Source organism: Dreissena polymorpha, chromosome 8 (assembly GCF_020536995.1).
Source record: "Dreissena polymorpha isolate Duluth1 chromosome 8, UMN_Dpol_1.0, whole genome shotgun sequence".
Classification (NCBI taxonomy): domain Eukaryota; kingdom Metazoa; phylum Mollusca; class Bivalvia; order Myida; family Dreissenidae; genus Dreissena; species Dreissena polymorpha.
In genome coordinates, this window is record NC_068362.1 from 28,090,289 (window position 1) to 28,199,866 (window position 109,578).

Below are 109,578 nucleotides of genomic sequence, written 5' to 3' on the forward strand. Positions count from 1 at the left end.
TGGGGTGAATCTAAATTAAAGATGCTGTTTCCAGTTTAAAAAAAAAATTGAGAGTTTTTTAAATTTTAGTTTGGTCCTGCGCTGTTGGGGAAAGTCGGAGGAAACCCTGTATGTACGGTATGGTGACCACATACCAAGCTCACATAGGCGGGACAGGGGTTCAACCAAAGTCTCCTATGTGAGAAGCGCTTCTTCCAGTCGATGCGCTAACCGTTTAGGCCTGTTGAGTATCATAAGATTTGCGTTACTTTTGAACGTCTAGTGCCATGGTTGCTGAATATCGTGCACATGCACATAAGCTTTGTATCGATATATTGGTCACCCCAGCGAGGAACGTACGGTAAATAAATGTTCGGCTTGGTGAATGTCTGATTTGTATGAATACAAGTGCCAATACAAACCACGTTCACACACACGTAAACGCGTTGTTTTGTTTTTGTGGCGCGCAATGACAATATTATATATGAGTTTGTCATATGTATTGATTTGAAAAAATGACCCGTTGCTTGTGCTCGCTTGGTAGTCAACAAAAATGTATGTATGGCTAACTAAAAATTCGACCGGAACCGTGTGCTTCTGCACGCATAGAGCGGATGGTGATCTCTGTTTCTTGTACATGTATTCGTTAATTGCAATACACCTAACGTTTTGCAATAGAGATACGATTAAACAGAGAATACGATAACATTTGCCCTCATTTCCAAGACCATCATTGCAAATGAAAAAACAACTTGTTTACCACTTATGTTATCTAATTATATTTCATGCTATGCTAAAACGAACGACTGTTTGAAATACCTTAATTACAATTTTTCAAAATATCTCGTCTAATAAATAACTTAATTTTTACTAAAAATGACAATTATACGTGCACAACTAATTTTCTGTGTACACCTGAGATCACATTTGTATTTGATATGTTTGTTTATGGATCGTGGTAACGTTGTATTAGAATAATTTTAAAAAAGCATTGACTTCCATGAAATCGGACGAACTTTTTCTGCACGCGTTGAAAATCAAAAACGTGTCAGTCATTAACAAAATTCAACATCCCATAAACGTGATAACGTGTGATTTATCACTACAAGCGAACCTGATTAAGGAAACGTTCTGATTGGCTGTCGATTCAAGTGATATGCTAATTTCCTAAGTATTCAACCAATCAAAAGGCGTGAACTATCATAACACCTATTGACAAGTAAATCACGAGCCATACATATAAATCCACAAAATCATTGGTAAAAGTATATTTAAAAACGAATCGGATTAAACGGTTGTAAATTGCAGTGTTTACAAAATACATTTATACACATTTGTTCAGTCTTGGAATTTATAATCAAATGAAGAATGGAATATACATTGACGTTTAGGTATACATAAATCAGTTTCATAAAAGTTGTTTAGCGTATAAATTTCACGTGTCAGCGTTTAATATTGTTGTAAATGAACTTACAAATAGTTTTACAATTTGAAAATCGCGTTGGCACATCTGTAATGTTATAATTATTGTCATTCTCTTAATAGTCATATAGTCTTATCAAAGTTCTTAATATCTTTCATGAAATTATATGTGCACCAATAACGAAAGTTGTCAATAATAATAAATTATAGTTATAAATCATATAAGAATGTTTATGTTTCAGTGTGTTTGCTAGTATCGTTCTGAGTGCAGCGCTGGCACAGTCGACAACTCTTGGTAAGAATACAAAGTTCAAAACGAGATTTAAATTTGCGATTTATCGTTGTTTATTGTCTCGCACAAGAATGGCAAAGAGTTGTACATTGGTAGTTAAACAAAAAATAGAATACACTCATTTCCATTCTAAGTTTGGTAAATAATTGTGACAAATAAGTAATGTATTTTGCTAAGTTTGGCACATGGTCGCTCTATTTTGGGACGTAAGATATTGAGTAAATATTGAGTGCTTCTATTGGTAGTGACAAGAAACTGCATTTACACTCAGGTTAAATCAGTATCAAAAGTATGGTAATAAACATGTTGTTTTCATTTTTAATATGAATTTAGTATACAAGTATTAGATACCATAAAAGAAACTTCTTAATGATAATGTCAGACTCGCTTTTCAAATTTCTAAATGCGCTCTTGTCCTGTCATCATTATATTTTATCAGTTGATGTTGTTTTAAATCTGACATGCCATCGCGTTTTATATCACTCAATGGCCCATTTAGGCACGCCTATCAGCCGGGTGGGTAGGAGGGGTCGATCACATATCGAGGAGCCTTACTTGTCAACAGAATCCGATAAGGCTAATAACATGGTGTAATTTATTCAGTTATTGATATGCATGTCAAGTATCGCACGACTCCAACTATACCCATCAGTATGTAATGTCATATTGACACGTTATCTGTCCGTATAATGTCAAAACTGGCGCATGTATTAATTTTAATATGTGTAACGAGAAATTGCTAATATTAATGTTTGTTTTATCTAAATGTTCTTTATGTTGTCTTTTATGCTGCTTATCAGTATGCTCTCACAAAGGTGCATGTCATATATACAAATATTTTGAAAAGTGAACAATTATTTGTTTACACACTTAAACAAAAAAACATTGTTATTTCACAATTAATGCACATGTTTTTCTAACTTAAAAATACTTAAGATTTGAAATGAAGTTATATCGAATTACAAAACGTCATTATTTCACTTGGCAAAAATCAAAGAATGTGAAACCAAAAAATGTGTACAAGTAGCCTTTTATGAAGATCTTTCAAACATAAAGGAATTATTGCATTTAATTGTATTACAAATCATTTGTATCTCGCAAAACGCAAATTTTGGGAAGATGTCGATTATAATATAATTCGCTTAATAGCTTCAAAAGGTTATTATCACCACGACTATTCAAGAATCAAAGACATTAACGGCTTAAGTCTTTTGTGATCAGGTATCGAGTGTTGAAAGGAGGGATTGACACGTGGGAAAGGGGTTACGTTCTGGTATGGGTGTTTTAAAGCGACAGAAACATGAAGCCTTAATGGTTATTTTATCTAAATAAGGAATAATACATTTGGGATCACTTCGTTTGAATAAACAAACCTGTCTCGAAATCCACAGGGTATTTAAATTGAAACATAATGAAACGGGACATGAGTGACAATAAGAAGTATTATTTTGTAATAATGCTGATCTAAAAAGTCAGCATCATCAATCATTATCATCATCGGCAGCAGCACCATCATCACCACCATAATCAGCAGCACCATCATCATCAGCAGTAGCAGGATTATCAGCAGCACCATAATTAAAATTATCCGCAGCAGCAGTATTATCAACAGCGCCATTATCAGCAGCACCATCTTTAACATCATCAGCAGCACCGTCATCAACAACACCATCATCAGCAGCACTATCATCGTCAGCAGCAGCAGCAGCACCACCATCATCATGATCATCATGATCATCATGATCATCATGATCATCATGATCATCATGATCATCATCATCATCATCATCATCATCATCATCATCATCATCATCATCATCATCATCATCATCATCATCATCATCATCATCATCATCATCATCATCATCATCATCATCATCTTCTTCTTCTTCTTCTTCTTCTTCTTCTTCTTCTTCTTCTTCTTCTTCTTCTTCTTCTTCTCTTCTTCTTCTTCTTCTTCTTCTTCTTCTTCTTCATATTATTGACAATCATAATTGATTTATTTTATTTTTAAGGAATGCTGAAGGAGTCAAAGAAAAATCGGGAACGGCGCCGTCACTCGGTGAATGCTGAAAACAAACTCGGTAAGTGATAGCAATGTGGCTCTATGTTTTACGGCAGCGGGAACTAATGTGTTGTCACTTATGTTGTTGTTTTCACGCACCGTTCATTAAAGAACACTTTATACGATGTTTTTGTGATGGTCACGACAGTGCTATATTTTGGAAAATGTATAATTGCTTTCACGGGAGGACTTTTGTCGGCCCCCGTTTTTTCATGGGAGGGTTTTTGTACGCCCCCTTTTTTTTTCATGGGAGGGTTTTTGTCCGCCCCCGTTTTTTTCATGGGAGAGTTTTTATCCGCCCCCTATGAAAATGACGGGAGGGGTTTTGTCCGGGAGTGGTTTTGTTCGTATTCCGTAAAAATGTACATTACGGCGCTGTCGTTGTTGCACAATCCTCTACTATATTAAAATCTAGAATACCGGCAGTTATGGCCCATCACAATTGGCTGTCAATCTATGCGGATCCGCTATCCTTTTGTTTAACCATGCCTATCTGTAGTTGTTAAATTGTTTACTCTACACTATCTCTTACCAGATTTCTAAGCCCTTGTATCTTTACTCTTGCTAAACAGAATTTTATAGTCCATATTATGCATTATGTGGGCTTAGCGGCGATTACTCTGTCCTACTCGCGCTGTAGTGAATCTGTGCGGTAGATTAGTGTGCGAGATTAGCTGGACAGGTTGCCGTGTAAACATTGTATTTTAATAAATCGCTTTATCCTCGAATGTTTGTGCTTCAATCAGAGTGCTTGAGATTGGATTTATTGAACAGATATACTAACTTTGTGGCTGTTTTGATGGATGTTAAAAATGTAGACTGGTAAGATGTGCTAATGATTCCCATTCCCGTATTGTTATTATTGAGAACGGTTTCAGATGAATCCTTAAAATAGATCAAGGACGTATACAAACTTTAAACAAAAAGGCGTAAAATTGTGAAATGATCTGAAACAAAATTTATCGACCCAAATATAACCACACCACCTACTCCTCAATCTAAAAATATATTATAAGCCCGACAAACAATTAAAATAATGATTTTTTTTTCTTTCCTGATATGTTTCCTGTTTTAATTACAAACAGCTTTCCATAATGCACATGTATCTTGTAACCTTGTAAATCACCATTTTTAAGGGACATGTAAAAGAAATCTTCCGTGATGTTGTTTAAGCTAACTTAACCGTTTCATTTTCAGAGGAACATAATGATGTTAAATTTAAAATCTAAATTTATCCTTTCGTTGAAAAAATAAACAGGACAAGTGAAACCAATTGACAACGGGATGATGTTTAAGATAAAGAAAACGTTTTTATTTATACTTTAAGAAGAACATTATGATATTAGACATTGAAAATCTACATGCATCTTTTCGTTTAAAAAAATGACAAAGGGATGATGTTCAAGATAAAGAAAACGTTTTGATTTTAATTTTAAAAAGAACATTACGATATTAGACATTGAAAATCTACATGCATCTTTTCGTTAAAAAAAGCAACAACGCCGAAAAATTGGCAGAAATAATATCCACTACGGTGCTATATAAATGTCAAAAAATCATCGTGATTATATTAATTGTTAACTGATCGACTGGTTAATATTGTGACACGCGTGTTTCTGGACTAGGTGTGATACACACGCAGGCGTTATTAATATTGACAAGTGCTCGTGGCATGGAGAGTTGTCTTCCGTAGATAAGCTTAAAATGCCGTTCAATAATTGTTGGCTGTCCTGTTACCGCAGTGGTTGGTAAACGTGCTAATAAACAAAGCGACCCGGGTGCAAATCCTCTTCCCGGAAGCATGTGAGTTTGGTTGGTGGCCATCATACAAGCGTTCTCATACAGCATAAGACAACCGCTAAAATAAAAATACATTTCAGTAAATAATAACAATTAGTTCGAAACTTCACCTATAATTCAAAGTTCGTCCCAAATTTCGGGAGTCAAATAGTTAAGTAGCTAGAAGTGCAGTAAAAAGCACTGGGTCCTCAAATTATGCAGCCCCATTAACTCCGAAATAAACACGCGCTAAAAGATCAAAGTATTTTATCTCGAAAATGTCTTTTGCTAATTTATTTTTTTGATCTTTAATGTTTTTTGAGGTTTTATGTTTATAAAAAAAGCTTGATGGATAACTTTATAAAAAATACCTGGTTTTATTTTCAGACCTTCCGTCTGCTCCTAAAGGCGACCTGATAACTTCAAGCAGCAAGAGCGACAACTGTTGTCTAAACGGGGGCATCTGTATTATGAACTCGTTCTGCCACTGTCCAAAGTAAGTGCAAGTCTTAAATGTACCTATTATTATAAATTAATAAAATACTTGTTCATTAAGTTTGACAGCTTGCGCAGCAACATAACTAATAGACAAAACCATAAATATTATAATCGTGCTCATCATGATTGACATTTACGTCATCAGCGTCGTCAGCAGAAGTACTAGTAGAAGAATCAATTCCACAACACAAATTCTAGCCATAGACATCCTCATTTCAGCAAAATTTAGCAGAAGCGAAAACATACTCAATTACAAAAGCAATAAAAATTTAATAAACTGCTGCTAGCATAGTCTATAACGACAATAAACAGCAGAAACACATCAAACAAAAACATTTTTACAATATTTCAACATACTTTAATCACTCATAGAATTGCGTTGATTTTCACTTCTGTAAAACGATTGCCTCGCGCTTATATAATACTTTTATTTCAGACCTTATTACGGGCGCTACTGCGAGAAGGAAGTACGGCATAGGTCATGTGGTACAATACCTCACGGCACGTGGATGGCGTCTGGCTGTCACCTGTGTCACTGTTTCGATGGCAACATGAGGTGCAAGGCCACCACGATTCCCGGATGTTGTACGTATTATTGAAACCAATTTTTTTCACAATTTCTCATCATCAGCAAATGTAAGCCCCAAATCGGAATCTACAACGTTAAATTATTATGGGTTGAACTTTTTATACTTATAATTAACATGTTAAACATTATTATAATTGAATGCGTGTAAGTTGATTATAATTATATATATATATATATATATATATTTATAATGAAACTTTAAAAGAAAATACTTGACAATATTATGTACATAGTCATTTAACTTGTTTATCGGGTTTTTATTAAATTGCAATGTTGTGGCACGATATGTTTCATCTTCATATTGGACAAAATAATAAGCGAAATCTTAAATTAAAGCAAATAATATTAACCTCTAAGTTTAATGTAATCCTTTTCTGCGAAATGTTTCTAAAGTAGTCTTCAATCTTACAATATTATAATGGTTTCTTGGCAAAGTCATTGCCATGCGAGTGTCTGTATGTCCTTATAACGGGTGTTCCGCCGATTCGTGATGATTTATTATGAGGTAATTCTCCTTGTAAGTCTCATTAATTAGTGTAATGTAGTCTCACCTTTTAATTTCATTTTCCGACCATGTAATACTGATTCGTTAATTTTATTGTTTCAGACGATATGCAATACGTTGAGGGCCATGAAAATGACCCGGATTATCTTGTCGGAATCGACAACAAGTACGGGGCGAAAGATAACGACTTCTATGACACTTATGCCGATAACACGTCAGATGACGCCACATCCGGGGCAAGTGGAGTTACGTTCTCAGTACCCTTTTTCTCGTTAATGGCAATAACACTGTTAACTGTCATCAAGGGATCTTGAGAAAATACTTCATTCGCCAAGCACCGGCTATAGAATATACCAGTTTACGTCATACAATATGTGACCTCATGATTCACGTCACGCTTCATTTGATGTCAGTAGATTAAAGCGTCGATGGCGTAGTGGAGAATCTAGTTTTGAGTGGAAGACTTTTGCTAAGTTAGTTTAGCAGTCGTTTTCGAAAATGGGTCTTGTACAATATGCTGCAAGCATAGCTTCAGACCAACCTGTGCATATGGACAGACTGCGCAGGATTACCCTGTCCACTGTAAAGTCACGCAAGGTTTCGTGGTATCATTAGTTGACAGAGATGCTCCTAGCCAGGCTGTGCATATGTGTGTGCGATTATTCGCTGATAATATTTATTGAGCGATAACATAATGTGTTGAGTAAAACATGGTGGTAAACATATTGGAATATAAGCTATAAAAAGTGGTGATATTGGTAAACATAAAGAAGGGTTAAGAGGTGCATGGAGATAAAAATTCAGTGCTTAAAACCGCATGCTCATCGGGCATACCTTGAACAACGATCAACACCTGAACGGGACTGTGGGAAACAAAAATATTTTGCGTGCATAATAGTCATATAGTGTTTAAAAGTCCGTGATAAGTTGTAACTTGTACGGCGGTTTTGCGTATTATAAGGAAATGATCTCTGATTTATAATTGCTCACTGTCTTTTTTACCATATTGTGTTCATACACTATAACTCTATTACATGTTTATAAAAAATGGTGCATATTGTTTGATTCCCCTTATATATTATATATTTGCTTTATTAAATATAACAAGAAGCTACGGACTTCATTTTGTGTTGCATTAACCACAATTAGTGAATAAAGGACAAAATCCGCTATAAATGGAGCAGCGCTTTGGGAAAATTGTTCTAACGGGCTATCAGGAAAGAAAATTTGCGCCTCGACTGGACTTGGTGTTAAAGAGACTTTCTTGAAACAAACAAAATTGCATAAATGCGGGAAGTGTCGTCCCAGACTAGCCTGTGCGGACTGCACATGCTGATCTGGAACGAGGCTGTCCGCACATGCAATGCAAGAACGCTCTTGCCAGAGCGCAGCTCATTTTATGGCTCAAGGCACCGGCCACTATACATTAAGTGCTTATACTCATGCATGGTTCGACTATTGCGGAGTTCTCGAGATCGCAAAAACAACAACAACAATAACAATAACAACGTACGTCCATCGAGGCCATCGTTTCCCCTTTTGTCGTCTTAGGACGGGTGATTCTTTAAAATTTCTTATGTCAATACGAGAGTTAAAATATGTTTTAACTACATTCCACATTAAATTATTATCATTTTCAGAAAAAGATCTATGTTTTATTTGTATATTTAGTAAATATATCCACTAACGTTCTTCATAAATTAACCGTTTGACCTACCATGGTACATTGCTCTTTGTGGAGGGGGTGTTTGCATATGTCTTTGAGCACGAATTCAAATACAAATAATAATACAAGAAACTGCATTTAAAGTTCTAAGTTATACGTGTAATGTTGGCGACCATGAAATGTCATCACCCGATTCTTGTCAGGTAATGGACATCTCCGTATGGTAATGTTGAAGACGAATAACGACGTCAGTGCAGAGTTGGGTTGGGCTTTTGGACGCTCTCAGAATATTAAAAAAAACATGGCATAATATCATATGTGTCGGTTCTTAATAAATATTGCAGAATAATAGTGCACAATGTATACTAGGTCATTGGATTACGTGACGAGTTATGGGTAAAAATAAATGTTAAGATAAATAACGAAAGGAAATAGCGATGGGTTTAGTGATGGTTGGTACCTCTAGCTGATGCCTCGTTCTATATCATTCAACCTATATTTGCTTTAATAAATATTTGCGTTTCATAAAGAACGACTGCTTTGTCGATGCAAAATACTGCAAAATTAACCACATCGTCCAAAGTTTATGTGGTTTGTGTCACAGTAACTTTGTTAGAACAAGCCGCGTAGCAGGCTAATTAGTTTTGTAATTTAGTGTTTCTTTGCCGGGTTAAACACTTATATCAAATCATTACGACTACTGCGTATTCAATCCTTGCGCGGTCGACAGCGAAATGTACACGCCAGCTTACAGATTGTTTTGTATACAACTTTGTTCAAGTAAGTTGTAGTTTTATTATTTACTATTTAGATGGGAATTAACAAATGTATATCGTTTAAATCAACATGTTTCAACTGCCTAGGGCACATGCATGTTGCGAATAGGTGCACACATATATGTATGATTTGTGTTGAGACTTTTTTAACTGTTAAGGTTCACAAATTTTCGTGTTTTTTTTTCGAAAAATGTCAGTTAATATATTCACTTACTACTTTGTAATGTTTCAAATAGTTTTCACTACTTATACAAGCAAACCAAACAAGTTGAAAGCAAAAGTAAATGCGCTTACAAGTACGCCACGCAGTCTCAACCCATTTATGCCTAGTGGACTCTCCCATCCTTCTAAATTGGATCAAGTTATTTCCAAAATAAGGGCTGTCTAGTATATTCATTTCTATATTTAGAATATTTCTTACAGAAATTGCTTTAAGCAAACAGCGAAGACCCAGATGAGACGCCGCATCATGCGGCTTCTCATCTGGGTCTACTCTGAATGCCAAGGCCTTTTTCTAGACGCTTGGCATAAATGGGTTAAGAATGTTTTTCTGAACATAAATGCTATGTTAGTACTCAACGTATTTTCTAAAGTATGTAGGAAAAGCGTAACAAATGCTTTATTTTCACCGATTTGGAATGATGATAATTCATAAATGAATTAATATTTTTTTAACATTGTTCTTAGTAAGGAGTATTGTTTATCTTGTTTAAACACAATGTGTACATTCTTTCTGAAACTATTTTCAAAATCTCCATTTTACCAAACTGTGAACTGATCCCTTTAAAGCATGAGCGATCGTATATATCGTTGAAATAAGTATAAAAAAAGTAAATGTATTGTGTGGAAATAGCTCTTACGTTTTCTTACTTAGTTGAGGGGTAAAGACAAGCCTTAACCCGTGCCGTAAATCAACATAATAAGGCTTGGTGTGCGTTGACTGTAAATAATCAGTATTTTCAATTATTTATGTTATATTATCTAGAAAGCGAGTACTGTAAAAACGATCAACCCTGATACTAAAATATTGTGGTCAGAGTTTAAGAGATCTTAACGGTGTAATAGATATGATGTCCGCCTTGCGATCGGTAGGTGTTGGTTTCGATCCCCTAAGGGGAGCGATGTCACAATTTCGGACACCAAGCACTGACTGTTCCCTTTAATACATATTCATTACAATGCGATGAACTGTCATTATTTGCCGATGAATAACTACATGTTTTCAATCAGGCGTCATAGTGCTTATGTAATGTATACATAGGGTGTATTGCTGTGTGCCAACCCAAATATACTGTCCGGATCATATCTTCAATGCAACGCTGTTTTATTGATATTCACTACTTTTATATATATCAATCACAGTCTCAAAATGGTGTATATTGACAGGATGAAACTACAAGTATACATTGGTTTCAGTTCCGGCCATGTAATCGTTTGTGGAAACGGACACTTAACACAACTTCATTGCATCCCTTTGTCTCGGTGTACGAATCGATTGTTATGTTTAAGTGGCAACTTAAATGAATGATGAACACGTTACGCGAGTATAATGCGTTTAATCGTGTTTAAAAAAATCCCATGAGATTTTTTCCCCAAAGTTTTCATACTGTACACAGCGCTGATCTTGATTAATATTATTTCACAACAGGAAATGAAGACTATATGAATATTGATCTCAAAAAGGCCCTCTTCTATTAATAATATTGAGAAAGTACAGCAGCTTGACTTAAGTCGCATAAAATACTTTTTGTGTAAATAATTCAAAGTCATATACACATTATTAAGATCAACCGCTCATGCGAAAATGTGTTGTATGTAATATGCGACAAGCATTCGGGACTCCTCGGACAATTCCGCCATAACGGCGATCGTCTGTGTGGTGTAGCCCACTGTCCGATGCGTTCAGATTGATGCGACCAGCATACCTCCATCCTATTTCGCACTGTCTGGTCAGGAGCTACGCTGTCCGCTATTGAGTCACCCCATGTTTTCTAGTCTTAGAGCGGACGTGGAAGCTCCTGACTAGAATGTGTGGATCCGCAGGCTGGGCTGAAGTTGCGCTGGGCGTACATGCCTTTAGATTCATTTTCGCATGACGCGGCTCATATGACTCTAATAATATTTTATTTATATTGATATTACACTATCTTGTGGTCAATGCAACTGACAGGATATTTCGGAAACACGTGTTTCTGTTTTCATAAAAATGTATCTAGGGTGTACCAAATGTGGTAACGTTATCCAAAAAAGGCATAACAACGATTGCATATAGGTGACATATTGTAAATATTTTATTAAGCGGACTCTATGACGTGCGCACGTGATAGCTATGACCTACGCACGCGTTAGCTATGCGATAACAATAACGTGAGCACGTGATTGATATGACTTACGCAAGCGTTAGAAATGCAAAAACAATGAAGTGCGCAGGCAACAGATTATGACTTACGCACGCGTCATCTATGCGATAATAATGACTTACGCACGCATTAGTTACGCGATAAAAATGAAGTACGAACACGATATATATGACTTACGCACGCGTTATCTACGCGATAACAATGACGTGCGCACGCGATAGCTATGACCTACAGTACGCACGCGTTATCTATGCGATAACAATGACGTGCGCACGCGATAGCTATGACATACGCAATTGTTAGCTATGCGATAGCAATGACGTGCGCACGCGATAGATTTGACTTAAGCATGTAATAGCTTTGATTTGTACACGCGACAGCCATGACGTGCCATGTAGGCAATTTAATTTTAGCTACGATTAACTGTTTTGTTTGTGTGTGTTTGTTTGTTTGCAAGTGATAAGTGATGACAATTCGCGTTTTTATTTTTTATTATTTTATTTTGTAAAAATAAGCCACACACTGAATAAAGCACTTGATCAAAACTCAAATACATATTTGTTCAACTAAATTTTAGTACAACATAAACATTAATGCTGAAACCGGTATAGGGTCAGCGCGTAGTCATGTTCTTGACACACTGCGATTGGTGATTTTCATTGCTCAAGTATTACGCTACCTATTTTGATCTGATGCGTGTTCTAATTTGTCAGCTATGACATGCGCACCTCATAGATATCGCGTGCGTATGTAATAGCTGTCGCGTGCGAACGTCAAAGCTAGCACTTGAGAACGTCATATAGACGGCTGAATAAAATTTTCATAAATGATAAATCCCCTTAATTCCACGAACATAACCTTCATGACGGAATATAGTAAATGATGGCGCGTCAAAAGTGATAAAATAGTGAAACTTCGCGCCGTTTTATATGACTTGATTATATCGATATATTTTTAAACATTGATATACATGTAAATCTTTAAATCGGCTTTCGTATTATCCCGCTACCGTCTAAAATTTTACCGTATTGTGCGTACAAATAATTTCCTCATTTCGTTTTTAACGACCGCCTTTGAACGATCATTTCCTTTAAATCAACGAAAGCATTGTTATCAAAAACGTCGATAAAAAATCTATATGATATTAAAATGTAACCCATTCGTTTTGCGATTATATATTTAAACACTTATAAGGGTTTATTGTTGGAAAAATAATTCAATAAACTTGCCAAAACATTATTTGATGACGTGAGCGCTAACGCTTGAAGTCAATCTTTTTTATCGTGTTGATCGTAGAAATCTATTGAACGCTCTTGTCATGTGTTCGTCTCCGATAGCAAGACAGTGGGAGCGTTTCATAAACAAAGCGTATGTATTCATAGTCATGAGTAAATTTATTACACTATATTCGCAAAATACTATAAAATCATACACATCATTATCAAGAACAACTTAAAAATCTATATCCTTTAAAATAATAAAACAAAGACAAACTAAGAATGGTAGTCTAGACATACATGCATATAACAATTCTTCTGACCACCGTATGTCTCCAATGTGCAAAAGAGATCGACCTCAATGGCTCCGCTAACTTCAAGAGTCTCGATGCGTCCGTAAATGTTGTGACTTCCTTCTCATACATCTTAAAAACTCTAACGATACTAAATCAATAATGTTGGACACGTCGTTATACGTATCATATAACACGTTTTGCATGCGAATAGTGCAATATTATAAATACACATCAGACGGTAATCTTTAACTCAAAATCACACCATATGCACATTTTATCGACTCCATTCGATAGCACGAGTACATTGAAGCCACGACCCGAACAACCTGCTCGTCCCCAGCCGACGCCAAAAGCGGACACATGACGCCTCAATACCCATCAACCACGCGAAAAGTACACACAGTGAACAATTACTTTTGTTGAAAGCAGCTGCGATATTTTCAAGATATATCCTCCACCGCCAGTCAAGAGAAGTGCGCATGATTTCACGTACACCCTAAACAATATTCGGTATTAATGAACGATTAAGGTTTAACTGTGATTTGAATACAGCATCCTACTGCCAATTTTCTGTGTTGTTTCTTTTTTTTCTTGTAATGGCGGCGGGGGGGGGGGGGCGTATGAGGATCCATGGTCCATCATCACCTCCTGAAACCTCTAATTTTAGAGAAATTTACAAATTAGCTGTTATATCGTAAACATTAAGTATCTTTTAGACAACATGTAAATAACACATGGTCAAATTCATTTTGCAAATCAACACAATTAACCCATTCATGGCTAGCGTCCTGAAAAAAAGGTCATTGCAAACAGCGTAGACCCAGATGAGACGCCGCATGATGCGGCGTCTCATCTGGGTCTGCGCTGTTTGCTTAAATGAATTTCTTTATGAAATATTCTAAATATAGAAATAAATATACTTGACACCCCTAATTTTGGAAATAAATTGATCCAATTTAGAAGGATGGGAGAGTCCACTGGGCATAAATGGGTTAACAAACACCAAAAGCCCACCGCACGCACCGCATATTCCGTTCTTGAATCAAACTTTAGGCAGCGACGACCTACATACTTTGTCAGTACAATAGTGCTTTGTATGGGGAAATTTATAGGAAATTGATTCGAATCACCAACACCAGCAATGCATTGAGTGGCTCGGAGAGTACTTTGAAAACCTGAGAGGAATGATGCCATTTGACGTCCTCAACGTCGTTCATTGCAGTTGCCTTCAGCATGGTCAGCGTTGATCGGTTTACGTTTAATACTACTGATTGAAGTATATGCGGATCATTTTTATATTATTTAGAATAATATAATAAATTTATACAATTGCAGCGAATATCCTTCGCTGTACGTTCATTTAAAGCTTAGCATATGCTATATAGAAGGTATGCATGGTACAACGAATGCCTTGGTATTTCTTGATTATCGCTCGTATGTATCGTCATTAAACGAATTTCTCCTCGAATTGCGATTTTATGATCTTAATTTTCGACAAATAAACTGTAACTTTATTTACATATATCAGTATGCACATTTTCAAAGAAACTGAGACAATTTACATAATATAAGTTAAAAGAATAAGTTATCTACGTCGGACTTCAAACAACTAAATAAGAGAAAGCCAGGGAGTGTGTACAATTGAAATTCAGATAGATTTGATTTAATGTGATGTGAACCAATACGAAAATGGTATATACCTAAACCTTTTTAGATATAACGGCGTATGTTTTGATATCAGTGTTATGAGTGAAACACGAAATTAAATTTTCTCATCTTTTCTATATAAAAGATCAAACACAATATATCATTATTTTGGAATCTGCTGAATTTCCTTGTAAATGTACATTTTATGTACAGTTCAAGTGTATGTTTTCAGAAAACAAAATAACTGCCAATCATGAATCGGGCCGAAACTGTACATATACATAACATTATTGCGGTGGTAAATAATACTTCGGGAATAACATCACTGTCACCACCAAAACCATCGTAATTATTATCAATACCATTCCCATCGACTTTGTCATCATCATCATCATCATCATCATCATCATCATCATCATCATCATCATCATCATCATCATCATCATCATCATCATCATCATCATCATCATCATCATCATCATCATCATCATCATCATCATCATCATCATCTTTGCAAAATGTGTGTATTTATACTTCTCATTAACCAAGTCTTTATATACAATACTATGTATACATGTGGTTTAGTAAAGCATTTTGTCGACTGTACGTTGATCTACAGCTTTACATCTGATCCGGTTTAGCATCACTATTTGTTTAAGCGTAACTTGATAAAACCGGATGCAAACAATTGTTTTAAAGATGGCTTAAGCATCTTTTATGTTGACGGATGCACAAATGGACTTTGGTGGCTTTTGCTTGCCACGAATAGCTTCAAGTTAATTGTACTTTACGTGTTTTTTTGCACAGAGGCGTTAATTATGCTTTGCATCTAATACTTATGCGTGAATATAATTAATAAAAAGATGCATGTTGACGCATTTAAATACTTGTTTCCGGCATCAATCAATCGTCTGGTTTGCATTCAACAACTGAGTTGTTTTGGCAAAGTGTGAGATTCGGACCGAAGTTCAATTTTTGTTTTCACGTACGTGTTGTTTTCTGTGTTTGCATTGTGTCTGGGGTCTTATTGACTAGCAAGTGATCACTTGTCATACATAAAGGACATTGTGCTATAATAAGGTGTCTGACAGGTTGGCGCAGCTTAAGAGGCACATTTTGGCATCGTCACCAAACTCACTACAACACATGTTAACAGACATAGAAGCATACTGTAATGCAGCGAAATTAAAAATAAATACAGCTAAAACAAAAGTGTATAAATATTTTAAAAAGGAACACGTTACACAAACATCGATACTTGTTCTGTATGGCGAAAAACTAGAAGTCGTTACTTCCCTTAAATATCTGGGGTTATACTTATTTAAAAACGGTAACTTTAACAGAACGCAAAAACGTATAGCAGACCATGCTTCAAAATCAATGCACGACTTTTTTTAGGGCTCAATATGTATGAATTCAGCACAAAAAGCAAACTCAAACTCTTTGATATCTTAGTAGCATCAATTTTGAATTACTCGTCTGAAATATGGGGTACTACACAGGCGAAAGATATTGAAGCCGTACACACGAACTTTTTAAGAAAATTACATGTGTAAATAAATCAACCAACCTTAGCGCGTTGTATGGAGAATTAGGAAGAATACCCTTTAATGAAATACGGAAAATAAACATAATTAAATACTGGTTAAAACTACTATCACCAAATGAGAGTAGCTTGATCAAAATCACATACAATATGCTAAAACACGATACGGACAATGGACATACATACAACAATCAAAACTGGGCATACCATGTAAAATCCATTCTCGATAGCATCGGTATGTCCGAATTATGGATAAACCAAAACATAACCGAATTTCAATTTATACAATGCAAACAACGAATATTAGACAATTTTACTCAAACATGGCACGCCGAGATTAACAGCCCTCCAGTCTCTCTACGTACTGTTTATTCAAAAATAGTTTATCGTTAGAAAGTTATTTGGACAAAATTAATGAACCAACATATAAAATTGCCCTTAGCAGATTTCGTTTATCATCGCATAACCTAGAAATAGAAAGATACAATAATATTGAAAACCGTAAGTGCAAATTATGTAATATGAATACTGTAGAAACTGAGTACCATTTCTTACTAGTTTGCCCCATATATACGCACCTAAGAAGAAAACTTTTAAAGTCACAGTACTGAAGATGGCCAACAAGTTCAAGTTTCAAAAACTGATGTCCAGTGAAAATAAAACTATACGTATAAGTCTAGCAAAGTTTATATACGAAGCTACAAATTTACGACGCCTAGTAGATACGTAATTAGTCTTTTAGAACGTAACAACCCTATAACATTATTCCATCTTTTATTTGACGCACAACATACCTTAACTCAAATTCATTTTCTCATTCCTTATCAATTTGAATAGCATTATAAACAATGCTAATTTGTTTCCACTCAACTAGGTGTTTCATTTTGCTTTTTTTCTTAATGGCAAAGCTAATTATTTATGATTGTTATATCAACTTTCAGAAATTGTATTTTTTTTTATAAATAACTATAACCGTCATTCTGGTATTGAAATAATTTGATTTTCAATTATTTCTTTAACTCGTTGTTGGATACTAACATTATTTTCAGTGAATGAATACTGTACTTCTCAACATTACTTTGTTGTCAATTGTGAATATATTTCTTTCAAACGAATATATTAAATATCTTTTAACAAACACCATGTGTTCAATTTAACTAATTAATTAATTCGTAGAGAAATGCACAAATAATAGTGCTTAAGCCTAACGTGTCAAACGTTTGATATTGCCGTACAGCAATTTAGCCCTGTGCTTATGTGGTTTAGCCCTGTGGTTATGTGGTTTAGCCCTGTGGTTATGTGGTTTAGCCCTGTGCTTATGTGGTTTAGCCCTGTGCTTATGTGGTTTAGCCCTGTGCTTATGTGGTTTAGCCCTGTGCTTATGTGGTTTAGCCCTGTGCTTATGTGGTTTAGCCCTGTGCTTATGTGGTTTAGCCCTGTGCTTATGTGGTTTAGCCCTGTGGTTATGTGGTTTAGCCCTGTGGTTATGTGGTTTAGCCCTGTGGTTATGTGGTTTAGCCCTGTGGTTATGTGGTTTAGCCCTGTGGTTATGTGGTTTAGCCCTGTGGTTATGTGGTTTAGCCCTGTGGTTATGTGGTTTAGCCCTGTGGTTATGTGGTTTAGCCCTGTGCTTATGTGGTTTAGCCCTGTGCTTATGTGGTTTAGCCCTGTGCTTATGTGGTTTAGCCCTGTGCTTATGTGGTTTAGCCCTGTGCTTATGTGGTTTAGCCCTGTGCTTATGTGGTTTAGCCCTGTGCTTATGTGGTTTAGCCCTGTGCTTATGTGGTTTTCAACATTATACACGTTTTTACAAGTAATACATAGTGCATATATTTGGCATATCTCGTAACCACGTATATCGGTACGTTCATAAAAGCTTAGCATTTTGCCATAGGCAAGTTTATAATTATCTTAAAAGCACACAGAGCTATTGTTTTACTTATACTTACAAAGAAAACGCGCTGAGGGTTTCATACACATTTAATTTGAGAAGGTTTTTCCACAGAATAAGTTCATCGTTCTATGAAGCTTAAATGTCTAAAACAAGCTTATACAATGAAACTAGTTAATAAACGTATCTGTACCTTTTTTGTATGTTCTTGAAAAAGTACCTTATATCTTAGTTTCACGAGATTATTAAATGTTATTCATTATCTAAACAATTCTGAACAATGTGAAATAAAAAATATATTGCTTCGATCATCATAGACCCATATTTGTTTTAACAGATAATTATAGTAATAGTATTATTATAGTATCGGACACGCCCCCGAAGTATGTGAACTTACGACGTGGAGGGGGATATGTTTAAACGAGATAATTAGCTTTTGGGCACTGGTAAATAATTCGTAGGAAAGACAATATCAAAGAATTAAGATGCATGTTGTTTAATGCATGTTTTTTTAAACTTCTGACACAATGGAAGCTACCATATTTTTGGGCCATATATAGCGGAATGATTCGCGCATTTCACACCAGGATACAATTATTTAGCATTCAAACAACGATTGAGATAAAAACTAGGGGAACCCATGCTGAAATTTTCAATTTTAACTGTTTAGCAGAAGCCACCATACCCAATTTTCTTAGGTGTATGTGGAGGCTTCTGGCAGCATGATTCTGTGAATATAAATGGTGACATTTGATTCTGCATTAATTAAAAATGTATTATTGACTTTTTTAAAGTATGTGTGAAAAATATAATTTGTAACCACTGTTACAGGTTTTATCTGGTTCTTCAAAAGCAACACCTGCAGTCGAGTCCATGCCAGACAGAGGGTGCATGTGAATGAATTGCCTTTTGACTTTTGTTCTTTATCAAATACATGAAGATTTTAAAATATATGTGTATGTTGTTTAAAAAAAAATAGAATCACGAGAACAGGTACAGGCACCCTATAAATGTGTCGAATCCAGGAGCTTCTGGGGGCCTCTGGCCCCCTTGTCCCCTGGACCCACCGAGGGCCCTGCGGCCCCCTGGCCCCCAGCTTTAAGTTCAGGATTTTCAAAATATCCAACTTTGACCCATGCAAATGCTTTGCTAAAACTTTGGCTACAGTTTCTAAAATTTGGCTACACAAAATTCCATTTGGCTAAAATGTTGGCCACAGAAATTTTTGGGCAAGAGGAGCCCTGTTTGGATTGTATTTGGGTCATCTGGGGTCAGCAACTAGGCACTAGGTCAAATAATAGAAAAACCTTGTGTAGACTATAGAGGTCACAGTTTTCATCAGATTTTATTGAAATATAGTCAGAATGTTTGTCTTGTTAAAATCTGGATTGGGATTGACTTTGGGTCATCTAGGGTCAAAAACTAGGTCAGATTAAAAAAACAAACTTTTGTAGACAGTAGAGGTCACAGTTTTCATTAAATCTTTATGAAATTTGGCCAGAATATTAATCTTGATGAAATCTGGGTTGGGATTGTATTAGGGTCATCTGGGGTCAAAAACTATGTCAAATCATAGAAAAACTTTGTGAAGACAATAGAGGTCATAGTTTTCATATGATCTTAATGAAATATGGTTAGAATGTTTATCTTGATAATATCTGATTTTGGATCGTATATGGGTCATCTGGGGTCAAAAATTAGGTCACCGGGCAAATTCTAGTAAAACCTTGTGTTGATGAAAGAGGTCAAAGTTTTCATCACGTCTTAATGAAATTTTGTCAGAATGTATTAATTAATGAAATTTGGCTTGGGATTGTATATGGGTCTAATAAAATTTAAGTTCATGAAGCAAGGTTAGTCAGATGAGCGATTCAGGGCCATCATGGCCCTCTTGTTTTTTCTTCTAGACGATGTGGCGTATATTGCGCTGAAAATATTGATCCTTATGAAACAGAAACGAACGTACACATCATTTGATTACACTCCGATTGATTGTGTAAATAATGCATATTCGCTTAGAAATAAATAAGTTTTTTACTATTCAAACTGATGTACTACAAAGTACAGTTATAGTTGATGATTGTCTGTTGGATATGTTTGAATTTACTGTTCGCTAATTATTGTTTACATGTTTGCAAGCACTAAACCATTAGTTCAAAATTGGCTCTTGTCAGCATTATTATTGTAATCCTTCAGTTTGACACAGATTTGCAATACAGTCGCATGCAAAGAAGTTCAAACCTGTCGCTGCGGATTCGTTACAAGCAATGGAGGCGCCGGATGTGGAAGCGACTACTGGGACAACTTCAGTGGCAGACGGCGACCACGGAGTCAAGGAGACGTTTGCGGAGGACAATGTGGAGCCAAGTACAAGCCAATGTGAGGTGAATATACTCAACCATAGGCGACTGGCTATTTGAATATAGCATGAACTGAACATTTACGAAATAATTGTTTGCTTTTACCGAAAGCTTATATCAACACTGAGTACAAAGCAAAGGGGGGAAATCAAAGAAGGCCACACGTTAACATAAAGATTATTGCAAAGCATCTTATCTGAAATTGGAATCGACTCTTTTTTGCACTAAGGTATAACATACGAACTAAGCCCGTTCTACATACGGACTATAACGCTAGCCAATTGTTCCATGTGTTTGTATCAGTCGAGTGGCTTGTGTGATGACGTATCTCACGAGAGGCGGAGCCTCGAGTGTGATACGAAATAGTACAGGCCACGAGACTGATACAAACACTTGTAACAATTGACTTGCGTAATACTCCTGTTATTATATACAACTTTGAATCATTTAAGTTAAAAAAGAGTTTAAGCGTTCATAATTAACCAAGAATGCTCTAATAAGTTTCTGCATTCAAAGTGACGTCATTAAAAGTAGTCCGGCTAGTGTGGCAATACGGAAATGGAAAACTAGCCAGTAGCATAATACGGGAATTATTTCTGTGCAGTTGTATTTTACCGATTGATACAACTTGTATTTTTGGGGAACATATAGCAGGTATATAGCACTAATGTTTATTAATACACCGCATATTTTTAGTACAAAAATATTGTACCTACAGAAAAGACCGAGGTTTAAACTGTCTTCTTTAATTTACTCACATGTCCTTTACTGTTAACACTTCACACGTTGTAATTTGTTACAGTATAGTTTCATTCATAGGTGCGCGGGAACTGACATCGTACGTAACAAGAAGGAAAGAAGACCTTGAATCGGTTGTAACGGACACATGTGACGCTCGGGTTGCCAATACGGAGGCGGCTTTGCGAGAAGTTATAGCACATACACGAAAATGGAAAGAGGACCTTGAATCGACCGATGTGGACGGCTGTAACGTTCCCATTACAAATACTGAGGCAGGTTTGCGAGAAATTATGGAATACACAATAAAAGGTAATATAGGAATAGATGACATAGAGGACATTGAATCAACCGAAATGGACGGAAGTGACGTTCTTTTGTCAAGTAGTGAGGCATGTGTGCGGGAAGTAATAGCACATACTATAAAAGGGAACGATGACATTGAATCGACCATAATTGAAGGAAGTGACGTTCTTATTGCAAGTAGTGAGGCATATGTGCGGGATGTGATAGCACATACTATGAAAGGGAAAGAGGACATTGAATCGACCGTAATGAATGGAAGTGACGTTCTTATTGCAAATACTGAGGCATGTGTGCGGGAAGTAATAGCACATACAATAATAGGGAAAGGGGAAATTGAATCGACCGTAATGGGCGGCAGTGACGTTCTTAATGCAAATACTGAGGCATGTGTGCGGGAAGTAAAATACAATACTATTAAAGGTAAAGAGGACATTGAATCAACCGTAATGGACGGAAGTGATGTTCTTTTTGCAAGTAGTGAGGCATGTGTGCGAGAAGTAATCGCACACACAATGAAAGGGAAAGAGGACATTGAATCGACCGTAATGCACGGCAGAGAAGAATTTTTGACTCTAGTCGACGTTGCAAAAAGAGAAATACAAGATTCCAAGACAAAGAAGGGTGAAGAAAAATACGCATTGCAATGCAAAGGTAAGCATGCATACATTAAAAAAACATACATTAACTCTCCTGTGAACAATTCCAACTGTTCAATGCCTTAGGAACACATACTGACAAAACAATGTTTTCGTGTTTTTTTTTAAGTGCAAATTCACATGGAAACGTCATGCAAAAAATATTACACTTTTCATCAAACGATTGGTGTCCCAAAAATCTGTGAATAATTCAATTAACGCAATAATTCTAACGAAATCACTTATTTACACATATATTATATAAACTTATTTTATTTAACTTAAGTGTCATATTAAATTGTAACCTATGTTTATCTTAAAATTGCAGTTAATTCTAAAGAAGGTATCAGATAATGGCGCTAGTAAAACGATGTAAATATCGGTTTGAATGAACACCAAAAATAATGCATAAAAAAGTTCATGACATTTTACTCCTATTATTTTTACGCCGTGTCAGAAAAGTAATACCACCTACAACGAAGAAAGAACTACTCAAAATTAATGTTCAATTTAAGTTTAGATGAGGCTTTGTTGTAACAAAACGATAAAATAAAAACCACCACCACGACCATCATCTTCGTCATCATCATCATCATCATCATCATCATCATCATCATCATCATCATCATCATCATCATCATCATCATCATCATCATCATCATCATTATCATCATCATCATCATCATCATCATCATCATCATCATCATCATCATCATCATCATCATCATCAGTGTCATCATCGTCGAAGTCGTCATCATCATCATCGTAATCATCATCGTAATCATCATCATCGTAATCATCATCATCATCATCATCATCATCATCATCATCATAATCATCATAATCATCATCATAATCATTATCATAGTCATCAAGAAGAACAATAGCAAATCAAAACTTATCAACAACGATAACAAAAGCAACATCAACAAAACATTGCCTACATCCAAATCAACATCAATCCTTAAGGATCAGCAACCCACCACAATCATTATCGTAACAACTACTACTACAACCAACATCAATATAATTATCATGTAACTTCATGTTTATAATTATTATCATCATCTTTTTCAGGTTCATCGCCAAATTCATCAAAACGTTAACATACTCATCATCGCAGACATTTTCACTAGCTTTTTTCAAGGATATTGTAATATGATCGTGCAAAATCACTGGATTTTTTTAAATTATATTGTTATACCTTGCTGACTGTATTTTCAGAGTTCCATGACATGTTAATTGAGCACTACAGACAGACTCAGGGTACGGTGTCGGTTTCCCCCATATGGGACGGCCATGACAAACCTATACACAATGTATTTGTGCGACCAAATTTAATTCATATTAAAATCGAGAACGATGGATCTCGAAGGAAAACGGATAACGGAGTGCTCAAATACAAAGACTTATTTTACAAAGAAAACAAGCTCAACAAACGAGTAATTATACAAGGTGAGCCCGGGATGGGCAAGAGTACACTGCTATCTAAGTTCGTGCTTGACTGGTGTGAGGCTGCGTCACCTGAATTTCAGGAGTACATTGCCAATTTCAGTGATTTAGAAACGTTGCAGGGATTCACATTTCTTTTCCATTTATCTCTAAGAGATTCGCCTGAAATATATGAGGTACTAAAGATGATAAAATCACAACTTATTGACAAAATGTATGATGGAGATGAACGTAAACAGGTGTACACCCTACTGCAGCATATCATGAAAACGGAAAAAATTATCATTTGTATGGACGGGCTAAACGAATGGGCTACCAACTTGAACAGTGACCCTTTTCCGTTAATTGCCACTTGTAACAAGCAATGTGTAGCGTTAATAACAACTCGACCATGGAAAATGGTGGACAAGAGAATCAAGGATTCTGGCATTGACCTTTTGATAGAAGTAAGTGGAATAATTGATAAAGAACAGCTTGCGATATTCGTCCTAAAAAGTCTTCAGACCAACAACAGCAAGTCATACACAGAGTTTATGTCGTATGTGGAAGAACAAAAGTTACAGCATTTCCTTGCGTCTCCATGGCTTTTGACGCTGCTAGTTAGCGTGTGGATCAATAGTCAACATTTTAGTGGCTCGTTGTGTGAACTGAACTGCATTTTGCTTGATAATCTTTTCAGGAAAGCAACGACACATGAAGGCAAATTTAGCCATGCACAATTTCGATGTTTGAAGGCAACGAACTTTATTTATCCACGCGTCGAAATTTTGAATTCTCTTGCAAAACTTGCATTTGAGTGCACTTTCTCATCCGGAAAATCTCTCGTATTCTCTAAAGAGAAAGTATTGGAGAGTTTGTCTCAAGAACACCTGAAATTTTCCCTTCAAGCTGGAATCTTATCAGAAAGGTACATTTCTTCACAACAATCTCAGTTCTCGTTTCTCCACGAGACTGTGCAGGAATTCCTTGCTGCATTTCATATCGCACAATCAAATGGTATCTCAATATCAAGTATCATTGAAACAATGCGTCACGTGCTAGAAATCAGTCAGGTATTTATTTACCTATGCGGACTTCACACTGAGAAGGCTAGCACAATTTTAGACTCAGCTGTCTATGACCTCCAGGGAGACATAAGTCATGGATTAAGTTTATACGTAAAGGGATGGTATGACGAGAATAAGATATCTGTATTTCATGAAGAAAATACAAACTTTTTTAATATTGTCCCTGCGAAGCATAATGAAACTGAAAACTATGATTTGGACTCCAATGCACAATGTGTATCTAAAGCACTATTATTCCAGAGCTTGCTCATTGCGGGTTTTAAGGAGGCGGAAGCCAGCGATCAAAATGTTTCTTATCTGGTTTGCAATGACTTCATATTCCACGAATACCTACATGATTCTGAATTAGTCGACCTGAAGTCAATGTTAATGAACAATACATCACATGTACGTTCACTTATTCTACAAAGTTACAGACTACAAACAAAAGAAATACTCACAGTACTTCAAATGTCAAAGGCTTGTCTTACGCGCTTAAAGATACCTGGACACCACGAATTGTATAGAGCATTATGTGATTTGAAAATAACGGAGCTTGTTTTAGAAACATACACCAATGTACCTGTGCTCTCTGACGTGATACAGTATCTTTCCATGTTAAGTTATTTAGAACTAAAAAAAGGCAATTTGCACGACGAATTGTGTGTTCCTGTAGCTTTAAAGCATTTTTCATTGTATAACATTTCATTTTCTGCTCGGTATCTGAGCAGGTTGCTAGTGCGCCTATCGTCATTAGATCGTCACATACGATGCGACTTGCGTGATTGCTATGTGGAGTCTGACAATCACAAAACAAATTCCGCATATGATGGAGGAAATATGGATATACTCGTTGTGCGCAGGGACTTGTTGTCATGTGACATGTCTCGTATTGAACTGTTCGTTGAAAATGGTAGTAGGGCTCTGTATGAACTATTGCGTGGTACAAGTATAGGGATACTTGCACTCATAACGAGTAACGATGTTTCATTTGCCGCTGATATTCTACCCACACTCAGCAAGTTAGAAAAACTATATATATGGGGGACGTATAAGGATCGATGTGCTCTACAGCTTCCTCCTACATTGCAATGTCTATCACTCCAGGAAGTGGAATGTTCAACTGAATGGCTCGGCGGCTTGTTTATCAAGCTTTCTTCATTACAACATCAAGTTGAATATAATTTGGGTAATGTTGCTGTGAACATAGGTGTCACAGAAGATGGACCAGATTTAACCATGCTCGCCGTACAACGTGAATTGTTGTCATGTGACATGTCACAAGTTGAACTGTACATTGAAAATGTAAGTAGGGATCTGTATGAACTATTGCGTGGTACAAGTATAGGGATACTTACACTAAGAACGACTGACGATGTTTCATTAGCCGCTGATATTCTACCCACACTCAGCAAGTTAGAAAAAGTATATATATCGGGGACGTTTAAGGATCGATGTGCTATACAGCTTCCTCGTACTTTGCAATGTCTATCACTCCAGAAAGTGGAATGTTCAGCTGAATGGCTCGGCGGCTTGTTAATCAAGCTTTTTTTATTACAACATCAAGTTGAATGTGTATTATGTGATTGTTCTGTTAGCAAAATTGACACAGAAGATGGACCTGATGCAACCATGCTCGCTGTACAACGTGAATTGTTGTCATGTGACATGTCACAAGTTCAACTGTATATTCAAAATGGTAGTAGGGATCTGTATGAACTATTATGTGATACAAGTATAGGCGTACTTGAACTCGCAACGACTGACGATGTTTCAATAGCAGCTGATATTCTACCCATATTCAGCAAGTTAAAAAAGCTAGTTTTATGGGGTACGCTTAATGATCGATGTGATATAGAGCTTCCTCGTACGTTGCAATTTCTATCACTCCAGGAAGTGGAATGTTCAGCTGAATGGCTCGGCGGCTTGTTAATTAAGCTTTCTTCATTACAACATCAAGTTGAATTTCATTTGTGTGATGTTGCTTTGAACATAAGTGACACAGAAGATGGACTAGATGCAACCGTGCTCGCTGTACAACGCGTGTTGACATGTGACATGTCACACGTTAAACTGTATATTCAAAATGGTAGTAGGGATCTGTATGAACTATTGTGTGATACAAGTATTGGCGTACTTGAACTCGCAACGACTGACGATGTTTCAATAGCAGCTGATATTCTAAGCACCCTTAGTAAGTTAAGAAAACTATATATATGGGGGACGTTTAAGGATCGATGTGCTATACAGCTTCCTCGTACGTTGCAATGTCTTTCACTTAAGAAAGTGGAATGTTCAGCTGAATGGCTCGGCGGTTTGTTAATCAAGCTTAATTATTTAAATCATCACGTTGCATGTGTATTATGTGATTGTGCTGTTAGCAAAAGTGACACAAAATACGGACTAAATGTAACTATGCTCACTGTACAACGTGAATTATTGTCAATTGACATGTCTCGTATTACACTGATCGTTAGGAATGGTAGTAGGGAACTGTATGAACTATTGCGCGGAACAAGTATAGAAACTCTTTCACTCAGAGCGACTGACGATGTTTCTTTAGCCGCTGATATTCTTCCCACACTCAGCAATTTAGAAAACTTAGATATATGGGGGACGTTTAAGGACCGATGTGCTATACAGATTCCTCCAATTTTACGAGTTCTGTCCCTTCATAGAGTAGAATGTTCAACTGAATGGCTCAGCAGCTTGTTAATCAAACTTTCTTCATTAAAACATCAAGTTAAATGTCAATTGTTTGATGTTGTTGTGAACACAAGTTACGCAGACGATGGGCAAGATGAAAGTATTTCTGTTGTGCGAAAAGAATTGTTGTCAAGTGACTTCTCTAAATTGAACCATAGAAACGGTAGTATGGACCTGTATCAACTACTTCGTGGTACAAGTTCATGAAGGCTTATGCTCAATTGACTGACGATATTTTAGTATCTCCTGATGTTCTACCCACACACACTAAGTAAGAGTCATAGTGCTGTTGATCTATTGTTTAAAAATAGACAATTGTGCAATACCTGTAACCATGCTGTTGTCGATTATTTTGAGTCGTTATGTTTCCGCCGGCACCTAATTGTTATGTATTTATATGTTATTAATGGCATATTCAACTATAACTCTGAATTTGTAATATTTGTAAAACAATTTAAATGTGGATTCATATTAGATAACACGTCAATCAGAAATATAACTTCTGTAGAATATTGCATTTATTGTAGTGTTCATTGAATAACTAATTGATATGTTCATACACTTGCAATTTCATTTTATTGTCGGTTATTTTGATTATTTTTAGTTGCAACTGACATGTCAATTTAAGTGTTATGTATTTAAAACATAATGTCCTTACAAAGTGGCATATGTAACTGTAACACTGAATTTTCGGTTTGGTAAGGAGTACTTAACCTTAAAGTGTACCTATTCATTACTACATGTTCAAAAAAAAGTTATGCGTATTGAGAAGACACAACCACAACACGATGGTTAAGGTAAATTAATTGTTTAAGACGTGGTATGAGGGAATGCTAATTTTTTTAGGCAAAGAGCTTTATTTTGAAAATGCATTTGATTGTGTGTAACTAATAGTGTATGTGTACTCTTATAAAATATAATTCTATGGAAGTTTACCGTCAAAGTTACAATCCGTAGTGTGACGAAATATTTGCACTGATTCGATATATAAATGTGCACATTATTTTACGTTTTTCGATGCTTAATCGTTTAAAGATATACTTTAAAACAATTCATGTAAGAAAGTGGTATTGTGTTTTCATCATGCGGCTTTTCGATTACAACAATATTTAAAAGGTGAATCTGACATATGCAATAATTTTTGCGATGAATGAAACAGGCTGACGGAATGTGTTAATTTTCGAACATTGGCTTCATACGTATAGAACTATCTAAATATGAAATGTAAAACATTTCAAATGCTAGGTGCACTATTTTCAACATACAAACATTATCTTTTTAATCATGTACAGTTAACATACATACATATTTTTCAATAATACAATCTAAGGAGTGCGATGTCAATAGCAGTTCTTAATTGTTACGTACGTGTTGTATGAACAAATGTTAAAATACATGTGTTGGAACTCCGTGTTGAACATTAAAAATACATGTCGTTGACTAAATTTCGACAATAATCTTACGATACCGTGCATGGTATCATCGTCCTTTTTACAATAGCAAAGTAAATGTAGACTAATGTCAGATTATGTATAATGTATGTATTTATTCAGACTGTTTAAAATGAATCTTGGTGGGCATGTTTTGTAGCAATAAACATGTATGTACCATTGTTCGAAAAACATATATTTTATATATGTTACGTTCATACTAATCTTGGTGTATTTAGAATAACTGTTTGATAGCTTTTTCAATTAAATGCTTATAAAAGTTCATATTTAAAACACGTATGCATACAAACGTTAAACATTGTTCTGACACGTGAATTGTACAAATGTTTAACTACGAATTGATGGGATGATGCTTTTTTACCATTAACATGTACTTCGCTGATGTCGGTCCTTATGTCCGCGTTTAGGTACCTATAGCTTCTCAGCCTGCTGTTCTATACAATTATCATGCTTTTTGGTAATGTCATATACATTTGAGTTCTTTGTATTTTAAAGCTTGAAAATACTTGTCCGAGTAATGGCTTCACATCTCGTGATTATACCTGTTATGTTATCCCACAATCTTTAACTAGATCACGGGCGCTTTTGTTTATGATCTGTGCAAATAAAATAAATAGCACAGCATATTCTGGGAAAAACATTTAATAATAGTTTGAAAACGTTAATTTTAAATCAGTTATATTCAATCCATTATATGTTTATAGATCAATGAAACAACTATGCATTTTCTGTATTGTATTTGACATTTGTAGTGATTCTGTAAATAAATTGCGAATGAAAACGTCTATAATTAACGTTTAACGCGATCATGAGTGTAAAGAAAACGAATTATTTCAAACCTGCCATGTGTAAACGTTGTAGCGAGTATGGTATATAAACAGCATAATAGCCGTATAATATCTATGAAACTCCCTCTCATGCGTGCTTTCTAATTTAGTATATTTAATAAACTTTTCAAACAGAAATTACAGAGCCACATCAGTGCACATACTATGTTTGATAATTCATTCGTTTGTTGGATATTGTTTGCTGTTTTAAACACATATTAGGTCATATCGCGAAGATTTAGTCAACCTTACCATGTTTTCATGGGCGAACTCACGTATTCAAGTACTCTTACGACTATGGGCTCATACCTACTTTCGGGAATCATCATGAAATTATTGCCGTACTTAACGAAAAAACATGCCCGAGCTTATTGAATTAGAGAAAAACAATAATCAAAAGAGAAAAATTATGTGAAATCACGTCCGTACACATGACATCATTATCTTAGGAAAGAAAACAACGAAATATAAAGTTTGGTATGATATACATGTGAAATTAAAGAGCATGGTGTAATTAAAGATCATGTCAAGTTTTGAATATATCTGCTGAAACGTCATGTTATAACCCACAAACGTTTTACTGTAACAGAACGTATTTTTAAGATAAGTGGTACAGAAAATACACGTCGAATATCTTTTTAAAGATATTTCTTGTTATATTTGATCGAGGATGTAACCCTCCTCCCAGTTTCGCTGAATGGGTCAAGTTCCCCACGGGTACTATTTCCCCGTACTCCCAATTTTTTTTTCTTACCCAAAATTGTTCGTACCCAATTTTTTTCGTACCCAATTTTTTTCGTACCCACATTTTTTTCGTACCCACATTTTTGTTCGTACCCATTTTTTTTCCTACCCAAATTGTTTTTCCTATCCAATTTTTTTTACCCATTTTTTTGGCATAATTTTTGTACCCACAATTTTCGTACCCATTTTTTGTTTCGTACCCAAAATTTTCGTACCCACATACACAATTTTGGTGATGTAGATAAACTTAAATTGATGCTTTTATATCCATCCTCTTTAAAAGCATCGTCACATCAGTACTGTCAGTACTTTGATTTCAGTTAAGTGCTTATTAAAACTCATAGGTAAAATATATATACATACACATGTTTAACATTGTTATGTCACGTGTTCAAGCCAAATTATTTGTTTTTTTAACTACGCTATTTATCGAGTTGACATGAATTTATTCAGATCGCGAATGTCGGCCCTAATATCCTCGGTAAAATGCCTAGAACTTCTCAGCCTACTGAAATAGAAAATTAACATTCTTATTGGAAATGCCATATATATTTAAGATGTGTGTATTTAAGAGCCAGAGAATACTTGTCCGAGTAATGGCTTCACATCTATTGATTATATCTGTTATGTTATCCTATTTTTGGTCGAACACGTGCGCTTATATGTTTGATATGTAAGCAAAATGCCACAGTTGGCAGTTTGTTAAAAATAACGCAAAACATTAATTATATAGACCAATTTCATACTCATTTTCCTGGTACATAAGGAGTCTTGAGATTGATTCATACGTTCTGTCTTACTAAATGTTGTCTACACTGATCAAAGACATAACTATGGAAACGTTAGCACTGTGTATATGACATTGTGTAGCACTTTGTATATAACATTATGCAGCACTGTGTATATGCCATTGTGTAGCACTGTGAATATGACATTGTGAAGCACTGTGTATATGACAATGTAAAGCAATGTGTATATGACATTGTGTAGCACTGTGTATATGACATTATGTAGCACTGTGTATATGACAGTACGTAGCACTGTGTATATGACATTGTGAATCACTGTGTAAATGACATTGTATAGCATCGTGTATATGACATTGTGTAGCACTGTGAATATGACATTGTGAAGCAATGTGTATACGACATTGTGTAGCACTGTGTATATGACATTGTGAATCAATGTGTATATGGCATTGTGTAGCACTGTGTAAATGACATTGTGTTACACTGTGTATATGACATTGTGTAGCACTGTGTATATGACATTGTGTAGCACTGTGTATATTACATTGTTTAGCACTGTGTATACGACATTGTGTAGCACTTTGTATATCACCTTGTGCAGCACTGTGTATATGACATTGTATAGCACTGTGTATATTACATTGTGTAGCACTGTGTATATGACATTGTGTAGCACTGTGTATATGACATTGTGTAGCACTGTGTATATGACATTGTGAAGCAATGTGCATATGACATTGTGTAGCGCTGCGTATATGACATTGTGAAGCATTGTGTATATGACATTGTGAAGCAATGTGTATAAGACATTGTGTAGCAATGTGTATATGACATTGTGTAGCACTGTGTGAAGGCTCGCGGCGAGCTATTGGTGTTTATAAATATTCCTTCACAAAGCACGAATAAGTTCACGTTTTAATGGCACGTCAAGCTCAAACATTATAGTTGTATTGTAAGAAAACGATGTTAACATTTTTTTTCATTCGAAAAATACCCCCCCACGCAAAAAAAGAGAAATTTCCATCGTACCAAAATCTGCGATCTTATTGTACACAGCACATGAATGATTATAGTAAATACCGATTGAATTATATGCATCAATATTATTGACCCTTGTTTGAACAGGTAATATATTGCTAATTTAAATATATTAAGTGCACACGTAATATTAGTGGCATTATATGTAAATACATGCATAATGGCTTCAGAGTCCGCATTATCATCGATTATCATCCTTGCCTTGAACAGAAAAGTGTTACAAGATACGACATTATTTCGGACAACGCAATAATCACATATTCACAATAAAAGCACTGAAGGCACCGAATGTGTTCGCAATTGCATAATCTTAGAAGCAACTCAGTTTTCAAACTTATGTTATAGCTTTTTATATCGCAAGTTTGAAATGAACACAACCCATTCAAATTTTAAAGAGTGTGTCTTAAAACACAGGTCGAGATGTGTGTGACTGTTTATCCTCATATTTATGTTATAGCGATAACTTAGACAAAATAACAACAATATGTCTTTTTTTTCACAATTGATCGCTGCACAGGCAACCATCTTCAGAATTGTGGTTGCCTTGCTAAAGAATAACAAGCCTATCATCATGTACTTGCTGTGATATGTGTATCTAATACTTTATCTGTTTTCTTTCAATTATTGAGAAACCATTTTGCCCACATGACAGACTTTTAATGCAGCATTAAGCCCCGTTTTCCCTGAAAGCAGCCAATATGTACAGATTTTAATGATTAACTTACCAATGTCATCGCACAAGCTGTTATAAACACTAGACTGGCCAATATGTCCCACACGCTCTTAAACCTATTGTTTACATAATTACAGGCTGTCGTCTGCTGCAGTATACCAGTTAAGTATAAACAGAAACGCTTAAAGGGGTATTGCGGCAGTTTATTTAACGGAGAATATATTTATAGCAACACCGATGGTGCTATTATCACAACTCAATAATTTTGTTATCAGTATCATCAGAAATGGCCGAATTGGTTTATAATTCAATTGTCAGTGGTTCGATCCCAGGTGGGGTTAACTTTTTTTTACTTCTTTTTTATTTCTTTAATTTCATTCTTGTTTTATACTGGAGCTTTTTAGTCATGTCGTTTAAATTTATCAATTTAAAGCATTTAATCACAAACTTCAAAACAAGCCGAAATCTGTGAACAAGTACATGTAAGTTATTAATGATTAAGGTCGAGTTTGATACTGTATGGTATTATGTTTGTGATTAAATATTGTTTTTTATTTATGTCTTTTGGTAAGCTGTTGTGATCCCAGTTAAGATTCAAAACAATTTCTAATGTATATGCATATTTCTTACAATCTATGTACCGGTACTTGGGTTTTGCCTAATTGATGTATTTTTATAAAATTTGAAGTAGACGGTAGGGATAGTTACACCAAAAAACTCTGTTAAAAGTGCGGTGACCCCCTTTTTTATTTTTGTTTCATGATAAAAATACATAGATGAACATATTTGAGAAGTTTCGCAAAAAGTTATTGGATAGAACTTTTTAAAATTCCATTTTTGTGGTAAAAATTGTAAAAAAATGACGTTTTTTGGTCGACATAAAAATTATAAAAATTAAATTTCTTAAAATTTAACTTGTGTTCTCCATTTTTTTGGTTGTTTGTGGTTTACTTAAATGGTATATGATATATGTTAGCTTATATAATCTCTACATGTTTCCAATTTCATAGGTTATTAATCATTATTATGCAATAAGAGATTTTTCAGTTTTAATGAAAAAGTACATATTATATAATGGTGAATAAAATCCAAACAAAGCCGGTGACCCTATGTTTTTATTGCATTTTTCATTTAGTATTTGTATGTAGTACTTGAATAAAAATTTTGAGCAAAAGTTATTAGATGGTAAAAAATCATCAAAACTGCAGCAACACCCCTTAAGCATTTGTCGTCTGCTAAACTGGAGTTATCCATACTGGCAGTCATGGGTTACGGGCCCTACCGTAGCTAACGCATAATGATTTGCAAAATTGCGTCTGCAACGCTCACAAATAAAAATGCATGCTAAAACATATAAATAATTATTCACCTTAATTGCTGACCTATGCATACAATACATCCGATTGAAATTAGATTCGTTCATGGAATTTTATTTTTCATGTTTATAGTTATCACAAATTCCCCAACTTAACATTTCCGTTATTGTGATGCCATTACTCGGTTGAGTGCTTGTTGAACGATTACCCTCTTGATATTTAATTATTAATTGAATCCAAGTGTACTTCAACTTATAAATAAAATAAATGAAAACTATCTTTGTTTGTTCATGTTTTCTTTTTTTCAAACTATAGTCCAAGTTTTTTGTAAGTTTTTTTTATTTCACCGCAACAAACTGAAAATCGGGTCTTTTTTCTCCTCAAAGCGAGGTCGTTTTGAGTCTTTCGGAAATGAGATGTTGAGCTTAACTCTGCATTTATATTATTTTATAATTACATTTCACTAACGACAACTTTATATAAACAAATCGGTGTACACAATACATTATTAATACCCATTTGATAAAAAAAATCGTATATCGGAATGAAAGATCTGACAATGTTGTTTAGAGTATGCGAAATACTCCCGATTGTTAGATGAAACAGATGAATCGGAATATCTTTATTTTCACTGATCAGAATATCGATTATGCATTTAATATTAAAGACGGCACACTTGTAAACAACATCATATCATACACATTTATTATCTACTTTACATGTACAGTAACGCAAGGTGTTTTTCTACGAAGGCATTCCAACTTTCGACCAGTTGCTGTTTCATATTGTCCCTTTTCTCACGCAGCTACGTGATGCATATGCTCTTAAGATAGTACACAATATATGCATAACAAGGTTGACTATTTGCTTTGTCAGTGAAATATTGGACCGTTGTTACTCCTACTCACTGTGATTTAAAAACAATACGGTCACTTGCATTAATTCGAAATGGAAGTCGACTGTATGTAACATAAAACACATACACCCTTAGAATCGGGTTAGGGTTCGTCAGTCGTAAGATTATAGTTTTAGCCCAAATGCCACTTATGCTTATGACACACTTTCCCCGTTTCAAATGGTATATTGCAGTTATAAAAAACGTGCATAATTTGAGTTATCCAACACATGCTTTTGAATTAGCATATCTTTACTGCGAAGAATCCATTACATCAAAATAAAATGTAGTGTTATTATTAATATAATTGCCCAAATGAAATTGCGTAATTTAAAAGCCATACGCAGGCATTTGACACAGAAGTCATCGGAGGTGTTAGTGCATGGTCTTGTACACTCCCATATTGATTTTTAGCTCCACTGGCCAAAGGCCAGCGGGGCTTATGTCATGGTCCTGTGTCCGTCGTGTGTGCGTGCGTGCGTGCGTTAACTTTTTCTTTAAACATCTTCTTCTCCTAAACTACTGGTCCAAATCTGATGAAATTTCTCAGGAATGTTCCTGTGGTGAACCTCTTTCAAATTTGTTCAAATTATGCCCCTGGGGTCAAATTTGACCCTGCCCCGGGGATTCAAAAAATTGAAAATTTGCTTATATAAGGCCTATTTTGTGAAAACTTTAAAAATCTTCTTGTCCATAACCATTGGGCCAAGGGCTACCAAATTTGGTATGTAGTGACATCTTATAGTCCTCTACCAAGTTTGTTCAAATTATGCCCCTGGGGTCAAATTTGACCCTGCCCCGGGGGTTCAAAAATTGAAAATTTGCTTATATAAGGCCTATTTTGTGAAAACTTTAAAAATCTTCTCGTCCATTACCATTGGGCCTAGGGCTACCAAATTTGGTATGTAGTGGCATCTAATAGTCCTCTACCAAGTTTGTTCAAATTATGCCCCTGGGGTCAAATTTGACCCTGCCCTGGGGGGTCAAAAAATCAAAAATTTGCTTATATAAGGCCTATTTTGTGCAAACTTTAAAAATCTTCTTGTCCATAACCGTATGGCATAGGGCTACCAAATTTGGTATGTACTGACATCTTATAGTCCTCTACCAAGTTTGTTCAAATTAAGCCCCTGGGATCAAATTTGACCGTTCCCCAGGGGTCACAAAATTGAACATATGCCTATATCGGGCCCATTTTGTGCAAACTATAAAAATCTTCTTGTCCATAACCATTGGGCCTATTTCTACCAAATTCGGTAGGTAGTGACATCTAATAGTTCTCTACTTAGTTTGTTCAAATTATGCCCCTAGGAACAAATTTGACCTTTTTTGTGCAAACTTTAAAAATCTTCTTGTTCTTAATTATAGAGCTTAGGGCTACTAAATTTGGTATGTAGTGATATCTAATAGTCCTCTACCAAATTTGTTCAAATTATTCCCCTGGGCTCAAATTTGACCCGGCCCCGGGGGGTCACAAAACTGAACATATGACGTTTACCAGTGGAGATTACTGCGGCTGTTTGGCTGTGACCAACAACAACATCAGCATCTTGTAAACATGAGATAAAACCCTGTCATTTAGTGCCATTTTAGGTCAGATGGTGACTGCTTACAAAGGCATTGAAGTAAGAACATGTGTTATGAATGTTTTTCTTATAAACTGAAAAAGTCGGGTTTTATTTAAATATGTCGAAAGTGACCATATATCCGGATGAAAATATTCTGAAAGACATGTTAATTTCATGTCTTTTTTATAGTGTTAAAACCAGTTTAATAATATATTATTGATTTTAAAAACACAGCTTCCATGAACATAATTATTTCAAGGAAAGTCAATATATGATACTGCACGGTAAACTCAAACTTTGTATCGAAGAGAAGGTGTTGAAATTAATGAAGTGCAATGTCTTAACTATCGTATATGCTGCTTTTTAATAACTAATGATTCATTGTTCCATTTGTGAATCGTGACTGATCATGAATTGTTGAAATGATTGTCAATTGCTCAACAATCCATATATATTTCTGACCATTTTATAATTTTCTTAATATTAGTTATGAATTGATCTTAGAAGTCAAATGTATTACTTAATTAAATACATTTATAAATATAAAGAAATAATCTTTAGATTATCATAATATTCTCAGGCTTGTTGGTCGTAGGGATGTGTGGGTTGATGAGCAATTTCTCCTTTTATCACAATTATTTCTACCCTACCTGATCATTTCCTTCATATTCCATTTTAATTCAATTGACGTCTGCAACCTCTTTCAAATTGGGAAAGTCCAAAATGTGTTGTTTGGTAAAGGGTTAAGGAATTTTGATTCCTATGGGTCTTGTGAATCTGTTTCAAATCAAATGCGTAGATTTGATCTTCAGCATCTAAAAATATGTGAAATAGAAAGAACGACAATATATTTTGGAGAGATAAATGTACCTACGTTATAAGCAAAGGACCTGTGCAACAATTCCCAGGCTTTTTTGTCTGTTTAGTTAACACGGTAGTAACTTTTTCCATATATAGAAATGCTCATCCTTCCAACTTTAAGCGCCCAGTGGGACAAGGGATAGAAAGAGAAAGTCACAATTTGCTTGAGTACATTTCAACCCATGCGCATTACACGTTTTTTTCGCAAAGAAAAAACAGTGGAGCGATGCAGGGCCATCATGGCCCTCTTGTTGCAATGGTCTTTTCACCGATCTACCAGCTTACCGAATTCAAAAGCTTCAGCGGACTCAAAATCATGCCGCAAGACTGGTCCTGAATGCATCATTTGATCAACCAAGTGCTGAACTTTTGAAACAACTCCACTGGCTACCAGTGAAAGCTAGAATTATGTACAAAGTCCAGGTTATGGTATTTCGTGTTGTCAATTGTTATGCTCCTGGGGGCCGTTTCTGGTACAATGTGTAACTTTACGGACAAAAATGTACGTACGTATAAAGTTACGTACGCTTTTCTGAATGCGTAAGTGCGTTTCTATAAACCGAAAAGTAACGTAAAACTTAGTTGCTATGTTTGAATAATCTCTAAACAGAAGTCTGGTGATTGCGCGGACCTTATAGAGAACATTTGAAGAAATTCATAAAGTAGATTTAATTTGCTTTCTCTGACAAACTTTAGGTAGACTAAATATTAATACATTGATTCTTAAGAAGTACCTTATAAAGAGCAAAGTTCTTTCCCTTGTTTGCGAAATTGCGATGAAAAAAGGGGTCAACTGTAAAAAAAAAGTTCAATCTCTTGATTCTTTTAAAATTAAGTGTGGCCATTCTTTGTTGTGCTGGATATGCTCTTTGTTAAAACATAAGAGATGATTCTTACTGTAGCAAATCTTTTACGAAGGTTAGTCAGATATATTTCAAACTGGAATTGCTTGGGCAAACTGGAAAACAATGGATGGATACTACTGTGAAGACAGGCATGTGTATTGTAGCTTGCACATCTGAATTTACAGAAACATAATCAAGGAGTTTCCTGACAGGAATTCACTTTTCTGGAAGGGTATCTTTGATTATGTTTAGTGCGTCACTGAATTACAAATGGAATGTCCTATAATGAGAACAACATCAGCAATGGCCTCTGTAAAGAAGGTAGTTTTTTTTTTTTAATTTCATTTACTGATCAATGATAATGTACAGTAGTACAGTATGGTTTTAGAAGAATTAACAAACTATGTAGCTTGTATTCACTTGTCGCACTTCTAGATTATTTTATAACAATCAACATCGTGTTTTACCATGTTTATATTTATACTTGTTTGCAAAATATAAAAAAAAAACAACAACAGATTTTTACTCATAAATTCATTTAAAATTAGAATCTTTTTTCTGTGATAAATTAACAGTGTCCATGAATGCTTTTATTAATTTGAGACAATAGGCATTTGCAATTATCATAAAGTATACTTCTTCACATATATAATTATATTATATTTTGTGTTCAATATTTAAACAAAAATGCATGGATTGGTAAAATATATGTCAGGGTATGTACCAGTTGTGATTAGTTCTTAATACAAAATTTGAGAAACTGGGATCCATCCTGGGTCATTGGTATGGGGTAATTGGTATGACAAGCGGGCACTTGTGTAAACCTGAATCACTTTACATGCTTTACCAACACAATGACTGAAATATTCGTGAAAAAGTTCAGTCACTCATAACATACTTAAACATAATGCCATTCACTAATGGAAACTAATGCATCCATTTAAATTCATGGTAAAGTTTTACACATCTGGCTTAATGTACATATCAACAAAACACAGGGAGAAAACAAACCATTTTTAAATGTTCCTATTTTTATAAAGTTAAATTTTACTGGTTCAATCATGTCAGGATGACACAATTTATTGTTGCAAGTTCCTAATAATTATGCTATTAAAAAATATGTGTCCATATACTTGATATTAAATTTCTATTACATTTTTTTTAATCAGTAAAAATTGTGCTATTCAAATGTTTTTTCATGTGTTTGGGAAATATACATAATTATGTAAATATGTTAAATCTGCTGATTTTTTCAGTTTAAATCTTTAATATATTTTTGTTCAATTGATTTTTGAACACATACACTGATACCGTACAAAAAGCTTAATTTAATGCAAAACAACTTCTTTTGAATTTATATTGTCTTATAAGTTATGTTTTTGACAAATAACTTAATGTGAATATTATGCATAACTATGGTGTTAAAAGTGAAGAAACAAAAATGGTATTATTTAAATTATTTGATTGCAATGGTAGTAAATGCTCTACACAACACAAACATTGTCTATTTTATGTTTCTTATTTATTTGTACAAGTTAATGGATTAAACACATTAAAAAAATACATTTACTTATAATAAACAGTAGACAGTATACCTTATTCTAATATTTCCCAACAAAAAATGTTCTAAAATAACTGAATGTAAAAAGGAGAGAAAATTCGCAGCATTGCTTTTCACAAAATAAGATCAAATAGAGTGGGTTTTGCAATGTTTACAGCATTATTATAGAACTTTAAATGGTATAAATGGACATTATAGTATGTACAAAAACACAGTATAGAGTTTAAAGAAATGTTTTCAAAGATATTGGAAAAAATTGATTGTTGATGTTTTTCTTTCAATCTGTGTGACCACCTATAAAGAAAAAAGGTTCTAAATAACTTCTTATGACATAACAATTTTATTTGAACATATCAATCAAACTGCATTTAATGTGTCCATATGGTTTATAGGAAACTAAAAAAAAATCTTAAAATTAGTTAATAAATATGTCAGACAGAAAAGATTAACAATAACCTTAGTTGAAATTTGACACTTCTTCTTCATGGCAACTGCATTTATAATAATAAAATTAAAGATTTTGAATGTTGATGATACCATATATAAAAAAAAAATTAAATGATTTTGTATTGTCCCCATGGTTTGTGTTCTAAAATTTCTTTGTAAAAAACCTAAAAACTCAGAAAAAAATGATTGTAAAGCATACAGCAACAACAAAGTTTTGCCATCAATATGATAGGGATCTTTTCACGCTTTGGTAAATTGACAAAATTGAAAAAAGTTGTTTCAGATTCGCAAATTTTCGTTTTAGTTATGATATTTGTGAGGAAACAGTAATACTGAACATTTACCATGGTCTAATATAGCCATTATATGCATCTTTTGACGATTTTAAAACCTAAAAATTATAAAGCGTTGCAACGCGAAACGATTGAATAATTTGGAGAGTTCTGTTTTTGTCGTTAAATTTTGTGAAACTACGAAGATTGCTTATATAAGGTATAAAATACTTCACGTATATGTACTCGGCGGAATAGCTCAGTAGGCTAGAGCGTTTTTACTTCAGGACTCTGGCAGGACTCCAGGGGTCACTGGTTCGAAACCTGGTTCGGGCAATGTTCTTTTCCTTTTTTTAATTTTATTCTTGATTTTTTACTGGAGCTTTTACGATCCAATGTTTACATTTATCGATATAAAGCATTTAATGAATAAGATAAAAAATGCCAAAATCTGTGAAAAGGCCCCTTTAATATGATTGATTACCGATGAAATCTGAAAATAAACAACAGTAACTTACCAAAAACAAATCGCATTGGTTTAAAAGTCATAGTGTTTTGACAGTTTTTGTATAAAATGACATATTTGGTACATTTCAATACATGTTTTCAGTAAATTTACTTCAACAGTGAAAACTTTTCAAACCTACTTAAAAATTAGCCATTACTAATATTCAGATAACTTAAGTTTTAGTAGTTCTGGCTTCCATAACTTTAAATGTCGCTTTTTATGATTTTTGACTGGCGCGACTTTATAGTTATGGACCAACCCCATTAGGAAAGTCAACCAGAAATTCCCGAAAAGTTGACAGTTAACAAAGACCGGTCCAAAACAGCTTTTAAATGCAGTTGTTGGCCCAAATCAACCACTTGATTGGAAAGATTGACATTTTTCACATTTAACTGATATATTCTTTCACAAAAAACTATCTTAAACATTTAAAATGTATCTATTCTGCTCATACATATCGAGAAAAACAGCGATGTGACAGACTTTCTTGAAATGCGAATCTCCCGAGATTTCACGGTCATATGACGTTATTTCTATTTTTAGTAACAAACCATGTGCTCAAGTGTTTTCAAATTCAGAATGACATTTTCCGGTATTTTAATTATTCTGGCTTATTTTGTAAACAAATTGTAGTGTCAATACAAAGTCAAAGTAAATATTATATAAAACTAACTGATTCACAATGAAATCAGTCTTATAATCCACCAGACGTAAGTTGTTAATCACAAATAATAGATTTCAGAAAACGAAAGTAATGTTTACAATTTCAGCATAAAATGTCACGGTTTATCCGAAAGTATTCAAATGAAAACTCGTCACGTGACAAAGCAACAATGGCGTCAAAATTGTGAATTTCAGACTGATGAGAGTTATTTTCATCTAATGTAAGATGCATTTGAAACATCTGAACCTTAAAACATTCCTCGATGCAGTAATTTATATTCATTCACTAATATATGTAGAAATGTATCCAAGAAAATGAGCTTTCTTTGATTTATAGCGTGACATAAATATGTTACGACTCTGGTTGACTTTCGATACGGGGTTAGCTTCAGCGTACAGGTCTGTCAATACTATATAAACTGTACGCTGAAGTTTCTTTAGCTAAAGTTTTAGTTGTTACAATAACCATTGCGCAAAGTTAGCCAAGTGTGTGAGCTTTGACCTTTACTTCCAGTTAATAATTGCAGCGCTTAAACAACTGAAGCATGATTGGTCATTGTTGGCCCCGTACTACTTAAAAGTACCCGGGGTACTCTTAAGTACACTTCAATGTACCTTGGGTACAGAGTTTTATTCCTGCCTAAATCTGATGTCATCAAACGCACTTCCGAATACGAAACAAAATGAATGACAATTATACAGTAATCTGTGCTAAAATTAATTGAATTAATATTAGCACAGACTACTGTATAATTGTCATTCATTGACACAGCAGTATAATATAAATGCAACTATTTACAAAAACGTAGATTATTCAATTCTAATACATTATTTTTACAGAAAACGTATACTTTTACCCATGTTTACAATGAATCAATTTTATCACTCAGCAAACGTAACATTCGTTGAGTTCAACGTGGCGTCTTGTGATGGATAAAGCCTTGTTCAAAACGAAAGTTTAATGAATTGTCAAAAGGAAAATCGAACAAATCATAACAACAATCGATTCGAACATGTAAAATTTCCTCTTTTAGCAAAACTCCAATCCACAATCGTACACAATAGATCCTGCACAATCAACGCAGGATTTCCTTTACAGTATCTTCCCAAGCCCTACCAAGATCTTAATATAGATAAAGGTTACAATTAACTAAAATGATGTTGCGCTCGTAGATTTCGTAGTCTACGTTCGGTTCTCCGAAATATCGGTGCATACGCCGCCATATTTACGCTAAATTACTGAGTTACGTGAGCCTTTGAGCACTCGTAACTTTACGTGCAAAAATGCGGTAAACGTAACTTTACGAAGTTTATAGAAACGCTACTAACTGAACGTTTTGCACTTACGCATGATTTTTGAACGTACGTAGTTTTAAGAAACGGTCCCCTGGGTACTTGCAAGCAATGTTTGTCCGAGCAAGTAGTCGGTATAGACTTCGATCACAAAGTGACTGCAATCTTGCTATTCCCAGGAGGCGAACTAAGATGGTGGATAGATCTTTAGCTGTTGTTGGCCCGAAGTAGTGGAACAATGTACCAAGCCACTTAAAAATCATTGACAATGAGGGCTGTTTTATATCAAGACTTAAAACTTATTTGTTCAATCTTTTTCAGGGATAACCAATGTGCAGTGTTTGTGAAGCGCAATATAATATTTTAATAATATATTTTGCGGTATATAAGTGACATGTATTTGTATTTGTATATTTGTCTTTTTGTCGGCTTTATATTGTATTATGATTTTGTAAAACAGCGATAGCCCGTTTTATACTTAGGTTTACAAAGTATTCGTTATTTTATGACAAACGTTACTCTATCAAAGTATCGATCAGTCAAGGCTTGTGACAGGAATATATTTAACCAACAGAACTTAGTTAGTTTATACAGAAAACATTTCAATAAAATAAAACTACTTAGAAATATTGCAAGACATTGTTTGATATTCCAGCATGTAGAGTAATCACTGTGCTTCAAATACTAAAAATTTGATAGTATTCAATGTCATATAAACGAAGACATAGCATGTTTTAATAGGTAGTATTCAAGAAGTTGCAGACACTTTGATTCCCGATATAGGACACTTCGGATAACAGAGACTTTCAACAAATTGGGCACTCTGATAACCGAGTTTTACCTTCTACCAGAAATTCATTAATGTATATTATGGTTATTCTTACAAAACTTGTGAAGTTCGAATCAATGTGCGTAGTCAAGCGCGACACATTGGTAATCTATGCATAACTTAATTACAAACACATGTGAAATATAACCAATGACGTTGTACGTTTTCAAATATCACATTACTATTAATTAATACTACACTTGGAGACTTTTCTAACGCAACACTTTTCAAACTTGAATATCTCACTTATGAGTTAAGATATTTATATAAAATTTTACACGTGATCCTTTGACTATATTATGTGCAAGATTACGATAAACAAACATGCACTTTTGCACGTAGAGTAGGTGTTGTTTCATCTTTTTGCACGTGAACATGGTGAAAACGCGATCTGATTCCAATTTTCATTTCAATTTCTTCATTTTAGGTGGATTGATACACCAATAAAACATAATTTATTTTAAAATCAATATGCTTCGTATAAAATTTCAGGAATACAACAGGAATTCTGCATGTTGCAAGCTACCTTCCCCACTTGCTGAAGCACGGATCAGTCACGGATGAATGATTTCATCGTTTGCTTGTTCATTATGTAGTCAAATGATCACACGTACAATTCTAAATCAAAATATTTACTCATGACTTAGATATATAAATTTAAAAAAAAAGCTGCGTTCGAAAAGACATCAAGTGTAGTACAGCTCGCTTTATAATTCCAATTTTTAGTTGGTCGCGTTAGCGGCCGACTAAATTTACAGAGCATATTTTGCAAATCAGTATGTGCTCAGAAGCCTTAGCTACGGTAAGAACCGCAACTCACTTTGCTAGGAACGATTACCGCTGCCTGTCTGCACTGCAGACGACAAATGCTTCTGCTCTACTTCTGCAGTGAGTGTAATACCAGCTTGTAAGACGCCATTGGCCAGTCTAGTGTTTATCATTGAAAACTGTACATAGTGGCTGCTTTCAGGGAAAACGGGGCTTAATGCATGTCAAATAAGATTAGCCTGTGCACACTGATTAGCCTGTGCAATGCGCACAAGCTAATCAGGGGCGACAACAGCGAACAACATCAGCGCCTTCAGCGCTTTGATATTTCAATATCATCATTCTAGGTGGGTTTTTACACCAAGCAAACATAACATAAAACAATATGGCTCGTATGAGCGCAATGTTACAAGCCGGTCGGCCATTAAGACGTGTAGGTTAATGCGTTTTACTTTTCACATTATTATTGTACGTTGTACGATTTTGCTTTTTCAAAGATTTTTTTTAAATTGAAGTCCAAATTTCAACAATATCCTTTCGAAAATAAGGGAGCTATATTGATTTGAACACGTGTTGCGTTAGAAAAGTCTCCAAGTGCATTCATATTATAATTGTAAATTTTAGATAAGATTAAAATGCTTTTTTCTGAGTAAATATATTTCAAGTGACGACCGGAAATAATTGTCTACATAATGAACATATTTTGTAGTGGTAACTTGAGATTTAGAGAGATGAAAATACAACTGATCATGTGGATCAACACGATCGTCTTTAATTTTACTTATAGCAGGGCTCTAAATAACGGGACAAAGGGGTCTTTAAGAAGCAAATACACCTTTGTTCTTCATAATGTCATCATCAATACGATACAAATGCGTAGCCAAAAAATTAATATGAGAATGGAAAACTTATTTTATCTTGAGCTCTGCTTATAGGCAGCACTTACTTTTACACAATGATAACGTAAGCTCGAAGTGCGATTCACCTGATCCTAAATCACTTTAATGGTTGAGTTTAAAGAATGGTAGATTGTTTATGGTTTAGTTGAGTTTGTCATTTTTTTATTTTTTGTACATAGTATATAATTGTATATTACATGATTTAGTGCACTACATAATTTATTCACAGTGGCTATGCATACTCGGGCAAAAGTCCTAGTTTAATGCCAACGCATCAGAGCACCAAATTGCTGTATATTGACGGGTCTTAATCTTTAACCCTTTGCATGCTGGGAAATTTGTCGTCTGCTAAAATGTTGTCTGCTAAATTTCTAAAATTAGCATTTTCTTTGATTTTTTGTCAAAGAATACTATCAGAAAAGCAAACAGTTTGGATCCTGATGAGACGCCACGTTCTGTGGCGTCTCATCTGGATCCAAACTGTTTGCAAAGGCCTTCAAAATCCGGTTCCAGCGCTCAAAGGGTTAAGTTTCACTTTTAGCAGGCTGATGTTTCATGACATGCTATCTAATATATAAGTAAATAACATTAGTACCTTTATTAGGACATAATAATACTTGCTTTCGATCAACCGTTTCGCTACAAGGAACGTTAAAATTGTTAAGCTCGTGTACTATGCGAAGATACGGCGGTTGGGTGACTCGAAAACTGGAAAATATATGGTCTACCAAATTGCCAAATTTTCATGGACACTTTTTTTAACCGATCATCTCAATGACAATCACATTTCTATTCCCAATTAGTCGACACTTTTTACCAAATATAAAACACTATTTTTATTGAATTAAAAATTTCGAAATCGTTGTGGAATACTGTTACAGTAAGCAGGCAATGTATACAAATGTATGTACTGAAGTAAATTAAAAACGAATTACCGAAACATTTTCTTTTCCCTATGGAATATTATTATGATTGTGTATAAATGTGAAAAATAAATTTGAAACTAATTCGTTATGTCTGATGAGTACCGTCTATATGACCATAATATATTATATCGGAAATAAATGTGGCCTATTAACAAGGCAAATGCTGACACCGCGCGACGGACAAAACGCGATGACAAAAGCTCACTATCAGCAAACGAATGTGCTCAGGTTAGCTAAAAAGTTTCATGACTGTTGATATGAACAATTTGAATTAATCGGTTTTTAAATCGAAGTTTATTTGGCCTAATGACTATTGCATTCTCTCCCTTTCAGTTGTAAGGTATCGATACGAGGTAGCCGCGCTTAGTTTATGCTAATGCGGGTGTGTATGGAAATATCGGCTTTGTGTGGTTTAACACACTGTAGATAAACCATTTTGACATGGAATTAATGGGAATTAATCAATCTTGTAAGGTTAATCGTGTTGTTGCTTAAATAAACTGTAAAAAACTGTAAAAGATAACTCGTCAAAGAAGTTACCGATTGGCCTGGTACTTCACATGTGCATTGGCCTTGGACCGTAGATTACCCAATTTTAAATTGGGGTTACTTGGTTAAAGGTCAAGGTCACTATCACACTCAGTGTGACAATCGTATCTGACCGATTGGCTTGATACTTAACATTTGCATTTGTCTTCGAAAGCAGATGACCCCTATTGAAATTGGGGTCCCTAGGTCAAAGGTCAAGGAACTGTCACACTAAGTGTGAAAATCATTTCCGACCATTAACTCGTCAATGAATAGACCGATTGGCTTGATACTTCACATGTGCATTGGCCTTGGGCAGTAGATGAACCCTTTTGCAATTGGGGTCACAAGGTCAAAGGTCAAGGTAACTATCACACTAAATGTGAAAATCATTTCCGATCAATAACTCGTCAACGAATTGACTGATTGGCTTGATGCTTCACATGTACATTGGCCTTGGGCAGTAGATGACCCCTATTGAAATTGGGGTCACTAGATCAAAGGTGAAGGTCACTATCACACTAAGTGTGAAAATTGTTTCCGATCAATAACTTCTCAACCAATCGACCGATTGGCTTGATCCTTCACATGTGCATTGGCCTTGGACAGTAGATGACTCCTTTTGAAATTCGGATCACTAGGTCAAAGGTCAAGGTCACTATCACACTAAGTGTGAAAATCGTTTCCGATCAATAACTGGTCAAGAACTTACCGATTGACTTGATACTTTACATGTGAATTGGCCTTATGTTACGTGGTCTGTGCAATGTATTTACATGAAATTCGAAGTTTGCATTTTATGTAAAAATAAAATGAATGGAACAACTTACTAGTAAACTCTTATTATATTAAAGCGTATGATTTTCTTTATAATTTACTATGTAATTATTTTGAATAAAACGCTTGTCTTGTCTTGAATCGCCGGAACTGCGCACAGATTTGAAATGTATCCATCACAGAACGTGCGGTAAGTCTTCGTCGTTATGTAAAACCGTTACTAAAGATAATTTAGTATGATTAGCGGTACTATTGATTCAATTATAGATAGATATTATCTTTTTACTTTTTTTCGGAGAGGGGATTTTAATAAGTTAATTTTATTTCGAGACATTAATGCAAAAAGATACACACACTAGGAAACTTTCCAGATCTAGAAGCAATTTTGAATGCAGTGTGTACCGTTAACCATAGTGGAGCAAAAACCGCTGCAAGAATTTCGGTCATTCAATCGAGGGCTATGTCATGCCACGTGTTACGGTTATTGTAGACAGTCCAAGCTAAGTATCTCCTCTACCCCTGAAGGCTCATGACGGACCTTAATAAACAGTTCGGTTTGGCCAAACATAAATATAACGACCACGTTCTGTTCTGAAAGAGAGACCTTGTCAGAATTCCTTATTTTTAATGTCCCCAAAAGCTCACAGCCTGGATCCGTGGTGTACTCGGGGTTTTCGTATAATGATCTGTACACTGGAACAGTAGTAATACTATCTAGCGGCATGATGGCATAGGACAATTTGTGATCGAGACTTATTTCGTCGTTTGCCCTCACGAAAATCTGGAAACAGTTGTCGAGCATCCATTCGCTCTTTACCTTCACCTTTCGTTTGTTCCCATGTGTTTTCGGATCGAATTTCCGATATATATCAATCCCGTACGTGTGAGTCATTACTCGAGAGGTTACTTTTTCAGGAAAATGTCCGACCAAAACGGCACCTTTAAGAACTGCCAAACCTGCATCATCTGGAACTATTAATTTCATACCAGGAAGAGCTTCAGTGAGTCTTTCTTGGACATACATAGATTCAGCAAATCCGCCAACGAACAATATTGTCTTGGCATCCTTTACCGTTTCAATTTTAATCAGCTCTTTTATGTGTTCAATAAGATTTTTAATTGGTTTGTCAAACCAACGTTTGATTTCTTCAATATCAATGTTAAGTTTTCCGAATTTAAGTTGCATAATAAACGTGTTTGTTGGTAGCTGAAACCATTTCCGACAACGATGGTGGAATTCGAAACGGACAAACCATTCTTTTAAATATCGAATTCGACCGCTTTTTCGTTTCGAAGTCCCTAATCATCTCGAAAAAATCACCCAGTTGTTCAGTGCGGAATTGCTCCATCACGCCTTTGCCAAGCAATTGTTCTAAAAACTCCATGAAATTCTGATCAACAAAGGTACCACCCCAGGCGCCACCAGTTGCTTTGTACAGTGCTTTTACGAAGCCATTTGGCAATATCTGATGGACTGAAATATCCGCGGTGCCACCTGGTATTAAAAAATAAGCATATTCATTATATACCTGTAAATAATCTTACTTAACAAAATTCAATTTCAAACACGTTCAAGACCCTGCCATCTTTCAATACATTGTTTTGTTTATGAAAACGTATCGATTCAAAAGGCAATACATGTAAGCGTCCATGCGCGGTGTATCGCACTCGTTGATTGTATGACATCGTATTTCAATCGCCCTGTGGGCTCATTGAATAAACACTCATTCTATCAACTCGTGCGACACATTCATCGGAGTATTATTCTCGTTTAGTATTCCCAATATAAAAGGACCATCTTTATTTGAACGATTTAAAATCATGAAATTGTGTACTAGGATATGAAACGAACTTTAACCCCACCGAAAATACTATTTTTATTAAGATCATCAAGTTGTCGCATTACCGCAGTTTACCTTTAAAGTTTGTGATATTTACATAGGTGTACTAGCATAAGAAAACAAGTTTGACTGTTCATGATCTTAAGAGTTTCCAGATGTGCGCATTAATGGTATGCTATTATAATGTTTCACGTATTAGTTGAATCGTATTTACATTTGTTTAATCGTATTGTATTCATTACTGACCTTAAAAAGGGTTAATGGACATGTCTACAACAGTTAAATTTGTTATTCTTTGATCAAACAAGGTGCACTATATAGAAACTTTTTAAACAAAAGATTATGTTGTTCAGGTTTTTGAGAACTTCAAATAAAGAGAAAACATTACATTTGGCGAATTAATCAAGGACATACATCGCAAACAACTGTTTTATCCGTTTTAAGTATTAACTACATATTGCAATAGTGTTTTAACATTTTCAAAAGCGTGGGTATGTCACAACCTCCCAGGTCAATCACGATGTATTTAGACCCCGGAGACTGCATTCTCGATTTGATGGCATCACTGCTTAGTTCATGAGTACACCAAATGGCTGCAACTTCGGATTCGAAGGCCAATTCGAGTCTGTCGCCTTCAATACCTGCCTATTATATATATATATTTATTAAATATTATGTTGCAAATACACTTAAGGAATTTAGTACATAACTTTTCAAAATTTAATATCAAATCATGTTATTACGTGTTCAGAACTTTTTTCATTTGATATTTTTTTGTTTATCGGACGTAAGCTCAAATCCGGTATTCTCGCGGGTCGGCTATTCTCGCGGTATATCCTGTATGCCCCCCCCCATTGGCTTATGTTTACAAAAACATCTGCGCAACCTACTTGCTAAATCTGCAAGGAAACATATATCGTTGCCAATATCAATTAATTCTTGGTAATAAAATGTCTTAAAACTCAGACACTTACCATATTTGAAATTGTAGAGTTCAGTTGATTTTGTTCAGTTGATTTTGTTCAGTTGAATTTGTTCAGTTGATTTTGTTCAGTTGATTTTGTTCAGTTGATTTTGTTCAGTTGATTTTGTTCAGTTGATTTTGTTCAGTTGATTTTGTTCAGTTGATTTTGTTCAGTTGATTTTGTTCAGTTAATTTTGTTTTTAAAAAAAAATCGGATTGTGCCTGACAATAACGTGATGTGTATTCATTTTGTGTTTCAAATTCCAATGATTTGAAGTAATATAAACTTGATTGATTGTTGCTTTTGATGGTATGCCAGATATGGGTTTATTCAAAAATGAATTTTTAAAGTGCAATCCAACCTATTTACCGCGGAAATACCCGACGTAATAATGTATAAGATAGACAGACGTTAGTGTTGTTTTTGTTAAGACTACAGTAAAAATTCACGGATTTTCGTTCTAAAAAAGGAATAAATTAATGATACGAATTACAATTCAATTCAATTGAATATTCAATCGTTTATCAGATAAGTAAATACGGTGTTTACACGAGAATGATTATTTCTTTAGAACCGCTAGACTACCGTGTTGCAGGCTTCGTTGGTTGATAAGAGAATACAAAAATGGAATATCGGGTACATGCAAATAAATAGTTCTACAGAAAAACTCGCGCTTGGGTCTAGAATCAGAACCATGACCCAGTAACCATAATGGCGTGTGTACATAATAACACAAATATCGCAAAACATAGTCCGTTCTTTTCTATATTATTAGAAAAATATTCAAGTTGCTGTACGTTTTTGAATGAATTCAATGTAATTTTGAATTCTTTATTTTATACACATTGAATGAAGTAAGCGATTACAGTGTACCTGTTTATTAATCAAGTGACCACGAATGTATTAATCTCACGCGAAAAGTACAATACTTCGTGTATTTAATAATACTAACATACCTTTATTGCGCCCTCTCTCATGAATTGCTTTGCACTGATGTCCCATATGGCTGGAACGGTGATGACGTACTGAATGTCCGTCTCCAATAGACCCGTTAATTTAAGCTTAAGAGCATCTAATAGATGTTTGTGAAGATATTGTATTGCCATTGCAAATAAGTCTATTGCCGGATAATCGACGCCTCCGATGTCCTTCACCGTGGCTTGTCTGGACATCAGCTAATGATGACAAGTTGAAATAAAGGATTATGACCAAAAGGTGTTTGAGCCATTATATCAATACAATAAATACGGTTCATAATGGCAAACATATCTACAACCTTACAGGATAATGTTTACTGGACAACTGATAATTACGTTAGTATGTTATTGATGCGGAATAAGACCAGGAACTTCATATAAATAAGTATTGTTTTTTCCATCATTGTAAACATTTTGGCTACTACAACAAAATCTGCTTGGCCATGTTCTCATGCCATACGGAAACTGACTTCGTGAAGGTTATGTTTTCGTTGTAAACGTGTTATCCTTACATGTGATACACGTTTTGACAAGATTGTCTGTGTTTTAGACGAGTCTTCCTTTGAAAACGGTCTTTAAATCTGCCATGTTAAGATTAAATGCTATAACATTCATTGTACGTGTATTCAATGCTGGGAGATTTATTTATTGACCTTTGACCATGATTGCAACCATTTTTGACCAGTTTTATACAAGAGTAGAACGAGAACCATTTATAATCTCCCTACGATTGAAAATTGAAATATGTGTCGTTATCGTTCACCTGTATGTATGCAATAGAAGAATAGTAATGGTCACAAGATTTGAGACCACTAAGTTAAAGATGCAGGCACCGCTGAAAGTTAACATTCATAACACAATACCTGATTGTTATGCAGGGTCATTTTGAAACGTCTGAACAATCTCCATCCGTCGTTCTCATTTTGCTCGGCGAGAATAGCAAAATGATCTTCAGCTTCAAATCCAAACGAATGGAATTGACCATTTGTGTCTAGAAGAACGCTTGTGGGGGTCTTCAGCGTTAGAAGCTTCGAGGCTGCGTCACCCGGGTACCAGTTCCTGTTTGTGATTATCTTTGTTGGGTCATACTTGTAAGAATAGGCGTAGCCGCTGTAGGTCGTCCCAAGATCGAACGCGGCCACAACTAAGAAGTTACTGCTACGAGGCATTTTCTGTTAACATAACGTTATAATAATTTTGACACCCAATTGTGATTGCACATTTTACATTTAAACATTTAGGATCGCGTTATGAACAAATGCGTGTAATATACGAAGTAATATGGTTGATACAAAATCATGAAAATATCGCAGAATAAAATCCACTCGAAAATACGGGAGAATATATGTCCGAAAATACTTTAAATTTCATCAAGATAACATTAATTTAGTAATATACAATTAATGATCAGGCGTTTAAATCGAATCTCGATTTCAACTTAACAAAAAGTAGCACTTCATATAATACGAAACAACAAAACAATTAACAACGCATCAATATGAGAAAACACATTGGACATACCTCGAGTCAAATGATTACCAGAATCTTATTCTGCTAACTTCTCTGTTTCCATTCTGCTTCATATACATTGTTTAAGTTGTAGATATGTCATAATAAATCGTGTATCTGCAATGTCGAGATATTATCTAAACTAATAAGATTTCACAAACAAGATAAATTACTGATGAGATAGCGTATATGTATCATTTAGGCGATATGGTGATCATGCAATTTACACACACATATTTACAGTAATCAAGTGTGCACTATCCACGGATAATATCAGTGATATAATACCACACCATCCATGCGATGGAGCAAGTTCTTTACCTATTTTAGTTGACGGTTTTCGATATTGTATGCAATGCCATACCATTTACAGGAAAGTGGAAGCTTCTTTTGCTATTTTATTTTGCATAGACGATGCCTCGCCATTTATTTTAGTTGAACATTGTCCATATTGTATGCGATTCCACGCCATTCACGTGATAGTGGAAGCTTCCTTCCCTATTTTAGTTGGTGCTTGTCGGTATTGTATGCAACGTTACACCAATAATGTAACAGTTAAATTTCTATTTGGCCGCAGTCAATATGGTTTGCAATGCCAATCGATGTGATTGCAACAAAACAATAAATACAATATTAATGAAATTCTTAAAACAATACAGTACTTTTGACAGAAAAAAACATCGAGATAAGAGGTAAATATTGACGTTGTTTTTGCATTGAACATTCGTTATTTTAAGGAAGTACTTGTGCATCATGGGTACCGATTTCTATCTGTATATTGCTGTGTTCCTATGCATTATACTGAGAACATTCGTGGACAATATTCCATCTGACAATGTAAACGACACGTATCGTAGTATGTGGATGTTTTTTTGCATAATACGTCGACATTCAAGTGATTGACTGTATACATATATGAGTCTTGTTCTGAGAAAACTGGGAATAATGCATGTGCGTAAAGTGTCGTCCCAGATTAGCCTGTGAGGTCCGCACAGGCTAATCAGGGACGACACTTTACGCTTTTGTTATTTTTAGTTTCAATGAAGTCCCTCCTTACCGAAAAGCAAAAGTTTAGGCGGAAAGTGTCGTCCCTGATTAGCCTGTGCGGACTGCACAGTCTAATCTGGGACGACACTTTACGCACATGCATTAAGCCCAGTTTTCTCAGAACGCGACTCATATGTACATCAATGTTGAGATAATAAGATGGGAAGCATTTTTAAATTGTTCATCTTAACTTTAGTCGATCTATCAAAATATGTGAACGACCGCGCCCTGAAATTTAAATGCAAACGACCACATATTCAACATATAATGCAGCAACATATCCAAAAAAAACGAAGGCAACTTCATTTTTCGGATGGAGCATTCCAATCTGTATAGTTGTAATGCCGTTATTATGGCAATGGTCTTGCAAATACAATACCGCGTTAGCCTAAAATCAAGTGCGAATGGAGGACACGATTGGATTTGTTTGCAGAAACGGCGGAGCAAATCTAAATACCGATAATTTAACCTAATTATATGCTTATTTTTGAAAGTGTTTTGTCCATTGTTTTTATTAAATCGTAAATAATTATTTCCTGCATATTGTGTTCCAAATTTGGTTGTATTTTTATCTTGAGCGCAATGACCAGATGAGTCGCGTTCTGAGAAAACTGGGCATAATGCTTGTGCGTAAAATGTCGCTCCAGATTAGCCTGTGTAATGCGCACAGGCTAATCAGGGACGGCAATTTCCAATTTTATGACAGTTGTCGTTAAATGAAGTCTCTTCTTAGCAAAAATCCAATTTAGGCGGAAAGTGTCGTCCCTGATTAGCCTGTTCGGAATGTACAGGCTAATCTGGGACGGCACTTTATGCACATGCATTATGTCCAGTTTTCTCGGAAAGCGACTCATATAGTCGAATTTTACTGACACCGGGGAAACTAATAACCAATGCATACCATAGAAGGGACATTCGGTGCGAAGCGGATCAAAATTGATCACATACTTATTGAGATGACGACGTGAACAATTGATAATAGTAACAACCTCTTTCGAAACTGTTTTTTTATTTTGGCAACTTAAATCCATGTTTGCCTGATGAAATTATATATTTTCTATATATATATTTAAATTCTATCTGCTCCCATGCTTGTTTTAGTGGATCGTTTATATCGTATACCTGTTTCATCAAAACGATGTACATTTATGTTGTTATTCAAAGTAAGAGGAAGGCCGTTTGTAAAACGACAAAAGTAGAGTCTATGTATATTAATGCAATGTTTTAGAGCTTTACTTTCGAAACATATTTTGTGATACAAATACTTTCAATTATGCGTAAGCGAACACTCTGTGTTTTTTTTATAAATATAATTTAATTATATACATGTGTGTATCTGACTTTTAATGCCGAATTCAATATGTTTTATTTATCATATGCTATACCCTGTTTCCCATGTAATACAACCATTACATATTGTTTTATAATACATACCTTACTATATCCAGTAACAAATTTGTACAGTTGTTCATGCCATTATCACCATTGAGGGGGTCATTATTTATATTCGGCCCTCAGAATGTGTGCGCGTGACGTTCAACTGGAAAAAAATGGCTTCCACATCCAGTCTTAGCGATAAAAAAGTAAAACATCTAGGTTATTGTTCTACTCACCGAAGTTGTGTAATAATTATGTTTATTTTCGTAAAGTTTAATTTGCTTCCATGACGAGTTAAAATTTTGGACACATTTCTTCATCGCCATCCACCTTTTCCATTTTAAAGCACTGGATGTAGGCAGGCAATTCTTTGTGCATAGACATTCTTTGATCGACTGACAAAGGAACGACTTATTCATCAAAGAAATTACCCTTTTAATTCAACATCGATTTCCTTCGAACAGTTAAAGAACAATTCACTTACACTTTTCTTAAATTTAAGTAACCTTGGGTTATATCGGACACCTCCAGGAAAAAGACAGCGTAATCTCGATGACTCACTATTCGAAGCGGAATGCTTTTGTTTTCTTGGTACAGTAGCTTTCATGCAACAGTATGGAATGTTCAAATCTATTTTAAACCTTTAAGTAAACCAATGAGATTGCACTTTATAAATATCGACGCAGCAGGGTAAAACCGGACGTCCCAAGACTTGTATCGGACACTTAAAAGGCTTTAATCGGACAGTTGTTAGTTGTATGTATTTCCGTTGTTGGACTTAATCGTGATGTTATTTAAGCTGTGAAAAGTCTATACATCGGTGAATTTGTATTTTGTAATTATACTTTACGTATATATTTGCGAATATATGGCATATTTACATCGCATACCTTTTCCCTGTTTGGGCATATCTGAAAAGCGCGCATATACAAGATATACGTTGTTATTTATTGTTTTTTATTTGTATTTAGTTAATGGTCCGTTTCTTCGAATGTCTCTATTTTGCAACGAAACCATGATGATTCTTGAGCTCATCTAATAAAAGTATAGCAAACGTACCTAAGTTCTATAGGTCATGCAATAGTTTGGTGTCCGATAAACCCCAATAGCATTTTACGAAGCATTTACTACCTGGGGATTATCGGACAGTTAAAGTTTTCTTATTTTTTTTACAATACATGTACTGTTTGCAATAGTTTAATTATGCTTTTCAGAAGATAAATATATCAGTTAAAATATTTCGTTTTCTCACAACGGTATTCACTCATTTCACAACGTACTGTTACTTGTTAAACGACCGTTTTAAATGTTCCTTACTCTCGGATTTTCCAAACGAACTCGCATCTTCCAATCAAAATCGCCGATTTATTCCATCACCCAATCGGATGATTGGTTACATAATACTATAAAAACGTATGTCTAGAATGTAAAGCTCAAACGGTTGAATGTGAGGTCGTTTTGTACGTAAATATTCGACTTTTTGTGGCTGTCCGATAAACCCCGTGTGTCCGATATAACCCAGGGTTACTCTATTCAACAAAACATCGCGTTATTCGACATTTTAACGAAATCGAAAATGCAGTCTCACCAGTTTCATTCCAGTTTTATATCCCAACACTGTTATAGATTCACATTCATAATATTATAATAATCCATCGTAAACACACACACTAATCGTTCAATGCTTAAAAAATATTTAACTGTTGAATAAAAACACTCCGATTTGTTGTTGTCCTTAAATCCAAAGCGTCTAGCTAATTTCATCATTTAAATTACGTCACATGAGATACGTCATAAATTGCGTAATCAATTAAATAAAAATATAAGTACGGAAAGCTGGTTCTTCACAAATTTTTGTGAAGGACCAAAATAGTATGATTTTATGACTCAAAACCTGTGCCCATCTATAATTTAGTATAAAAGTAAGATATATATTATAGACGTTAATACACGGCTGAGCCGGGCCGGGCAGTGATAATCGGCCCCAGGTCGCAAACGGCCCTCGGGTCGTTATGCTCCCTGCGGGCCGATTATCACTGCCCGCCCCGGCTCAGCCGTGTATTATCCTCTAAATATTACACATGTGTAATGCAACATTTTTTTGCGTTTTCATTTGCTTAGTTTTCGTTTATTGACCAATCGCATTTTGTTATTTTGTGAAATGACGTTGCAACGTAAAATGACGTCACGAAATGTAAACAACATTCGGGATTTATCATTATGTTTGCGTAAATATTCATTAAATTTGCTCATTTAAAAGCATGTAATAAAAAAGATTTGACACTCGTTGTCACAGCATACCATATTTTAATCAACTCGTCCAGGAAATTAGTTAGTTAGCTCGCCAAAGGCTCGCTACTAACAAAATTCCTGAACTCGTTTAATAAAATATGATATGATATGACAACTCGTGCTAGATCCTATATATACGGCATGCTTCTTCAGTTATAACTTTAAATTATCTTTTCAAAAAATAAGATCTCTTTAAATTGACAATTCATTTAACATATTAAAGGTATACTATTTACAATAATTTCTGCATTTCGTATCTGGAACAATAATATATGTATATAGATCTAGAAGATATTTGTTGGATTAGGTGGATTAGCGATTTTAATTCACAAGCGATCATAGAAAATATATATTTTCTATTCTCACGAGTGAATTAAAATCGATATTCCACCGAATCCAACAAATTTTCTTTTTATTTTATGCTTTTTTTTCACAGTTTATAAACATTGTTAAAGTGTTTAACTAAAGAATTCCGCTGGGATAATGACGTCATTTCGTAAAAAAAATGACGTCATTTCACAGATAATTTTCACGGTTTGAAACAGGGAAATTATCAGTTTGATTCACTGATGTTTCTCTATAAACCACTGGAAAGCATAAAATAAACAATACTAAATCAAACATAATCATATTTACAAAACGTTTCATTCACCTGTTAAATGACACTGCCACTCCGTTAATCTTGTAAACGTCATAATACTGTTACTCATCACATAATGGATCAATTAGTAAGTCATTGATTGCAAGGCAGTGAACTTAATCTTATTTATGTAGCAATAAAAACATCCTTGCAAATTGTTATGTTATGCAAACATACTTACAGTTTGAAATCAGAATACTTCAGAAATCGGCAAGAAATCGGTAATGGGGTAGCAATTAAAATTGTGTACGTACCCTTTCGTTTCGTTCAAACAATGTTTTCTTAATTTTTAATGTAAACATACCAACTAATCATTAAAGGAAATATAGGTCGGTTGAGTGCAAGATACAACGAAATCTTTATCATTTGTGTCGTTTTTCTACTCGGAAGCACAGAGTAATTATTAATTTATTATTATAATTATTAATTGTATTGTTATTTTTATTATTATTTTATTTCAAATTTATTTTTGTATTTCTATTATTATTTTATAAGTTATAGTAGAAATACAATTTAAAATATAACAACAGACTGGGTTTTGCGATAGTCAAGTTTTGAATAAAAATTGTTATTAATTTAAGTATCAAATGTGTTGTAGCTGTAATTATATGAGCCGCGTTCTGAGAAAACTGGGCATTATGCATGTGCGTAAAGTGTCATCCCAGATTAGCCTGTGCAGTCCGCACAGGCTAATCAGGGACGACACTTTGCGTCTAAAATTGATTTTCGGCAAGGAGGGACTTTCTTGAAACTAAAAATACCATAAAAGCGGAAAGTGTCGTCCCTGATTAGCCTGTGCGGACTGCACAGGCTAATCTGGGACGACACTTTACGCACATGCATTTTATGACCAGCTTTCTCATAATAAGACACATATGAACAGTAACAGTAGAATGAGCTGAAACAGATTCAACTATAACCACTGTCTTACTAGCGGAATAAAAACAGTGGACTCGTGACCTGAGCGACTAAGCGACATATCGCGTAAAAACGTCCGTTAACGAGAAGTAGTGATGTCGGCGACCGGATGTAGCTACGTAGAGACTTCAATGATCGCGTACTGCGACTTCCCTGTATGGTCCCCACCGCTCATGGACAGCCAGTTTTCGTCGCCCCCGGGCAAGGTCGTGCTCAGAGACATCAATGGGGATATACCCAGCCAGGTGAGGTTCATCAAGGAACTGGACTTTCGGCATATTTTTCGTATATTGCATTGCCTTAACATAATATGAAGGAGCTGTTTCCCAGTTAACAATTTCTCATTAATCAATGCGCACAAGGATTCGAATCAGCGACCGCCGGGCTTTTAAAAAATTGTCGGCTTCACCATTCGGCCATGTAGATTTTATTTCAATTCACTAAGGCAGTTTTACGGTTGAGACTAAGTAATACAACATGTATCATACATACCGTTATAATAATAGAATGCACACGCTTAACAATTTTTTCTTTAATTGCCTATATATATTTTTAAAGTACTATATTTTTAATCCAGCTAGTTTTCGTATTATACCGTTTTCTCTCTCTCTTAACCCTCGTGCTTATCGAAACATACAAAAGTTTTTCTTATTACAAGTATCTATTATGATAAAATAACAAAACAAGTTTTGAATTACGACGTACACATATGTAAATCATCTTTATAAATAAATATAGATAGATGGACGGACGGACGGACGGACGGAAGGAGGACGGACGGACAGACAGACAGACAGACAGACAGACAGACAGACAGACAGACAGACAGACAGACAGACAGACTGCTATCGGAACCGAAAAGAATTTGACAAATGGCCTTGAGGTTTTTTATCATTAAAAAAAACAACAATATCGATTTCGAATGGGTTGTAGTTATAAAAACCGCACACCATAATCACAAGCATGTTATAATGTGGGCAAGTATTTGTTTTGCAATGGGCAAGTATTTGTTTTGCAATGATACACATTCTTAAAAAAATAGGTTTGAAAATATCCTATTAAGTGGACAACTCGAAGGAACGATCGTTCAAGGGCGTTTCATATATTTTCGGATCTTCGGTGAAGTCTTTTTTGTATTATTTAATACTTTGCGTTGTTTTTATGTTTTCTTTGTCATATCTATTTATAGCGTCATTCTTTAGAACCGGGAGCCGTTCGTGAGAGTCATTATTGCATTTTATAACCGCTTGTGTTTTATGACTTTACCATTAATTTATAATTTTGTTTTCAGCTTGTGAACACGCTATTGTCATTGTGCAGGTTTTATATATTGTATGCAATGTATTCACAATTAAAAGTCACTTTCTAACTGATTTTACATGTTTCTGAATCGACGCTCTATTGTGATATGCCTGTCGTTGCCTGCAGGCTTTTAGTGGTCTCTATAACAACGGCGGTAACCCTGGTCTGCAGCAGATCAGCTTAGACTGTGGGAACACCGGGCTCCAAACACTGACCCTTCACACCGACTCGATGACCCCTAACCTCGCCTGGGTAACGAGCATGCTGATCACGTGTAAGTTTGCTTGTTCTTGCTAGTTTTCAAGTGAGTCCCTACCGTTTTCAGTGATAATTGCTGAAATAAGTGTTAAGTAAATAATTCCGTAAAAAACGGTTGAAAGCCAATTCCAAGTGACTTGTCATAGAATTTTACTGGAGTGTGTTGGCAAGCGGTCACGTGCTTTACATAAAGGACAAACTACTCAAAACAGGGCTGTCCAACTATACTACTAGCAAGTTCGATTATAATACGATGCGTGTATATAATTGGACCGTGTTCTATGAAAAGGGGGTTTAATGCATGTGCGTTAAGTGTCGTCCTTGATTAGCCTGTGCAATCTGCACAGGCTAATCAGAGGCTTATCAGGGACGACACTTTTCGCCTTAGCTTGACTTTTGCTAAGAAGAGACTTTCTTTAAACGAAAAATATCATAAAAGCGGAAAGTGCGGACTGCACAGGCTTATCTGGGACGACACTTTACGCAAATGCATTTAGACCCATTTTCACCGAGCACGGCCCATATGACATATGTGGTTATCATACCTAGCGGCACTTTGACTAGGGACTTCAATTCACCGTAGTACCTTCTCAACAATTAAAGATGTTAAATGGTGACCGTAAATGACAGCTATAAACAAATGTGTCCATATTTTCGAACTATGAACATGAAAACATCTTACTCCCGTGGAGTTAACAAACACTCGGTGATACATTAACGAGCGCTATCACTTTTAACATTTTTTTGTTCTAAATATTGTAATATTTGATTTTACACAGCGTTGGATGCTTGAATTCTTTAAAATGATAAAGTTGATTTGTATACTGTTGAAATTGACCTCTATTTCCAGTCTGCGTTTCAGTGGTGATCGAAGATTCAGCCTTTTCAGCGATGACTGGGCTTCAAAAGTTGTCGATTTTAGGTGGCAACGTCAGTAGCATATCTCCGACGGCGTTCGCCGGCATGACAAGTCTGACGACCCTAGAGCTATTATCGGACATACCGGCGGGATTGCCCGTCGGCTTGTTTGACGACCTGACTGAGTTAAAAACTCTGGATATGGCCGACACAAAGATTTACAGGTGTTGAATACAGAGACTAGCAATATACCTTCATCTATTTGTGACTTACATCGAGTAATACAAGTTGTGATTCATATCTAAAAGCAAGAAATCTTCTTTTAATTTTCAAATGATGAACAATTAATACATATTTAATGCACATTTTATTTTCATTTCGGGTAATAAATGTTTCCTACTGCTTATTCCATTATATAACGTAGACTCTATTAGTTTAAGCTCTACATACCCTAAAGTGATTCATTTTTAGATCAAGTTTTCAATGTGAACTGATTGCGTTTTAATGAAGACGGTAAAATACTTAACCCTTTGGCATATCAAGTATCAGATTTAAATATTTTATTGTAAAAAGCTAGTGGTTGTTTGTTGGTTAACCCATTTATGCCTAGCGTCTAGAAAAAAAGACATTGGCAAACAGCGTAGACCCAGATGAGACGCCGCATCATGTGCCGTCTCATAAGGGTCTGCGCTGTTTGCTTAAAGGAATTTCTGTAAGAAATATTCTAAATATAGAAATAAATATACTAGACATCCCTAATTTTGGAAATTAATTGATCCAATTTAGAAGGATGGGAGAGTCAACTAGGCATAAATGGGTCAAGTTGCGTTTTCGACGTTGTCAACAATATTTTAGTCAGTACACCAACGCACATTTTTCCTAGGATAGCCGGTTTACCAGAACTCAGTTCACAACTTAACCCATTTATGCCTAGTGGACTCTCCCATGTCTATCATATGCATTTCTATATTTAGAATATTTCTTACAGAAATTCCTTAAAGCAAACAGCGCAGACCCTGACGAGACGCCGCATCATGCGGCGTCTCATCTGGGTCTACGCTGTTTGCCAAGGCCTTTTTTTTAGACGCTAGGCATAAATGGGTTAAAAGACAGCTGCATTACCTGACGTCAAAGCTAATGAAACAATCAAGAACTATGGGATCAGTTTGCCTATTTTTTGTCCTTACGGTCATTTTGAATATGGGTCCTATGGTCATATAACATGTTAAGTTAAACTTAAAATGTTTTTTTTTTATGATTTTTGTATGGGCATATTTTAAACGATAATATGAATTTTTAAAACTTGCATTAAACTTCTGTAAATAGTCATACGCTGTTATGATTTGTTAAGTTCATATTAACATAAAACATGTTTATTTAATAAAAACGATAATTTCACGTCGATTGGTGAGATTTTACTTGCGACATCCTCGAAAACGACCCTGGATGTATCACATGTCAATGTATAAACGTGTTTTCTTAATTTGCCTCCGGAATAAAGTCTTCCAGCCGGAATCTTTGACAACCTAAAGAAGCTTGAGACACTAAAGCTGAAGGGGACCGGTCTGACGTCTCTTCCGGAGCACGCGCTGTTGCCCCTTCTCAGTCTGAATTCGCTGACTTTGGACGAGAACGCGTGGGCGTGCGACTGCGGCCTGCAATGGCTGGCGGAGTACCTGTACGACACCAGTAAGTCAAAAAGGCACATATCATATGAGTGTGTTAACCCATTTATGCATAGAAAAAAGGCCTTGGAAAACAGCGTAGTCCCAGACGAGACGCCGCATGATGCGGCGTCTCATCAGGGTCTGCGCTGTTTGCTTAAAGGAATTTCTGTAAGAAATATTTTAAATATAGAAATAAACATACTAGACATTCCTAATTTTGGAAATAAATTGTTCTAATTTAGAAGGATGGGAGAGTCCACTTGGCATTAATGGATTGCAGTGACGGTATGGGAGACGATCGTACTCCTATCCTGGACAGAGAATCCTGATTCTAGTCTAGTTGATTCACTAGTCAGATTTTACTTGCTAAATAGATGCGAACACTTTCTTATGTAATATGATGATCGAACAATCCAGAAAGTTAGGATGTTTAAACTATAAAGAAAATTCATTTTTAAGAGTCCATTTTTAGGCTTAGCGACAGCGAAATGCGGCGGCCCGGCCGCTTTAGCGGGATTCGACCTTGCCAGGTCTCTGGCTTCACTGACCTGTGTACCAACGACGACGACATCTGCGACAACGGTGACAACAACAACTTCAGCGGCGGCATTGACGACTGTTGTTGCCGTTGCACAGGTAGATTGTAAAACTGCATCATATTTGTTAAATCACTGCAATTCTTAATTTTTAATATACATAATCTGTTTCTTGGATTTTTCCATGAGCAATTATTTACAAACGTTTGCATTAACTATGTGAAATTTACTTTACGTATAAATACAAATTGAAGTAGACTATTTGTTTGTAATGTTATAAAAAATATTTAAATATTACCAAATATTTAACCATTTCGTTCCAGGAAACCAGTTCAGATGGTAAGTTTTAATTGCTATACAAGTATGACATTTTGCCATTTTAGATAGTTACTAAGTATTAAGTATTAAGTTACACTGGCTATACACTAATGGCTGTACACGTATGGCCCATTGCCATTGTATTAATTTACAATAGCTATAAACTAATGACTGTACACTTATGACCCATTGCCATGGCTATACACTAATGGCTGTACACGTATGTCCCATTGCCATTGTATTAATTTACAATAGCTATAAACTAATGACTGTACACTTATGACCCATTGCCATGGCTATACACTAATGGCTGTACACGTATGACCCATTGCCATGGCTATACACTAATGGCTGTACACGTATGACCCATTGCCATGGCTATACACTAATGACTGTACACTTATGACCCATTGCCATGGCTATACACTAATGGCTGTACACGTATGACCCATTGCCATTGTATGAAGTTACACTGGCTATACACTAATGGCTGTACACGTATGACCCATTGCCATTGTATGAAGTTACACTGGCTATACACTAATGGCTGTACACTTATGACCCATTGCCATTGCACTAAGTTAAACTGGCTCTACACTAAAGGCTGTACACCTATAACCCATTGCTATTGTATGAAGCTACACCGGCTAAACACTAATGGCTGTACACTTATGACCCATCGCCACTGTATTAAGTTACACTGGCTATATACTAATGGCTGTGTACTTATGAACCATTGTCATTTTTGACAGTTACACTTGCTATTAACCTATTGCCATTTTGTATAGTTATAAGGGCTTTACATCTAAGACTAGTTGTCATATAATACTTTTTCTGCCCAACGTTATTTGACTATCTTTTTTAAAATGTCTACATTTTTCTAAAAAAAGATTATCCAAACCCTATCCCTTCAAAAGTTTATGATAAAATTAATACTATTTCGCACAAGCATTTAAGTGATACACATCATTTTTCGTGAATACACACATGTATTACATAAGAATAATGAATATGCCATTGTTATTTTATTGTGTCAGAAGTCGTCCGTTCAAATTAGATGAAGTATGCAGCAACGGCTATTTGTTACATTTTAACTGATTTAAGTAATCTGCAAATTAAATGTTAAGTGTTACTGTAACACAAGGGTTACTAATTCACCGAATATAAAATGGTTGTAAAATGTAATAAAAACAACAGACGCCCTAATTAGGGACCTCCCGGTCTCAAAGACAGCGTCAATGACACTTTTTCCACGTTTTGCATTTAAATATAAATGAAGCATTTTTTAAATATACATGGATACTTTTATTTCGTCCACGAAGACACATGGTGGCGCTATGGACTTGTAGGCGGGGCGTCATTGGCCCTCATTGTGGCGTTAGTGGCTCTGTGCGGCTGCTGTTACTATAGAAACCAGATCAATGACTTGAAGAGGAGAGTCAACAACCATGGACCATTACCTGTAAAGACGAGCGCAACAAAATTTGCATCACCAATAGTGTCCGAAACGCGACCAAGTACGAATACAGTTGCCGGCGTTACTACGGTCGACGAACAACCTCCGCCGTATACCGGAAGAAAGTCAGCAGCCAAGGTGATGCCGGCGGCCCAGACTCGTCGACATAACGCTTGGGACAATTATCCGTGGACGATTAGTGGCTGGTAGTTCTATTAGACTTGAAAATGACGTAAGCATTGTGGCCGCATGTGTATAATGTATAATAAACGTACACCCAAGAAAACATTCGCCAGATATAATTTACATATACATTTACATTATATATATATATATATATTAAATATTTCATTACAAGGGTGAAAAACTGACATGTTAGATCGGCATTCAAGAATTTTAGACAAATTATTTATTTTCTTTATTGTTTGTATAAAAATTTACTCATATGGGAAAAACTTAAAGTGAGAAAATAGTTTAGCTTAAAGGGGCCTTTTCACGTTTTGGTAAATTGACAAAATTTAAAAAAAAAGTTGTTCCAGATTCGCAAATTTGGTGTTAGTTATATTTATGAGGAAACAGTAATACTGATCATTTCATTTACCGTGCTCTAAAATAGCCATAATATGCATCTTTTGCGATTTAAAAACCTGAAAATTATAAACCGTTGCAACGCGAAACGATTTAATTAATAATTTGGAGAGTTCTGTTGTTGTCGTTATATTTTTTGAAACTACGAGGATTGCTTATATAAAGTAAAAAATACTTCCTTCATTGTATGAGCACGGATGGTTAGTGGTCTAAGTGGTAGACTTTTACTCCATGACTCCAGGGATCAGTGGTTCGAGCCCTGTTGAGGGTTACTTTTTTTCTTATCTTTTTAAATTTTATTCTTGATTTTTTACTGGAGCGTTTTAGATCCAATGTTTACATTAATCAATATAAAGCATTTAATGACAAACTTAAATACGTTCCAAAATCTGTAAAACGGCACCTTTAATGCTTTTAATTGCACTCATGTCATATTTCAAAGGAAATATTGCTTTAGTTTACAAAAACATTATTGAATAAAGCGAAATGTTAACGCAACAACCATGTAGTCAATAGTCTATTGAAATCAACGTGTAAATATGAAATGATGAATATATGCAAATAAGTATTGAAGTTAAAATGAGTTCAATTCTATAATAAATACCACAGCAAGTGCAATTTATTTTTAGTTTGCATTTAAACGTTGAAAATGCTACGTTAAACGTTCCTTATATTTTTGTTAACATTCTTTCTACTTTTATATTACGATTTATAATGTGTTATGTATTTTTCGTTAGAAAATATAATATACATAGCATAAAGTAAATGTGATCCAAATACACCTATCAATAAGACTAAGTATGTTTATATTTTGGAACCTTTTAAATAGAAATAATAAAGGGGCCCTTAGAAAATTATCAATTACTGTAAAATGTCAAGCGTATTAGGGTGTCAATAACTGACTTTGAATTTAGTTTACAGCTATAAATCATTGTTGATTGTGCTTTATTTTGTTTCAGAATTTCTCCATAACGTGATGTTTTGTACTGCTATATAAAATATTGACACCAGTCTTTCTTTAATAAAAAAAACTACATGCATAAAATATGATGTGCATGTGTATAAGTAGTAATAAGTATAATACATTGTAAACATTCAAATGTGTCGGACAAGCACGAGGGCCAAGATATACACGTGTTTACACCAATGAACTTTCGCAATTTTAGTATATATTGCAGGTAAAGTAAAATTTCAACTACACAAGTGTCTTACATACTATATCGTCGTTGCTGATATGTGGGATGAATGTATACGATTTCTGCAGCATGTGATGAATTTTTTTATAATATAAATATATACTTGCTGATATTCCGATGGATAAAAAAATTTGTCACGAACACTGATTCATCCACCACACATGTTTGACTCAAACAAATCTATTACATATTCTAAAGTAGACCCTGGGTCCGGCTTAATGGAAAAACTACAAAACCCGAGTGTAGTCGCGCGACTGTGTGGTCGACCGACGCTCTTCGGCCGCCAACTGACCACTCGCCGCGTTCAAGGAACAAGTTGCCGCGACTGTAGTCGCACGACGGTGTGGTCAGTCGACTGCGGTCGTGGTAGTCGCTGTTGTTAGGAGTAGAAATGGGTCTCTTGTCTCGCGCAGCCGAAAGGCGACCTTCGCGCCCGCTGCCCGGCCACGAACACCTTACCCTTACCGACCTCGGATCAGGCGAGATTACCCGCTGAACTTAAGCATATTAGTAAGCGGAGAAAAAAAAACTACGAGCATTCCCTCAGTAACGGCGAGTGAAGCGGGAAGAGCCGGGCACCGAATACCCGGCTCAAACGGGCCGCGGGAAATGTGGTGTTTAGGCGGCCGATTGGCGTCCACGACCGGTTTTTGAGTCCTCCTGATAGTTGCCTTGCCCAGAGCGGGTGTCAGGCCCATGGCGGGACTCGGTCGGGGCGCCTTCCAGCCGCCTCGGAGTCGGTTGCTTGGGAATGCAGCCCTAAGCGTGTGGTAAACTCCATCTAAGGCTCAACGCTTGCACGTGTCCGATAGCGGACAAGTACCGTAAGGGAAAGTTGAACAGAACTTTGAAAACAGAAATCAAGAGTCCGCGCGGGGAATTCAGCCCGACAGGCGGGGCTGTGCCCCGGCCGAGATTCGTCTCGGACCTGGCTGGCGCACCGGCACTCGCAGGCAGGGTACACTTTCCCCGGCTAGCGGAAGGCCACGACCGGTTCGGTGGCGGTCAGGTGCCCGGAGGGAAGGTATCTGTGCGTGGCTCGCGCCGCGTGCAGAACGTACAGCCCTCCGAGGTGGACTCGTCGCCGGACCGAGGATACCGCCGCGGCCACAAGCCGCGGGCCGTCCGGATGCGTTCGACTTTGGCCACGCTGCTCGCAGCGGGTCGATGCCGCGTGCCATGTAAGGGCTCGCGAACGTGGGCCGCCTAGGGTCAGTGGCGAATCGGTCGGCAACCCACGAGGAGCGCGAGGTAATGATTGATAGGGACTGACGAGGGAATCCGTATTGCGGCGCTAGAGTTGAAATTCTTGAACCTAAACTTCTTGAACTTTCTTGGGTCGGTGGGTGGTGGTGCATGGCCCTTCTTAGTTAGACTCTTGCCTGCTAAATAGCTCGGGCGTCCTCTGGTGCGCCCTTCGAGCGTGTTAGAGGGACGAATGGCGTTTATCAATAACAGGTCTGTGATGCCCTTAGATGTTTGGGGCCGCACATGCGCTACACTGAATGGATAAGCGTGCGTCTTGCCTGGCCAGAGAGGGCCGGGAAATCCGTTGAACCCCATTTGTGCTAGGTATTGGGGCTTGCAATTGTGCCCCATGAACGAAGAATTCCTAGTAAGCGCGAGTCATCAGCTCGCATTGATTACGTTCCTGCCCTTTGTACACACCGCCCGTCGCTACTACCGATCGCTACAGTCAATGAGTTCTTCGGATTAGACCCTTGGGCCGGCTTCGCGGTCTGCTCTAGGTGCGCCGAGAAGATGCGCAAGTTGACCGGGCAAGATGTCGTAAAAGTCGTAACATGGTATCCGTAGGTGAACCTTCGGATGGATCATTACCAAGACTATCTCAAAAAGTCGAAGCGCTTCTCAAATCTTACAACCACCGGCAAGTCGCATGCGGTCCAGGTCGTCGGGGCCGTGCGCTGTGGCGAAGCCGACAAAGCCGAGCGTGCGGCCGAGGTACTGGCTGCCGCTCGCACTACTAGCCCACGTTGATGGCGGCGGCGTGTCCGACGAGCTGGAAACGCCGGGGCGAAATGCGAACGGACGCGTAATCTGCCTAAGCGTCCGGACTGTGGAGTACCTGGGATGGGGGCTCGCAACCCCGAGGCCAGCGGGACCGCTCGCTCGGATGTCCCGCGAGGTTCAAAGAGCGGCGACACAGAGTCGCTGCCGCCCCGATCGTTGTTCACGAAACACTCGGTCTCGACTGGAGTCAGTTCTTGTCTCCCTAGAACGCAAGTCTTAGCTCGCCCTGCACGGCGTCGAAGCGCGGGCCTCCGGCTGCCTCACGGCGGCCGCGAGTAGACCCGTCAATGTGTAGACAAAAACAACTCTATGCAGTGGATCACTCGGCTCGTGCGTCGATGAACAGCGAAGCCAGCTGCGTGAATTAATGTGAATTGCAGGACACATTGAACATCGACATCTTAAACGCACATTGCTATCTGCCGTGGCCTCGCCTGTCCGAGAGTCGGCTAAACGTACTTATCTGCGTGAATTTTGCACGGGTTTTGGGTGCCGACAAAGAGTCAAGCGACGAGCAGTCGTGGTGTGAGGGGTGGATTGAGGTTGCTCGACAGTATGTCGAACAACGCGCGGTCGACTGACGATCGTCGCTCTCCATTAAACCCGGTTATCGTCGCACGACGATTATTCGCTGGTACAACCGTAGTCGCCCGACCATAGTCGCTCTCATCACCGGACCCATCACCACAGGCCCTATTTGAGCAAAAACTGGTCGCAGTCGCTATTACTTTCTTTGCTATCACCTACACACAATACGGTCATCGCTGTGAAACTTAGCGAGATTCAACAAGTTTTGTTTTAAAGGAGGTCAAAACTAAATGTTGATTCTGAATGTAAATGACAATCAAACCAAGCGGGACAAAGTGTTCGGTTGATATCTAATATTTACCCATTAGTAGTGGTTTAACAAGCGGAATATGAACAAGGGCATCACAAACGGATTTGATAAGAAAACATTTATTGATAAGAAAACATCTATTTCTTTAAGTGAATTATGCATGAAATAAAATTACCGAAGAATGTTATCTTAGCACAATTCTATTGACATCCACTGAAATAAAAATCTATAGTAAACCCAGTTAGGTGAATTGTGTTTGTACTTTGTATAAAATAGTGCTAAAACGAAAAGAAATGAACATGTTCGTACTTAAACAAAGAAGTGCATATATCCCTCCTTAACATTGCTTTGATAACAAATCTGAATAAGTATATATATAAACTGTGCATTTGGATATATAAAACAGTAGCACAATTCAGAACTACACTTGGGCCATATAAATTAATTGAAGCGAAAGAAACTTCGCAAAAGCATAAATCTGACGATAACACGGGCTTTTGAACTTTTATCTTTTTAAAAATGAAGTTTATTTTACCACAATGCACTTAATTTAACATTGAATGTTCGGGGCTATGTCCCTGACCTAATCACTTATTCACTATACAAAATAAATAAAAATAAATAAAGTTTATCCTGCTAAGCCTCGCATGATAAACTTGATCTTTATCCAAAACTCACATAATATTCTCTATTTATGACCCTTACCACGATAGAATTTCAGCTTTAAGATCATTTTGTGTTGTAATTATAAGAATTGAATAGCATCTTTCTGCATTTCATCGGTGTATGAGCTGTCGGGAAAAATACACATAATTTATGCATGCCGTCGGCGTTTATGCAAATTGGGCGTTATTTTCCCAAAAAGTTCATACACCGATTAAATGCAGACAAATGCTATTCAATACTTAATTGATTACAACTTCAAATTTCGACATTGACATAGCGCGGTCCTTAGTGGCAATGCGGATGTGCTTTTGAGCGACACTCGGTGGTATATCTCCAAAGCTTCACGCTGGTCCCGAACTGAGCCGTAATTAAAAATTAAATTGGAACATAATTATACATAATTAACTTTATAAGAAGTAAAACCCGATTGTGATTCACATCATAAACAGTTTCAAAATTACATGTCACTTACGTGCATTCGTTTATCGGCTTTAAAATCGCATTAAAACTGAATGCCATATTTATTATTGTGTTTAACTCGGAACGCGATACAAAACCTTGATGACAGATTTAAAAATACAAAGATTGTGACGAATGAATACATTATAATTGCCTGTGTACGAAATATCATGTTTATTAGAGTACAATTTAGCATTTTAGCCTTGACAAGATCGCAACAAAAATATTATTCTAAAAATCAAATATTCTGGATACTACAAATATATAGATATGTGCTTTTAAGTCGTGAGATTTGTATAAACGTTAAGAAAAGGACATAGACAACGGCTTTTGAATAATTCAATTTAGTTAAAATGTAAGTCATGACGTTTATCAATTTTAATTCGAAATATAATTATATTTCTTAAGAATATGTTCATCGTTTTCAGAATGCTTACACTAGTTTCCATTTTGAACACGGCTGTGGCTCGGTACCCGAAAGGATTTGAATGTTTTACACGGAGCTTAATTAAGTTATCGTTTCAGATAGGTCAGTGATTACCCCATTTATGCCAAATGGACTTTCCCGTCCTTCTAAATTGGATCAATTTATTTCCAAAATTAGGGATGTATAGTATATCCATTTATATATTTAGAATTTTTCTTACAGAAATTCCTTTAAGCAAACAGCGCAGACCCTGATGAGACGCCGCATCATGTGGCGTCTCATCTGGGTCTACGCTGTTTGCCAATGCCCTTTTTCTAGACGCTAGGCATACATGGGTTAAACATGCACCACACGTTGTCCTATATCAGACTTAAAGAACAAGGGCTAGTTAAAACCTATTTATTTTAGCTCGATAACATCGAGGTTTCCAGGTTAAGAACATGGTTTATGTCATGTGTAATGCTATGCTTGATATATAAACCAAGCTTCCTTAAAAAAAAACGCATCTCTCTCTCAGGACGACGACGACAAAGACGACGACGACGAAGATGATGATGATAATAATAATAATTATAATGATGATGATGATGATGATGATGATGATGATGATGATGATGATGATGATGATGATGATGATGATGATGATGATGATGATGATGATGATGATGATGATGATGATGATGATGATGATGATGATGATGATGATGATGCTTCTCATTATTAATAGCGGAATAAAGGAATACAAACGCGAACTCGTGCGTGACTTAACAATTTATCACAAAGACCGTTCGTTAACTGGAAGTAGGGATGGCGAGCGGATGTAGCGACACAGTAATCAGTACTAATCAACTTATCACCTACTGCGACTACCCCTTGTGGTCTCCGCCGCTCCTGGACAGTCAGTTTTCGACATCCCCGGGAAAGATCGAGCTCAGAAACATCAATGGGGATATACCTAGCCAGGTGAGGTTCATCAAGGACTCTGTCATTAGCCAGATAGTGTGTTGATTTAATTGCCTTAAATGTAAACTCGAAAGCAGATGATTCGCGGTTCAGAAATAGTTCTGTCATTTAAAAAGAGAATTTGCTTACATAAAAAATTCGAATCAGTGACCACCGAGCTGTAAAACTAGCGATAGGTCTAAAAAAATGTATGTTCCTTCAAATAATTGTTTGACGTGTACCTATATATTGTCGAAATGGCTATTTTCCTTTAACGTATTGTTTTTCATATAATCGATCCATAACAAAACAAATGAAAAACTCTCAATTCCGCCATCCAATAAGAGAGTACATGTGAAAACTATCGACAGATGCAAATGTATTGTTTATCAGCAAATATACAACGATTACCATTAAGACGCATTGAAGTTCTAAAAAAACGCACCTTTATCACAAACAAGTGTCCGTTTAACAACACATGCAGACAATGTGTTAGTGCTTTTTTCATCGTCTGACATACACATACTAAAACGACAAATGTATTACTGCACTATACTATACTATAAACATCTCAAATGGACGATCGGGCTCACAGCGTTTCCGCAGCTTTAGGACCTGCCTGGTTGTAATAATTGTATTTTTTAATTGCATTTTTCTGTTTTATTTATGAATAAACACATTTAATATGATCCGGCGGTCGTAGATTCGAGTCATTGTCGCACTATATAACTGCTAGTGTTTTAATGTCTTCATCATGAATTGCAAACTATGGTGTCTTTCTGTGTACACGCTTTTGGCGTTTGTGTTGTGTAGTTTTTAGAAATTATATAGCATATTCGAAGTATCAAGTAAATTTTTTAAATTATTTTCAATTGCTCTGAATCGATGCTTATTTAGAACATGTGTGTCTTTTTCGGAAGGCTTTCAGCGGTCTCTATAACACCGGAGGTTTCTCTGGTATCCCGCAAATAAGTTTAGACTGTGGTTTTACCGAGACCCAAAGACTGACCCTTCACAACGACTCGTTGACCCCTAACCTAGTCTGGGTTGAGAGCATGCTGATCACGTGTAAGTTTGCTTGTAGTTGCAGTGTTTTGAATGAGTACTTATCCTTTTCAGCGATTATTGCTCAGTAACCTGTCAATTTAGGCTTTCCGTAAACAAACGCTTTGTATTGGCCGTTCCGAGGCTTGACTCAGCTTGCACGAAACTCGCATTTTATGTTTAGTCATGTATTGTATATGCAATTAAATCGTCACTTGCCTTAAAGGGGCCTTTTCACAGATTTTGGCATTTTTCAACTTATTAATTAAATGCTTTATATCGATAAATGTAAACATTGGATCGTAAAAGCTCCAGTAAAAAATCAAGAATAAAATTAAAAAAAGGAAAAAAACACTGCCCGGACCAGGTTTCGAACTAGTGACCCCTGGAGTCCTGCCAGAGTCCTGAAGTAAAAACGCTCTAGCCTACTGAGCTATTCCGCAGAGTACACGTACGTGTCGTATTTTATACCTTATATAAGCAATCTTCGTAGTTTCACAAAATTTAACGACAAAAACAGAACTCTCCAAATTATTCAATCGTTTCCAATCTGAACGCATCGGACAGTGGGCTACACCACACCGTCGATCGCCGATATGGCGGAATTGTCCGAGGTGTCCCGATTGCCAAGAGACGATCGCCGATATGGCGGAATTGTCCGAGGTGTCCCGATTGAATCGTTTCGCGTTGCAACGCTTTATAATTTTTAGGTTTTAAAATCGTCAAAAGATGCATATAATGGCTATATAAGACCATGGTAAATGTTCAGTATTACTGTTTCCTCACAAATATCATAACTAAAACGAAAATTTGCGAATCTGAAAGAACTTTTTTCAATTTTGTCAATTTACCAAAGCGTGAAAAGATCCCTTTAAAACAATATTCCAAGAGGGTTCGATTCAAAGCCGATGCGTGTAAATTTCATATGTCGTAATCTTACCGAGAGATAATTTAACTATGCTGTTCAATCCACCATGGTACCGCCTCAACAATTACAGATATTTCAGAAAAATGTATACTTACCGGAAAAGGCAGCTATGATAAACAGTTCGTCCAAATTTTCGATTATTAGAAATTTGTGGAGACATAGTTATAGGACATGGAGTGAAGCTTCGGCAAGTATGAGCCTGAAACCTTTCAAAAAACATCGTATGCCTTGGCGGTTACAACCCCCGGTGATAAAATAATAAACGCTATCATATTGCTTTTTAAAAGTTTGGAAATATTTTATGTAATAAAAAGTTGAATGCTTTAAACAGAAAACATTAACTGCATGCTGTTCAACAGGACCTTTATTTCCAGTCTGCGTGTCAATGGTGATCGAAGACTCAGCCTTTGCAGCGATGACTGGGCTTCAAAAGTTGTCGATTTTAGGTGGCAACTTTTCAAGCATATCTCCGACGGCGTTTGCCGGCATGACAAATCTGACGACCCTGGAGCTGTTATCGGATATACCGGCAGGATTACCCGTCGGCTTGTTTGACGACCTGACTGAGCTAAAAATTCTGGACATGTCCGACGCAAAAATTAACAGGTATTGAATAAAGAGACGAGCAATATACATGTACAGGGATGTGTGTGTTATTTCTGCATGTAATACAAGTTGTGATTAATACCGAAGCGCAAGACAACACATATCTTTTTTTCATTGTAAAAGTTAACCACTGAAATGAATATTTTTATTCACATTTTAAATATTTTTTATTTTGGTTCCATGATTTTTCCTCTTACAATTTCATGATATTACGTAAGCTCTGTCACGCTTATCACAACATATTCGTCAGTGAGATGTTAACATCAATATTTCAGTAACATTCAAACCCCTAAGCATTAAGTACTAGCTCGAGATATTTTATTGGCAAACACTTGTGTTTGTTTGTTAAATTGGGATGTTAGCCGTTTTCAGCAGTATTTCAGTCGTGTCACGACGGTCAACTTTACCTAGGCTGGGTTTACCAGAACTAAGTGCATATACAAAGGCATTAACTGACAACCGCCCTATCTGAAGCTACCGAAACAAAAATATATAGGGAATAATATGGAATACGCATATTTTCCTTAAGATCATTCTGTAGTATGTTTGCTGTGGTAATAAACCATGTTTAACTGAAAATATTTTACTTTAAATTGTATCGGTATATATTTAAAACGACATTATGAATTATTAATAAATCCATAAAAGTTTACTTGAATCTGATAATATTTTTATGATTTTTTTAACCGTGCTTATTAATATATGAGGACAATTTCAATTAGCAGGGTAAGATTTAAAAATGTCAATATATCAAAGTATTTTCTATTATGCTGCCGGAATAAATTAAGTCTTCCCGCCGGAGTATTCAACAACCTTAAGCAACTAGAGACCCTGAAGTTGATTGGGAACGGTCTGACGTCACTTCCGGAGCGCGCTCTGCTGCCTCTGCTGAGTCTGACATCTCTGAGTTTGGAAAATAACGCGTGGACGTGCGACTGCGATCTGCAATGGCTGGGGTCGTTCCTCTACGACACCGGTCAGTCAAACAAACACGTGTGTGTGTGTGTATAAATTTACAGAGTATGAGACCATCTTGCTTATATCTTTTAAAGAGAACTCCTATAAATTCCTCGTCAGAGTTTACTTGCTTAAAAGATTCGAACAGTTACGTATGCATTAAAATGATCGAACAATCCGATTGTACGGACCACCAGGCAAGATGATTATATACCTTTGTTACATATACAGCATCTGGACGACAAAAATTGAATTATTGAATTTGTCTTCGGCATATAATCATCTTAATCAATGCAAAACGTAGCGAAATAAGAACGTAAGTATATTAAAATTAGACAACAATGACATTTGTAAAAACACATGTTTAGGCTTGGCGACAGCGAAATGCGGCAGCCCGGCCGCTTTTGCGGGATTCGACCTGTCCAGGTCTCTGGCTTCCCTGACCTGTGTACCGACGACGACGACGACAACAACGGTGACGACGGCGACAACAAGAACAGCGGCGGCGTTGACGACTGTTGCTGCGATTGCACAGGTTGATTAAACTGCATAGTTATATCACAGCAATTCAGCGTGTGTTTTTTATATATAAAGAACCTGTTTCTTGAATGTTTGCATGAGCTATATCTTATAAACGTACACATAATATATGTTGAATATAACAGCAATACATTTATTTTAAGTGGCATTAAGTTACATAATTAAACACTGTGTTTATTGTAATTTCAATTATAAAATATTAACCTTAATAAGTATTGAATTAATTCATTTCAGGAAACAAGTGCAGATGGTAAGTTCCAATTGCTATACCCTTATGCCCAATATCCAATTCCTTTATAGTTACAATTGCTATACATTTATGACCAATTGCCACTTAAAATAGTTATAGTTGTTATAAACCTAGGGCCCATTGCCGTTTGATGGTTACACACACTATACAATTATGACCAATTGTCATTTCAAATAGTTACACTGGCTATACCACGGTGCCTATACCACGTGACTTTTTAAGATCTGTGTGGGGACTAAAATGTCAACAAAAGCGCGACGAAGGTAAGATTTTTATGGATATTTTTTTTAATATGTCACCATTTTCAATGGGATAAAGTGGAGAGCCCGCTCATTCATGATAGCTTTCTATAGGTATCTTGATTTTTTTAAACAAATAAGTATTTTTTCAGTAAAGTGCAACCGCGCGTTTGAACGGTTAGAAAAAGGTAGGATCAGTGTGGGGACATTATTTTATTTTGATACAGAAACATCAACTCTGGTGCAATTAATCAATAAACGTTATGGGCGGAGCTTACACTATATTATTTTGCATTCATTTTCAGGTTTATGTTATATGTTTACGAAACACAATTCAAGAAAAATATTCTTACAGTAATATGATCTGTGTGGTATACGTGTTTCTACAATTCACGGATAAATTGAAATAATGACGACAAAATATTTTTTTATATTAAATTTCAATAATTTCAATACAACAATGATTACTACTACTATTACTACTTCTACTACTACTATTAGTAATAGTAGTAGAAGTAGTAGTAGTAGTAGTAGTAGTAGTAGTAGTAGTAGTAGTAGTAGTAGTAGTAGTAGTAGTAGTAGTAGTAGTAGAAGAAGAAGTAATAGTAGTAGTAGTAGATCTATTATTATCATTAAAAAATGATTCTTTTCAGTAATCACATATTTGACACTAGTGAGCGGAAAGGGATAAGGGAAGAAAAAAGAGGAAACAGTTTCACGAGACAGAAATGCTATACAGAAGGGGACACTAGGAGTAAGTTGGGTGCGGGCGAGACGAAACGATAGCCTGACAGAAACTGTTGCCAACAATAAGAATGGGGATAGACGAACACAATTGAAAATTTAATTCGAACACAAATTCTGCAATAGAGATTGTGCCAAATATTACACAGGTTGACAAAAAGCAAAGGCATGTTCTTTCCTCACGCCGGGTATGCGAATACTTCGTTGACGGATGGCACTTCACTAACAGAGAACAACAAACGTCACGCGCGAGAGGTAAGTTCCTCTGTTTTATTTAAAGTTATATCCTAAAGATTAGTTTTTTAGACAAGATACATGGTTGAGTTGATAAATGGTGTATCCTTTTGTATTGGGAATACACAATTTCACGGAAGAATGGTACAGTTTTGCCCAAAAATAGAAAATTCGATCGGAAAACAGAATAAACTGGATGAACAGTAAACATTTTAACAAAATAAAACTACTTAGAATTATTGCAAGAAATTGATTGCTATTCCAGCATGTAGAGTAATCACTGTGCTTCAAATACTGAAATTTTGATAGTATTCAATGAAATATAAACAAAGATAGTGCATGTTGTAATAGGTGGCATACATAAAGTTGCAGGCACTTTGTTTACCCAGGGACCTATACAAATACTATATAAATTTGTATAGGTCCCTGGTTTACCGATAAAGGGCACTTCAGATTACGGAGACTTTCAACAAAGCGGGCACTCTAATAACTGAGTTTTATCTTCTACCTTAAATGCATTTATTTATATTATGGCTATTCATACGAAACATTTTGAAAATATATTTTTCAAAAATCACATTGCTATTAATTTATACTGTGTTTATTATAATTGCAATTTTCAAATAAGATAATATTTATTATTAAATAAATGTGTACATAATGAACTTGTTTTTTTTTTTGGTAACTTGAGATTCAGAGAAATGAAAATACAACTGATAATGCGGATCAACACAATCGTGTTTAATTTTACTTTATAGCAGGGCTCTAGATAACGGTAGTGAAGGGGTCTTTATGAGGAAAATACACATTTGTTCTTCATAAAATCCTATGTCGGTTGTGCTTATTTGAATCGCATCATCAAGACGATACTTATGCGTAGCAACAAAATTAAAAAGAGAATGGTAAAACTCCCTTAATTTTGAGCCCTGCTTATAGGGAGCACTTCTCTTTACGCAACGCTAACGTTTGCTCGAAGTGCGATTCACCTGACCCTAAATCACTGTATTGGTTGAGTTTTAAGAAACACGGGTAAAATTAAATCGTAAAAACAACTGATTCTGGAAAAAAGGAATGCGTACATAAAATGTTTAAATGTCATATTATGGAGTCAGTACTTAGTATACCCCCACAAACGAAGTAAACTAATGTCCAACAACGAACCGTCGGCGGCATTCATAAGCTCCGATTCACTCATCCTGTAATAAATAATTATGTCACTTATATGCAACTTCATATGCAGCATGTGTTGTGTTTATATTAAAAACAAAGACGGATATGCATAACTTTTTACACCACTGTCGTGTGATTAAATCGACCCCGCCCGTTCTTTTATTTGATATTTTCGTTTACTGGCATTGAGCCAAAAAGTTCGAATAGAATTTCGGACCTGCATCGCTGCTGATATTAATCTCTGAGAGGCAGTTTAAGCAGAGTGATTATTCATGACATGCTATCTAATATATAAGTAAATAGCCTTATTACCTTCATTTGGACATAAAGATAAATGCTTTAGATCAACCGTTTAGAACGTAATTTAAAATATATGGGTATATAGATTTTACTCATTAGACATATCCAATTTGTTTAACATTTATCTTTCATATTTATACCAAATCATAATCATATTTCAAAGGGATAAGAACATGCTTCGGTAATTCATTTTTTATTTGCGTACTAAGTACATACATTTTTATTTATTGCCTGCTTACTTAAACAGTATTCCACAGCGAATTCTGCATTTTTTATTCACAAAAAAACGAGTGTGTTATATCTGGAAAAAAAGTGTCTAGATGTCGGGAAACGAAGTGCCCTTGTTTTTTAGATGATCGGTAAACGAAGTGCAGATGAAAAATGTGCATGCGACTCTTAAAACATTTGAATTTTCTCAAAAACATTAGTAAACTAAAATGTAACATGTTGTAACATTACTGGATATATTGATCTTTTATTTCGAATAGTAAGCACGTTCTTGATTTATTTCCAAGTATGTTTATTTTGTTAAAATATGTACTGATCATTCAATTCATGCTGATTATCGATGGAATTTTATCGTTTTTTTTAATAATTCACCGTTTTTCCGCGAATTTCTTTCTTCGCAATACGAAGTGCTATACCATTAATCACCTAGACAATGTTCTGTGTCTAAAAACCAAATAAACAGAACATAAAAACAAAAAAACCCTGAAGAACTCACCTCTCGCGCGTGGCGTTTGTTGTTCTCTGTTAGTGAAGTGCCATCCGTCAACGAAGTATTCGCATACCCGGCGTGTTCCTGAGTAATATGTATGTTTTAAAATCAAATGTGAAATAAAAACTGATAAAAGTGAATCCACCAGACGTATTGGTTTATCATGGATTTCAAAGTGCCTTGCATCATTGTGAAGAAACTTTAAACGACCAAACAAATCATACTTTTTTGACATTATTTTCTATTTTGTTGTTATTTAAAGTTGAAAATAACCGGCACGATTTACTAAAAACAAAATAATGGTCATTGTAGAAACATATATATATATATATATATATATATATATATATATATATATATATATATATATTATATATGTGTGTGTTTGTGTGTGTTATTCTCATTTATGGAATTCATATCGTTGCATTAGTTTATTACATAGTATAGATATTTACAATCATGCGCCATGTGTTTGTATAATGTCATGTTATAAATTATGACATTGTATTCAGTGTAACAAGTTTATGCTTATATTAAGTGTTAATTATTTTGAAGAGAATATAAAAAGTAAATGAATAACTATTATATTAAATGATTATATATGTACGATTCTCCTCTTGTGTTGTGGTGGGATGCAGCTGTGAAGAATGTCAAGACGTATTTCGAATAAATTAAGGAGTATTGAATTGTATACTCAACCTCATCGCCTACATTGTTTATTGTCAATTACCACGGCCTAGAATAAGTATAAGCAGGCAGTTAATAATGTAAAGCAATCGTGAAAATCACCACTTTTTAGAAACCCTGGCTGCTTATGATTATCAAACTAGCTTCAGACAGCGGTATTTAAAATTGAAATAAACGAAAAAACATCGCAAAACTTTAATCAAGTTATAGTTAATAAAGAATCACAGATTAGATAATACAAATCACAGATGCGATTCATTAATGAATAACGTAAATCTAACTTATTGCACAATTATTTGACAATAATTTCAAAAGAAACACACAAACGAACTTAACGAAACACAAAAACTAATCAAATTCGGATAACTTTAAAAGAATTTTGAAAGGGAGAGTTAAAATAAAACAACGAATAAAATAACGTAAAACGATACTCAAGTTACACAGACAAACTGTAAACTATTATGATTATTAATCAGTATTCACGGATTTATGTGAAGTGCTCACGTGTCGAGAGAGGTTTGTTTTGCGACTGTACGTTTGAAACACTCCTCAGATATGTAATACTTGTCAGGCATGTGGGGCTTGTCGTGCTCTTTGAGGTCAACCTCATTCTAACTGCCAACCCACACTGGTAACAGTTCGACAATCCCTCTTTTTTTGCACTTTTCTCTCGAGCCACGGGTAGGTAGGTACTTGTCCGAAAAGCTCCTGCCGCACTGTACACACATCATGGGGTTCTTCGTTCTTTGAAGCCTTCTAAGATTGAAGGCATCGTAAGAAGAAAAAAAGCTATTTTAATCACGTGACATTTCAATGCGTAAACTCGCTATTACAAAAATGTTAGTATCAGAATACACGCGTTCGTTTTTTTTTTAATTACCAACGATTTGACGATTATTGAGATATTTCAAGATGTATGATAACCTGAGAGATGAGATATATTGTATATTTGTACTGTTTCACGAAAATCCGTTCATCTGTTTGTTAGTATAACTGTATAAAAATGTAACTATTTTTAAGGTATTTCATCTTACCTGAAATGCTTTCCCACAGCAGTAATAGTTTCCAGAGTTAGCGTATCTCCTAATGTGGCGCAATAATCCAGCTCTGGTCTTCAACATTTTTCCGCATTCGGAGCATTGGGCCATACCTTAAAGCAAATATAATATCTAAAATAATATGTAGAATACATTACTTCACGTGACAGTAGTGTTTGGTGCCAAAATAAAAATGGAATTTAATACAATAACATTAAGTGTACACCTATTTAAGGTATGCATGGCATTGTCATCAATTTAAGATGCTCCAGCGTAAGATTTTAATTTTATGATGGGGATTGTATAGCATGCATGTATATCATAATTATGTATTAGTTCAACAAGCGGTGCAAGCGTAGTGTATAGCCATTATGTGTTTTACTTGCTATCGCATTTAAAAATCCAGTTTTTAATACATTGTTGACAAGCATTTTTTTTAGCAACTGAATAGAACTGAAAAACTTATAAACAGTATACCACACAGATCCTTCTAAAAACGTATACCACACAGATCATATTACTGTAAGAATATTTACATTGAATTTTGTTTCGTAAATATATAACAGAAACCTGAAAATGAATGCAAAATGATATAGTGTAAGCTCCGCCCATTAAGTTTATTGCTTTATTTCACCAGAAGTGATGTTTCTGTGTCAAAATAAAATAATGTCCCCACACTGATCCTACCTTTTTCTTACCGTTCAAACGCGCGGTTGCACTTTACTGAAAAAATACTTATTTGTTTTATAAAATCATGATACCTATAGAAAGCTCTCATTAATGAGCGGGCTTCCCACTTTATCCCATTGAAAATGGTGTCATATTAAACAAAATATCCATAAAAATCTTACCTTCGTCGCGCTTATGTTGACATTTTAGTCCCCACACAGATCTTAAAAAGTCACGTGGTATAGGCACCGTGTATACACTCATGTCCGATCGTCATTGTAGATAGTTACATTTGCTATGACCAATTACAAATTAGTAACAATTGCTTTACATATGACTCATAACAAATATATACAGTTTTCTGTCCAAAGGTGTTCGAGTATTTTAATGAAATGTCTTTTGTATTATAAAAATGACACTCTAAACTTATCTGTTGAATGTTGCATGATAATATTGCTCTTTCACATAGTCATTTAAGTGATGCGCAGCACTTTCCGTGAATAAACAGGGATGTTGCACACGAATAATGGAAGTATTGTTCAAACACAACGTCATGTTCTATATTTCTCCCACGCAGATAAATGGTGGCGCTATGGAATAGCTGGCGGGGCGTCCTTGGCCCTCGTTGTTGCGTTGGTGGCTCTTGGCGGCTGCTGTTACTATAGAAACCAGATCAGTGACTTGAAGAGGAAGGCCATCGATACCGGTCCATTACATGCAACGACTTTAGCCAACAACACATATGCTACACCAAAAAAGTCCGAGCCCCGACCAAAAGTGAATACAGTTTCGGGTGTTACCACTGTCGGTAAACAGCCTCCGCCGTATACCGGAAGCCAGTTGGCAGCCAAGGTGATACCGGCGACCCAGACTCGTCGACATAACGCATGGGACAATTATCCGACGACGATGAATGAATGGTAAACGTACAGTGTGTGTTTTAAAATGCAACGCAATACTTGCATGTATTATGCTTCATTAAACTACTGGGTATTCAATGCGGGATTTTTTAAAGGAAAACTTTAATTATATTTTATCCTGATGGTTGTTTGCCGTTCTTTATGTTTCATTGCTGAATTGATCTTATCGTAATACTGTTTTCAGGCAATAAATCTGTTGACAATAACTAAATAAAAAAAATGTGATTTCGCTACAGGTCTATTGAAATTTTTCGAAAAGAATTTCTTTATTGAAGTGCTTTTACGTATGTTCTTTTTATTGATTTTGCCTTGTTAATAATTATTTTGCTTGTTTTTCTCCACAGCAACAACATGTTACTGACGTGTTACTGATTTAAATGCAGATTACTTGAATTGTTCGAAAATAGATGATTCTTGTTTACTGTGTTTCATTTACTTTTATTTACGCTCGATTGGTCATTGTCGGCCCGGGCACTACTTATATTTACCCCCGGGCACTCTTAAGTGCACTTAAATGTAACCCGGGTACGTAAAATATACTGCAACGTAACGGGCAATTCTTATGCTAAATTGGTCGTTGTCGGCAAAAAATTTCAAATGAATTATGTTAATATTTATGTCAATATTCTGTAAAATTGACTCTAGGTTATCGAAACTCCTACTCAAATAAGAGCTGTCTCCATAGGATGACATATGTCCCCGATAAACGCTTTGATACAAGTTATGAGCAATTTTCAAAACCTAAACGCATTTTTCGAAACCTAATCGCAGACCCATAGTTCAAGGTCAAAGGGGTCAAAATTTGATTGTGTATGGAAAGGCATTGCCAATATTCAGATGCATATCAAACATGAATGTAACATCTGAAGTAACATAGAAGATATGAGCATTTTTTGAAACCTAAACGTAAAGTGTGACGGACAGACGGACGGACGGAAAGACGGACAGTGCGATCACTATATGCCCCCTTTGGAGGCATAACAAACATTTTGAGACCAGTTTTGTTCAAGGAGCATTATTGTTTCGAATTCCCAGGGACCTATACGTTTGTTTGTATAGGTCCCTGGTATCTGTAGCGCGTTTTACGCCTTCGGATTTTGGGCGGAAATGTCCACTTCTTAAATAAGCACTGGGGGGGGGGGGGGGGCAAATGTCCAGATGCAAAATAAGCACTGGGGGGCTTATATCCTACCTGTCATTTCTACTGGGGGGCAATTGTCCAAATGTTCATATTTTCATTGGGGACGGGGGGTTGTCCTGGGGGGCTTATGTCGTACAATTATGAAATCCACCTCTTTTTGCCAACCAGTGTGCGGAGTTTAAAGTTTGCAGGTGCGCGTGACGTCACTCGTCAACTGGTCTATATGATGCAGGTCGATAAGAGACTATAACTCGGTCAGCAGCTGGAGCGTGCGCGTCGCGACCGAGGCGAGAGTCCCCCGCAGATTTTCTCACCTGAGGGGAACTTCTGCGGGTGGCTCTGCTAATCCAGCTGAGTCCGTCACCCTCGAGCCGGACGTCTTCCGCACTGCTGGGATTGCTGTCTTCGCCAAGATGCAGCGGACTTGTCACCCGCTGTCTATCGTCGAGAGCTCGCTGACCCGGACCTGCCAGAGGTCCCGTCTGTAGAGGGACGGGGATAGTGGGACAGCGAGACCACCAGTGTGGAGGAAATACGGGGCGGACAAGAACAGGCTTCTTTCCTGGGGAGGTATTGAAGCATGCCTGGAACTTCGAGGGGGTGGCCTTATTGAGGGACCCCGGGACAGCGGTACTCAGTACGCTCAACGCACTGGGGAAACTGTCTCGGGGATGACGACGGCCGGTGACAGCGAGAGGGGCCATAAAGGCAGAGCTGCTTGCTTGCACTCCTTTGGTGGAGCTGCGTACAGACAAGAATTTGTCTTTGAATTGTCAACTACCAGTGCACATTAAGGTCTCATTGGCCACCGTGCACTGGTATATTTGGATCTAAATTATATCTTTGGCGAATACCCGGGAAGCCGGGGTAAATTTGACCTACTTTGGCTCAAAATTAATATTTTTCCACTGAAAGGTCAAAGGGGCAGGTCGGACCATAAAGACTTCGTGAAGAGGCCGGTAGGACCTGAAAATAAACTCTGATACACACACACGACTATAACTCAAACCTCTCACATAATATACATTAACAGGTCAGGGCTGATATTTCGGATACATATTAACCCATATATGCCTAGCGTCTAGAGGCCTTGGCAAACAGCGTAGACCCAGATGAGACTATGCATGATTTTGGAAATTACTTGATCCAATTTAGAAGGATGGAAGAGTCCATTAGGCATAAATGGATATTACTAGTATGCTATCTATTTTCAAACAATATACTTGCGGATATTCAAATAGACAACAACAAATAATTGATGTAATTTTACAAATTGATAAACATTTGGCCCTAGCCGGAGGACGGCTTATTAAATAAAGTTATAATTATTATTGTGCAAAAAGGATATAATAACGACAATCATCGTGATCAGTCAAATAGCTGCGTGAAAACTAAGAGGGATAATGTTAGTAAATGCATTCGAAGGAGCGAAAACCTTAAACCAAACTTAAAAGGTACAAAAAAGAATTTATGATCTGGGATCTTGAACTTTGACATAATGACCAGGTTTCTGTGAACTAATAGCCTTTGAATAGTTATTTCATAATTTCTCAGATTGACTTAACTATTCACCACACAAAGTGTAAGAAGTTAATTTGAACTTAAAACAGATCATACTTACTTTAAATATGTAACCATGCTGCTAGTTAAGAGCAGATTGAATGAAAACCTTTTTAACTGCAGCAACACGTCTTGGTTGACCAACGAAGGGCGAACCAATGTTAAAGGCCATATGTTGTAGCCCGACTTTAACATACAAGTACCTCCTCAGCCGACCTTACTAAAAGAGCTTCTACATGATCACAGGGCCATTGGCTCTATATCAGCACAATATGCAGCCATGAAACATTCGCACTTGGATATACCAGTTTATACAGCCATACATTATTTGCTCAAGAAAATTCCAGTGCTTTTGGTGGGTTTTGAACCAAGGACACGATACTGAAGCCCATTCACTACCACTGGAATGAATGCAACCATCTTTGATGCGGGACGTTGATAGTTTGACCAGAGGATCATAAACAAGAAAGGCCCAAAATCGCTCACCTGAGATACCAAGGTACTGAACTGTTCTGTGAAGCCTAAGATATCAGAACAAATGTTCTGACCAAGTTTCATAAAGATTTAACAACAAATGTGACTTTAAGAGGGTTAACAAGATTTTACTATAGCCATATAAGTAAAAATGCCCCGCCCCTGGCGGCCATATTTTTCAACCAACCGGAACCATTTTCGCACTCTTCCAAGATATATTTGGAACAAATCTTCTGACCAAGTATCATGAATATTAGACAATAAATATGGCCTCCAGAGTGTTAACAAGGCAAATTTTGATGCTGCACAACGGACAAAAGGCTAAGAAGAGCAGTATAACAAATGGTTTTAAAAGAAAACATTTATTTCTATAAGTGCATGATCAATGAAAAACAATTACCAAAAGAAAATTTGTAAGGTGACCTTTAAACAATGCTATTGTGAACACCTGACACAAAAGTCAACATTATTCTAGAATAAAAACATTACAAAAATAAAACTGATGTATAACAGACAAAACATGTTTTATTTATTGTGACGATAGTTAAATTTCCTGTTATTTTTGTAAAATAGTGACACCAATAGAGATGAAATGATACAATGCCAAATTACAATTTATGAAGAAATGCATATGTTAATCCTCAAAAGTGCTTTGACCAAAAAAAATTAATCCAAATACATATGAAAAGTACAGTACAATATGATAAACAAATATCAAAGATTCAAGTATTTAATTTTTTATTTAAAGTATTTATTTTTAAAAGCCATTGCCCAAATAAACTAAATGACATTATCAACTGGACAGTAAAGAAAATGGTAAAAATTTCCATATCATACATAAACAAAAGTTCTTGGAAACCCAACTGATAATTTAAACGACTTCAACACCTGACATTATAACATACAATAATAAAAGCATCCCAAAAATATGCAAAAAAAGAGTAAAAACTGCTTCCTCTATAACCCAGGATGGTTGTTCAATTCCTTCATGTGTGTTTATTACATCTTTAGTCAATCCTTGAAAACCTTTTTTAAATCTTGGAAACAGTTGAATGCGTAAGACATTTCAAACAGTAGTACACATCTGAATAACACCTAGTCCATGTAAAGCTACTAAAGGAAAATAAAAACATAAAAACCATTTACCTCAAAATTTCATTCCATGAATTTGTTATTTGCAGTAATTTGAAACAGAATATATAAACAGTAAAACTTTACACTTATGAATTTCCCATTTTTATTCATACACAATTTTCACAAAAATGACACAAATATTTAGCCTCATAGGAATATTACGAATACATGCCATGGCATTTGTTGATAACACACAATATTGTGATAAATATAACAAGCACACTTAAACTTCCTAAAAAAAGTCTAATGTTAAAATAAACTTCAACAAACCAAGTTCTTATTTGTAACTTTAACAGTGGAATTCTGGGTACAGGAAGTCTTAAGTAGTTGGTTCCCAGGTCACTTATGCAGTGTATGCTGGAGGAGCGGGACCAACAGGGGCCATCTTCATGGCTTCCTCGTACTTTGGGGGAAGCAGCATCTTGAAGATAAAATGAAATATCTTGAACATGTTTTTAATACGGAAGTGTTAGGCGATGAAAAACAGGCAATTTACTTTTTCAAACTGTGTAAAAAGAAAACGAAAATAAGTTTTACCTTCTACTCTAAACTGTAAAAAGATATCCTTATTGAAGTTATTATTCCTACAAAATTTAACACTTCAACCATTTTACACAAGAAACTGAGTAACAAGATCAAGACAGCAATGATGGTGGTAAAGTGCTGACCGGAGGTAAAGGTAGACCAGTTGTTGAAGACTTGACCTGATGACCTTATTTTTAATCCCACTCAACCCAGATCGAAAAATGGCCTTAAAGTTGTCAAGATAAGCGTTCTGACCATGTTTCCTCCTGTCTGACTCAATAATGTGGCTTCTAGAGTGATGACAAGGCTTTACTAAGATTTGACCTCATAACAGAGTCCAAGGACACACCTGAGGTAGATTCAAATAGATATTGAAAACACCAACATTCTGACCAAGTTTGATCAAGAATGATTTATAAATAATACAAAGCTTTGACAAGTTGACACAGATTTTGTACACATATGACCCAGATTCCAACCTAGCTGAAATATTGTGAAGATTAAAAAAATCTGACCAAGTTTTATCTAGATGGAGTCATTAATTCTGCTTCCTTTAAGAGTGGGAACAAGATTTTAATACAGTTTGACCCTATAACCAAGGTTTTGGACACAAATGACCTAGATTCTATTTCTGCCTTGATATTGTAAAACTGTTTATTATGGCCTAATTTCATCAAGATTGAGTTATAAATTTGGCTTCTTTCTTGTGTGGAAGCAAAGTTCACCAAAATTTTGACAATGATTGTGACCTAATTTTTGGAACAAGTGACACAGATTCATCCATGGCCTAGATATTGTCAAAATAAACATTCTGATCAAGCTTCATAATGATTCAGTCAAAACGTTGCTTTTAAAGCGGTAATAGGATAGAAATAGGCAACACAAAACATATGATGCTCTATATTGACTGCCTGCAATAGCTGACCTTAAGCACTTTTTGAGTTAACCGATGATATGTTGATAAACTCTTTTTTAGTAATGTAAGACATGTGTTCCTGTCAATAATTGTGTTTAACCAGAAGTTTATTTAAATTAAATCTTTTTATTCATTTATGCATTTTGTTAATACGTATATACAGAAATATGGATTTACCCAACAAACAATTATATTGTTGAGAATTCTCCACCCCTGTTAAACCCAATAAATCTTTAAGAGTTCACGATGAACTAAGATTTTATAAGAAACAAAGCAAGCCTGTGAGTCAGAGCACATGCCCTACCTCTCCATCGGGTTCCACAGTGTATTCACGGACCACGCCACGGTTGGCGTTCCTCTTCACCAGGTACTGATGGCACATCCACACCATGTTGATCAGGTATGCCTGCCAATCACATATAGGAATTGATTTGTGTCTTGTTCTGAGAAAACTGGGCTTAATTCATGTGCGTAAAGTGTCATCCCAGATTAGCCTGTGCTGACAGGCTAATCAGGGACGACACTTTCCGCCTAAAGTTGATTTTCGGTAAGGAGGGACTTCCTTGAAACTAAAAATACCATTAAAGCGGAAATTGTCGTTCCTGATTAGCCTGTGCGGACTGCACAGGCTAATCTGGGACAACACTTTACGCACTGAATTTAGCAAAGTTTTGTCAAAACACGACACATTTGAGCCTCCGTGTTAATATGGCTTAATGCGTTGCATACAGTGTCGCCCCAGGTTTAACTATAGCCTTTGCAGTCCGCACAGGCTTATCAGGGACAACACTTTAGTCTTAAATGGAATATTTAGTTTAAGGTAGTATTTTTTTACGAAATTCAAGTTTAGGCAGAAAGTGTTGTCCCTGATTAGCCTGCTCTGATCTTGAATGACACTTTATGCACATACATTTAAGCCTAGTTTTCTCAGAACAACGCTTATTTCTTTGCATCAAAAGCTTCAGCATGCAGTTTCTTTCTATATTAATGAGCAATGTTAAGAGACAATACGATAATAGTCACCAAAAGTCACATAAACTGTTTGTGCAAATTTTGGTGACAATTATCGTATTGTCTCTTAACATTGCTCATTAAGTTGCCTAAGTTGGTAGTCGGACACCATATCCACTATGTTTAATACAGTGGATATGGTGTCCTACTACCAACTTAGAGGTCTTTGGAGGGATTTCAAGACAGCAAGTACTGGTATTACCCGGGAAATGGAAAAGAGTTCCTGAATAAGCCTTTGGCTAACAGTGCAATCAAGCTTGAATGAATAGGATTTTACTAATTTTTTACTGAAAAAAATGATACAATCAATAATTAATTTTACATACACTAAGAAATACAAACAAAAAGGAAAAGTAGCGACCCAATAGTCCTATTGTATACATCGAGTGACAGCAGGGTTTTATTCACCATTTTGGGAATCTGACCTATACCCTTGACATTGGGAACTTTAACATCAATATACTTTAAATTGAGAAATAGTTTAACCACTTGATTTATAACTTTGAATGAATATAGATAAACTTAAAAAAATCTTAACAAAACAAGCGATGTGTTTGTGAAACACTATGTCCCCATATATTTGACCTTTGACCTTGAAGGATGACCTTGACCTTTCACCACTCAAAAGGTGCAGCTCCATGAGATACACATACATGCCAAATATCAAGTTGCTATGTTCAATATTGCAAAAGTGTACATTAAATATGAAGTTGCAAAAGTTATAGCAAAATGTTAAAGTTGGAGCAAACAAACGCACAAACCAACCAACCAACAGACAGGGCAAAAACAATATGTCCCCCACTAGAGTGGTAGGGGACATAAAAATATCTGTTAAATGGATAAAACAACCGCATACTCTTTATTTCTTAAAAAAACAAGAGCTGTGTTAGTGAAACACAATGCCCCCTACTGCACCGCTTTGAAGCCATATATTTGACCTTTGACCCTGAAGGATGACCTTGACCTTTAACCACTCAAAATGTGCAGCTCCGTGAGATACACATGCGTGCCAAATATCCAGTTGCTATCTTCAATATTGCAAAATTTGACCTTGACCTTGAAGGATGACCTTGACCTTTCACCACTCAAAATGTGCAGCTCCATGAGATACGCATGCATGCCAAATATCGAGATGCTATATTCAATATTTTACCTTTGACCTTGACCTTGAAGGATGACCTTGACCTTTCACCACTAAAAATGTGCAGGTCCATGAGATACACATGCATGCCAAATATCAAGTTGCTATCTTCAATATTGAAAACTTTTGACCTTTGACCTTGACCTTGAAGGATGACCTTGACTTTGACATTTCACCACTCAAAATGTGCAGCTCCATGAGATACACATGCATGCAAAATATTGAGTTGCTATCTTCAATATTGCAAAATTTGACCTTTGACCTTGACCTTGACCCTTCAACACTCAAAATGGGCAGCTTCATGAGATATGCATGAATGCCAAATAGTGAGTTGCTATTTTCAATATTGCAATATTTGACCTTTGACCTTGAAGGATGACCCTGACATTTTAACACTCAAAATGTGCAGCTCCATGAGATACACATGCATGCCAAATATCAAGTTGCTTTATTTATATTGCAAAAGTTATGGGCAATGTTTAAGTTTTTGGACGGACTGACGGACGGACAGACTAACGAACAGACAGACGGACGGACTGACGGACAGTTAAAAAAACTATATGCCACCCTTCGGGGGCATAAAAAAGTTATGGCGAATGTTAGTTTTCGGACTGACAGACGGATGCCATATATTTGACCTTTGACTTTGAAGGATGACCTTGACCTTTCACCACTCAAAATGTGCAGCTCCATGAGATACACATGCATGCCAAATATCAAGTTATTATCTTCAATATTGAAAAAGTTACGACCAATGTTAAATTTTTTGGATGGACGGACAGACGCCATATATATGACATATGACTTTGAAGGATGACCTTTACCTTCACCTTTCACCACTCAAAATGTGCAGCGCCATTAGATGCACATGCATGCCAAATATCAAGTTGCTATCTTCAATATTGAAAAAGTTATGACCATTAAAGTTTTCGGACGGACAGACAGACTGACATACTGACGGACAGTTCAACTGCTATATGCCACCCTACTGGGGGCATAAAAACTGTTATAAAATCGAAAAAAAGCGCTCAACTGGATCAGTATGAAGACCATCACAACCAGGAATAAATGCATAGTAAAGATTTCAATTTTATGGCTTTACATAGACTAATAGGCAAGAGTCAAAACTTCCCATAGGCGCATTTGTAGCTGTTTATTATTAATTTTACAGTTCTAGAAATCTGAGATTAAAAGGGTTACAATTATAGTGAAAGGAAAGCCCAGCATGTCATTATCAACATGATTGGACCTTTAACCATTGCCAGTGAAGCTGAAAACAAGTCACATTCTGGGAAACCTAGTCTTAATGCATGTGCGTAAAGTGTAATCCAAGTAAGGCCTGTGCAGTCTGCACAGGCTAATAAGGGACAACATTTCCTGTTTTTGTAGATTTTTGTGTATCATGGATGTCTCTTTAACACAGCAATTCAGTCTTGGTGGAAAGTCTGCCCTGAAAAGCATGTGCCAAACAGCAGAACACTGCAATTACCTTGGCAGAGAGGATCAGTAGGAAGATAATCACAAAGAGGATCTGGAGCCTCTGCTCATCCATGTACATAAGTCTGTTGAACACTGGCTTGTCAGCCTGCAAACATAAACATGTACATTAGTCTGTTGATCAGTAGATTGTCTGTTGAACAGGGGTCTGACAGCCTGCAAACATAAACATGTACATCAGTCGGTTGATTAGTAGAGTGTCTGTTGAACAGGGGTCTGACAGCCTGCAAACATAAACATGTACATCAGTCTGTTGATTAGTGGCCTGTAAGCCTGCACACATAAACATGTACATCAGTCTGTTGGACAGGGGCCTGTCAGCCTGCAAACATATTAATGTACATCAGTCTGTTGATTATTGACCTGTAAGCCTGCACACAGAAATATGTACATCAGTCTGTTGAACAGGGGCCTGTCAGCCTGCAAACAGAAACATGTACATCAGCCTGTTTAACAGGGGCCTGCCAGCCTGCAAACAGAAACATGTACATCAGTCTGTTGAACAGAGGCCTGTCAGCCTGTTAACAGAAACATGTACACCAGTCTGTTGAACAGAGGCCGGTCAGCCTGCAAACAGAAACATGTACATCAGTCTGTTGAACAGTGGCCTGTCAGCCTGCAAACAGAAACATGTACATCAATCTGTTGATCAGGGGCCTGTCTGCCTGCTAACAGAAACATGTACAACAGTCTGTTGAACAGGAGCCTGTCTGCCTGCAAACATAAACATGTACATCAGTCTTTTGATCAGTGGACTGTAAGCCTGCACACATAAACATGTACATCAGTCTGTTGGACAGGGGCCTGTCAGCCTGCAAACAGAAACATGTACGGCTGAACAGCTGTCAGTCTGTCTGAAAATAGACACTTGTGCAAGTGTCATTTTAATAACACTTCAGGGTAACCCTATTTTTACCAAAATTCTTTACTTAAAAGTTATCTATACAAGTTTATTCGTTCAGTTATCTTGACATTGCCAAGAAAAAAAAGTAAACGGCTAAATAATGGAGGAAAAATCCACACCTGTGTAGATATTATATGTTAAATTGTCTGTTCTTGCATGTTTTAATGCTGGAGCAATACACAAAAGCCCGTTAGCATAAAGACGAAGTCATGCAAAATAGAACGCCACAGCACTGTTACATCCATTATTGTACTGGCCTGTTCCTTCTAAGAGTAATAAACGGCTCTAAATTTTAGTCAGCAGTATGTCGTCGCTGTCGTTCTCAAACCTCGTAGCTACAAAATGCCAACTTTTCAGGAGAGAGAAAAAACCGACAATTCATCCTGATAGGAAACCTCGTAGTTGCAAATAAATTTTTTTATAAAAACGTTTTTGTCAAATTTGTCCAAACGAAACGACGTACCTATAGGTGAAATGGCGTCGCTACGACTTTTCGCCGGGAAAAAAGCCAACAATCATTCTACAACATTTCGTCACGTGGCTTTTTCAAGGGCTCTGATTGACGTAGCGTAGAGCTACGAGATATAGCACAAAACACGCGCCAGACTTAATATATTCGGAAAAGATGAAAAAAATATTTTGAAAATTTTGGAGCTACGCGGTTTGAGAACGACAGCGACGATGTAGTGTTTTATGTTGTATTGAACATTATGCATTTTCTTATCTGTTCATACAAGCAAAATTGGGATGCAATTTAGCTTTGTCTGATTCTTGCACATTATGTTTTTATAATCAAATCTTTAATAATAAAGAGAACAAATAAAAAAACTTATCAGAAATTATCAACAAAAATGCTAACAAAATGTTTAACTGAAATTGTTTGTCCTTATCTAAATTTTCCTGGATTGTCATCAACATCATAAACACTTTATTTAAAGCCACACACCTTAAATGAAATACACTGCATAGTCAATTTAAGTATAAATAAGAAACATATTGTATCTATGCCATTTAGAATATATCTGGTGGTTACAATGTAGAAATCCGTCTCTTTTGCGCTTTAAAACTTAAAAATAATCGCATTTGTCGAATAGGACGTATACGTCTAGAATCCTACTTTCGGTTTTAACAGCGGTACCGTTTGAAAAATAATAAACTACTGGCTAACTAAGCTATAGATTTACTTTTATCTATCTCAATTAGAATATATCTGGTGGTTACAAGGTAGAAATCCGTCTTTTTGCGCTGTAAAACTTATCGCGTTTGTCGAAATGTATGTATACGTATTGAAATCCTACTTTCGGTTTTAAAATGTAAACAAATAATAAATTACTTGCTTACTAGGATATAGATTTAATGGCAATTTTGCACACTTTCAAATTGCATCTATATGTATTGATTAACATGTACTTCTTTTCAAGGTGTGTGGCTTTAACGTACCAGTCCGTTGTCCAGGATCCACATTTTGATGTTGGGTGCATACGTTATGTAGCCAACAGCGGTCAGGCAGTGAAGACAGAAGTCAAACACTTGCAGGCAGAAGTACGGGATGAGGTAACATGGTCGGCTCTACAACAAAAGGGATAGTGACTACTTGTCTTTTAACTGTCCAAACATGTCACTGCTTTAAATAGCCAAAACAGCAGGATCAATTAATATTTATTGAAAATGAGACTCAATGTTTCACCATGATTATATTGCCCTGTTATTGTTGATAAAATAATAACACTAAAAACTTCACTAAAGGATTGATATTTGAAAATAGGCTCACTACAAAACAAATACTCTTTCAGCTATAACAACAATTCCATGAAATTGCAAAAGCTTATCAATTTGCATATGAAAGATATTCTTGATCATTTTGTTTACTTACATTGTAGTGTAAATTGAAATTGTACATTGAAAAAAAATTACAACATTACACCTGCCATATGTGAAGTTGGCATTAGTTGTATAATTTTTAAACAATGTTTTGGCTTATTCAATTTACATTTTCAATCATCAAACATGAAACTTTCTTTAACCATTAAATGATTATCCTGTGCAATACTCTAACTGCTTGTATAATTTTTTTTTGTTAAAACAAAGTCTTGGCGCAAAGAGTCATCTCTAATTAGCATCTGTGGATTGGAACAATACTTTATATGCATATACATTAAGTTTGGTTTTTCACGAACAGCTCAAAAAAAAGTAATAAACATACATAAAATAGATGCACACATGCCAAAACATATACAATATTTTATATCGACCGTTGATTTTGGTTACATAATTTAGTTAACAAGGTAAACAACTTTAAAATACCATACATTACATGACAAAAGATACAATTGTTTGAACTCTTGCCTCTGAAGCCCTGTAAAGACTCCATGGACAGCTGCTATGTGGGGTTCATGGCTAAAAAGAGTTCATGTGTAGGATGAATTAACAAGATATGTGTTTGTCAGAAACACTATGTCCCCTTCTGCGCTGCTTTAAAGCTATATATGTGACCTTTGACCTTGAAGGATGACCCTGACCTTTCAACACTCAAAATGTGCAGCTCCATGAGATACACATGCATGCCAAATATGAAGTTGCTATCTTCAATATTGCAAAAGTTATGGCAAAATGTTAAAGTTGGAGCAAACAAACCAATCAACCAAAAGACAGGGCAAAAACAATATGTCCCCCACTATAGTGGTGCGGGACATAAAAATGCAAAAACAAACCCTGGCAGTTCCATACACCAGCATCAGTGAGATGATGAGGGAACACGCCATGATAGCGAACAACAGCACGGGATCTGAAGGAGATAATACATGATGATACTGTGAGTCAACTGTAGCATTGTAATAAACATGAGCCTTGTTCTAGGAAAATGGGGTTAATGCATGTGCGTAAAGAGTCGTCCAATATTAGTCTATGCAGTCTGCATACGCTATTCAGGGAACACACTTTCTGCTTTAGACTGGATTTTGTTTGTTTGAAAGAGACTTTTACCATAAACATTCCACAACAGCAGGAAGTGTCGTCCTTGATTAGCTTGAGCAGGATGTAATTGCTTGATTTAATACTTTTGAATAATACATTAATTGTATCTTTCAATAAATAAAAAATACAAAAAAAACCTTCAATAAAACGTCAAATGGATATGACAATGTAAAATCTTTATTTATTGCAATTCTTTCCAACTCAATTTTCAAGCCAATGAAAGTCAACCCATAAAATATTAATTTTTAGATTGGATTTTGAAATATGACAAAATAACAGATCACAAATCTGCAAATAAAATCCCATGGTGCCTCACTATGGTACTTTTATATAGTCTTATATGTACAGATGGCACAAATATAAGGATACTGATGATTGGGTAGTAAGTGCCATTAAATTTCCATCCCTGGGTAGGAGGGAAAAAAACAAGAGCACCACCTTGCGGGTGCAGACCGCTCATCTATTTTCTTTTTAAAGGTGAAGGGACTCTCATTTTCAATCACAAAGGAGGGAGGGGTGGAGTGAAGAGGGTGCATTGTGTGGGGGTGTGGACATTTATTACATTATCTTCCAAAAATGCGAAAAAAGGGAAAAAAACAACAAGATTTCTTTGAGAAATACAATGCCCCCCAGTAAGCCAAATATGAAGTTGCTATGTAGTTTATCAGGGTTGCCACCAACCTGATGAACTTATAATGCCTATTTCCAGTAACTGTTACCTTCACCTGTGACCTTGACCTTTGACCTAGTGACCTCAAAATCAATAGGGGTCATCTGCGAGTCATGATCAATGTACCTATGAAGTGTCATGATCCTAGCCCCAAGCGTTCTTGAGTTATCATCCGGAAACCACCTGGTGGACGGACCGACCGACCTACCGACCGACCGACCGACATGAGCAAAGCAATATACCCCCTCTTCTTCGAAGAGAGGCAGGTGGTGGTGGAGGAGGAGGAGGAGGAGGAGTAGTAGTAGTAGTAGTAGTAGTAGTAGTAGTAGTAGTAGTAGTAGTAGTAGTAGTAGAAGTAGTAGTAGTAGTAGTAGTAGTAGTAGTAGTAGTAGTAGTAGTAGTAGTAGTAGTAGTAGTAATAGTAGTAGTAGTAGCAGTAGCAGCAGCAGTAGCAGCATTACAATACCAATACTTAGGAATGATCAAATGGGAAAAGGTAACCTAGCACTGGCAGTAAATATGGGGCTCATTTACAGGTTAGATTTGGAATCTCTGCTGTAAAATGAGATTTTGAATGAATTAAAGGGAGGCAAATCTGTAATAAAAAGAACATGCATAAACTGTAGTTGTTTCCCTTGTTTGAACCATGCTTAATCCTTATAATGCCTATTTCCAGTAACTGTGACCTTCACCTGTGACCTTGACCTTTGACCTAGTGACCTCAAAATCAATAGGGGTCATCTGCGAGTCATGATCAATGTACCTATGAAGTTTCATGATCCTAGCCCCAAGCGTTCTTGAGTTATCATCCGGAAACCACCTGGTGGACGGACCGACCGACCTACCGACCGACCGACATGAGCAAAGCAATATACCCCCTCTTCTTCGAAGGTGGGCATAAAAATCGGGGGTGGGGGTGGAGGGGGTGGGGATTCTTGTGTGCGATGGTTGGACGGTATAGTGTGAGGGTGCGGTGGTCATTTGTGAGATGATCTTAAAAAAATAAAAAAAAATAGGGGGGGATTCGGGGGGGAGGGGGGGCACGGGCGATGGTTTGGGTGGAGTCTATTGTGGTATGTCAGGTAAGAGTAGTTTTGTCAAAGTATCAATCAAATCTAATCATAAATAAAGAAGTTATGGCAATTTTAGCAAAATTTAATAATTTGACCTTGAGAGTCAAGGTCATTCAAAGGTCAAGGTAAAATTCAACTTGCCAGGTACAGTAACCTCATGATAGCATGAAAGTATTTGAAGTTTGAAAGCAATAGCCTTGATACTTAAGAAGTAAAGTGGATCGAAACACAAAATTTAACCATATATTCAAAGTTACTAAGTCAAAAAAGGGCCATAATTCCGTAAAAATGACATCCAGAGTTATGCAACTTGTCCCTTTACTGTACCCTTATGATAGTTTGCGAGTGTTTCAAGTATGAAAGGAATATCTATGATACTTTAGGGGTAAAGTGGACCAAAACACAAAACTTAACCAAACTTTCAATTTTCTAAGTATCAGGGCTTTTTTTCCTGACTTTGTGAAGCGGCCCTGGCCCCTCACTTTGTGAAAAAATGAGTCGCGAACTTGTCAAAATTGTGAAAAATTGAGTCGCGAACTTTTCAAAATTGTGAAAAATTGAGTCGCGAACTTCTTAAAATTGTGAAAAAACGAGTCGCGAACTTCTTTAAATCGTGAAATTCAAAGTTCAATGCATTAGCATAGCTAAAGCATGTTAAACACTTGAATATTATCAAAATGTCCTTAAATAATGCAATAAAGGCATATTTTCCTTCTATGAATACTGTATTTGATACAATAACAACACATATACATATATCTGATTTGCAAAAAATTATTCATGAACCAAATGCAACTAAAATACCTGGTCCCAACAATTCTTTACCACAGGAATAACATTTATAAACATAGAACATTTCAAGGGCACATAACTCAGACATGTTCTGGACTTTACAGCTTTAGAACTCTGTTCTTTTTACTCTTGAAAATGTCAATAATTCTCTCAAAATCTGAAGAGGAAAATTCCTTCTTCATGATAATTTTCATGTTCTGTGGGCCTGACCCTCGCCAGTGTATGATGATCTCCCTGGGAGGTTGTCATTTGATCTGAAACATTAGGTATACATTGAAAAACAGTACTTTTGTAAGAAATGTAAACAAGTTATTTTATTTTTTCACATTTTTTCACAAAGCATAAATAGACTACATACAAAGTTTGAATCATGAATATGTGTCATGAATATGCATTTAAATGAAAAAAATATATATGAAAAAACCTCATTATTACATGTACTTTTACCAAGATTTCCAATCGTAAACAGATACGAATAACAAGTCTCGGTCATCAATACTAGGGGACGTTTTGACTAGGGGCCGTTTTGACTAGCTTCCATCAATACATAAGCCGCGGCAGATACTTTCACTTTTATCAAATGACTTTCCTTACAATGTTATCAATGTGCATGTTTCAAATCTTACCCTTCTGTAGAAAGCTTTTGTTTCTTTACTGTTATCCCAAATTTAAATAAATCGGGATTATTTTGCGTTTTTTTTTAATTTTCTTCGTGTAGTAGAGAGCGTTCGGCGTCGCCATTTTTTATAGTGACGTTGCTGGGCAGAGCTTTTACTATTTACGCCGGTTTCACCGGTTACACAACACTTTAAAATCGATTAAAACAAACAAACATCGGTAACGCGAGTCGACAGTTTTTCGCGAATTCGGAATTGAAAACGAGGTTATGAAACTTATATTTCTGTTCCGAAATGGCCGTTTTTGACAGTTTTGAGCACAAAAAGTCCGTTTTTCACGATTTAAAACGGCCGTTTTTGTAAATATTCACGGCCATGTCAGGTTTGTGAATTGGCCGTGTCAAAATTGTGAAATGTCCGTCCACGGCCAATCGCAAAGAAGGAAAAAAAGCCCTGAGTATTTGAAACTCGGTCTATAATCGAGGGAATACCCCGGGCATTGTTTATCTTATCTCATCTCTTCCAATACACATGTCACCGTCTAAAATAAAGGGCCCATAACTCCGTATAAATGCCAGTCAGAGTTACATAACTTTGCCTGCACAGTCCCCTTACGATAGTTAATAAGTGTTGCAAGTATGAAAGCAATAGCTTTGATACTGTAGGAATAAAGTGGACCTAAACACAAAACATAACCAAATTTTCAATTTTCTAAGTATAAAAAGGGCACATAATTCTGTCAAAATGCCAGTCAGAGTTACATTACTTTGCCTGCACAGTCCCCTTATGATAGTTAGTAAGTGTTTCAAGTATGAAAGCAATAGCTCTGATACTTAAGGAATAAAATGGACCTAAACACAAAACTTAACCAAAATTTTCAATTTTCTAAGTATAAAAAGGGCACATAATTCAGTCAAAATGCACACCAGAGTTATCTAACTTTGCCTGCCCAGTCCCCTCATGAAAGTAAGTAAGTGTACCAAGTTTGAATGCAATAGCCTTGATACTTTCTGAAAAAAGTGGACCTAAACGCAAAACTTAACCAAAATTTTCAATTTTCTAAGTATAAAAAGGGCACATAATTCAGTCAAAATGCACGCCAGAGTTATCTAACTGTGTCTGCCCAGTCCCCTCATGATAGTAAGTAAGTGTACCAAGTTTGAATGCAATAGCATTGATACTTTCTGAGAAAAGTGGACCTAAACGCAAAACTTAACCGGACGCCGACGCCGACGCAGACGCCGACGCCGACGCCAAGGTGATGACAATAGCTCATATTTTTTTTTCAAAAAATAGATGACCTTAAAATGAGCTAGCCAATTATATCCCTTTCCCACTTAGATATGTATTGTCACACATTTGTAGTACCTTGTGAAGTTATATTTAATTTAAGACTTGTCTTAGTAGATTCAAGTTTTGAAGGCTTCATCTCCAAACCTTCGATACAGATGAGCAGCAAACAGCATACAACTTGAACAGACTGCAAGTTACTTGCAGGCTGTTCTGGTTTTATGCTGCTTGTACATGTACATAGCCATTTGCACTTTGCTTATAAGTGGTAAAGGGGCATGAGGCTTATTCTAACAAGAGGGCCATGATGGCCCTGTATCGCTCCACTATTTTTTTATGCGAAAAAAGCGTGCAATGCGCATGGGTTGAAATGTACTCAAGCATGTGACTTTCTCTTTCTATCCCTTGTCCCACTGGACGCTTAAAGTTGGAAGGGTGAGCATTTTTATATATGGAAAACGTTACTACGGTGTTAACTAAACAGACTAAAAAGCCCGGGAATTGTCGCACAGGTCCTTTGCTTATAACGTAGGTACATTTATCTCTCCAAAAGATATTGTCGTTCTTTCTATTTCACATATTTTTAGATGCTGAAGATCAAATCTACGCATGATCTACAAGATTAATGAAAGTTCCTTCATTCAATCATGAATCTTTTTCCAAAATTCCAAAAACTGTTTGTAGGTTTCAAAGTTTCTGTTACTTATATAGTTCATGACATATGCAAAATACCTAATGACGTAGATCACCTGAACTTTACTTCATTCTTGAGGCATTAGTGAGTGTAGCAGGATTGTAAACGTGGTGAAGAAATTGTATATTGTACAAAGAAGATATTTGCCTGAGGAAACATAAAGTTACGAGTTTTTCAGGTTCATGAGGTGCCGAAAGGCAGTAGGAATGATAACTTTGTAGAGGTTGTTTGTTAAACAAAGTAAATGTTTATGAGACAAAAAATTGAATTATAATAATAATTAATTCATCAAGATGTTGCGATCATGGCAACACTACTTGCATATGGCTTGAGGTTTAAAGAGATATCATGACAAACAATTAGCTTGACCTAACTTTCCTTTACTTTTTCCATCTGACGTTGGTTACCTTTCATGTTTGTTTTTGAAAAATACTAGGATTGCCATATATTGAAATAAGGTATCTGATATATTCTCTGATAGGTTGCTAGAAATAGACTTAGCCGCAGTCATGTTATAAACAAGGGGATTGTTCACGGCATCAGTAGAATATACTTTTAATAGATACATCTTTTTAAGTTGGATTCTCCTTACTTTTTTGCTACTGAATATTAAAATCACTTATTTCAATGTTGTTAAGTCAAAAATATGAACAAATATTGTTTGCAATTTTTGACGAATCACATTTTCTTGAACAACTTTTAAATGGAAACCTTCAAGGGATAAATTTGGCCCCAGGGGCATAATTTGAACAAACTTGGTAGAGAACTATAAGATGTCACTACATACCAAATTTGGTAGCCCTAGGCCCAATTGTTATGGACAGCAAGATTTTTAAAGTTTGCACAAAAGAGGCTTTATATAAGAATATGTTCAGTTTTGTGACCCCGGGGCAGGGTCAAATTTGAGCCCAGGGGAATAATTTGAACAAATTTGGTAGAGGACTATTAGATGTCACTACATACCAAATTTAGTAGCCCTAGGCTATATAATTATTAACAAGAACTTTTTTAAAGTTTGCACAAAATAGGCCTTATTCAAGCATATGTTCATTTTTGTGACTCCCTGAGCAGGGTAAAATTTAACCCCAGGGGCATAATTTGAAAAAAACTTGGTAGAGAACTTAAAGATTTTAATACATACCAAATTTGGTAGAAATAGGTCCAATCATGTAATGGACAAGAAGATTTTTAAAGTTTGCACAAAATAGGCCCAATATAAGCATATGTTCAATTTTGTGACCCCTGGGGAACGGTGAAATTTGATCCCAGGGGCTTAATTTGAACAAACTTGGTAGAGGACTATTAGATGTCACTACATACCAAATTCGGTAGCCCTATGCCATATGGTTATGGACAAAAAGATTTTTAAAGTTTTCACAAAATAGGCCTTATTTAAGTGTATGTTCATTTTTGTGACCCCCGGGGCAGGGTCAAATTTGACCCCAGGGGCATAGTTTAAACAAACTAAGAAGAGAACTATTAGATGTCACTACATACCAAATTTGGTAGCCGTAGGCCCTACGGTTATGGACAGAAAGATTTTTAAAGTTTGCAAAAAATAGGCTTTATATAAGCATATGTTCATTTTTGTGACCCCCTGGGCAGGGTCAAATTTGACCCCAGGGGCAAAATTTGAACAAACAAAGTAGAGAACTATTAAATGTCACTACATACCAAATGTTGTAGCACTAGGCCTAATGGTTATGGACAGGAAGATTTTTAAAGTTTGCACAAAATAGGCTTTATATAAGCATATGTTCAATTTATTGACACCTCGGGCGGGGTCAAATTTGATCCCAGGGGCATAATTTGAACAAATTTGAAACAGGTTCACCCCAGGAACATTTGTGATAAGTTTTATCAGAATTGGACTTGTAGTTTAGGAGGAGAAGATGTTTAAAGAAATAGTTAACGCACGCACGCACGGACGCACGCACAACGGACACAGGACCATGACATAAGCCCCGCTGGCCTCTGGCCATTGGAGCTAAAAACCTGGGCATAATTCATGTGTGTAAAATGTTGTCCCAGATTAGCCTGTGCAGTCTGCAGGGGCTAATCAGGGACAATACATTCCACCTTAACTAGATTTTTGCAGAAAGTGTCGTCTTTGATTAGCCTGTGTGGACTTCATAGGCTTAACTGTGAGGACACTCTCATAATATGTAAGAGAAGTTTTCTGATACATGCAACAGGGCTCGTGTGAGCTCTTAAGTTTCATTAGTACTCACCGCACATGGAGTTTTTGTCAGGCATGTTGAGCTGGTCCCACTGGTAAGACCAGGGATCCCTGGTGTTTCCCTTCTCTGTGGTCTCATTGCTCTCCAACACCCTGGGGGCCCCATCCAGGAATGCATTAGGGCCCGCCGTCAGGGCAAACGCCATACAGGCAATGGCAAACAGGTGCAATATCTGCAAACAGTTTTTACATTGTCAAAAGATGAGCAAAATATAAAAGTAGTGATTAAAATAAGCCCCAGGCCTGTATGGGTTGACTTTTCATCAGGGATTGGTAAGATTGTTCAGAGTAGGGAGCTGAACCCTTCTGTTTCTGCCTAAGAGTTGTATTTTCAAATATACATGAATGATGATGCTGGTGCAATAATTTTATAGTGTTTTGGAATCCATCTGTCCGATCATCCAAACAAGAATTGTTTTATCTGTTTGTTTAGTTAAAAAGGAAGAAGCAGGCTAATTCAACCTCTTGTTCAATAGCTTTGGCTATTTTCTGTGAGATTCAGGTCGGGTTTGGTATTAGCTATTCCTAACCAAATCAGGGCTAAAGGAGTTTGAGGCCAAATAAGACTGCTTCCTTTCCTATGCAGTTCCAGAGAAATCCTGTGTCTTGTTATGGTTGAAATTCAGCCCGATTGAATAGCTGGAGGGTCAGAAGCTAGATTATTGGAACATCCTACTATATTAAAGGGGCCGTCCAACAGATTTTAGCATGTATTGCAGCTTGTCATTAATTGCTTTAAATGCTTTATATTGATAAATTTAAACATTTGAACTAAAAATCTCCAGTAAAAAAACAAGAATACAATTTTTTTTAAGTAAAAAAAGTAAACCTCAACAGGGCTCGAACCACTGACCCCTGGAGTAAAAAAGCCTCCCACCTAGACCACTCGACCATCCACGCTCATATTCAGAGCGGATGTATTGTTTAGATATACAAGCAATCCTCGTAGTTTCCCAAAATATCGAATCGCATCGATACAACGCTTTATCTGTTTGACGGCCCCTTTAAACAGAAAATCCTTAGCTCTAACTGGGATTAAACCAGGTTCTAATGTGAGGTTATCAGACACATTGCTGTTGGAAATGACCTTATGTAGTGATTTCAATCATGTCCAACAGACTTGCTGTTGGGCTAGCTTTTTTGCCATATGGTTAAAGTCGCTGATTACAACTCAGTGGTTTCAATCTGCCGCTTGAGCTTGAGATGAAAATGATCACAATTATTAATAAATATCTCAATTACGTACATACAAATTGATATTTGTATCATTAAATCATATTTATAATTATCTTAATCAGCGACTAGGCCGTCATGGATTTAGACCGTCCTGACGAGCATTCGTCATATGGTAACAACGCAAAAAAATGGATTAATCAGGTGCATTGCAAAATTCCGTAGAGTAGAGCGTTGGAACGGAAAGACACGATTGCTATTTTTATACCGCGGAAAACTTTCAGAGCCGTAAAAACATAAATAATCAACAAATTTGTTCTTTTTTTACCGGACAATCGGTCCTGTAAATTAGACCAACAGGCCGGACCTTACAAAATTTTACTGGACATGTCCGTCGGTCCGACCATGTTTGGCGGAGACTGTAGGGGGCAATAAAGGGATTAGCGATGGCAATTTAAGCCAGACAGAGGTTGATTAGCGAATTTTATTGTGAACTTATAGAACGTAGGTTGTATTTTCCGAATGTCGGGACAAATTGTGACACATCGGGACACCAGAACAAACACCTCAAAAGCAGGACTGTCCCGCCAAGATTGCGACGTCTGGCATGTATGCAAAACCAATATACCCCCGATCTTTCGATCTGGGGGCATAAAAAATACTGAAAACTTTCAAAGTATACACATTTACATTCACAGGGCAAGTAACTTGTTTGTAAGGACAAGGGGAAATTTACAGCAATTGTCTGTTTGTGGATTTTAAATTTAATGTTGATCCCTGCATTACTCGTGAAGATTATAGCTACAAAGTATCGGAATTTCATTCCTAGAATATATTGACTGATCGCTCTCTAAAAAAGATGTGTTCTGTTACACTGCATCGTTTTGTATGGTGGGTGCTTATGGAGTTACTTGAGTTGTTGGTTCTTCTCTATCTCTCGGTTAATGTGCTGGGCCCCTCTGGGGCATTGTTGCACAATTGTGAACTATGTCAGTATGTACACGCATGAAGGGAAGAACAATGGTTAAAAGCAGGATAAAAACATTTTGCTCAAGAGTTATCAGTACAGCTCCCCTTTTCTAGTTTTGAAGACATCTATGGACGGGGAAGTGACCACCTGTTCTGGAAGACCATTCCAGAGGCGTATTCTAGTTGGGAATCTAGTGGTTCTTCTTTAATGATCTGAGCTTTTATAAGTACATACGTACAGCTCAGCGACCCGGAGGATGAATAGCTGGGAGTTTGATTATTGCAACTAGGAATCTAGTTCTTATTGCTATTTGGAAAACGAAACAATCATTGACAATCGGCAATCACAGATGAATTTCATCTGGCCATAATATTTCGCCTACCAGTTGGAAACAGCCCAGCAACATGGTGCCTGACCGAACATGGCAACAAAAACAGCATCGAAATGACCTGTCATTCTCTAACCCAGCGTCTTTTAACCTCATTTTTGTCGAATTTACTGGTTATGTTTGTTGATTTTTCCTGAATGATGATGACGTCAGTAAATATATTTATTAATGAGCGCAAAAAATAGTTCCAATCAATAAAATAGTTCAGTACTCAAACAGCATAGACTTTGCTTTAAATATGTTTACAAATCCATTAAAATGAGTTTATAGTTGTGATCATTATTCAATTGAAATAAAAAGATATTTATAACATAAACAAAATACAGTACAAAAAAATAGTGGTTACACGTCACTAAAATGTAGATAGGGACGGATGAACATAAACCACATTCTCCACGCAGAGTTGTTGTTCCATGCTCTCAGATTCAATGTGTGTGTGTGTGCTTGTTCCAGGAAAAAACTCTGCGGAGGTTGCATTAAACTGCTAAAAAACACGAAAAACGATATATTAATGATATCATTCAGTGGAAAATATTAAGAACTGACAAGGAGCTATACATTTATATATGTATATACATTTAGATATAAACGAACCATATTTAATTGAGTTAATTGAATCGACACAGCACTGATCAAAACACACTTAAAATCCGAAAATCGGATGTGTGGTATGTCTGCAGACCGAAACCTTTTATGAAATAAAGGCAAATATTTGCTGTAAATCAAACTTTGTTCACTAACAGGTCGACTGGAAAATTATGTACAAAATCCTTTTTTGTATCAAACTTGCGCTCTATATATATGTGTATTTAATGCATTCTGAATCCTCAGTGATTTTCTCAATAAGCTCCCTTTTGTTAAGCTAAGCACAATATGACAGGTTGAGACGATTGGATTATTCACCGACCGATATCAGTTGTTCGCATCTAGCGAACTGCATGTGACAGGTGCGTGTATATACCGTATTTTCCTTTTTCGTTTTGCATTCGACACAACGAAAGACAAGAATTTTTTATAAGTTCATATTCCGATTTTCTTATAACCGGAACAAAAACCAAAAAAACGGTAACAAAATTGAGTTTTTGTATAGTTTTTCGGTGTACTTATAACAAAACGAAACACGAAACTTATTTCCATATTCATATTTCGTTTCAATTTAAATTATACAAAAGTCAATATTTAAAAATTGAAACACTGCACAGTTTCTGCTTCCATTTACCGTTCTTGATTTGATAAAGCATTAAACGGAAAACGAGGGGCGCTCCGCTGTTGTTTTGGGGAGATACAGTAATTAAGTCATTATTATCTTTTTGCGCAGTTTTTCCCTTAGATATTATTGTTTTGTACACAATTATAAAAGATAAATATAGTCGAGTCCTGGGACAGGTATTTATGGTTAGTCTAATGAGAAAATAAACAGATGTAGTAACATTAAATCATGATACAAATTTACGTGTCTTTTATTGTTTAAAAGCATTGGATTTGAGTACATGTATAACATGCATTTTGATAATCATGGCACAATAAAATATCTTTGTTAAGCGTAGCTTTTCTCTTGAAGTAATTAAAACAATTGAATAATTTACTAAATTGCATTCATATCTGTTTAACAAATGAAAAAACAACATCACATTATTGCTAAACATATAAATTCAGTTAGTATGGTGAACAATTCCCCTGAGAGCATACATTGCCTCATGAAGCCCTGTCACGACACGTAGTGTGCGTCCTGGTGGACCACGCTGGTCTTGCATCCAACCAGTGATTTGCAAAAAAGTTGCAAATATAGGGTGCCACACTGTTCATGAATTTCACACTTAAGATTGTTATAAAGTTCAGAGCATAGGTTTTAATGCATAGTTACAGATGTAATAGCGTTTCTATAATGGTATTCGAGTTTCATTTTAGAGGAGACAACCAGGGCCTAAAACGGAACATTACAACGCATGCAAGTTGTTTATATAGGCGTGACGCATGATATTCGCCTTCTGTATGTAACGCCGTTTACAGTTTAAAAAATACCGGTGTTAGTACTG

General features: G+C 36.1%; 5 protein-coding genes and 1 long non-coding RNA gene across 10 annotated transcripts; 3 read left to right on the forward strand and 3 right to left on the reverse strand.

The window, feature by feature from the left end:
- The first annotated feature begins 3,710 nt into the window (after positions 1 to 3,710).
- Positions 3,711 to 8,014, forward strand: LOC127841111 (teratocarcinoma-derived growth factor-like). Its single transcript, XM_052369678.1, has 4 exons — positions 3,711 to 3,777; positions 5,925 to 6,033; positions 6,472 to 6,620; positions 7,232 to 8,014. Exons 1-4 carry the CDS (start codon positions 3,711 to 3,713, stop codon positions 7,441 to 7,443), a joined length of 537 nt encoding a protein of 178 aa, XP_052225638.1. The 3' UTR covers positions 7,444 to 8,014.
- A 1,458-nt stretch (positions 8,015 to 9,472) lies between these two features.
- LOC127841092 (uncharacterized) lies at positions 9,473 to 34,846 on the forward strand. The gene is made up of 4 exons (XM_052369643.1): positions 9,473 to 9,575; positions 20,725 to 20,912; positions 21,708 to 22,583; positions 23,792 to 34,846. Exons 3-4 carry the CDS (start codon positions 21,920 to 21,922, stop codon positions 27,976 to 27,978), a joined length of 4,851 nt encoding a protein of 1,616 aa, XP_052225603.1. The 5' UTR covers positions 9,473 to 9,575; positions 20,725 to 20,912; positions 21,708 to 21,919; the 3' UTR covers positions 27,979 to 34,846.
- Positions 34,847 to 48,262: 13,416 nt separating this feature from the next.
- Positions 48,263 to 53,681, reverse strand: LOC127841101 (heat shock 70 kDa protein 12B-like). 2 transcript variants are annotated; one of them, XM_052369666.1, is made up of 5 exons: positions 53,514 to 53,681; positions 52,856 to 53,164; positions 51,972 to 52,190; positions 50,554 to 50,695; positions 48,263 to 49,704 (listed from the first exon to the last, which is right to left on the reverse strand). In XM_052369666.1, exons 2-5 carry the CDS (start codon positions 53,159 to 53,161, stop codon positions 49,385 to 49,387), a joined length of 987 nt encoding a protein of 328 aa, XP_052225626.1. In that variant the 5' UTR covers positions 53,162 to 53,164; positions 53,514 to 53,681; the 3' UTR covers positions 48,263 to 49,384. The 2 variants fall into 2 exon arrangements, with proteins under 2 accessions (XP_052225626.1, XP_052225627.1); XM_052369667.1 differs by lacking the exon at positions 50,554 to 50,695 and having other exon boundaries at positions 49,577 to 49,704.
- A 6,120-nt stretch (positions 53,682 to 59,801) lies between these two features.
- LOC127841100 (carboxypeptidase N subunit 2-like) lies at positions 59,802 to 84,781 on the forward strand. 4 transcript variants are annotated; one of them, XM_052369665.1, is made up of 8 exons: positions 59,802 to 60,020; positions 61,204 to 61,351; positions 62,186 to 62,417; positions 63,695 to 63,882; positions 64,333 to 64,496; positions 64,720 to 64,735; positions 66,037 to 66,402; positions 73,103 to 73,201. In XM_052369665.1, the coding sequence occupies exons 1-7, from the start codon at positions 59,871 to 59,873 to the stop codon at positions 66,378 to 66,380; spliced, it is 1,242 nt and encodes a 413-aa protein (XP_052225625.1). In that variant the 5' UTR covers positions 59,802 to 59,870; the 3' UTR covers positions 66,381 to 66,402; positions 73,103 to 73,201. The 4 variants fall into 4 exon arrangements, with proteins under 4 accessions (XP_052225625.1, XP_052225624.1, XP_052225622.1 ...); XM_052369664.1 differs by lacking the exon at positions 73,103 to 73,201 and adding an exon at positions 67,718 to 67,885; XM_052369662.1 differs by lacking the exons at positions 59,802 to 60,020; positions 61,204 to 61,351; positions 62,186 to 62,417; ... (1 more) ...; positions 64,333 to 64,496; positions 64,720 to 64,735 and adding exons at positions 74,238 to 74,385; positions 75,664 to 75,895; positions 76,684 to 76,871; ... (1 more) ...; positions 77,627 to 77,642; positions 84,018 to 84,781 and having other exon boundaries at positions 66,352 to 66,402; positions 73,103 to 73,338.
- On the reverse strand, positions 81,643 to 83,696 carry LOC127841118 (uncharacterized). Its single transcript, XR_008030712.1, has 3 exons — positions 83,623 to 83,696; positions 82,769 to 82,884; positions 81,643 to 82,490 (listed from the first exon to the last, which is right to left on the reverse strand). It is a non-coding gene; the product is annotated as an uncharacterized LOC127841118 (long non-coding RNA).
- A 3,100-nt stretch (positions 84,782 to 87,881) lies between the features above and the next one.
- On the reverse strand, positions 87,882 to 107,715 carry LOC127841105 (lysosomal-associated transmembrane protein 4A-like). The gene is made up of 7 exons (XM_052369670.1): positions 107,537 to 107,715; positions 105,004 to 105,184; positions 97,375 to 97,448; positions 96,104 to 96,232; positions 93,752 to 93,847; positions 90,415 to 90,516; positions 87,882 to 89,090 (listed from the first exon to the last, which is right to left on the reverse strand). Exons 1-7 carry the CDS (start codon positions 107,636 to 107,638, stop codon positions 89,013 to 89,015), a joined length of 762 nt encoding a protein of 253 aa, XP_052225630.1. The 5' UTR covers positions 107,639 to 107,715; the 3' UTR covers positions 87,882 to 89,012.
- Positions 107,716 to 109,578: the final 1,863 nt, after the last annotated feature.

Excerpts from the sequence above, each read along its gene's own strand:
- LOC127841111 (XM_052369678.1), top strand. The coding sequence starts at position 3,711 with ATGCTGAAGGAGTCAAAGAAAAATCGGGAACGGCGCCGTCACTCGGTG. Across the intron at positions 3,778-5,924 it reads GAATGCTGAAAACAAACTCG|ACCTTCCGTCTGCTCCTAAA; the intron begins GTAAGTGATAGC and ends TTTTATTTTCAG. Across the intron at positions 6,034-6,471 it reads TCGTTCTGCCACTGTCCAAA|ACCTTATTACGGGCGCTACT; the intron begins GTAAGTGCAAGT and ends CTTTTATTTCAG.
- LOC127841092 (XM_052369643.1), top strand. The coding sequence starts at position 21,920 with ATGGAATACACAATAAAAGGTAATATAGGAATAGATGACATAGAGGAC. Across the intron at positions 22,584-23,791 it reads ATACGCATTGCAATGCAAAG|AGTTCCATGACATGTTAATT; the intron begins GTAAGCATGCAT and ends CTGTATTTTCAG.
- LOC127841101 (XM_052369666.1), bottom strand. The coding sequence starts at position 53,161 with ATGCCTCGTAGCAGTAACTTCTTAGTTGTGGCCGCGTTCGATCTTGGG. Across the intron at positions 52,191-52,855 it reads TGACCCTGCATAACAATCAG|CTGATGTCCAGACAAGCCAC; the intron begins GTATTGTGTTAT and ends TGTCATCATTAG. Across the intron at positions 50,696-51,971 it reads TGAGAGAGGGCGCAATAAAG|GCAGGTATTGAAGGCGACAG; the intron begins GTATGTTAGTAT and ends TATATATAATAG.
- LOC127841100 (XM_052369662.1), top strand. The coding sequence starts at position 73,183 with ATGGCGAGCGGATGTAGCGACACAGTAATCAGTACTAATCAACTTATC. Across the intron at positions 74,386-75,663 it reads TGAGAGCATGCTGATCACGT|TCTGCGTGTCAATGGTGATC; the intron begins GTAAGTTTGCTT and ends CTTTATTTCCAG. Across the intron at positions 76,872-77,220 it reads GTCGTTCCTCTACGACACCG|GCTTGGCGACAGCGAAATGC; the intron begins GTCAGTCAAACA and ends ACACATGTTTAG.
- LOC127841105 (XM_052369670.1), bottom strand. The coding sequence starts at position 107,638 with ATGAGGTTAAAAGACGCTGGGTTAGAGAATGACAGGTCATTTCGATGC. Across the intron at positions 105,185-107,536 it reads TGCTGGGCTGTTTCCAACTG|ATATTGCACCTGTTTGCCAT; the intron begins GTAGGCGAAATA and ends AACTGTTTGCAG. Across the intron at positions 90,517-93,751 it reads TACTGATCCTCTCTGCCAAG|GCATACCTGATCAACATGGT; the intron begins GTAATTGCAGTG and ends TGTGATTGGCAG.